This window comes from Passer montanus, unplaced genomic scaffold, assembly GCF_014805655.1.
Source record: "Passer montanus isolate IOZ18808 unplaced genomic scaffold, ASM1480565v1 scaffold53, whole genome shotgun sequence".
Lineage (NCBI taxonomy): Eukaryota > Metazoa > Chordata > Aves > Passeriformes > Passeridae > Passer > Passer montanus.
Window position 1 is genome coordinate 122369 of NW_024370263.1, and position 139780 is coordinate 262148.

The following is a 139780-nucleotide window of genomic DNA, read 5'->3' on the forward strand; positions in this document are numbered from 1 at the left end:
ATATTTTCAGGAGACAAAAGTTCTTTCTTCTTCAAGGTCTTGTTGTTCAAACACAGAAGCATTACTTACTAATTCATTATTCTGAGTCTGATCAGTAAGAAAGCAACTTACCAGCTTATTTATGTGCTTTAGAAAGCTAATTTTGCTCCAAAAGTCTGTTAGAGAAATAGTTATTTCATTTTCACAGCTGTTAGAGCTCTTTCTAAGACATACATATGCTGAACTCTCTATTTAACCTTAGATTAGAAGGAAGGTTTTAACAAGCATTTCTGAACTAAAACCATATGTCTGTCCTTCACATATTTAAAATACAGCAATGGATGATCAACACTCTCCATGCTGAAAAACAACTTCAGTGAAGAACAGTTGCTCCAGCACTACTAGGAAAGAGCACAATACTAAACTCTAATTGAAGAAACCACATAATAATATTTTCTGTCTTGGGTAAAGACTATTCTGAGCTCTACTTAGATCCCAAGTGTATGATGGGGTTTGGTGGCCAAGTCTCACATAGCTGTTGATAGTTCTACTTTCAAGGGTGTTAAAATGTAAAAGAAAATAGGCATGTAGCAGACATTTGTCACACTTGCAAAGCAGCAATCTTTTAACCACCTATCCCGGTTAGGAACATCTGAATAACACTGTTTAGAGCCAAGGAACTAAAGAATTCATAGATGAAATTCATATTCCAGTTGAGTTATTGCAATAAATTTTAAAAATGGAAACTCAAGAAGCTGGAAGCTGACTGTGCTGTGAAAATCCAAGTCAGAGATAAGGCACAAGCTGCTATGAGTGGATAAGGGTCAAAACCATCCTTTGTATGTTGATTTAAGCTCTAGAAATAGCAGGTGTATTGACTTGAATAATAAAAACAGAAGCCTGATTCAGTTCTGTTACAAAGATACACTTAACTATTTTTTCCTTTTGCAGTGTTTCCAGTGATACCTCTTCAATTCAGTACCTCTTCTGCTACTTTGTAAATTCAATGAAGCAGCAAAAGAGTCCCAGATATCAGGCTAAAAAAGAGTTGGGTAACCAAAAGTATCTTCTGTTAATATAAGTAAGTCTGGATCTGCATAAAATCATGGCCTTCAAACATTTTCTCTGGTAAAAGATAAATTAAGATAGTCATACTTCCCTCAGGCCCATTTTAATTAAGCAAGAATCCTCAAGGAAAAATGAACAAAATTAGCTCAGTTTGGAGCAGTTTTAACTACATAGTGAACTCCATTGATAGGTGGGAGTTACACCAAGAGAGACACTTCCAGAGGGAATCTGGGTGGGATCACAGGGTGGTCAGAAGAGGTTCTTGAGACCTTGAAATAGATTCCTATAATCCTGGAGTACACTTTCAAGTGAAAATCTATACTCAAACATCACAAGGTACACGTGCCAGCAGAACTTGGTTTTTAGATGCTACACCATATCCCAGAAAGAAAAAGGGAGGGAGACTCCCAGATGCACAGCTGCATGGTAGCTACAATTTTCTTAGACTGAACATAGGCAAACTGTGACATACGAGGTGCTCTTCACTTCAGGGAGACTTAACATAAGTACAAATGCACACAACAGCGACATCCTTAATTCCATGGTATTCAAGAAGCAACTCCACTTGCATCTTTGTTCCTGTAACTGAGAACTTGCAGATACATTAATCATGAAAAATGTGCATGATGCTTTTTTTCATGCATTTTGTTGGCACGGTCTTCATGATTAAATGAATGCATTTGGCCTTATTTTCAGCCACAGCTGCACTGATTTAAGTAAAGATTGACTTCAAACCCATTTAGTCAAATGCTGGCAAAAGCCTGTAAGATATGTTTATTTTGGTTTAGCTAACATGGACTGGGAATACACAATAAACGAAAACTAAGCATGAGTAAGACCCTCTTACATTGAAATAAAGTTGTCTCATTGTGAATGCTTAAGTAAGTTATTTTAGTATCCTGCTCCAGTTGAATCAGCCTCACTTTCCCATCGAAATGAGGCCCCTGTTTCAAAAATGTTTCTTTTTGTCTCTTGAGTATAAAGTAGTTTTGTGGGCTGATAAAAATTCTGATGAGCCATTCTGCAGCAAACACAGGCCGTGAGATACTTTGGGGAAAAGATCTGTTAAGTACCACCCTAAAAAAAAAAGAAAAAAAAAAAAAAAAAAAAAAGAAAAAAAAAGAATGCCCTCTTTGTGTTCTGTTTAAAAGAAAAACAGTTTCTAAACTGTAGATGAACCTCTTATCTGGTAAATCTCAAAATCCATTAAATAGCTTGGAAAACAGCAGTGCAGGGGAGGAAGGTGTTATAAATCATCTAGAAAAAGAAATATAGACCCCCAAGTCCATCTCATCCAGGCAGGCCAGAGCACATACAAGTTTTTCTGGCTATTGAATGATGCTTTTTTTCTTTTTTTACTTTTATACAGGCAATCACCACTGTATGCACTTTATCAGCCCAGTATCACAAGAGGGGAGTTGCAAGGGAAGAGGGGGGGCATAGAGAGAAAGAGCTGCCAGCACTGGGCTGCAGCTCAGCCAATGCTTGATTGCAGGTATAAACATTACACGCTGCATCAGCAAAGCTGTGGAGAGTGAGCCATAAACCTCCCAGGAGGGGCTTTACAGGGAAGGCTGACAATGCAAGTTCAGAGTCACTGCATTATTTGGAGACATCCTGAACAGCTAAAAATACATTGCAGCCTTTAGGAAGAAAGCAAAGGGGAAATATTTTTCTCCTTCCAGTGCAGAGGGGTAGGGGCAAAGGAAGGAGAGAAAAGGTTATGAAAACCCTCATGGAAGGTGTAGCTTGGGGAAATCCAACACGTGTGGAAGCAAGCAGGTAAACCACCTGTCCTGCCAGTTGTAAAAGTGAGATCCTGATGCTTGAAATTACTTTAAATGCAGGAAAGATTGTAGCCAGGAGCTTGGTCTAATCATCATTGTACTATCACCTTTAATAACTTGTCTCTGCCTGAGCAGATCCAGTGCTCACATAGCAGCTATTAAAACTGAATTGCCCTCATTAATAGAATTTCCACATTCCTCCTATGCTTGTATCCCAGTGTCCTCTTTCAACAAACTGAGCTTTACTGAGTGTAAGAGTTGACAGCAGGAAAATATCCCCATTTTATGTGGTGTGACAGATGCTAAGAACTCATGAAATTTGGGCTCAAACAAGTCATCTTGAACTGCCTGGTCTGAGACCTCAGTCACTCTGGGAGCTCAGGTCAGGATTCAGAAGAGTGGTGGGTTTTCCTCTCACCTGAATGAGAAGTACTCTGCTCAGCAGAGGTGCCCTGCTCAGTAAAGGCAGGGGAGATGTCACAGGTGGCATTTCATATTCAGGGTGTGTGAATACTTCAGAATGTTACTGTGAAAATAGATCTTGATTGTACCTATCAAGTGAGATTATGTAAATTCAGACAAAATTATCTGCATTATTTTAAATGGCTCTACAATGGAGGATGAATAGGCTACAAACATAAGCAAGAAAATGGTGTTGGTAATTCCCCTGAGCAGACATTCTGCAATGCCACAACCGCTACAGAGGGGTGAACTGCATCTTGATATAAAACGTAATTCAGAATGCAGCTCATGTTGGAACGTTGTCCTGGAAATAAGTTCAGAGCAGTTCTGAGTGCCAGGAGGAGTTGCTGCCTCTGCCATAGATGTTATGTGACCCTGAATAAATTACTCAGACTTCCATTTTATCAGCCTATGCCATAAGGATGACACACATCTCAAAGGTGTTTAAAGAATTAACTCCTTAATATTTGTAGAATGATTTGTGAGCCCTCTCCAGGCAGTGCTGTGAAGGGCAGACTGCAGACATTGTGGCTTTCAGATTTTAACTATGATAAGGAATCCTCCTACAGGAATGTGCTGCTAGAAAACTTAATACAGCTGTTAATCCCCAAAGGCTCTGATTTGCAGAACGAAGTCCAGAATGTGTAAACAGTTTGGTTGTGAATAAAAATGACCTTTTACACACATTCTCAAGCTTTCACTACTGAAAAACTATGGAGCATCACATATATTTCAAGTACAACAGGAAATCATGATCCCACATGACCAGCAGGCTTAGAAAAGAGGCAAAAGGAGTTCTAATAAAGCAAAAGAAGGCTACTGGCAAGCAGGACCTAGATTTTGGAGTGTAGAGGTCTCTGCACTACAAGACTGGGATGCCTTTGCAGAAGAAGTGTAATAGCAAGCACAAGGTGATAGGCCTCCATTTGCAGAAGCAATAAATTTAATGAAGATCCAAACTGACAATCTGAATACACATCTAGCTTTGTCTTTTCTCCTTTCTGCCTGTATCATTTCCTTGGGGGAGATTTCAGTTCTTGTTCACCTCTGTTGTGATTCCCTTGAAGTCTCAGCTGTTCCAGGGAAAGTAAATAGGGTTTAAAATTAATTATCAATTAAAATGAGGTTAATCAGCACCGGGCTTGTCATCTATTATCCTTGTAAGTGAGACAATCCTGTCCTCCTGCAAAATCCCTACAAGGAACAAGGCCAATAAGACTCAGCAACAAAGCCTGGTCCCTCGTGACCTTTGCTATGTTTAGGAAGAACAGCTAAAATAAGCTCTAATCCTCAGCCAGGCCAAACACTGCTGAGAACAACTGTCTTTAACCCTTTTGGTGCCCTGTGTGTGTGAAGTGTCTGGACAGCAGGACGTGTTTGTTATCCCAAAATGCTTGTTGCTATGTCAGTTATTACATATTCCCCGGAATGGCCTTCCACCATCTGAGTAGGAAGCACTTAATTGCTCCAGAACCTTTGCCACTCCACCAGAACATCTCACAGTCTGGGGTTTGTTTGGTTTGTTGGGTTTTTTGTTGTTCTTATGTGATGTACTGATTTGTACAATCATTTACACAAGGCCTGTGTTTCAAATGCCTTCCAGGGCCTTATTGTTGTGATGTCCCCATTCACACGCACAGGACTACACAGATAATTTTCAGGAAATTCTGGCTCTGAATACACTCACCTGTAATATTGAATTGTAAGAGAAGGAAGAAGTGTCAGCACTGACACATGGAACCTAAGAAGCATAATACTTCCCCAGGCACAAAGGAGATACAGGGCGTGCCTGAGCTCTGGCCTGTGCAAATGACTTAGCTGTCTTTATATCCAAAAAATCTGCCTAGGAACCACCAAATTTTTACCTATCACTTCCCATATCCATAAAGTGGGGAAGCATGTAACAAGATAAAAAAAGTATTTCACTAAAGAGAAAATACCTCTGAATGCAGGATACACCTGCATTTCAGGTTTCACACTTTCACATATTTCTGTTAACCTGGGGATAGGCACAAATGGTGACAGAATGTGTTGTGCCAGTGCTGCTCCAGAAGCATCTTTGTCTAATAATCACCTTGAGTCCTCCAAGCGTTTTCTAGAATTTTATTGCTGTAACAAACACGGAGAAGGAGACTTTCAGAGGCACAAGTAAGAACAGAAATAACTCAAATCCTACCAAGCTGAAAAGAAAACATGAGCACTTTGCTTCCCTTTGCACGTTTAAATTCTCCCAGAATCAGTTTTAGACTTTGGACCTTTAACAATGAGTTACAAAACAGCACTCATTTTTCTGAATCTGGGCATTCCCTGCCCTTCTTGAATTCAAAATCAAAAATATCAGAAAGATAATTATCCCTTCTCTAGGATCTCTTTGACCTCTATTTTCATCTAGGTTTTTTCTGTTCATTTTTAAAAATAATTCAGTAGTGAGCATGTATATGGAGGCACTCAACTTTACTCTCAAAACATGTGTCTTTTTTTTAAAAAATCAACTAACCACAAGTACAAGTTGTTTCAATCTTCTTCTTCAAGTTGTTAAGTTCTTCTGCATGACCAGAAGCTCAGCTGGTGCTGCCCTAATGGGCTTTATGCAAAGAATTTCCTGCCAAGAAGTGCCACAGAGTTCTAGCCTTTGCCTTTGCTAAGGCTTGCTGTGCCTCTAGAAATAAGTGGAGTTGAACTATAAAATCTGGAGAACAGCATAACAGAGGATGTAAAAGCAAGGGATCCCAAGACTGGAAAATCTGTGTAAAAGTGGAGGTGGCCCCTGTTTGTGGATAGGAGATGCTACAGAGAAGCCCTGAGAAACATGAGGGTGCATGAGGGAGGGTACACACAGATATGGAGTCAATGAACAGGATGGGAAAGTTCTCTGGGCTCCTTCCATACAGTCCTCTGACCATTATGTAAAGATGGAAAAGAGAACAGAAAGAAAGCAAAACAGTTGTGGTGAGGCTTCATATGAGAGCCAAACCTGTGCAAAACCTAGTGTGAAAATGTTTGCCTGCTGCAATTTATTTGACAGAGATATCCACATATAACTGTTGGGGGAAAGTGCTCCTTTTTGGTTTTTTGGGCTTTTTTAAAGCAAACTTGTACTTAAGAGAAACCTTGGCATGATACCACAGGGTTACATGGTATGAAAGAATTAGACTTTGTGGGGATTTACAGTGAAAAAATCCTGGGGAGCCCAGGAGAGCAGCATTAATGGTTCCCCAGAGGCAGGTTACTCAAATAGCAGATTCTCATCTAACACCAGCTGAGGAGTAGGTTTTGCCTGGGCCTCTGTGGAACACATAAAGTAGGTTTTTTTCATTAATTTCTGCTGAAAATTCTCTACTTTTGCAACTCTTTCAGTGAGTAGCTGCTACTACAGACAGTGACCCCACCTGGCTCTCTCTGGAGCCAGAGCTGGATTCTGGTTCTTTCAGAGCAGGTTTTACTAAAGTTATGTGGTAAAACTTAATTTAGGTGAACGATAAGGTGTGGGAATAGGTCCACACAGGAGCATAGTTTGCTCAGTATCAGCAAAAAGACATTCATTTCCTTCAGGGCACCCAAAAGTGAACCTTAAAATCTGCCTTCACAGGCAGAACCATATAAGCTCTTTCTAAAGATCTCAGCTAAACACCACTGCTCTGGGAAACACGAGGACTGGAAGGCAGATGTGCACTCTTGGAATCCCACTGTGACTTGGATTTCTGTATCCAGTTACTGTCTCAACAAAGACATTTGTAAAATGAAGCTGTCTTCACCCTCCCCCTTCTCTCTTGCTGTATTGCTGATATCTATTTTTAGTTGGGCTTTTTTTAAGTGTTCCACTTCGAACATTCTCTGTGTTCTTTGCCACAGTGCTTGAGACCTCTGTGCTTGGGATGCAGCACCTTGGTCCCAACTGCTTTCACTGAAAGCTGGAATCAGAAAGGGTTCTCCTTGACTTACAAACTCCACTCTTCTCAGTTTTAGTAAACTGAGCAAACGCTGACCTGGCTGCTTTTATTCCATGTCATTTTTTATTTTTTTTTTACAGATCAAATATTGTATTGCTTTATTTATTTTATTCCAGTTAAAATGGTAACAGTCTTGCCCTCCTACACGTGTGTACATGGACACAGATCTCGTTCCACTGGTATAATACTGAAAAATTACACCCACAACTGTTTCTGAAGAGAAACAGAAACAGTCTGTAACACAACAATATTTGCAGTGCAGACTGGACATAATATGAGTAATTTATAAGGAAAATCTGCACCCACATCAGTCAGTTTTATCTCTAGAAAACCTCCATGCACACAAAGCCAGGGAGCAGAACAGAGCTGAGGCACCCCACTGGGCTGCCCCTCCACTGACCCTGGATCACTGTCGGCTGTGGCTGGGATGAGGCATGGAATGCCCGCTAGTGATGCCATGTTCCTATCCTTGGAAACACATTTTTACTTCCAGTCTGGTTTTTGAGGTCTCTGGACTAAAGAGCAGCTCGTAGCCTCAGCAAGGCAAGGCAGTTCAAAGCAATAGGGATGACACCACCAACTCCTCAGCCTTGGGAACAAGAGGCACTGTGTACGTCACCTGGCTGCTGCACATCCTGCTTTGCTGACAGAGCTGCAGGCTGCAGGAGCCTCACACAGAGCACACCTCAGAAGGAATATTTCTGTGACAGGTGCTTAACTGGAAGAAGGGAGGCTGAGGGAAGGATGGAATGAATCCTCTGACCATCTCTCTCAGACAGTCTTCTCTGGGAAGGCAGATTTTAAAAATGGGACTTCAATGGCAAGAATGGAAGAGCAGGAGAAAGAGGCACAGGTAAGAAGGCTGATATGGATGATATTGCAAGAGAGAGAAAGCAGTGACCCAGTGCTTCAGTGGTCAGTGGAGCACAGGATCTAACTCCAAATCTGCCTTAATCTTTGGGGAATATACACACACAATGCTGTGATTTCTACCTGTTTAGCACACATCTAACTTCTATTAAACAGGTGAGATTTCCATGCACTGAAACTTGACCATGTAAGGACTTGGCTCATGCAGAAACCCATTTTCATACTCCTCATGAACCCTGTGACCAGAGCCTCCACCTGAGCCAGCAAAAGCAGCAGCAGCTAGGACAAGGCTCCCATCATCCTTCAGCACAGAACACAAGTGACATTGATATATTGTGGAAAGCGAGTAGGAAGCATTACCCAGAGACTTTGTGCAGCACACTGGTGTCTGTGAGGATGCTGTCACTTCCCAGCAGCTGGGCAGGCATACCTTAGGTAGGCAGGTATCCTTCAGCAGGCTTCCCTAAGGATACTCAGGCACTCCAGAACTGAGCTGTGGCTGTCAGAACAAACTTTAGTAAATACTAATTTCTTCTCATTCTTAAGGCTCACAGGGTGCTTGCCATACTGGAAGTGTGGGAAACCAGGCCAAATTAGAGGCAGGCATACCTATCTTCATTCTCAGCTGAATATTTTCTTTCTAAGAGGTTTTAGAATGGCTTAGAAGAGCCAGGGCCAAAGAGAATGGAGCATGCCCTTGTCTGACTGGCTTGGTTCCATGGCAATTACTGGATTCCAGCAGAGGTCAGTGATAATCTGTGCCCCGTGCCAGGACACAGCCGTGTGGCTGCTGCCTCCGCTTTGGCACCAGAAGAAGGATGGTTGTGCCAGGCACAGAGCAGAAGATGACTTCCTGAAAGGCAAGCTACAGCCAAGTGTCCAGCTGCACTGCCTTCAAAATGCATGGAAAACATGGAGCATTGCAAAAACGCTGTGGAAGATAGCAATTAAAGCTCATCTACACTCTAACTAGGATTAAGTCTGTTTTAAGATACTATGGTCAAAGAAGATATGTATATGCAGGCTTGCCTTGAAATAATTGTCAGAAGAAATCAAAATAGATTTTTGTTAATTTAGTTCAAAGTGCAAGTAGACAAGCCCTTGCTTTTGGAAACACAGTAGAAGAAACATATTACACTTGCCTCCAGTAAAGACAAGAGGTAAATATTTTGGTGTGCTCAGGATCGTACTAAACTGGAAGGATCTGATGAATCTGAAATCCATCGAACAGCATCTCTTACATCATACAAATAAAGACAAAAATCTTGATGACATCCATCATTTGCTTTTGAAACATCAAACAAGAGCACAAGACTGATAGCCCAGCAACACTGCTGCTGCTGTCAGCAACTCATTTAATCAATGGAGATGTTAATCCTAATAATGTCCTGGACTCTATTTAATTTTGATTACATCATTGTTTTTCCTCAGTCAAATTGTGCACTGCTCAGGTTTACAAATAAGTGCTTTCTGTTTGATATTGTCTTTCTCCACCTTGAATCTTCTTCTGCCACTTACACTTTTGCTTGGCTTGTAAATTATGTGGCTGAGATTTCAGAAGTTGAAGTCCCATCTGCTCTGACACTGAAGATCCACTGGTACATTTAATTTTCAATAGCTGCTTGCCCCAGACGCCTGGTTAAGATTCTGCCCATGGATAATTCACAGCATGGCTGTTCCATCATCACCTCCTTTCCCCTAGACATTGATGCATTTCAGTGACACTATCAAACATGAAATACTTCTATTCTTGACACATCTTCTTGTTCTTTTAGGTCTAAAATTTACATGGCTTCTTTTCTTAAACACTAATAACCAAGCTGAACCACAGTGCCAGCCAATAGGGAAAATAGCTCTAGTTCTTGTATTGTAAGAAGAAAATAAATTATTTGGTATCTTAGCTGTCCGGCAGCCTGTATGAAAGCAAACACAACAATGTCCCTTGTTATGTGAAACACAGTAGGCAATTCCTTTCAGAAGACAAGGAGCAAGTTATTGCTAGTGAAATGATAACTATTCTTTAAGGGTCAGCAGCTCTTCTAGGACCCTGCCCAAACCTCTCCACCTGCCATGAAATGGATTTTAAAACAGAAGATATAAAAATCCAGTAATTTATCTGGCTTGTATGAATAAATTTATCCTCCAACATAAACAAATGGGTATGCTAAATACAATCTGAATGTGGCCAGAAGGGATGAAAAACACAGAAAAAAATTAAAATAAGAGCAAATGGCAAAATGGAAAAACTAGCAAATACAGCATTTAAAATAGCTCCTGTGGTGATTGCAAGTCTTGAAAAGCACTTGAATACAGCCAGCATGTTTATCACCTCTGAAGAAGCAATCTGTGAAACCCAGGTCTGGTAGGTTTTTAATAGCAGATTGATGAGTGGTTTAAATACCAGTTCAGTAATTAAAAGTCCAGTTGTTCTGTATAAGGGCAGATTAAGTTTTCCATATACTTGCTGCTTTGCATCTAAAGCCAGAAGGATGACAGCACCATCAAAACCAGGTGCTATTGCAACAACCTTCCTAGATTTCACTTGGACTTAAAAATTTATCTCTGTTTATGTTAATACTACATTAATAATTTCTCAGTTTTGCTAAAGACACATAAAATTTATATGTGATTTCCCAACACACAAGAACATGTGGAAGTGGTCCCATGGCTGAAATTCTGTCTAATTGCCTTCGTGGCAGAGTTCATCCTTCTTACTCAGGTCCTAGAACTAATTTATTATGTGTCTTATGTCTGAGCTTGTCAGCCCTTTAATTATTCCTAGAGAACCAGCTCATCTGTCCTGGCAAACCACTGCTGTCCGTGCTGTTGGTATCAAGACACAGAACACTTGTAGCTTAACAGTACAAAGCCAGCAAGACCAGGGCAAATGAGCCTGGGATGGGCTGCAGCTTTCTGTAAGCCAGGGCTGTGCCATCCAAACAGAACAGGAGCTCTGGTCTCTGCAGCATCCTCTAGCATTGTGGAATGACTAGGGACCTGAGCCTTCAGCTTAAGCAATGGCTCAGCCAGCCAGGAAAACTCACTCCTGCCCATCACCCTGAGCACTGTACTCAACATGTTTAAAACATTCAGGCTCACCAGAATTCATGCAGCGTGGGCAGAGAGAAAGGCTTGAGAGGGACTGTGCAAGAGCAAGCAGTGCCACGACAATGGGGATTGGCTTTAAGCTGTCAGAGGGTAGTTTAGATGGGATATTGGAGAGAAATTTTTCCCTGTGAGGGTGGTGAGGCCCTGGCACACGTTGCCCAGAGAAGCGGAGAAATTTTTCCCTGTGAGGGTGTTGAGGCCGTGGCACACGTTGCCCAGAGAAGCTGTGGATGCCCTGTCCCTGGAAGTTACAAGGTCAGGTTGGATGGGGCTTGGAGCAACCTGGGATAGTGGAAGGTGCCCCTGCCCATGGCAGAGGGTAGAACAAGATGAGCTTTAAGCTCCCTTCCATCCCAAACCATTCCATGATAGTTTGAGTCTAGCATATTCCTTTAAGTATCTTTATATGATCTTTTAGTATCAGGCAGTTATATTTCAACCAGTCACCTTAGATTTGATCACAGTAACTTGTATTTGCTTAAAGCTTACAATTTAGTTTCATAAAAAAGGGCAGCTTTGGGATCTGGAGATCCTGTACAAGGCAACTTTATTCAAATGAAGTTAAATTTTCAGTGACTTCAACAGCATGGTTTAAATCACAAATTTAACTTTGAAGAATTATTCTTGTTTGGTTTTTTTAACTTTTCAGCAGTATTTTACTTCACTTTTGACAGTTTCATAGTGTATGTAGAGATACGGTCAATTTGTTCGTTACAGTTCAGTTCAGAGTAGAGCACTCAGTCCAGGGCAGCAATATTTAAATTATTGCTAAATATATTATTTTGCACTCACCCTGTCTTTTAACAATTTAGTAATTTAGTTTCTAACAGTGTCATGTCACTGTTGCTTTGGACTTGTCCATTTTCAGAAAAAACAGACACACAGTTTGCTTGTAGAGTTGCACCCACTCATTTTCTTGCCCCTCTCTTCCATGAAAGCATTGAGAGTATAGAAAGGATCTGTATATTTGGGTCTGAATGAGGTGATCTACTGGAGAAAAAGGAAATGGGCATTCCTCCTTCTTTGGAATTCTCTAGGCAGGCACACGCATGCAGGAGCAGACTCAAGGATGTGCTCTGTCACAGAAACTTCCATAGACACAGCAGCATGGGAGCTTTGAACAGCTCTCACAGCCTAAGAGTGGCTTAGAGAAAGCAGTTATGGAGAGCTCAATGTCTATGCCAATAAAGCCACTGGTTGAGCTGGTCTTTTTAATGCTTTGTGTGCCTTAGAACATGCTTTTACTGCATGCAGGAGTGTATCTTTGAAGGCAGCAAAGCTTTTGGATTGGCACAGTTACAGTGCTGGGTGAATTGTAACATCCTGGAAAATCCCTTTTAAATGCCAGACTAGGACTTGGATCATATCCAAGCATTTGCAGCAGGCACAGCACAACAGCTTTTGGAATTTAGCAGACACTTAAAACAGTACAGACACGTTCAGTAAAGCTAAGAGCACTTGAAGCTGAGCAGCACAAAATAAACCAGGACACTGGATTAAGTGTAGCAAGATTCCTATGGGGAAATTACGTGCTTGCTGCTGGGTGAACAGGGGAAGGGGAGATTGCTGAGGAAGCTGAGCCTCAGGTTCATGATAAACACACAGCAATATCAGCTCATTCACAGTGGCTGAGCAGGGATTTCTAGGAAGACTCCTTAACTAGGAGACATTCCAGCTGTTTGCAGGGAATAATGCCCCAAGTATCCCAAGTGCTAATTGATAATGAGAGCAGATCTCATGCCCTCTTTTCTGGCTGCTGTCAGATGGCTACTCACAGAGAAGTTGCTTCAGCTTCAGGCTGCCAGGTGGTGGGAAACTTTGGGATGATCCTCTGCCATCAGGCATGGCCTGAGCAGGAACTCCTACAGCTATGAACTCATTTGGGATCTTTCCCAAAATCAAAAAGCATGTAGCTAAACCTGTAGCTGCAGATCTGCAGATTTCTAAACCACATCTGGCTGGCTATAAGCAGCCATAAAACTTCAAGCCAAGTCCCTCAATTACTTTCCTAAATTTAGCCTATTTACAGAAATTGAAATTAAAATTAATCCTGTTTTATATTACATTTCTGGGTTCTGCAAATCAATGGTCAAATTGTGAGCAATGCAAAGCAAGCTCAGGTTTTAGCTACATACTTTAAAGCAGTCTTTGCCTTAGGAATGCTTCACCTTTGCTGCTACATGCTGTGTTAAGCCATCGTTAGCTCTCTCAGTTCTTTAAAGGGATAGTGTCTGGTGCATTTGGGCAACATTGGCAGGTTTTACAGGTGTCCTGCATGCAGTTTTATAAGTATTTCTGAAACTGAGTGATTGAAGATGTCTTTCTAAGTGCTAAGGTATGGGTCTGTAACAAATAATGAGTCTGAAGTTATAGGACTGTACAGCCATGCTTATTGCAAGGCCAGTTTAGCAATAAGGATGGCTGCTCTGGTTTCAGACTCCTTCCTGACATTCTGGTGTCCCCTCTATTTAATATTGTTGCATCTTGCAATGATAGCATCCAGCAGTATCCACATCCTTTCCTTTTCTTTCCACCATCTACTCCCCAATGGATACAATAATGTCTTTAGGCACATGCCAAACTCTTCTCTCAGGTTCCTTTTGTGACCTTTTGGATATTATAGATGGTTTTCAAAGTGACTATAGGAAAACTTGCATTTCTTCTCTTCTTTGATTAGACTGAAAAATGCCAGTAAGACCTAGAAATATTTCAGAGGGTTTGCTTCTCTAGACAGCACAGATCATGGATTTTTGATGATCTGAGCCCTTCTCATGCTTACAACTTAAGGACAGCTACTGGGGCACTACTGCTGCTGCTTACCTGAGATACTGCCAAAAAGCCAGACTGTTTTAAGCCAGGGTGCACAAAGTAAAGGAAAGCCACAAATTCTTTTTTGTTTTGAATTTTGAGAGTTTTTCTTAACACTTTTCCACAAGGAGTAGATCACTAGTTATGAAGCCTCAGTTATCTGTGATATTGGTACACAAACACATTTTCAAAACACAGATTTCATAATCTGTGATAAAGTAATCAAAGTACAACACCACTGAAAAAATGAAAGGACACTTCTGTGTTCCCAGAAGATTTACACAAACTGTCTATGGAAACTCTAGTATGATGCTGGATTGTATTTAATGAAGTGTTAACTGATTTTGGGTTGTCTCTCATGCAACTCTCACATCCCTAAAAGGCTAAAATCCCAGTGTTTCTGCAACATGTAAGGGAAAGAGAAAAGCAAGTGTAGATGAGCAACTGACGACAAATTGAGCAATGCAAACCATTTCTTTACTGTTTTATAAAAAACTGAAAGCTCAGAATCATCATATCAGTGGGAACAAATCTGATTTTCCCCAGCATCTGGGAAAGGTTGGTTTCCCATACAATTCCAGAATGACCCTATGTCACTGGGACAATAAGATGCTGTGGTCCTATAAAGGTGATCACCAATAGCCAAAGCATAATATAAAATGTACTGAGTATGAGGAAAAGACTTTGAGCTGGGAAATCAACCTAACAAGGCAGAGCCTTGCTGCATTGGTAGGAGAACAGTTGTTTTTTATGCACAAGGCAGGAACTGAAGGCCACAAATGCAAGTGTCAAACCTCCATTTGCTGTGATACATTCCTTTGCCCATTTACAACTTTAATTTCTGTGGCACTTACAGCTACACAGGTGCCAAAAGCTCTGGCAGTGTAAAAGAGTAGGCTGAGCAACAGTACTGCAATATATGGGTTGAATAAGAAATGCCAGGCTTATGGGAAATCTTAGGTCACAGAATATTAAAATAAACATTCAATGTGGCAGCACACCTGTTCTCTTTCCCCCCTGGCGCAGGTACAATGTTACAAGATGTCCCAGCTGTTCTGCTGTAGCTTTTGCTCATTGGGAGGATATTTTTTGAATTAAATATTTACACAGACTGCTCAATATTTCCTTAGAGGAGATGGGAAGCTTGAGGTCCACCAGCATGTTACCAAGAGAATGCCTTTTTTTGGCCTGCACATAACATTTGACACACAGCCAACTGAAAATTCATCTACTGTAATAATGATTGTCCCAGTGATTTACTTATCTTTGAACGGACATTACAAGCTCCACAGCTTTTAACCACAAATTTTGAAAGCTTATGGTCTATTTTTTCCAGGTCATTAATAAATTTAGGATGTCAGCCTCAATAGCAAACCCTGGAATACTCAATTACTGTTTTTGTTTCACTGTGAGGTGCAGCCATTCTTAACAACTATTTTCCGTAATGCTGCAATTTGTGATGAAACCACACAATTAACCTCCTGTTCTAAATGCTATCATATAACTGTTATTTTTGTGTCAAAACAGTGGATATTCCAGACAATGTGTAAACTCCTATTATAGAGGCCTCCTCAGTATTTGTTGAGTTTCTGGTTCCAAGAGGTCATATGAAGATGTGCTCACACAAAAATACTTTTGATTAAACTTGGCAATCATTTAAGAAAAAGAAAACCCCGATATACTGAAAGTTTTATCTAGCAAGGGAGTATCAGCAGGAAATTTTCTGTGGAAAATAATATATTGAATGATCCGCTGTAACATTCTTTCCTCAGAGAGTCTTGAGGGCTGTGGTTAGAAATAGTATGTTTGCAATTGCTACTGTCACATGAAAACTCTAAACAGCCCTCAGGTCCGCTGAACATTCCCTCCAAAACATGTGAGGGAGCTCGAACTGAGTGCTGCAGGGGTCAGTCCATGCTGCCAAGTCAGGACTGTGTCCGTGGAAGGGACAACCTTCCTGACTGGCCGTCTCTCTTGGGCTTCTGCCACTATGCAGCCAGTTGACAAAATTATTTTATGGAGCTTGGAGCTTAAATTGGAAGCCTTTACTTTTGAACTATGATTAACAAAAGCTTCCAGAGTTTTTCCCCTTTCCCTCCTAAAGAGGATTTTTTAGGCCTTGACTAGCATATACAAACAAAAGATGATTGATGAGAATATTCATCCTCTGCTGCTTGTTTCATTTACTAAGCACTTGGGAATCAGAGAAAAAATGTAAACCAAAACCAATTCCTAATATTTCATGTGTGAGAGGAAAATCTTTCTGTAAAATACTCTGATAGTCCTATAAAAATGTTGTATCTGGAAAATAACAGCAGCTCTTTGGGAAGGGGATTTGCTGTTGAGCTGACTGACTTCCCAAATCCTTTCTCAGAATTCATGATTCTTATCTGTAAGCCCTCAGTTAGAACCTGGAGGTACTCTGACAACTCATTCTGTTTCTATCACAGCACTAGCAGGGCATTACCAAGGTGTGTCACCGAGTACCCAGAGGCTGTTGATGGCAGAGGTTGGCACAAACTGACACACAGCACTTCTCTTCAATCACATCGCCAAAGAAAGTATTCCTGCTGGGAAACTCTTGATACCATGAAGACACAAGTAAAAGGTTAATTTTTATAACCAAAAAATCAATTTATTTCTCTTAAGCACCATCATCCTAAGCAGCCAATACTTTTCCATGTACAGGTTCTCTATAACCACCCACTTACACAGAGGAGCAGCACCTAAGGTAGCTTTTGTGATGGACAGTGTTAACTGTCTCAGCAATGGGAAGAAATTAAAACTTATTTATGCCAAGTACTGTGTCATTCTCAAAGATGCAATCCTGTTTACTTACTGCACTGGCAGCCAAGCTCAGACTGCCCCAGATGGAGCAGATTAATTCTGATGCATTCCTTCTCTCTGAATGTCATCCACTGATTGTGACTTTGTAGCCCAAAAGCTTCACTTGTAACTCCATGAAGTGTCAGAAATCATGGTATTCATTAACTCTCACTCTACATTTGAGATTGGTGGTAGCTTAAAGAGTAGGGTTGTATATATCACAAGGTCAGAGTGAATCATAAAACAAAGCACCAAGGCTGGCTGTGGTCATCTTCAATCACGTGTCACAGCGGGAAAGTGTCTCCCAGAAAGGAAGAGCAAACCAAGGGCAGGCATGGCAGAGCTGGAAAGACCACCGCAAAACAAGCATATTCCATTTTCCCTTCAGAGGCCTCCCATCTGGAACAGCACGGGAAGAGGAGCGGTTCCTATTGTCTGTGGCCCGTGGCTGGCAGCACTGCCATCTGCTGATCCACACAGCTGTGTTGGAGCCCTGACGGTGAGGCAGCCATCCATCTCTGCCCACAGCCTGCTCTGATTTCAGCAGTGCTGCAGGAGAGTCTGAAATGCAGGGTCTGCTCAGCTCTGCTACACTCCAGCTGGAGCCAAAGCCAAAACCACGGGATATCAAAGCACAGCTGACCATTGCATTGGTTTCTTGGATCTCTGTCAAAAAGCTGTTCCCCAGAATTACAGCTTGAACCGTGGCAAAGAAAAAGAGACTGTCTGCCCTAAAGTAGCTTCGTGCAACCAACAGCAAGTGGTTCTTAATACAGGCCAGCAAACTGCTGCCTGAGGGCTGCCCAAGGAGCTCCCAGTCCAGCCCAGTTAACCCCTTCCTCCCGAGCAGGCAGCTCCCACGTTTGTGCTGGGCAATTGCTCACCTCCCTGTGACAGAGCCAGCAGTCTTCCAGGAATTCTGCCTGTGCCTGGGTACTGGGAGACCATGTGGCAGCTCCATTCACTGCGTGTGGCCAGCTGTACAATTCCATTATGCAAATGACAATACCGATAATTAAAAGTGTTTATCAAGTAACCACAGAGGAATGGGGCTCTCCTCCATGACCAAGCTGCACTCCTCATCGTGGTGGGGCTATTTAATGTGCCTATCTGTTATCTTTGCTACAATGCCTCAGGAGTTATCCAAGACACCAGCATACAGCCACTTTTGGTCTAGGATATGACTGACCTTCATAGGATATTAACAAAATAAGGTGTCTGGCATTCGCAATTTGGCATTTAACACCTGAAAATTAGCTCTGCAAATTTAACCTGTTTCTCCCCACTTTTCTAAAAAAAAACAATGACATCAGCATAACAACAAAGTTCTGCAGTTCTGAAGACAAAATGGCACAACTGTTTGTTAAAAGTAAGTACATTTACTGAGCACACTGTATGACCTTGGTACCTGATGTCTGAACTTGACAACATGGAATCATTTGGCTAGATAAAAACACCTGATGATTATTCTTAACAGACACACCATGAGTCTGAAATATGAACCTAGCCAACTCTGAACTTTTCTATGGTTCCATGGAGATCTTGGAGAGCTTCATTAGATAATACTACAAGTGCTGGGATTCCTCAAGTGTAAACAACATGGGAGAAAATCCAATTTTCATACCCATATAAAGATACTTCACTAGGGCTGACAGTTGTTAATTGCCACCTCTGTTATTTTTTCTCTCCCATTGGAAAACATGGTCATCAACAGAATTAAGTCAGAATGTATTGTATGAAATTTTGAAGAGAGAAAGAGAAAAGGTGACAGAAAATATTGCAGTCACTTGCAACTGTTAAAATGTGTCTTGTTGGCAGCTTCATTTGAAGAAAAAATACAATCTCCAGTAAAAGGTGATTTATCACAATGACATCTCAACACCAGTCTCAGTAAGAGCCACTTAATACACACACAAAAATGAGAATGAGAGGCAGAACACAGAAGAGAATAAAACCCTTGCATTTCTGATACCTTCAGAAATGAGAGTCCTCTTCTCCTTCGCTCCCCACATAAAAGAAGCTTTCTCACCAGGCTCCCAGTCCAACACTCTGGCACATTATCCACTAATCTGAGTTGCTTTCATTGAAAGGGACTTATTTTTATGCTTGTTTTTTTATTAAGTTAAAAAATCTTGTATCACACATTAATTTTAAAAAGAATATATGTATTTTCAAGGTTTAGGTTTTTAATTGAAACCAGTTGAATTGGTGACCCTGAGATTAGCTCTGTTGGTTACAGCAAGTTTCTAATGACACCAGGGACAGGGGTTTGGTGCCTGTATGGGCCATTCACTTAAGAGCTGGGCTTGGTGATCCTTGTGGGTCCCTTCCAACTCAGAATATTCTGTGATTCTGTCAAACACCTGGCTACCATTTTTCTCCCCTAAGAAATTAGTACTCTTAAATCAAAAGTTACTTTTTCATTTCATCAAAAAACAATTTTTTCTAGGGGAAAAGGATAGAAGGCCTTTGGCAAGATATTTTTATATAAACCAAATTAATTAATAAGTCCTCACAAACTTAGGGGCTGGTTAATACTGCATTTGTCATGAGAGCAGTAACAGAATTTTGGTCTGTTTTGAGAACACAAGCTTTGCTCTCCTGCACAATAGCCAATTTTCCTGAGGCGTGAGCAGAGGAAGAGCAGACCCAGCTGAAGGGGTCTGACAGGGCACAGGGCTCTGCTCTCCCTGGCCACTGTCTGCAGCTCTCACTGTCCCAGTCCAAAGGCAGTGAGTAACAACATACAGGAATTACTGACTTTGTCCCTCCTCAGCACTTCGCACACAGACAGAGAGTACAGCCCTTCCTTATGACACTGCCTGAGCTCACAATGCTCACAAAAAATGACATTCCTGGTTTAGAGGGCAGCACAGCGATTCTGTGACCTGCTCAGTCACAGACAGCATTCATTCGAGTGCTAAAATGAGCTACAAGTGTGAAATGAAAACACAGTCACAGCTCCTTTCCCCTCTCTGAAAGAATTCATTGCAATATTTTTCAATGCAAGATGAAAACTGGCCAGATGACAACTCTGATTTCAGTCACCAGGTAGTGTCAAGGCTTCTTAAGAAGGAAAAAAAGAGGAGCAAAACCATAGGTGTAGCACTTACAAGCTCAGCATCTTGCCAGCTACAGGATTCCTGAGCACCCAAATATCTGCTAAAGAACGGCTCCATTCACTCACCTGCAGCACAGAACTTACAACAAGGCCACTTATTCAGTCTTGTGCCCTCAGCAAAATCCTACAAAGGAAGGCAGTTCTATTTGGCATGGGCTGCTGTGGATATCAGTGTATCTTGCTTTTAAAGTAGTTCAGGTGTGGTTTAAACAGTAGAAATAAGGGACATTGAGGAATTTCAGAAAGCCTGAAGATGCAGTTCCCTTTTGTGATCATATTTAAAGATGTTATATTCAAAAGCATTTTCTAAAAAATAATTCCTCAATAGGCACAAACTCTATTGCAAGTTGCATTGGGATAAAATTACAGTAATATCACTACTTTAAAAGGTATTCTCAATTTAAATCACCAAAAAGATAAATACTTAAGCAGCTTTGTTCCAGATTTTCACTTCTGTCAAAAAAAACTGGGGAAAAAATAAAAATAACAGCAAAGCCATGCAGTGAACACTGTCTTTGTCTATTACTATGGTATAAAACAACAGAACCAGCAATAAGCAATCAGAGCAGTGGAGTGGGAATAAATAAAACTGCACCTACGAAACAAGAGAATCAGCAAAGTAGCTGGAAACTATGTTTTTTCTTTTAATATAGTAATACAAAATTGTTTCTTCAATTGAATCATAAGTGACCAATAGAAAAATAAAGATCAGTGAAGATCCTAATGGTAAGCAATTGAAAATGATTGCAGCTGTATCTTTTGCAGCCCTGTATACAAAATACCCAAAGAAATGCCCAACAGATGCAAAAATAAACAAACTAACAAATGATGAAACAGCTCCCTGGCTGGGCTCTGTCTGCCAAATCTCTGCCTGGAGAGGACTTTTATGTCCATGTAATGAACCCTCAAAATTATGGACTTACAAAGGAAACAGCTGCTTAGCCATAATGGTAATTACCGTGGTCAGACTGAGAGCACCCAGCCTGGAGGCTGCAGCTCAGGGCACCCGACTGGTGCAGCACAGGACACAGAGCAGGGACTGAGCTGATGCCACTGCCCAGAGCTCGGTGCTGACTCATCTGTGCCGTTTGTCACAGGGCAGGCTGAGGACCAGGACCAGGCCAGTGCATCTGGCTGGCTGTGACGGGTCCTCCCAGGGGGGACTAAAGGCTGGGTGTGCTTGATATAGGTCATGGGGCCATGGGGCACCATCAGGAGGTGCTGGGATATCAGAAGTGACCCACTGTGATCCAACTCACACATCCTGTACAGCTTGTGGCAGCTTTTAGCTCACACTGAGAGGTAGCGGCGGCCAAGTCCTTCTCCCACTGGCCTCTGAAGGTGACCCCAAAACCCACACTGAGACAACATCTCAGGCTCCACAAGCAGAGAGGTACTCCCCAGTGCCTGCAGTATTACAGCTGAGATTAACATTCTTGCACTTCTGTCATCCAAATGGCCTATGGACCTTAAAGCACCTCTGGGTGCGCATCTGTCCAACTCACTGATGAGCCTCCTTGCTGTCCACAGAAGGTGGCCCTGGCCCATCTGCTTCCATAGCGTTTGAAGGGAGAAGTGTGTCCTGTCCTAAGTACAGTGTGTCCTTCTCCAACAAACATTATGTTTGGAGAAAACACAGATAAAAACTAGTCAAGTGTCTTTCTCATGGTCATTTGGCAACCTGGGTATGGTCAAGCCTAGAAAGCAGGAATCTTGACTCTCAGTTTCCTATTCCAGCTGCCAGAAAAAAAACATTACTTCCCACAAGTGCTATTTCCCATATTTATTTTGATTACCTATATAAATATGAATAGTCACAAAAAAGACACTCCCTAAATTCTTCTGCCCGTATTATCCAGGAGATGGAATCTGAGATTCCTATTACCATAGATGCTGCCCTGAATGGTGGAGGCACCAAACTGAAATGGACAAGTACTCTGGCTTGTACAGAACTTATAATTTTGGTACATATTTACCTGAGATAAAATCATCTAGTATTTATTCAGCAGCTGACAAAGGGGACCACTTGCTAACAACATCTGTCCTGTAATTCCATACTGGCACAACAATTTTTTGGCTCAGAATCTGCAGTGCTAAATGCACAGTACCACCTTGGAAGTGCAGAAACGTTCACACATAAACTGCTCCTTCCAGCTAAAAGAGCACTCAGGCTGTAAAAGTTACTCCAGTACTGTCATGCACGATAGGGTGCTTTTAAACATGTCACCTGCCAAATACATTTTCTGACAGAAAGTGATCCCTGGGATGATACTGGATCATATCTGTATGAATGGAGTTAAGCATGGTTTGTAAGGGACCAGGACAGCAATATTTCAAGAAGCACACGACAGATTACAGACAAGTGACAAGGCTGATCTCAGCAGCTGCAATTAACTGTCTTTCCTTCAGTCTCTCCTGCACAGTTGTAAGAAGGGCTGCGTTTTCCTCCTGCTGATGAAGGTTGATTAGCAGTCAGGTGGGGAGAGGCTCTGGGGAAGGCATGATGCATTAATTAAATCACTTCTACCAGCTAAGTGATGACACTTTGATTTATAGCAGAGCTCATTCAACCAGACACTGGCATTTCCTGGGCACCAAGATGAGGAAAAGCCAAGCTGGGAAGCAGGTGGGAGAAGAGGGGGTGTGCACATGAAGGAAAAAGACCAAATTGTGAAGTAAATACCTGCAACTGATGGACTATTTTTGAAAAAGAATGCTGCAGGAGCAGTGGGAATGACCATGAAACATGAGCTGAAAATTAGTAATTCATGTTGCTCTTTCATTTAAGCTGCAAGAAAGGTGTTTTAGGATAGTCTTGTCAAATTCTCCCAAACTAAACATAGTATATCCTATTATTCCATAAGGCACATTTCAACCTGACACACTCAGTTTGTGGCTCCAGACATGAGTCAGTGCTATTGTGCTCCAGGCACAACAGCAGCAAGCTCAGAAAGAGAAGGCAGAAATCTCCAGAAGGCAGAGCAGGACAGTGATCCAGGGACCAGTTTCAGATGCGGTGCCCCAGCCCACTCCTGCTGCACATCTGACAAGACCAATGTCTCCTAAACACTGTGTTACAATTTCTGTCTCTGCCAAAGGGCAATAATGTTATTTCATCAACCTTTGTAGAGGGTTACCTTTATCCAACTTAATCTATTTTGTTTAGGATTTTGACATTTGAAAAGGCTAACTTAAACAGCCTTCCTCTTAGAAAGCTTTTCTTCTGGTGACAAGTCTAGATATTCTTCCTTATAGACTTCATAGTCAGAATCACAAGCCTTCACAAGAGAGAAAATATTTCTACAGCCCAGAATCCAAAATAGGTCAAAGTGTGATTATCAGTAGAGTCATATTTCACTCCCTTTTCTGAGTCAATCATGCTTTGGTAATTCTTGAATTACTTTTTTCATTGAAAGCCTAAGCAAGCATTTTAGAACATCTAGTACTTAAAATATTACACTTACTGTACTGGCCAGTGGTATTTTCTAGTAAAATATAACTTTGTATTTTTGAACACAAAGGTTTGTTTGCTCACAATATTGTATAGAGTGAACATCCCTCTTTTATCTTATCCTAAATATATGCAAATGTTTAGCAAGAATAATATTGGACCTCTTCCACCACACAAGGCCCAGCCTAGTTTCATACATGAACAGGTAAAATTTAAGGAAAACATCAAGCAATTAGATTGATTCTAAAGCTGCATTCCTTTCAGTCTATATTATTAATCTTCTAAGTAACCTGTGTTGCTGGAGCAGGCAGTGGCCTCAGACAGAACTAAAGCCACATCACACCAGCTGCTTGTAAGAAGATTTAATAAAAAGTGAATTCTTATTCTCTAACCTTAACTAACAATTAAACAAAGGAAAACACAAACTCTCTCTACTCATATGTCTTCCCCTGCAGTGATCAGTGGCAAAAGGACTGCTCTTATTTTAAATCCAAATTCTGATCAGTAAAAGATCTCTTGAGCCCCCTTGTTTGACACATGTAGCATGTACCTTTATCTCATCAACTTTGCCTATCTAAATTATATTTCTTCTTTAGGAACAAAGCCCTGCTGTGTTTCTATAGACAATTTCTACCTCTCAATGCTTCGTCTTGTTTAGAAGTGTGATTACTGTTACCCTTGATAATATCTTGAACTTTCCTAGCACACCCCTTAGAACCTCCAAGTACTTTATGGCTAATTTACAGTGAGAGTCAGATATGAGAAAACCCTTTCCTGAAGCAGCAGGAACAAAGAAATTTGGGTCATAAAGGAACTCTGTAGCAGACCAGTACATAAATCAGTGTTCAACCAATCACATTTTTCCCTGTTAATGTTGTATAATGTATTTGGCTTCTTTGCATCATCAGCTCTTAACAACAAAAGACTTTATTTAACACTGAATTTGGTAGGTATCTAGGTGGGGGTGGGGAAAGAAGCTGGCTTGCTTTCAAATAGATCCACATGCATCTTCTTTTCATCATTAGAATAAATTTCCGGAGAGGTGAGCAGAGGTTTAGCTGCATGACTCTCATTAATGTTAACTTTATTTCAGTAATGAGGTGAAAGTACAATCACTGGAGCTAATATAATCAGAGTGATGAGACAAAAGTCTGCTGCTGTAAATACTGCTGAGGAATATGACATTGACAATGCTGATAGGCAAGGAAAAATAGGTGTCAGGAGCAAAATGATGCAGTGAGGGTAAAGACCATGCCTTTAGGTAAAATAGTACAGCTGAAAGCTGCCAGGAGCTGTGGCAGTGATGTGAATATCCTGACACTGGTCACAGGTCCATCTACAAGGGACTGAGCACAACAATCCTCAGCCTTACTGATTCCAAAAAAAACCTGAGGAAGTAGGGGGCAAAAAGTCCTGTGCCCTTAAAAGTCATTTAGGAAGGATAAAGAGAATTAAGTAGTAGTAAAAAAAGGAAAGTTGAGATAAAACAAAAACAGCAGGTATGGGAAATCAAAAGCTATTGTGACAGCCTCGGAATACAATCACAGTAATATATTGCACCAGAAAGACCTCAGACAATGAAAAGTGAGAGCACCATCGTGCCACTGCACTCCATTACTTTAGCTAATAGAATGATCTGAACTGAACAAGGCTGGGAAGATTTTTATAGTAATTAGCAAACCTGTTAGTGCCCATTTTTCTTCTGCACAACACATGAACAAAAGAAAAGCAGATGCAGCTATTAGGGGAAAGTAACAGGAAGAAAAAGGTGGGAAGACAGGCAATGAGTTGGGTAACTCTGCAGAAATAAAAATAGCAATTACATATTTATATTACAAAACCAGTACACAAGGATTTTAAGCTTTGTAATAAGAAATACACTGTAATACTCTAATAAATATACAGCACATAATCATCCACATCCAAGTCCTACTAGTAGAGCAGGAACAGAGGAAACATAATGTATACATTCACCCTATATAATTCTTGCAACATTCATTACCTCTGTAAGCAGCTCTGTATGACTTTATCCAGATACCATAAACACAGGGTTGTTTTTTCTTTAAATCATGTGGAACTTATGCACTGCAAGCTGTTTGTACTGAATCTATGAATTTAACTTATAGCTACAAATGAAGCGCATTTATAATGACACGAACAAGATGTGCCCTTTTCACTTGATTTCAGTGTCTTAGTGACCCTCTGGAGTGGAATTGCTCTGAACCTGCTGATGCCCAGCAGCAGATCTTGGTGGTAAGAACTCATGCTTTTTGGGGTAAGACAAAGCATATCTGGCTTGCTGCATTGTCCTAGTCATTGTTATTGCAGAAATCCAACCAGAGCCAAAAGAACCCTGATCAATATGTCTTTGTTGTGTAGCCCTGAATTAACTACATCTCACTTTCCTTTGACAGCGACACAGATCACAGGCAGCTGCTGCTTCCCCTATGAGAAACACAGATTCTGGAAAGCATATTCATTATCTGGCTGTTAAAAGCAATGGAGCATGCAAGCCTCACCCTGCCTGGGCTACCTGAGACATCAACAGCTCCCTTTGATTAAGTGACTGCCAGCTAGTCACCTTCTCACTCTAACCTTGATGTGGCAGCACTGTGACAAGTGCATACAGTGTAACATCACAAAATGCTCACAAATAGATAGCTTAATTTGTTTTAATAGCCCGGTCCCTCACAGCATTTCAGCAGCAAACTCTGGGTTTGGAGACAGAATATATCAGCTCTTTACATGGAACTTACCTCCAAGCCAGCTGGAAGGAAGCCAAGGAGAATCCTGAGAGGTCCAAAGCTCTCAGTCTTTACCCAGCTTACAGCACTTAGTAAATTCCAAAGGAATTCCACCCAGTTGCACCATTTTTAAGTTGCAGGACTTGGGATCTGAAATACTGTCTTAAAAAAATTATAGCTTCTTAATAGATCCCCTGTAGCTGAATATTACTTGTGTACCAAAAACATCCTCAAACCTGAATGCATTTCCATTTCATAATCAGAAACAACTAAGACACCACAGGTTGAAGTTTGATTTTTATTTCACTCATCTTGCAGTCGCTGTCAGTCGCCATCTCCCACAATGTTTTCATGAGTCTGAGAACACTTGTGGCTTTTTTTTTCCAGCTGCTGGAGTAAGATAGTTATGTAGTTTTTACACAAGAAAGAAGAATTCAAGCTCTGCAATTGTAAAGAGGAACCCCGAACTTCGAGACTTCATTGGTCCATTTTCAGATGATAAACAAGCACATTCTCAGTTATTTTTAAATTTAGCATGATTTTAGGAGTGGACACAATTGCTGAATACTTAATGTTAGAACTCTGAACATTTGACATTGCTGTTTGAGTTCACGTATCACCTGCAAACATTTCACTTCCAACTGCCAAGCTTTTAAAAGCAGGAGTATACAAGATACAGGGAGAACCCAGCCTGAATTTTAAAAATAGCAGGACAGGATAAAAGCCTGTTGAGCACTGAGAACTAGTCTTCCCAGACATCATTAAGCAAAGCAGGAGAACATTGTTTATATATATATAGAATAATTATTCTTCAGCATAGGGCTGGGTTTCCATGCATCGAGATGAAGGTTCATGAGCACAACTTACCTGGGCTCATTTAGAGATAACAACAAAATTTTGAGTACCTACTAAAGACAAAAAAACGCTTAACTGATGCTGGTGCTATTTTGATATTATAAAAGGTTCTAAATATAAACTTATCACAGTAAAGATTCAGATCAGATAGCATGTACACCTTTCCATAAATAATTTATCTCCTGCAAGCAAACCTCATCTGCTGCTGGCAGCAGGCTGGGATATTGGAATGAGGACAAATGCTTTCTTTAGCAACATAGGGGTTTTCAGTAACTTTCAAGCAGGTTTACAACTCCTATGGCTGAAAAAGTAAATGCATGTTTATCAAAGCAAAATCCATATATTTGATATGCTTTTGCTCAGTGGGATCCAGGTCCAAGATCTGAGGTTTTAGGGACAAATGTAACATAAATGGGAAAAGACATACTCTGTTTCACAGCCCAGGGGATGGCATAGTTGTGAAAAAACAAGTTTTCTCCTGAAAGTTTGGATGGGTGTGCCTTTAACACAGATTGCAATCATGACAGTATGAAATTATGCAAAAATATACAAAGTAAAGGTGGACTGAGAAAATGGAAAGCCACAGGTAGCACCAGATCCATGTGGACGTGAAGAGAAATTGAGGAGGGGGAAAAAAAGGAGAGATGCCCTCTTTTATCAAAAGCAAGGAGGAGTGCTTTTCTTTAAAAAACAACATTATCTCTAGGAGGGAGAATTCCCACCATCCTGTTTCAGCCTTCAGTAACTACAGCTGAGACAGAGCTCAGGCAAAGCAGGGGAAGGGAGAACAGACAGAAGGGCCTGAGGAAAGTAGAAAATAAAAACTAAAGCTTTCAATGAACTGAGTGGAGAAAAATGAAAGCAGATTTAGGGGTGGCAGGAGGTTTAACAGAAAATTTACATCAATTTGGGAAAAGTAAAGTCAAGCTGAGAGGCTGGGCCAGTCCCACAGGGCAGGGCAGGTTCTGAGCCCCACATGGAAGTTAGCACTTAAATACACGTTAAAATACGGTATTTAAACCAAACATGAACCTGCAGCAAGCTTGTTGGGCTGCAGGCAGTGAGGGGAAGTGTAAGCAAAGCTACAACTGGGACAGGGAGAAGGACAGGCGGCCGCCGCCTCCCTCAGCCTCACCTCGGCACTCCCTGGTGGGCCATGGGCTGCTTCAGTCCCTGGCCACAGTCCGGGCATGGTCATGGAGCTCCGCGAGCCACAGGACACCTCTGTGAGGGTGACACACTGCGTCCTGTCCGACAGCCTCATCCCACGACGAGTTCATCACACCAGGTGGGTCATGGGGGTTGTGGGTGCATGAGGGGGAAAGGTGGGAAATGGAGCCAGGGGTGCGTGAGGGGGAAAAGGCAGGAAATGGAGCCAGGGGTGCGTGAGGGGGAAAAGGCGGGAAATGGACCTGGGAATGTGTGAGGGGGAAAAGGCGGGAGATGGACCCAGGGATGCATGGGGGGATAAAGGTGGGAAATGAGGCCAGGGTTGAGTGAGGAGGAAAAGGCAGGAAACGGGAACTGTTTGTGCATGAGGCACAAAAAGGTGGGAAATGGGACCAGCGGTGTGTGAGGGGAAGAAAGGCAGGAAGGTCCCCCAGTACCCTCACAGTGCACTGCAGTGCCCCATCAGGTGTGAGGAGAGCTGCCACCGCAGCCCAGACAGCAGCTGCTGGGCAAATCTAAATGGGGTATTATAATAATTATTATTGCTATTATTATTGTTCACAAAATCACAGAATAACAGGTTGGGAGGAGATCACCCAATCCAACCCCCCACCCAGGCAGGGTCACCTGGAGCAGGTGACACAAGAAGATGTCCACATGGGTTTGGAATGTCTCCAGAGAAGCAGACTCCAGGCCCTCCCTGGGCAGCTGTTCCAGTGCTCTGCCACCTTCCATGGAAAGAACTGCTTCCTCATGTTGAGATGGAACCTCTTGTGTTTCATTTTACGGCCTCTGTTTCTTTTCCTATTATTGTGCACCACTGAAAAGAGTCTGGCACCATCCTCTGACATCCCTTGGAGACATTTGTGCATTAATGAGATCTCCTCTCAGTCTTCAGTAGACTAAACAGGCCCAGCTCCCTTAGTGCCTCCTCATAAGGAAGTTGCTTCAGACTTCTCTTTATCTTTGTGGCCTCCTCTGGACCCTCCAGATATGGCCTCATTTGGGCTGAGATTATTGTTGTTATTGCTGTTATTATTATTATTATTATTATCATTATTATTATTACTACTCAGTTTTTCCTGAAGCTACCCCTCTGTCATGTCTCTTTTCCCACATTAGCACACAGGATCACCCAAGAGGTTTAAAACCCAGGCAGTCCTCACAGAGAAGTTTATTTTGTAGGTTATTTTAGGTAGCCAGGCCAACCGTGCAGGAGGAATTCCAGACACACACTCCCTGTTTTTCCTGGAGCAATGCAATGACTCGTGTCCTGCAGTCATAGGTTCCCCTGCCTTTCACTGAAGGGAATCCAGCTCCAGGGGCCATGTGCCAGCCCAGTCCCATGGAGAGGGACCGGCCTTTCTCCAAAGGCTGTGGTAACCTCTGCTGGCAGCTCCTGGCTGCTACACCGGCTAAGATGTTACTAGAGGTGAGCTTGTAGTTAAACAGACAAAAAGACATCAGAAAAGGCATTTCACATTTGATTACTCATACTTTTTGGTATGCATTTGCTACTACAGAGGATTGGAACTTTTAATTTGAATGTGTATTTTTAAAGCATCGGTGATTTAGATAAATTAGGACCCTGTTCATCCAAGCATGAACATGTTTATTTCCTCAGACAGTGCAGCTTTTATTACCAAGCAAGTCTGTAACTGTAGTTTGCAGATAATCTACATTATTCTGTTTGAAAATGTGGATACACCATCAAGTGTCATCTGACATACCTGAGGGATGCATTTTATGCATAGCATAATGTCAATGATGCCACCTTTTTTCAGTGTTTAAGCAAATATGTCACACTTGTGACTTACAAGCAATCCTGTCCCACTTCTTCAAATGGTGCTATTTCATATCTGTGTAAAACAGGTACTATTCACATCAATAGGTGCATTAAAGGCTCCAGGTGAGGCCATGGTCGTAAGTTTTTGGAATTACAGATGTTGTCTTTTTGCTCTGAGAAGTTTAAAATCCAAACAGATTTTGGGCAGAACAGGAACAAAATGCAGGTAACGGATATAGGATTCCAATTGATCTGGATTCCTATTAGTCTGCCTTACTCTGGAGGTGCAGAGATGGAATACATATGGGATAAGCAAGAGCTGGGTTTTACTGGAAGCTTCTATCACATTGGCAAGAAATCAGGTGCTAGCCTTCATTTCAACTATTACCAGTAGAAACAGATTGTCACCTCATCCATGGAAAACTTAACACTTGCCTCCCATTCTATTTGCAACTATAGTTTGTGGTCTTCGATCTCCTTAATTGAAATACTTAATAGAAAAGCTTCTATGAGGCAAGATTTCAGCCAGAATTAATTTCATTTTCTCTACTCTGCAGGTTTCTGGTTTTTTACCATAGCTGAAACAGCAGCCCACAGCAACAAACATGCTTCAATCTAAAGGCATCTTGAGAATTCCTGCTTAAGATATATGCATTTACTCTACCAAAACCATGATTTCTAAGAAAAATCTGTGGCCACACAACTGCCTCAAAATGGAAAACATCGTGTAGACAATGTGCATGTTGCTACAAGTCAGACCTTAATTGACCAAAAATATTAGATAGAGCTGTCTGTTTAATTAGACACGGATCAAAAATGAAGAACTAAGTACTTTCCCATCATTCTCTGCAGGTTTTGAAGTTGGCATTTCCCCTCTCTGCATATAGTTAGTTGTTTGCCTCGGGTTGTAAAGAAATGCAGAGGGCTGTTATTAAAGCACTGATAATTTGCTGAACTCCATCTTTTGTGGAACTTGCTGAGTTAGAAAATTCCTTTTCACCTCCTCCCCCACCCCTCCTTGACTAGAATTGAACTGAAGAACAAATATCACATTATAGTGCTAGGTAAAAGGATCAACTGTGTTTGCAGTTAAGTGACTAGCACAAGACAGAACAAATCCTACAGCTCAAACCTGTCCAGCTAAATGATGAGAGAAATAAAGAAAGCATTTGCTTTGTAAAAGAATATCAGAACAAAGACTCATGTTTAGGATTTGCTATGCTTTAGTTCTTTATATTCAGAAATTGACTCCCACTTTAGTTTGTTAGAAAGTTTTACAAGCCTGAAGGTAAAGAATTGCCACTGCAATGACAGAGATTCTGAGAATGCAGAAAACACAACTGATGAGGCCAACTCATTAACTGTGGCGGCCTCAGCTCAGAGGTCTGCATTTCAGCACTCCAGCCCCTGACAGGAAGGATTTTTATCCAGTTGTCCACGTAGCATTCTAGTGAAGCAGTAGTGGGTTCTTTCAAGACCAGTGGCTCAAGTTAAAATTCAGCCAAGCTGGCAGTTAGAACCTTCCCCTTCTGCCACAGATAGCTGTTTCCAAATTGCTACAACTAAATTCTATATCTGTTCCTCATTACATGTCAACTGCTACCATTTTTCACTAGCATTAATATTCTTGTAAACTACAGAGATCAGGCAGTACAGAACCCATCCAATTATCCCCAGCATTGACCTCAGTGCAGATAAGTAGAGCTACTTCTCCATCAGGTGCTCTCATTAAATCTGCTGCCAAACACACATCAACCAGCCCAGTCTTTCAGCTGACAAATAAAAAGGAGATGTCAGACACCCAGAATCACCAGGCATTTTGCAAGAGGGATGGACATCACTTAAACCACACAGAAGTATTATCAGGAAGCACAGATTTTGACATTTCTCATTATATCTTCCCAACATGAAGCAATCATTTGCATTCCTTCCCCTGCTTGATCCACTTTTTCAAAGGGTCTGATCTTTCTGTTAATCATTGATAGAAGCATGCTCTTGTCTTATATTAAAATGAAATAGATTTTCTGTTTGCCCCTACTTGCTTGTCTTTTTTATACATATTCAAGTTCTTCTCTGCTCTGTGGCATTCTTCAAACTTACATTTTGGTACAGCTGCTTTGTAGTTCAAAGAAAGACATAAGAAGAGGCAATATTTTGGAACACAAATTTTAAGTATTTAACATGTACAGACACTGGTTGAACAGCATAACCAAGGAAGGAGGATGTAGTTTCTGTCCCATTGAATGGACAAAGATCACAATGCACTTCTGAACACATTCTGTTTCTCTAGCAGAGAAAAGGGCCAGGAAGTCCCACAAAGTTGTCCAAATCACATTGGCTCTTATGACTTCTTTCAATTACTATTTCACACAGTGGTATCATCTGCTAAGGAATTAATACCAAGTTGGAAAAAAAAGCAAGACCAAGCCAGCAGCATCTTGACCTCATGAGCCATGGTGCAAACGCAAGAAGTGCTGGAATATGTCTCAGCGGGAATGATATGATAGACCAAGCTGATGGCCTTCCCTAGGGAAAATTATTATGAAGTGCTGAAAAGGGGTGAAGAATCTGTTTAACACTGAAAAGAGAAGCAACCTCTGCTACCCTCTGAAGACAGCATTTCACACTGCATCCTCACCCTGCTGCAGCAGTCTGCTGCAGCAAGTTGCCATAAGATGGCAGCAAAGGGGAGACAGATTTTCAGTTGGATAAACTGCTAAGGCTAAAGCTCTCAAGCTTTTGGAAAAACAAGATTTCCAAGACAATCTGCTGATGCAACCACTATTTCACTTGAGGACTTCTGGGAAAGAACAACTAAAACAATGCAAGTGGATTTTATCTGATGACTGGTACTACTTATTTATATAATTTCTGATAGCAATAGCATTCTACAGATCTTTTGCAGCAGAATACTCCACCATTGATTTTTTTTAGTGGTTTTTATCATCAACATCTCTGTAGACAGACTTTCATCTATATTTTTATTTAATTTTTTTTATTTTATGCAGTTTAGGCAGGCATACACAAAGTCAAATCTATGGGGGGAGATGAATGGGACAAAACCAAGAGAAATGAGGCTCTGCATATAGACAAGAACAGCACAGTTTAGTCTGGCACTTAGACTTTGCAGGGGGAGCAGAAATTTAGTCAGCATTTTACAAGTCCTCTTCCCACCTTTTCTGTGTTATATGGTCTTTAGAAGGAGTTGAAATTGCAGCTTTAGAGAGCTAGAAGCAACTGTGGGACAACCAAGGCTGTGGTAGTCATTCTGATCAGGCCACAACTCCAGAGTATGTCAAGTATGACCAACAGCAAATCAAAAGCATCGTGACTTTAGCTGAGCTCAATGCAACACAGCTGACCTCAAAGGAGGGCTTGGAGCATGTTCTGATATTCTAGTTACTTCACACACAAGGACATCATTAAACATGTGTGTGGGGCTGGCCAGGCTGGGCACCTGCCCTTGTGCTCCAGGGGCTTCAGGATGCAGAGCCCTTCTGTTCCCTGACAGGGGAGAGTCAAGGGGGAGAGTCACTGGTGCTGGGGCAGTGCCTGCATTGAGGGTGTTGTGGCACCTCAGCCCTGGTGGGGGGCCATGGGTTTGGCTGGGGCAGCTGCAGGTGCAGAGCCCTGTGCAGAAGCTCCCACATGAGAAGAGAGTGGCTGGAAGGGCTGAGCTACCCCAGGGGATGCACAGTGGGTGGGTGACACCAGGGTCACAGGCTTGGTGAAGGTGGCAGCAGAGGATGCATTGGCAAGGCACGGTAGAAAATGTTCCTGCCATCCCTTGACATGGAACTTGGCTGAGGCTGAGGGGCCTTTGCCCACACACCTCAATCCAGCTGACATAGTCCTGGGGGTCCTGAAGCACACCTGTTTTCCCCAGCTGAGTGCCCAGGGAAGCAGGTGGCCCGGAGTTATCTTGCTGTATTGCTGGGCAAGAAAGAGAGGAAGCAGTGGGACAGAAGCTGTCAGGAAATGTTGGGGGACACATTTCTATGGAGGGCCTCTGTCGGGTAGGCAGGCACAGAAGAGGGTGTTGGGTGCCACAGCACAACCCCATCACTGTAAGGACATGGAGCTGATGGGATCACACTGTGGCCTGGGCCCCTCCTCTCCTGGCAGTGCTCACCACAGCACAGGTGCCATGGCCATTCGCTGAGCCAGGATGGGGCCTTTGGGCACAGGGATCCCATCCTGCTGCCCAGGCAGGCCTGTCCTCCTGGGACATTGACTGACCCCCATCTTCTCCCCTCTCTTCTCTCCCTCTCCAGGTTTCCTGGTCCAGGCAGCGCTGACTCAGCAGCATCCTCACTGTCAGCCAAGTGAGAGAGACGGGAGACACCGTCAGGATCACCTGCTCTGGGCTTAGCAGCAGCTATCCTTATGCTGGCTGGTACCAGCAGAAAGTCCCTGGCACTGGCCCTGTCACTGTGATCTATGCTAATGACAAGAGACCCTCGGACATCCCTTCGCGATTCTCCGGATCCTTGTCCGGCTCCACGAACACGTTAACCATCACTGGGGTCCAAGCCGAGGACGAGGCTGTCTATTTCTGTGGTGGCTATGACAGCAGCAGTGGTAGCTATGGTGTATGGTGACAATGAGTACCAGGAAGTCAGACAGATTCCAAAACCAGAGGAAAAATTATGGTCCTTCTCTGTCCTGGCTGTATGTGTAGATGAGGCATATTCCTGTCCCTTCTGCGTGGCCACAGCATGGAATGTCCTCTCTTTGGTGTTACAGAGATCAGGAAGCGACTATGCAGCTGGGGCCCATTGTCCTGTTCCCTTCAAAGATCTTGGTGTAGCTGTGTTCCCCACAGCCTCTTGATACTGATGACGATCTCCTCCTGTACTGCAAAAACTTCCTCAGTGCAACCATTCTTCAATATGCTGGGCTCTTCTCCTCAAATGTGCCTGTGACCTTGTCCCTGTCTATTCTGTCCTTGACTGTTGCATTCCCTCTAAACTTGTCCAGGAAGGTCTGTGCCCCTGGGAGACTGGCTGATCGTCCTCTGCTCTCTCCCTCTCCACATTCCCTGGTCCAGGCAGCAGTAGTGAATCATCCTTGGTGTCAGCCAATATAGGAGACACTGCCAAGATTGCCACCTCTGGTGCCAGCGGCAACTATGGCTGGTACCAGCAGAAGGTCCCTGGCACTGCCCCAGTCACTGTGATCTATTGGGATAACAGCAGACCCTCGGACATCCCTTCGCGATTCTCCGGATCCACGTCCGGCACCACGGCCACGTTAACCATCACTGGGGTCCAAGCCGAGGACGAGGCTGTCTACTTCTGTGGTGGTGTTGACAGCAGCAGTGATGCTGCCCAGTAACACTGAACAATGGGGAAGTGATACAAAAACCTCCCGCCTCAGCTGTCCCTGAAGTGTCTTATAACTGTGCCCTTCTCCTGCCATTTGGGGAAGGGATGACCTCCCTGCAGCCTTGTCCCTGCATACTGCATCAGGGCCAAGGTCTCCCTGTGCTCCTCAGCTGGTGCCAAGGGCCCTGCTGGTTACCTCGCAGCCCAGCTGAGTCCCTGAACATCACCCAAGAGAGCTCAGCCTTGTGGCCCCAGCACCAAGTGCCAGGGAGCTGGGCCAAAGCTTTGCCTTCAAAGCCTAGGAAGGGATATTTCCCATGGGTGCTGGAGCTCTGGGGTCATGCATGAGGCTGCCAGGGCAGATCAGGGCTGGTCATGCTCCATTGTGTTCAAGAGGAGCTGCTGGGCTAAGGCTGTGTGTACTCAGTGCTGGCCCACTGGGCTCATTTTCAGCCTGTGCAGGAGCCTCCAAGCACTTCTGGCCCTCACGGGAAGCCCTGACCCTGGACAACATCCCACTGTGATCCCACAACAGCAAGGAGCCTGAACCCATCCCCATCCTGTGATGTCTCGGCACCTGGCTGACCTTGTCCCCCTCCTCGACTTTGCCTTCAAAGCTGAGGAAGGCATATTTCCCACGGGTGCTGGAGCTCTGGTGTCATGCATGAGGCTGCCAGGGCAGATCAGGGCTGGTCATGCTCCATTGTGTTCAAGAGGTGCTGCTAGGCTAAGGCTGTGTGTACTCAGTGCTGGCCCACTGGGCTCATTTTCAGCCTGTGCAGGAGCCTCCAAGCACTTCTGGCCCTCACGGGAAGCCCTGACCCTGGACAACATCCCACTGTGATCCCACAACAGCAAGGAGCCTGAACCCATCCCCATTCTGTGATGTCTGAGTAGGATGGCACCTGGCTGACCTTGTTCCCCTCCTCGCAGTGCTATTCATCCCTGGTGCAGATATCCTGGCCAGACTCAGTGTGACCAGCTGGGGACTTTGAGCATGGGGATCCAATCATTGTCCCACTGCCTGGAGAGATCTGTGCTCCCAGGTCACTGACTCACCCCCTCTCCTCCCCTCTCTCCTCTCCCTCTCCACGTTCCCTGGTCCAGGCTGCATCACTGAGTCAGCCTCTCAAGTGTCAGCCACTGTGGGAGAGACCATCAAAATCACCTGCTCTGGGAGCAGCTACAGCGACTATGGCTGGTTCCAGCAGAAGGACCCTGGCAGTGGCCCTGTCACTGTAATCCACCGGAATGACAAGAGACCCTCAGGCATCCCTTAGTGATTCTCTGGATCCACATCCCGAACCATGGGCACGTTAACCATCACTGGAGTCCAAGCCGAGGACGAGGCTGTCTATTTCTGTGGTGGCAGGGACAGCAGTGGTGCTGGTACAGTGACACAGATTTTCAAGTGATGTACAGAGAAAGTAGAAATTGAGATTTTCTGTCATTCTTATGACCAATCAGAGTTGTGGATGCGGACTGGGGCAGGTTTTTTCTCCTCTGCACTACCATAGCTCTTCATTTTGCCCATTTTGCGTCCTAAAGAGTAGAAGGTACCTTTGTGGCTGGGGATCATTGTTCTGGTTCCTACAAAACTACTGTCTTTGTCTCCAACTCTACTAAGACTCACAATAATGACCATGTCCTTCTCTTGGTGCCTGTGTGCTGGGATACCTGGGGTTGAACTCTGCTCCCCAGTTGTGCCTGTGGCCATTTTCTATGTCTGTTCTCCTTTGACTATTGCATTCCCCATAACCTTACCTGGGCAAGCCTGTGCTCCTGGAACACTGACTGACCCCATCCTTCTCCCCTCTCTCCTCTCCCTCTCCAGGTTCCCTGGTCCAGGCAGTAACAGTGACTCAGCCATCCTCAATATCAGCCAACATGGGAGGCACCATCGGGATCACCTGCTCTGGTGGCAGCGGCAGCTATGGCTGGTTCCAGCAGAAGGTCCCTGGCACTGGCCCTGTCACTGTGATCTACTGGAATGACAGAAGACCCTCGGACATCCCTTCGCGATTCTCCGGATCCAAATCCGGCTCCACGGGCACGTTAACCATCACTGGGGTCCAAGCTGAGAACAAGGCTGTCTATTTCTGTGGTAACCATGACGGCAGCAGTGGTGGTCAGCACCGTGGAGGCACTGACTCAGCATTCTCTCTCCTCTTGCTGCTGGCATTTCTCCCTCCAAGATCCTTATGCCCTGGGTTCTGTCTGCAGCTCTGAACCCCTCCATTGCATCTTTGTGCCTTTGGACACAGGGGCACTGCCAAGTCTGTGCCCCTTGGACACTGGCTGTCTCCTCTCTTTTCCCCTCTGTTCTCTCCCTCTCCAGCACTGAGTCACCCATCCTCTCTGTCAGCCAAAGTGCGAGACACCATCAGGATCACCTGCTCTGGGGGTAGCAGCATCTTTGGCTTTGGCTGGTTCCAGCAGAAGGTTCCTGGCACTGCCCCTGTCACTGTGATCTATAACGACAACAAGAGACCCTCAGACATCCCTTCACGATTCTCTGGATCCACATCCAGCTCCACAAACACCTTAAATATCACTGGGATCAAGGGCTAGACAGTCTATTTCTGTGGTAGCAATGCTGGTCAGCATGGTGGAGGCACCCTCATGCCCTGTGTTCTGTGTGTGTCTCTAGGCCACTCCAAGGTATCTTTGGGGCCTTTGGGCACAGCGACCCTGTCTTTCTGCCACACAGGTTTGTGCATCTGGGACACTGACTGATCCCTGACTTCTCCCCTCTCTTCTCTCCCTCTCCAGGTTCCCTGGTCCAGGCAGCAGTGACTCAGCCATCCGAGATATCAGCCAAGGTCGGAGACACCGTCAGGATCACCTGCACTGGTAGCAGCTACAGCTACTATGGCTGGTACCAGCAGAAGGTTCCTGGCACTGCCCCTGTCACCGTGATCTACTACAATGACAAGAGACCCTCGGACATCCCTTCGCGATTCTCCGGCTCTGGGGGCACGTTAACCATCACTGGGGTCCAAGCCGAGGACGAGGCTGTCTATTTCTGTGGTGGCACTGACAGCAGCTATATTGGTGTAATGAAAATGACAGATTTTCAAATGATGTACAGAGGAAATTAAAATGGCATTTTACTGTTCTTCTCATTGCAAAGCACAGTGATGAATCTGAAGCTGGGGCAGGTTTTTGTCTCCTCTGCATGACCATGGCCACAAATGTCCCCCATTTTGTGTCCTAGTGCACTGGAAACTAACTTGGGGCTGGGGATCATTGTCCTGTTCTGTACAATACTCATGGTGTAGCTTTTTCCCCCATCCCACTGCCTCTTGCTACTGATGACCACATTCTCCTGCTATTTCCAGAGGTGCCTCTGTGGTGGGGTGTCTTGGGGTACATTTGGCTTGGCTCTGCTCCCCAGATTCACTAATGGCTGTGGTTGCAGCCATTCTCCTTTGAGTGTGGTATTCCCCATCCCCCTGCCCAGGACATGACCATGTTCCTGGAACACTGGGTAAAACCCCTCTACTCCCCTCTCTTGTCCTTCTCCACAGTCCCTGCCCAGGCAGTATCTGTGAGTCAGCCATCCTCAGTGTCAGCCAGTCTGAGAGAAACCATCAAGACCTTCTGCTCTGGGGGTAGCAGTGGCTGTGCCTGGTCCCAGCAGAAGGCCTCTGATGGTGCCCCTGTGATCTATGACAGCTTGAAGAGAGCCTCAGGGTGCTGGAGGATATTGAAATGGCATGGCTCCTGGAAGTGAAGAGCTATGGTAGGGCTACTAGTTCCTGCCTTCAAAATGTCCCATCCTATGGTTGCTCAGAGGAGCTGGGACAATCCCTGTCATGATCTCTGGACATTCTGGTCCCTGCCGGTCCCTGCCAGTTCAGGGCTGATGCACACTCATCTCTGGTGGCAGCAACTGTGCCAAAGGACCCTGTGTCTGTGTCACAGGCTCTCCCTTGTGAGCACAGCCTGCCGTGGGCACGGTGCCATGCAGAAACCCCGATGGTTGTGCCCAGGGCTGGAGCAATCTCTGGACCTGGTGCAAGGGTGAGAGGCAGCAAGGGCAGAGTCCTGTGCCGGGCTCTGCTCGCAGTTCCTGCAGTGCTGTCCCTGAGGCCCTTCTTGTCCCCACACGGTGTCAGTGTGGCTCCGCTGCGCAGGCAGGAGGCTCACGGGGCAGGCAGGAGGCGGAGGGGCTGTGGCCGGCCAGGGGCCAGCGGGGTTCAGAGCAGCCCCGGCGGCTCCTTTGGCGGCTGCCGGGGCCGTGCTGTGCGTAGGGGGCACAGGGGCTGCCCCCGGCCGGACAAGAGAGCAGCTGCTACGTGCTCGTGATGGGTACAAACACCAGACCAGCTCTACCCATAGTTGCTGCAAAGCTGTTGGAGACCCTCAGCTCACTTTGAATTTGGAGGAAGTGGGAGCTTGATTTTCCTTAGCGTTGTTGAGCCTGGAAGCTCCTGATCTTGGTCTGGTTCCCATTCCCATTTAAAGCCCCATTTCTCTGTTCTGCACATCTTTTGTGGCAATTCAGAGAAGCCCAGGGTGGCACCCTCAGTAGAAGCAGGATGTGGTTTTCCCAGCTGCTGATCAGCACCCAGGGACCACAGTGTCCTTTGGACCAGGAGGCACCAAACCAGCCTTGGGCACTCCAGGGCAGGTGCATGTGTCCCCATGGCCAGGTGGTGCTGTCCCCTGCTCTGTGCATAGAACTCCCAGTGCATGGAGGCCATGGTCCTACTGGGCAGCAACAGGCTCACGGTGGACCCCAGCAGATCTGAGAGTGCATCAGCCATACTGGGGAAGGAGCAGGCAACCTACAGTGATCTTTGGTGGGCCAGAGGTGCCTGCAGCATGTGGGGATAGCACTGGGACAGAACTTCCAGGGAACACTGGGTGTCACATATCCATGGAGAACCTGTGCTTAGGCAAGTAGGGGCATAAAAGTGGATCAAGGCCCACAGCACAACCCCATCACTGTAAGGACATGGAGCTGGTGGGATTGCACCATGGCTGGGGCCCTTCTCCTCCTCGCAGTGCTCGCCCACAGCACAGGTGCCATGGCCAGACTCGCTGTGCCTGAGCAGGCTTCTGGACACAGGGGACACATGATTTTCCATTGGGAGGTCTCTGCTCCTGGGACACTGACTGACCCCCATCTTCTCCCCTCTCTTCTCTCCCTCTCCAGGTTCCCTGGTCCAGGCAGCAACAGTGACTCAGCCATCCTCAATGTCAGCAAACATGTGAGACACTGTAAGGATCACCTGCTCTGGGGTTAGCACCAACAACTATGGCTGGTACCAGCAGAAGGTCCCTGGCACTGGCCCTGTCACTGTGATCTACCAGAATGACAAGAGACCCTCGGGCATCCCTTCGCGATTCTCCGGGTCCGGATCTGGTTCCTCGAACACGTTAACCATCACTGGGGTCCAAGCCGAGGACGAGGCTGTCTATTTCTGTGGTAACTATGACGGCAGCAGTGATGCTGCTACAGTTGTACAGTGGATTGTTGATGTGATACAAAATCTACAATGGCAGAGTTCTGTGAGGATTCTCTACATTCCAGTATCAAGCATCAGGGTAGACCTCCCTGCCTTACTGAACCTCACTTTTCCCTTTCTCCTTCTCCAGCTCCCCTGGTCCAGGCAGTATTGCCATGTCAGCCATCCTTGGTGTCAGCTAACCTCAGAGAAACCACAAAGATCAGCCTCTCTGGGCTTAGTGGTATTTAGACTTATGCTGGCTGGTCCCGGAGAGGGTCCCTGGCAGTGCCCCTGTCACTAGAGCAGCAACATACCCTCGAGCATCCCTTTGCAATTTGCCTTGTCTGCCTCCACGGTCAAAGGAGCAGCATGGAAAGGCAGAGGCAGGTCTGGGAAGGGTGGTGTGGAGAGGTCTGTGCAGGTGTGTGGGACTGGCCAGTCTCCAGGGGCTTCAGGATGCAGAACCCTTCTGTTCCCTGTGGTGCTGCTGACAAAGGGGAGAGTCACTGGTGCTGGGGCAGTGCCTGCATTGAGGGTGTTGTGGCACCTCAGCCCTGGTGGGGGGCCATGGGTTTGGCTGGGGCAGCTGCAGGTGCAGAGCCCTGTGCAGAAGCCCCTGCATGGGAAGGGAGTAGCTGGAAGAGCTGATCATTGCTAAGACTGAGGGGCCTTTGCCCACACATTTCAATCCAGCTGACTGTAGTCCTGTGGGTCGTGAGATACACCAGCTTATGAGATACACTTGTGCTTGGAGCAGGACCTGTTTTCCCCAGCTGAGTGCCCAAGGGACTAGGTGGCCCGGAGTTATCTTGCTGCATTGGTGGGCAAGAAAGAGAGGAAGCAGTGGGACAGAAGCTGTCAGGAAATTTTGGGGGACACATTTCTATGGAGGGCCTCTGTCGGGTAGGCAGGCACAGAAGAGGGTGTTGGGTGCCACAGCACAACCCCATCACTGTAAGGACATGGAGCTGATGGGATCACACTGTGGCCTGGGCCCCTCCTCTCCTGGCAGTGCTCACCACAGCTCAGGTGCCATGGCCATTCGCTGAGCCAGGATGGGGTCTTTGGGCACAGGGATCCCATCCTGCTGCCCAGGCAGGCCTGTCCTCCTGGGACATTGACTGACCCCCATCTTCTCCCCTCTCTTCTCTCCCTCTGCAGGTTCCCTGGTCCAGGCAGCGCTGACTCAGCCACCTGAGATGTCAGCCAAGTGAGAGACACCTTGGATAACAGTCAGGATCACCTGCTCTGGAGCTAGCAGCAGCTATGCTTATGCTGGCTGGTTCCAGCAGAAGGTCCCTGGCACTGCCCCTGTCACTGTGATCTACAACAATAACAACAGACCCTCGGACATCCCTTCGCGATTCTCTGGATCCGGGTCTGGCTCCTCGAACACGTTAACCATCACTGGGGTCCAAGCCGAGGACGAGGCTGTCTATTACTGTGGTAGCTGGGACAGCAGCAGTACTGGTGGGGGAGATGAAGCCAGTGAGTAATGGGGAAGTGAGACACAGAAGCCAGTGTCAGGAGAGGAAGGTTTTCAGCCATTTTTTCTCATGGACAAACAAAGCTGTGATAGTGGAGTTGAGGCAGGTTCCTGTCCCCTGCCTAAGGACATGGATGTGCATGACAAGGCATAGGAGGGGACTCTTTCCCCTGTCCCCATAATAGGAATTCCACTGCCTCATCTCCAGCCCTGTTGCCTTTTGCTTCTGGCTGCTTCCTCCTGCAGATGCTGTTTCTACTGCTGAAGCTGCTTCTCCTGCATTGCCCTGAGCCAGGCTGGGCCCTGATTCCCCCAGAGGTTTCTGAAGCCACAACCAGGTCCCTTTCCCTCAGAGGATGATATTCTATTGCTCTGCTGCTGCCAGATCTCCTTCCAGGGCCATGGGTCTCTAATCTTCCTCTCTGTCTTGAGCCTGTTTGTTCCACTGTCCACCAGACCCATTGGGCACAGGGGACTGTCACAAAGCCTGGGTAGGGTTGTACTCCTGAGGAGAAATAACTGACCCTTCTAGTATCACCCCTCTCCCTCTCTAGGCTCCCTGGCCTAGGCAGGAGCACTGAGTCAGCCATACTCAGTCTAATTAAACATGGGTGAAACCAGGCAGATTGCCTGCTCTGGGAGCAGCGACAACTATGGCTGGTTCCAGCAGAAGGTCCCTGGCACTGCCCCTGTCACTGTGATCTATCTTAATGACAAGAGACCCTCAGACATCCCTTCACAGTTCTCTGGTTCCATATCCAACTCCACAGGCATATCACTGGGGTCCAAGCCGAGGATGAGGCTGTCTATTTCTGTGGTGCCTTGGACAACAGCAGCTCTCCAGGACAAGGACCATGGCACAGCCCCATCAGTGTGAGGTGACGGAACTGGTGGGATTGCACCACAGCCTGGGCCCCTCCCCCTCGCAGTGCTCACCCACAGCTCAGGTGCCATGGCCAGAGTCATTGGGACTGGAGGGCAGAAGGGGAGATGTTCCCCTGCCCAGGCAGGCCTGTGCTCCTGGGACACTGACTGACCCCTGACTTCTCCCCTCTCTTCTCTCCCTCTCCAGGTTCCCTGGTCCAGGCAGCGCTGACTCAGCCATCCTCACTGTCAGCCGAGTGAGAGACACAGTCAGGATCACCTGCTCTGGGGGTAGCAGCAGCAGCTGGTATGCCTGGTACCAGCAGAAGGTCCCTGGCACTGGCCCTGTCACTGTGATCTATGGGGATAGCAACAGACCCTCGGACATCCCTTCGCGATTCTCCGGATCCAGGTCCGGCACCACGGGCACGTTAACCATCACTGGGGTCCAAGCCGAGGACGAGGCTGTCTATTTCTGTGGTAGCTATGAAGGCAGCAGCAGCAGCAACTATGGTGTGAGGTGACAGTGAGTAAGAGAAAGTGACAGATACTTAAAAAACAGGGGAAAGATTTTGGTCTTCTCCCTCCTGTCAGCTCATGGTGCAGCCACGTCCCCACAGCCACTTGGTATGGATGGTCATGTCCTTCTGTGCTGCCAAAGCTGCTTGTGCAGCCATTCAGCAATTGCCTGGGCTCAGCTTCTCAAATGTCTGTGACCATGTCCATGTCTGACTGTTTGATTCCATGTGATCTTGTCCAGGTAGGTCTGTGTACCTGGGATGCTGACTGAGCTCCTCTTCTCCCCTCTCTTTTCTCCCTCTCCAGGTTCCCTGGTCCAGGCTGCAGCGCTGACTCAGACACCCGAGATATCAGCCAGATTGGGAGAGACTGTTAATATCAACTGCTCTGAAGGCAACCCCAAAAAGTACTTTGCCTGGTTCCAGCAGAAGGTCCCTGGCACTGGCCCTGTCACTGTGATCTACCAGGATACCAACAGACCCTCGGACATCCCTTCGCGATTCTCCGGCTCTGCCTCCGGCTCCACGGCCACGTTAACCATCACTGGGGTCCAAGCCGAGGACGAGGCTGTCTATTTCTGTGGTGGCCAGGACAGCAGCAGTGATGCTGGTGAAGTGATAAAGACAAAAGAATTAAAAACATAGATTTTCACTCCTTCTCATGGCCAAGCAGAGTTGCAGATGTGGGGCTGGGACAGGTTGATGTCTCCTCTGCATGACCATAGCTATGAATAGGGCTGAGCAGGCCTGTGGGCTTGATGCAGCTTCATCTGCCCCCTCCATGACCATTGGCTCTGAAATGCCTGCTGCTTGCCCCATGCTGTGCACGAGGAGGCCCTGGGGCTCTGCAGTGCCTGGCATTGCCATGTCCTCAGCCCCACCACCTCATTCTGCTGCCAGCCACCTCCTCTTGCTCTGCCAGGTCTCTTCATGGGGCCCTGACCTTGAGTTCATGCCTTGGGCTTAGTCTGAAACACTGATCCCTCCATTCCCTCAGGACTTTTTGACACAGGAGGCCTGTCTTGTTTTAGAGAGAGCTGTCCTGGGGTACACACTGGTCCAGGCAGCATCTCTCAGTGAGCTGTCTGAGGTATCAGCCAGTCTGGAAGAGACTTTCAAGTAGCAATGGCAATGCCTGGTCCCAGGAGAAGTCCCTGTCACAGTGAACTACGATAGCAGAAGGAGATCCACAGTGGTGCTGGCCCCTGCTAGTTCAGGGCTGATGCACACTCATCTCTGGTGGCAGCAACTGTGCCAAAGGACCCTGTGTCTGTGTGACAGGCTCTCCCCTGTGAGCACAGCCTGCCGTGGGCACGGTGCCGTGCAGAAACCCTGATGGTTGTGCCCAGGGCTGGAGCAATCTCTGGACCTGGTGTAAGCCGCGGCAGGGGTGAGAGGCAGCAAGGGCAGAGTCTGTGCCGGGCTCTGCTCGCAGTTCCTGCAGTGCTGTCCCTGAGGCCCTTCTTGTCCCCACACGGTGTCAGTGTGGCTCCGCTGCGCAGGCAGGAGGCTCACGGGGCAGGCAGGAGGCGGAGGGGCTGTGGCCGGCCGGGGGCCAGCGGGGTTCAGAGCAGCCCCGGCGGCTCCTTTGGCGGCTGCCGGGGCCGTGCTGTGCGCAGGGGGCACAGGGGCTGCCCCCGGCCGGACATGATTTTCCTTGGCGTTGTTGAGCCTAGAACTCCTGATCTTGATATGGCTCCCACCCCATTTCAAAGCCCACTTCTCTTCTCTGCACTTCTTTTGTGGCAATTCAGAGGCCCAGGATGGCGGTCTTTGTTGAAGCAGAATGTGTGCAGCAAGGCCATGGTCCAGCTGGGCAGGAGCAGGGTCAGGGTGGTCCCCAGCAGATCTGAGAGCTCAGCAGTCATGGTGAGGAAGGAGCAGGCACCCCAGGCCAATCTTGCTGCCTTTGGTGGGACAGAGGTACCTGCAGTGGGTGGAGGAAGCAGTGGGACAGGAGGTCTAGGAAGCATTGGGTGCCACATATCCATGGAGAGCCTGTGCCTGGGCAGGTAGGAGCTTAAAAATGGGTGAAGGCCCACAGCACAGCCCCATCACTGTGAGGACATGGAGCTGGTGGCATTGCACCATGGCCTGGGCCCTTCTCCTCACAGTGCTCACCACAGCACAGGTGCCATGGCCAGACTCGCTGTGCCTGCACTGGGCCTTTGGGCACAGGGACCCTGTCCTGCTGCCCAGGCAGGCCTGTGCTCCTGGGACACTGACTGACCCCTGTCTTCTCCCCTCTCTTCTCTCCCTCTCCAGGTTCCCTGGTCCAGGCAGCGGTGACTCAGCAGCCATCCGAGATATCGGCCAAGGTCGGCGACACCGTCAGGATCACCTGCACTGGTAGCAGCAGCAGCTATAGCTGGCACCAGCATTGCCCCTGTCACTCTGATCTACTACAGTGACAAGAGGCCCTCGGACATCCCTTCGCGATTCTCCGGATCCCAGTCCGGCTCCTCGGCCACGTTAACCATCACTGGGGTCCAAGCCGAGGACGAGGCTGTCTATTTCTGTGGTAGCTATGACAGCAGCAGTGGCAGCAGCTATGGTGTGTGGTGACCATGAGTAAAAGAAAGTGACAGAGACTCAAAATGCAGAGGAAAGATTTTGGCCTTCTCCCTCCTGGCAGTTCTTGTTGTAGCTATGTCCTCCACAGCCTCTTGATACTAATGACCATGTGCTCCTGTGCTGCCAAAGCTGCTTCTGTGCAGCCGTTTGCCATGGGCTGGGCTCTGCTCCTGGAATGTGCTTGTGACCATGTCCCTGTCTGTTCTGTCCAAGACTGTTGCATTCCTTGTAATCTTGTCTAGGCAGGCCTATGCTCCTGGGACACTGACTGACCCCCTTCTTCTCCCCTCTCTTCTCTTCCTCTCCAGGTTCCCTGGTCCAGGCAGCACTAATTCAGCCACCATCCTTGCTGCCACCGGCATGGAAGAGACTGTCAGGATCTCCTGCTCTGGGGGTAGCAGCGGCTATGGCTATGGCTGGTACCAGCAGAAGGTCCCTGGCACTGCCCCTGTCACTGTGATCTACAGCAGTGACAAGAGACCCTCGGATATCCCTTCGCGATTCTCCGGCTCTGGGGGCACGTTAACCATCACTGGGGTCCAAGCCGAGGACGAGGCTGTCTATTACTGTGGTGGCTGGGACAGCAGTGCTGGTCAGGACTGAGGTCCCCTGCAAGATGGTTGTTGTTGACCATGGATGATGCGGGATGCTGCTTCTGAGGAATGACTGAGGTTTGAGAACTGCAGTTTACAGGGATGGATTGACAGTGCACAAGAAGCCCCCGGCTTTAGGGATCCCTGGTGGGGCCAACACCCTATTCTGCCATCTGGACCTTTGGCCATCACCATGTCAGGTGTAACTCATCATAAATCTGGCAGATTTTCCTCAACAGTTGAAATGTGGTATGGAAAGAATCCCCTAATGAAGGAGCTAAGTGGGAGCTGGGGAAAGATGTACTGGCAGGTTCCTGCCTTGTGAATGGAGTCTTAATTTCATGGAGGAGCCATGGCCCAGACATGTGGTGGCTTAAAAGCTAGACAAGGTACACAGCACAGCCCAACCAAGGGTGAGGACATGGAGCTGGTGGGACTGCACCATAGGCCTGGGGCCCTCCCCTACTCACAGTGTTCACCTACAGCTCAGGTGCCATGGCCAAAGTCACTGTGCCTGGACAGGGCTTCTGTATGCAGGGCACATCCTTCTGCTCTGGGGAAGCTGTGTTCCTGGGGTGCAGATTGATCACTGTCTTCTCCCCTCTTTTCTCTCCCTCTCCAGGTTCCCTGGTCCAGGCAGCATCACTGAGTCAGCCACCCGAGATGTCAGCCAAGGTGGGAGACACTGTCAGGATCACCTGCACTGGGGGTAGCAGCAACTATTATGGCTGGTTCCAGCAGAAGGTCCCTGGCACTGCCCCTGTCACTGTGATCTATCGGGATAGCAGCAGACCCTCGGACATCCCTTCGCGATTCTCCGGCTCTGCCTCCGGCTCCACGGCCACGTTAACCATCACTGGGGTCCAAGCCGAGGACGAGGCTGTCTATTTCTGTGGTAGCAGGGACAGCAGCAGCTATGCTGGTGAAGTGACAAAGACAGAAGAATTAAAAACATAGATTTTCAGTCCTTCTCATGGCCAAGTAGAGTTGTAGATGTGGGGCTGGGACAGATTATGTCTCCTCTGCATGACCATAGCTATGAATACTATTTTTTGTCCTACTGAACAGAAGGCTTTGGACCATTGTCCTCCCCTCTACAAAACTCATGGTGTAGCTGTGTTCCAGGTTTCCAGACTCCAAAACTAAAGAAAATATTTCAGCTGTCCTCCCTTTTGGCTGGCTGTGGGGTAGGTTCCTGTCCCCTCTGTACAGCAAGGGCTACAAATGTCTTTCTTTCACTGCCCCACAGAACTGGGGGTTCTCTTGTTCTCAACCACGTTTGAAGGTCACTGTCCTTGTCCCTACAAAGATCAGTGTGGCTTTCTCCCCCAACCCATCACATCCTGCTACAGATGACCATCTCCCCCTCCTGCTGCCTCTGTGCTGGGGTGCCTTGGGCCCTGTCACTCTGATCTATGGCAGCAACAGCAGACCCTCGGGCATCCCTTCCCGATTCTCCGGATCCTGGTCCAGCTACACGGGCACGTTAACCATCACTGGGGTCCAAGCCGAGGACGAGGCTGTCTATTTCTGTGGTGGGGATGACAGCAGTGGTAGTGATAAGGACGAGTAATGGGGAAGTGAGACACAGAAGCCAGTGTCAGGAGAGGAAGGTTTTCAGCCATTTTTTCTCATGGACAAACAAAGCTGTGATAGTGGAGTTGAGGCAGGTTCCTGTCCCCTGCCTAAGGACATGGATGTTCATGACAAGGCATAGGAGGGAACTCTTTCCCCTGTGCCCATAGTAAGAATGGCACTGCCTCATCTCCAGCCCTGTTGCCTTTTGCTTCAGGCTGCTCCCTCCTGCTGCTGCAGCTGCTACTGCTGAAGCTGCTTCTCCTGCTTGCTCTGGGCCAGGCTGGGCCCTGATTCCCCCATGTTTCTGTAGCCACGACCAGGTCCCTTTCCCCAAGAGGGTGATGGTCTATTGCTCTGCTGCTGCCAGCTCTCCTTCCAGGGCCATGGGTCTCTAATCTTCCTCTCTGTCTTGAGGCTGTGTGTCCCACTGTGGCATGGACCATGGGCACAGGAGGCTGTCATACTGCCTGGGTAGGGATGTGCTCCCAGGGCAATGGCTCACCCCATCTTATTGCCTTTCACCTCTCCTTCTCCAGGCTCCCTGGTACAGTCAGTCATCCTTGGTGCCAGCCAACCTGGGACAAACTGTCTGGGCTATATGCTCTGAGAGCTACAATGAGTATGGCTGGTACCAGCAGAAGGTCCCTGGCACTGCCCCTGTCACTGTGATCTACTGGGATGACGTAAGACCCTCGGACATTCCTTTGTGATTCTGGTTTTGTGTCTGGCTCCAGAGGGTCACTGGTGTTCAAGCTGAGGGCAAGGCTTTCTACTGCAGTGGTAGCTTCAACAGCAGCAGTGCTGATCTCATGGTGACACTGCCCCACAGGCAAGCAAGATCTTGAGTGTCAAAAAGGCTGGTTTTGGTGCCTCATTCCACTCCACCAGGCATGACCACCTCTCCAGCTTTGGGACTTTTCCATTCCCTTCCCTTTCCATTCCATTCCATTCCATTCCCATGTCTTAGGGCTGTGACTCTGAGTATGATGTGGCACTGAAGATGGTTTCCCAGAGAACTTGTGGATGACCCATCCCTGGAAGTGTTCAAGGCAAGGTTGGATGAGGCTTTGAGCAACCTGGTCTAGTGAAAGGTGTCCCTGCCCAAGGCAGGAGTGTTGATGGTATTTAATGTCCCTTCCAACTCAAACCACTCCATGATTATATGGCTATGTTCCCAGTGGCTGGGTGCTGGTGCTGCAGAAGCCCTGACCTGGGCCCATCCTCACTGCCCAACACCCAGGTGAGGGGCAGAGGAGTCTGTGACAATGTTAGGAGCTGCAGCCAGTGGAGCTGCAGCCAGTGGAGCTTCCCAAGAACACCTTTGCTACACACTTGTTCCACAGTCTGAGTCCTGCCTAGGGCCTGGCAGCATTGCAGCTGCCCTGACAGCTCAGGACTGGGCATGTGGGCATTTGCCAGGAGCCCTGGATGCTCTTGCTGGGCATGGAGAGCTTGTGCCACAGCCCATGGCTCTGGCTTAGCTGTCCCCAGTGTCCATGTCTCTGCAGCAAAACACCTTGATCTGCTGCAGGGGCAGCAACAATGCTTATGGCTGGTTCCAGCAGAAGGTCCCTGGCACTGCCCCTGTCACTGTGATCTATGCTGGTAACAGCAGACCCTCGGACATCCCTTCGCGATTCTCCGCATCCACGTCCGGCTCCACGAACACGTTAACCATCACTGGGGTCCAAGCCGAGGACGAGGCTGTCTATTTCTGTGGTGGTGAGGACAGCAGCAGCAGTGCTTCCACCGTGGCGTGCAGCAGTTGGGGAAGTGATGCAAAAACCTCCTGCTATTGCAAGTATCAGTCAGGAGTCTGTGCTGTGCCTGCTTGATGCGGGTCAGGCCCCCACCATGGCCCTGCCCTTGCTGCCCTGCACTGAATGTGCCTGTGCCTGGTCGCTCAGCCTGGCACTCCCTTAAAGCTCCATGTCCCTGCTCATTCCCTGGCACTTTGGGAGGGGATATGTAGCACTTGGAAACACACTTGCCTCCATGGCCACAATACCCATGGCTGGGTCCAAGCAGAGGAGGAGGCGAAGCAGGAGGAGGCTCTCACTCTTCTGGCTGGGACACCAATGGTGATCAGGGCCATGGTAACTCCCAGACCAGGAAAAGGGAGACACAGGCCCACTGTTGCCCCAATGAGGCACCCTCGGGTGCTGCCTGAAGCTGCCCAGGCACAGCATGGAGCAGCATCTGTGCCTGTGTGGCAATTCCTCCTATGGGACATATGCTGTGCTCCAGCAGGTCCCCTCCATACAACTCACAGGGAGATAGCCCTGCAGCCCTGCCCTGTCCATGCCAGCCAGGCTCCTGGTGCCCTTGGCACCCTGGGGACAGCATAGAGGGTCCTGGGGGAGAGGAAATTTCCTGGGATGCAGCCACTCTTTGTCTGGGTTGGGACTGCCAAAGACAACCATGATCCCTGTGCCCCGAGTTGGAGCAGGACTGACCAGGAGCTGCCCCAGCTCTGGCTGCTGAGCACTAGCACACTGGGCTCATGATCAGCTAATGGGGAGGCATTGCTGGACCTGGCTCAGTGCTGGCCTGCTCCCATTGTTCTGGGGTGTGAATGCCTGGGAAGAGCAAAGGTCTTGGTCTTCAGTGGTGGATTTCAGCTGTTAGAGGAAAAGCCAGGGCACAAAAGCAGGAGAGCAAGGGGGTATTTTACAGGCATGGAATTCCCATGGGAGGCAAAAACTCCAAAAATTAGTTGGGGGATGATGGATCTTGGCATTGTTCCAGTTCTATCACTGGGAGCTGCAGGTACTCCTGTATGCCCATGCCACAGCACCCAGCTCTCCCTTCTCCTTAGACACTGCAGCCACTCAGCCTGGTGTGGGGACAGGGGTGTCAATGCTGTGGGTTTCAGGCTCAGAGCTGGGGGGTGTCTCTGCTTTGTGTCTGGGGACAAGCTCTGCTACACCTGGGGTGGTGGGGCTGGGTGTGGAGCAGGGAGGGATGTGCGGAGAGAGGCGCGGGCAGGATCCGGCCGTGACCGCAGGCTCGGATTTGCATGGAGGGGACGTGTCCTCGGCGGGCGGGGGCTTAAAAGGGAGTCAGGGTCCACGGCACAGCCCCATCATTCTGGGGACGCTGAGCCGGTGGGATTGAACCATGGCCTGGGCCCCTCTTCTCTTCGTGGTGCTCGCCCACAGCACAGGTGCCATGGCCAGACTCGCTGTGCCTGCACTGGGCCTTTGGGCACAGGGACCCTGTCCTGCTGCCCAGGCAGGCCTGTGCTCCTGGGACACTGACTGACCCCTGTCTTCTCCCCTCTCTTCTCTCCCTCTCCAGGTTCCCTGGTCCAGGCAGCGGTGACTCAGCCATCCGAGATATCGGCCAAGGTCGGCGACACCGTCAGGATCACCTGCACTGGTAGCAGCAACAGCTATGGCTGGTACCAGCAGAAGGTCCCTGGCACTGCCCCTGTCACTGTGATCTACTACAGTGACAAGAGACCCTCGGACATCCCTTCGCGATTCTCCGGATCCAAATCCGGCTCCACGGGCACGTTAACCATCACTGGGGTCCAAGCCGAGGACGAGGCTGTCTATTTCTGTGGTAGCTATGACAGCAGCAGTACTGCTGCACCGTGACACAGAGCAAAGGGGAAGTGGTACAAAAACCTCCTGCCTCAGCTTACCCTTGGAGCCCCAAGACTGTGCCCATCTTCTGTCATTTGAGGAAGTTATGACCTCCCAGCAACCCTGTCATGGCCCAGGGTGTCCCATGTATGTGCCTGCAGGCAGATTTGTCCTTCCACTGTTCCCCTGACCAGAGAGGGCCATGCTCCAGGTCACTGGCTGATCCTCATCTTCTTTTCTCCCTCCTCTCCCTCTCCATGTTCCCTGATCCAGGCAGTGCTCGGTATCAGCATTGTGGGACAAACCATCAAAGTCATCTGCTTCAGTGATGGCAGCAGCTGTGACTGGTACCAGCCTAAGTTTCCTGGCTGTGCCCCTGTCATTGGGATCTACTGCAACGACTTGGGACCCCAGACATCCCTTTAGGATTCTCCAGATGCCAGCCCGGCTCCATGAGCACAGTAACCATCTCTGGGGCCCAAGCCCAGGACAAGGCTGTCTGTTAACGTGGTAGCTACCAAAATGGCAGTGATGATGTTACCACGGTGAAACAGAGCAATGGGGATGGGATACAAAGTCTTCGTGCCATGACAGGGGCCTGTTAGGAGCCTCTGCTGTCCCTGTTTGGTGAGGCAGGTCCCTGGCACAGCCCTGCCTTTTTCTGCCCTGTGGTGAATGTGGCTGTTCCCACTGACACAGCTCCATCCTTACAGCCCTCTCCTTGTCATTTGTGGATGAGAGCAGATAGGATAGAACTGAACAGACCATTTCAGATGGAAGAGGCCTTCAATGATCACACAGTCCAACTGCGTAGCCTGCACATCACTTCAGGGATGACAAAAATGTAGGGCATTGTCCAAGTGCCTGTATAACACTTGCAGGCCTGGGATATCATCCAGCTCTGTGCTCCAGAGCCAAGATTCTCCTGGTCTCCCTGGCTGGTGCCCAGGGCCCTGCTGATGCCTCCCAGCCCAGCTGTGCCAGGAGCCTCTGGAACATCACCACATTACAGGCCTCTGGAAACAAAGGAGTTGAAGATGGAGTTTCTCTGTCCTGTCTCTCAGGGCTGAGCAGGCCTGTGGGCTTGATGCAGCTTCATCTGCCCCCTCCATGACCATTGGCTCTGAAATGCCTGCTGCTTGCCCCATGCTGTGCACGAGGAGGCCCTGGGGCTCTGCAGTGCCTGGCATTGCCATGTCCTCAGCCCCACCACCTCATTCTGCTGCCAGCCACCTCCTCTTGCTCTGCCAGGTCTCTTCATGGGGCCCTGACCTTGAGTTCAGGCCTTGGGCTGTGTTTGGGGCAGTGACCCCTCTGTTCCATCAGGACTTTTTGGCACAGGAATCCTGTCCTGCAGGTCAGAGAGGGCTGTCCTGGGGCACAGACTGACACCCCTTATTTCCCCTCTCCCTTTCTACATTCCCTGGTCCAGGCAGCATCTCAGAGTCAGCCATCCAAGGTGTCAGCCAGCCTGGGAGAGATTTCAAGATCTCCTGCTCCAGTGTCAATGCCAAAAGCTCCTTCAGCAGCACCCTGCTGCATCCAGCATAGCCTCTGTCCTCCTCCATGCCTCTCTCCAAGGAGAGCAGGACTGAAGAGCTGAAAACTGTCCCACTCTTATCCTCCCACAAAATGAAACCGAAACCCCAGTGAAGCCTGAGAAATGCTCAGAAAATTATCATCCACAATAGAAGGCAGTGGCTTCAAATAAATGCTTTGCATATACAATTTCAGTGATGTTTTTCCTTTTTTTGGATAGTTCCAGACTTTGCACAAAAGCATAGACCTTCCCAGAGGCAAAGCAAACCTCTGAAAGAGAAAGCGTTTCAAACCACAAAATCTTCGAAGTGTTACCTGTTTTACAATGAACTATTTATAGAGTTCCTGTGACTCAGGAAGCTCACTGACTCTGCCTCTTTCTAGAACCACTTGCACAAACCACATCATTTGAAAATCTGTGGGTTCAATTTACGTTGGTGCTGCTGGCATTCAGTGGTCCAAGCTGAGCACTGAATCTGCCAATCTGTGGGATTGGCACCACACTGTGAAAACATTTTTCAAAGAAGCAGCCAAGACTTCACAGGGAAATTTGAAGTTAATTTGTTTTAGCTGAAACCCATTCTGGCTCACCCCTTCCTTGGCTATCTCAGCTCTGTGTAGGCATCTCCACCTCCTGCCTTTCCATACATTTAGGGTAAATATTAATACAAATAAGTTGCCTGCAGAGACCTTCAGCTATTAGCTCCATTGCTGGTGGTGGGAGCTGCACTGAAGAGCCCAGCCAGGACCAAAACTCCACACGTTCAGCTGTGCCCACACCTTCATCCTGCTGCGTCCATCGTGGCATCTCCATCCCATCACCTTCATTCCACTGCACCCACTGGGATATTTCCAGACCATCCTCTCCATCCTCCCACATCCATGGGCTCCAGAACTGCTCTGCCACGAGGCAGGAGGTTTTAGTATGGCCCTGTGTCACTGGGTGGTGTATTCGGGGCCGGGACGATGTTGACCGTGACAGGTGAGTCGCCGACTTCCCCTCGGTCTTTCCTTTCCCACCACGGAATTTTGACATTTTGTCGATTTTTGGTGATTTGGGGTTTTTTCTCGGACTTGGCGCCGGGCTGGGGTCTGCCGCCCGTTTGGGGCCAGGCACTAAGCCTGGTCCTGGGGGCTCTGTCTCGTCCCTGCGGACTCCGACGACTCTGTGCGCACCGCAGAGAATGGGGGCGTATTTTCTGAATCGAAAAGTCTTAAAATTTGTCCAGGAAATGTGTCTGAGGTCTCAGGGGGAAGGAAACTCAAGTTTAGGTCCCTAAAATATGTGATTTTTATCTTTCTCAAAGAAATCTGTCAGTCTAAAGTCTAAGTCCTCAACTCTTAGTCCTGAGGACTAAGTCTGTCACCCTGGTGAGGGGCAGGGGCTCTTCTGCGGGGTCCCATGGCCAGGGGTGCAGGTGCTGTGAAAGGACAGCCTGTCCTCGGCTCTGAGTAGCCCACAGTCATCCTGACTTCGTGTTAAAATGTCCCTGGAATCTTAGACAAAAGATTCCAGGAGTATCTTAAAGAGCCCATTGTCCAGGTAAGACATGTCAAAAATGGAGATTATTGGGCTGAAAATGCTGCCAGAAATGTCGTTGGTCTGTCTTTGTCAGTAATTTTTAAAATAATTTGGTGAAGAATACCAATTTGAACCAAATTACTGGGGGCTAAGATCAAGAAAAATGTTCTTTGACCATTTCTTCATCAAAAAGTATTTAATGATGGAGTCATCTTGGTTTTCAAATGGAGATAGAGGTAGAAATAGAGGTGAAGATAGAAATAGAAACACTGCACATTGGAGGAGGCAGCAGAACCACACCAGAAACATCTTTTTTCCATCTTCCTTTGGGTGATTTTTAGTAGTAGTTTTTCAGAGACAAAAAATGTCTGAAAGCAGAACTGGGCAGAAAACAGGATGGTTTGTCTGTGAAATTTTGGGGTTTTTTAAGAAAAATGCCTTGCAAAAGGAAAGAAATGGCTTTATGGCAAAAAAATTTAAGATTCAATATATATATATATATATATAAATGTATATATAAATGTATATATAAATATATAAAAAATCAGATATATGTGAGATACAGAAATGTATAAATATTCATGTGTAAATGCATCTTATAGAATTATATATTTATTCATATGATATGGACTACTTATATATGTATATTGTACACTTTATATATATTATGCATATTAGCTGTATATATCTATCATATGGAATACATATATGCACATATATGTGCATAAAGTGTATATAAAACATATGTACAAGCATATGTGAGATATATGTGTATATTTAAGATTCAATTTATATATATATATATATATATATATAATGTATATATAAATATATTAAAAATCAGATATATATGAGATACAGAAATGTATAAATATTCATGTGTAAATGCATCTTATAGAATTATATATTTATTCATATGATATGGACTACTTATGTATGTATCTTGTACACTTTATATATATTATGCATATTAGCTGTATATATCTATCATATGGAATACATATATGCACATATATGTGCATAAAGTGTATATAAAACATATGTACAAGCATATGTGAGATATATGTGTATTGACACACATATATGCATATATATATATATATGTAACCCAAATTTAAATATATAACAGTTATGAGTGACAAGCTCTGGCTGTGGGGAAAGTGAGGAGTTTCTGGGTAGTGCCAGCAGGGCAGGCAGGGCTGGGGGACAGGGCCGTCTCTGACGCTGTACCATTCTCATCCCTCACAGGCCAGCCCCAGGTCGCTCCCACCGTCCACCTCTTCCCGCCATCGTCTGAGCAGATAGACTCACAGGGCAAAGCCACCCTGGTGTGCCTGATGGAGAACTTCTACCCACGCAGTGTGACGGTGGAGTGGGTGGGTGATGGCAGCACCATCAGCACTGGCGTGGAGACCAGCCAGCCCCAGCGGCAGAGCAACAACCAGTACATGGCCAGCAGCTACCTGTCGATGGAGGCCACCAAGTGGCAGAGTTACAATTCTGTCTCGTGCAAGGTCAGGCACGTGGCTGGAAACGTGGAGAAGACCGTGAACAGATCCGAGTGCTACTAACCTGCCCCGCCGGCCTCTGCTGGCTCCCTCCCTCCTCCCCACTTCTGGGAACAGCGGCTCCCCCGCCGCAGATGTCTCTGCCCATGTCTGCCCGTCCCCTGCTCCTGTCCCCCACTGTGAGTGTCACACAATAAACACCGACACTGAACTAGCGCTGGCTCAGCATCCCTGTCTCTGTGTCCTTCCAATGCGCCGCTCCCCACTCGCGGCCTGGCACCAGCAGGGAGGGTGGGGTGGGAACACTGACATGTGTGCACACACACACTCATAATGCAGGGGCTCTGCGAAGATTTTGGGGACCCTGGGGATCACAATGAAACCCCCTGGCACTGCCAACACAGGGAATGAGCAGCCTGGGGCACAGCCTGCACTAAGCCCCCATGCACTCATTGAACACATGGCCCCGGCTGTGCCATCCTCGGCCCTTGTTCATGTTCCTCTGGGTGCCAGCTGCCTTGCAGGCACATGTGGCCGGTGGTGGAGGTACAGCAGCCATCTCCCTTTGCTGCCAGGCCTGGCTCTGTCCCCATTTCATTGTCACCCCCATGCTTCCTGGAACTAGGGTCCCAGTGTAGCCAGTTAAAAGCACAAGCACCAGCCTGTCCATCACACCCCATGCCATGACAACTGGGACTCCAGCATGTCACATGCCCTGTCCCCATCCCCAGCATAGCCCTGGAGAAGTTTCCCTGCAGCTCATGGAAGGGCTGACAGCCAATGCTGTGCTGAAAGCACCAGTGCTCTGCTGTTGTCACCCCCTGGCTGCCAGGAGCCACTCCAGGACAGGGGCTGGGAGCACCCAGCCATGCTGTGTGCAGGTCTGGGGGAGGTGTCCCTCACCAGCCTCTTGGGAAAGGGGCATGGCCCCAGCACATCCCCCTGCCCAGGCTGTGCTAGTGGAATGCCTTGCTCCAGGTTTTGGGTTGCCACATGTCCCTGCAAGTGTCTTCTGGGGACACAGAATCATAGAACCCTAGAATGAGGTTGGGTTGGAAGGGACCTTTAAAAGTCATCCAGTCCAAGCTCCCTGGAATGAACAGGGACATTAACCAGATCAGGTTGCTCAGAGTCCCTTGCAGCTTGATCTTGAATCTTTCCAGGGAGGGGACATCCACAGCTTCCCTCAGAGTTACCTGTTTCAACACCTCACCACTCTCACAATAAAAAATTTCTTAATTTTACCTAGCCTAAATTGACCTTTCTTTAGCTAAGAAACATTCTCTCTTGTCCAGTTGCATCAGGGCCTACTAAAAGGCTGTCTTCATCTTTCCTATAAGCCCCCTTCAAATACTAAAAGGCTGCTATAAGGTCTTGCCAGAGCCTTCTCCTCTCCAGGCTGAGCAGCCCCAACTCTCCTATCTTTTCCTCATAGCAGAGGTGCTCCAGTGCTCTGAGATCTTTGTGGCCTCCTCTAGACTAACCCAAATGGGTCCATGTCCTTTTTATATTGTGGGATCCAGAGCTGGACACAGCACTGCAGGTGGGAGCAGAGTACAGGGGGAGAATCCCCTCCCTCAAACCCCTGCCCTCACTGCTTTGGTGCAGCCCAGGATATGTCTGGCTTTTTGGGCTGGAGGTGCACATTGCCAGGTCATTATCCACTGATTGCCCCAAATCCTTTGTAGCAGGACTGTTGTCAATTCCCTCATGCCCCAGCCTCTATTGATATGAGAGCACAGTGCCCCTTCTCTCTTGTTTTTGTCAGGGAGCTGGCAGCAGGCCCTGAGCCCACCTGAGCTGCCAAAAGGAACCTCATCCTCCAAAACAGCTTCATTGGCTTTAATCCTGCTCTATCCTCCTCAGCTGGGCAGAGGAGGCCTTGCCATGGAACAGCCCCATGCACAGGGCAAACCCCCTTCATATCACCCTGCTCAGGGGGGCAGTCACAATCTCCCTTCCCATGTGCAGGGTGACAAGCTCATGGTTTTCACAGGAAATCCCAAATCCCATCGCTATGGAGCAAACCCATTGCAGGCCAGACCCCTGGGCTGCTGCTGGCCTCAAGACAGGAGCCAGCAGCAGGATGCTCAGCCTGCATCAGACCAGGGAAAAGAAGGAAGGGCAGGTCATGGAGAGATCTGTCCCACTGTGTTTCAAGATAAGCTTCTTTAACACAGTTTCCTGAGCAAAGAGGGCCCACCGTGGCAGAGGTGCAAGGCCAGCTCCTGGGGGTGCTGGGCTGTGGCAGGTGGTGCTGAAGATGAGGGTCCCTGCAGCACAGCCCCATCCATGCATGCATCCATCCATTCCAGCTCACTGCTGGGAATGTGAGCCCCGAGACGGCAGCAGCTCCTCCTCACTGCCACTGGCCCCCTTCCTTGCTCAAGCAAGGTTGTTCCCTGGCAAACCCCTGCCTTTGGCATCTCCTCCCCAGCCTTGTGGTGCTGCCAGGAGAGCTGCTGCCTGAGACTGCCAGCCAGAAATGCCCCAAAGACCAAGACCTGCTGCCAGGGAGGATGCTCACTTCTTTTCTGCTGCAAAGATCAAGTCTCAATCACTACCAATTCCAGCAGTTGTTAATCACCTTAGCAGTGGTTGAGGCTGCAGTGAATGACAGTAAAACAGGGCCCCCATCCCAGCTGTGCTGCCAGGTTTTACCCTGAGAAATGCCATATTTCTGGGGAGGGGCACTGGGGGAGGGAGGCAGGGCAATGCTTTCCCCATGTCCTGAGATTCATCTTGACATTTCCGGAGTAAAGCCCATTCCTTGGTCACAGGACACCAGCCCCAGCTTTCATGGGCTCAATTTGGGGCATGAGTTGGGGTCTTGCTTCAGCTCAGGTCTGTGTGGGCAGGGCACAGGCACGTCTCTGGCTCAGGGGGCATGAAGCTTCACTAATTATTGATTAAAAGATTTTTCTAAATCTTTTCCATGAGCAACAACTGTCAAGAAAAAAACCTGATTAATTATAGATCAGTGGCCCTGGCCGCTCCAGGGCTCCCATCCTCCCCCGCTGCCTGCAACTTGGCAAATTCCCAGCCACAGTTTTACCCTTAACAAACCTTCAACAGGGCCAGAGAGCCTGGGCTGGGAATCACAGAGGGATGCAGGGCCTGATCCATCCCCTGGCAGGGAGGGAAGCAGTGCCTGGGAAGAGCAGTCTGGATCCACTCCCGCACCACCCTCGCTGGGGGTGTCTGGTGAGCAAATGTGCTGAGCAGAACCGAAACCTCCCCCCCAGCTGCAGCTCCTGCTCTCACTCTGCCTGCTCCTGCACTGCAATTTTAACAGTCATTTATTTTCTCATTTTCCCAGCTTGCCAGTAATTTTAAAATGAGGGGGATCTAATTTAGTAAATGAGATGCTTCGGGAAGGCTTTAATTAGCTGCAAAGAGAAGCAGTGGATCCCATGAAGGGTTTGGGCTTGGTGAGAGATGCTCTCTCAGGCTGAGACTCCCAGGTGAGGGCTTAGCAATGCTTTCAGGGGCCTTTTGATAAACCCGGGGGGTTTGGACATCTTGGGCTTGGAGGGGTCCCACAGCTGAGAACAGAGTGAAGGATGCAGGAATGTTGGCAAAGGAATGCGGGACCATAGGAGCTCTTGCAACTCTCCCCTCTAAACCACTGCCAAAACCTCGAGCACAAAGCTGTGCTCTGGTCCCCAAACCCTCCCTGGCTCCCCTCCATGATGACCACCTCTGTCCATATTTGTGCCCCAAAAAACAGCCCTGACCTGCTTTTTTTTATTGTACAATTGTACATCACTGGGTGATTTCCCCAGGCCAGGCAAGCCCCAACGTCTGGTACCATTTGGAGGTGGGGTCTCTTTTGTGAGGACGTGGCAGGAGTGGAGAGAGTGCACCTGGAGCTGATGAAACACTCGTGGTGATGAAACACTCCGGCGTGGCACGGCCGGAGAGGAGGGGAGGGTCCTGCCTGCCCCAGCGCAGCTGCAGCCACGCAAACAGCCGCGTTCCTGGAGGCAGCAGGGCTGAAACTCGAAAGCAAGAGCAGGGTCCCAGAATAGCCCCAGCCCAGGCTGGGGGGAGTGGGGCAGAGCCAGACCCACAGGGACAGCAGTAGGAGGATGGCACAAGTGTGCTTGCTTTGGTGCCACAGCTGTGCCAAGCCCGGGTGACACCCATGGCCCCTGCCCTGAGCCGGGGGGCTGCAGCCCCCGAGCACCAGGAGAGTGCTGCTGGCTCCTGCACCCCATCCTGACACTGCACTCACACCACTCTCTTCTCTGAAGGACTGGGGAAGGGCAGTGCAGAGCCCACATTGTGCCACGACAGCACTGGCTCCTGTTTCCCCCCCGCCAGCCCCGCCGTGCAGCTGTGCAGCGGTGGGGCATCCCCTGGCTAAATTTACTCCTCACCCACTACAGCCCCCAATCAGAAATTCAAAAGGGCCCCCCAAAAAAGGAAGTGAAACTGTCTCCAGTGGGTGCTGACGTGTGAAGGCAAGCGAGCGCCACGCGGCCCAAGTCAGCTCAGCCCTGAGATGGTGGCCAGCTCTGTGTCCCTGCCTCACTGGGCTCTCACCCTGGGGGTCATCACCTTCTGGGGGACATCAGCCCTGAGATGGGGGAAAGGCATTGGGGTGGCATGATGCTGCAAAATTGGCAGGGTGGGTGGTGCTGATCAGGGACCCACTGGGGCTGGTGCAGACTCTGTACTGTAGCATGGTACGTGTCCCCAGGCCAGGTTCACCCCTCCTGTCCCCTGGGGGTCCCTGACAGGGCAGCCAGTGCGGTCTTGCCTGGTGTGGGATGTCCCAGCTGCTGTACGCATGCACACACACGAGTGTGCACACATTGCACATGTATGTGCAGATATGTGCACACACACACACTCCCCCAGTGACCCCAGTGCATCCAGCCCCGGGCTGGGCACCACTGACCCCACTCCTGTGGGCCTTGGGGCCAGGAGAGACCCTGACACTGCTCACACTGTGGCCTTGCCTCCCTGTGCCACCACCACAGGGGGACCAGCCTGAGCAGCTTGCTCCTGCTACCCTGCTGTCAGGTCACCCTGAATTTACTCACTCATTTACTGAATTAAACTAAACTCTCTGCCTGCTGCCAAGGCAGCCCCTTCTCCGGGGTCATCCCTCAGTCTGACCTGTTGCAGGGTACAGGGGCAGCCTCCAGGTTCACAAAATATGGGGCAGGTTTCCCCAAGTCTGGGAAATAAATTTATAAATTGATAAAATACATGCTATAAATTAATAAAATACAAAATACAAATTATAAAATACAAGTCATGAATGACAAAATACGATCAAACACCTCTGGGCAGCCCTGGGTCAAAGCCCCAGCTGGAGACAGCCAGAGAGCGCAAGACCGGGTTTTATTGCCCTGCAATTGGAAGAGAATTAAATGAAATAAATAAATGTTTCAGGCTGGTGTGGTCGAAAACACAACCTGAGCATTCAAGCCCATTTGTGAAGACGAGAGCAATCATTTGCATAACTGTGTCAAAACAGCAACTGCCAGGGCACGCAGCTGGCAGGAAGGTACCCCCTAGCTGGGGGTTATTTAGACGTGTATGAAACCACACCAGAGCCTGGGGGAGAGCCCAGTAAACAGCCCCAAAGATAAGTGCCCGGGCTTGTAAGCAGATTGTAAACAAGCTGAACCGACTCAAAAATAAACACCTTTCAGCTGCTTCAAAATATTTATTATTTCAATTTTATTGTGGTAGTAAAATGCAATTCCCAGGAGAGCCTCAGCCTGGTCTGGGGACTCAGCAAACCCTTGTTTTCTCTCATATTTGAGGTAAACAGGTGCTGATCCCCAGTCAGGTGTGCTGATAAAGATTTGATTGCAGGGCTGGTGCTCCCTGTCTGGAGAAACATGGTCATTGCATTGCAGACCTTGTTATGACTCCCTGGGTGGGACTTTTTAGTTTAATGTTAAGCAATTTCTAGGTAGGGAACATTGGTGGCATGGTGACAACAAGGTGGTGGCAGTGGTGACAACAAGGTGGTGGCAGTGGTGGCTGAGGGGTGTGATGGGGGTGGCTGCCAGGGTCCACACCAGGCCCTGGGGTTAGGCTCACCCAGTTAGGGAGGACTTTAGCCAAATTTGCCTTTTTCCCTCTCCACAGCGAGGGTGGGCAGAGCAGACAGCGTGGTGGGGAGTGGAGGAGAACATTGGGTGCACCCTGGGGCTGGACCCTGCATCCTGTAGATGTGGTGTTCAGGGACATGGCTGGAGCTGGCAGTGTCACTATGATCTTAGACAGTATGATCTCTTTTCCATCCCTAAGGGTTCTGGGTTCCTGCTCCAGCCAGTGACACCCTCACCAACAGCCCCCCACCCTGTGCTCATGCTGCTGCCCACACCAGAGCCACAGCCCTTTGCTCTTCCTCTGCAGCCACTGCAGGGAAAAATCACCAGGTTTAAACATTTCTGCCATGTTTTGGGCACTTTTGGCCGGACCCCCCGGGCTGGCTGTGGGCAGGGGTGCTGATGCACACCACAGCCCCCCAGCTGAGCCAGGCACCCTCAGGCAGCTGTTTTGACCGCAGCCCCGCAGCCTGGAAACAGCCCTTGCTAAAATTACAGCCCGCCAAAAGCAAGAGCCCGCCAAAACCAAGAGCCCGCTTCGGCCAAACATCAGCTGGGAGCCAGGAATAGCCTTGGCCCCGCCACGCTCCGCTGCCTTGGCACAAACCTCCCTGCACGTGGCACCCCAGCAGCGCTGCCAAAGCGGGAAAAGCTGGGGTTTAACCCCAATTCAGCAATGGCTCGTGGGAGGGGGGCACTGCCCTGTTCCTTCCCAGGCAGCCTGGCATTCCCAGCAGAGACACAGTACTCCCCCAGATTTCGGGTCCCAGCAGGGCTGCCCTGAGCCTTTGGGGTGGTTTTGGTGTCCAGCTGCACAGAGGGTCTCTGCTGCCAGACCTTGCCTGGTGTCACTACTGTCCTCTGCTGGGGACACCACAGCCAGCCAGGATGGGTCCCCCAGGTGATGGGGACCCTGTGGAGTGCCTGCTCCCAGAGTTACTGCCAGCATTTTGGTCCCCAATGCCTTTGGGAGCCACAGCCTGTGCCCTCCATGGGCCCCTGGGCAGTACCTGGTCCCACTGCCTGGGTGCCCCTCACAGCCTGGCCTGGCACTGGAGTGGGCTGGGGGCTGCAGCCACTTGGGGCTCACCACGGCCAACTGGGCCCCCCGTTCTCACCAGCTGGGATGGGGGCACCCTGGGCTGCACCTGGCCATATCCATGGGGCAGCTGCCCTGTGGCCTTTGGGAACAAGGTGCTGGAGCTGGGCAGTGCAGCTGGGAATGGTGAGACATGGGTGGACAGAGGGAACAGGCAGAATAGAGGACATGGAAACATAGAGAGACAGGGAACACAGGGGGGCATGATGGGACATTGGAGGAAGAGAGGGCACAGCAGAGAGGGTGGTAGGGCAGAGGGAGCAGAGGAACACTGAGGCCAGGGACATGAAGACACAGGACACAATGGCATCTGGACATGGCAGACAGTGGCAAGAGGCCATGCGAGCCAGTGGCTCAGGGACACAGGGGCCAGGGGCATGGAGACACAAGGAATGGTTGTATGAAGACACAAGGGACAGCAGCAGGAGAACATGGGGCACGGGGGCATGAGGACACAGGGGACAAGAACATATGGAACAGGGGCAGAGGGGAAGAGTGAATGAGGACATGAAGGGCTAGGGGCCCAAGAGTCAGGGACAGGGGCCAAAGGGCACAAAGGAAATGGCCCCAAGGACATGGGGAACAGGGACAAGAGGACACAAGCGGTGATGGCAGGACACAGGGACACGAGAACATGGACGTGTGACACAGGTGGCAGAGATGGGGATACAAGAACAAAGGACACAGGGACACGAGGCACAGGCACACAGGATGGGGATGGGGACAGGGGCACACGGGGCGGTGTCGGGATGGGGACAGGGGCACGGGGGGCGGTGTGGGGATGGGCTGCGGGCGCCCCTCCGTGCGCGTGCCCGCGGCGCCCCCGCGTGTCCGGCGTGTCCCCGAGCTCCGCGGGGATCACAGAGCCGCATTCCCCCGGCGTGGGCATCAGGGATCTGCGACGGGGCCCCTCCGCCCACCGACAGCCTCTTGCGGCGAGGGCTTCCCCCAGGAGCTTCGCGCGGGGGATGCTCAGGGGGTGCTCAGGGGGTGCTCAGGAATCCAGCCCGGGGCGGTCACCGCTGGGGCTGGGGCTGGAGCCCGGCACTGGCAGTGGTTCCCTCCAGAAATTATGAAAATCCTCAGCCTGCCCCCTCTTCTCCCGGATAACGGCCTGTGCTCTTCACCCATAATTCAGGAGGAGATGGGAACATGCCTGGAGCTCCAGCGCATTAATTATGAACCACCCCACTCACACAGCCCTGCCCCGGCAGCTGCAGCTATTCCTGTCAGCACAAAATGGGCTCCGTGGAAAGATCCCTGTGTCCTGCACAAGGGCACTGCCGGTGCTGTGTTCCCATCCCTCCAACAGCCAGCCCCAACCCTGGGGAGGGAGACAGGGCAGCGCAGGGACTGCAGGCATCCCGAGCCAGGGCCGGGATTTGCCTCTTTCTGTGACACCATGCAGGGGATATCCCTGAATGCCACCCAGACACCAGCCCCAGTCCCTCCCCACTGACCCCACAGTACCATGCCAAGCGCCTGCCCCAGATGGTGAAGGGACCCAGAGCCAGCAGCAAAAGAAGCAGCAACCCACTGACGGGACCTTGGCTTTATTGCAGTCACACAACATCCCCCTCGCAGCAGCTCCCACTGCCCATCCACAGGGACACCCCAGGGCAGCTCCAGGCTTGCAGAGATTCACCTCTGCAGAGATGCAGGTTCACAAAACCTTCACCCAGCCAAGGTTTCAACGTGCTTTTTTTGTTGTTGTTGTTTCCCATTTCCCATGAACAAGACGCAGCCCCCTACGGGGCTGGTGAGAAGAGGCTGAGCAGGGCCAGGAGGAGCAGGGCTGAGAGGAGCTGGTGGGGGTCCCCGCGCAGGGAGCCACCGCTGGCTGTGGCCCCCCGGGAGGCAAAGATCCTCCGGCTGCGGAGGGGCTGCGGCGGGCGGAAGTTGTTGATCATCTTTAGGAGCGTGGATCCCTCGAGTGGGAAGTGCAGGGTGCTGACAAACGCCTTCAGCTGTGCAGGGAGAGAGGGAGGGTGGGCAGCTGCACTGCCAAGCACCCCAGGCCCCTGCCCACTGCCAGCCCGCCTCAGACTGCCCCAGTGCCAATGGCACAGGAGCCATGGCATGGCCCCACACCAGGGGTGTGCTCCCACCACCCCCACTGCTCTGCTGAAGCCAGACCCACAGGTAAGCACAGAGGCAGGTCCTTACAAGGACCAGGTCTTGAGTTTTAAAGGAGCTAATTGTGTTTTGGTGCCCACAGTGAGCACTTAGAGAGTGGCTGGCCCATGACTCTCTCAAGAAAATACATCTACTGAGGTGCTTGAGCAGCAGAGGAGAACCCCTTCCTTCCTTCCATGCATCCATCCATCCATCCATCTCCTTGAAGCCTCTACTGAGCTTCAATGGATTCACTCCCATTCCTGTTTCTGAATGCCAAGGCTGGGCAGGACTGCAGTATGGATGGGATTTCTCCCCACTGGCAGGTGGCCACATCTCCATTACTTAACCTTCATAAAATTAATTAATTGCCGAGTTGCCAGGAGCATTATTATAGAGATGCCTTTCCCTGTGCTCTTGCCCGAGGGTCAGGAAGGACAAGGAGGGAGGTCACCCGGGGCTCCCGCCTTGCGGGTGCTGGCCCTGGGGCTGTGCATTCCCGTACCTGCTCCCGGCCGAGCTGCACGGGCTCCTCGAACACGGTCCAGAGGACGGCCTCGCTGCAGTCGGGGGTGGTCAGGGAGCCCTGGTAGCGGTAGTAGCCCGAGAGCCGGGCGGCGCGCGGCAGCAGCGTGCTCAGGCGGAACGTGGAGGCCAAATCCACAGAGTCCCCTGCGGGAAAGACAGGGCCACTCAGCCTGTCCCCTGCCAGGGGTGTGCTGGGGACAGCAGAGCCACCCCCATCAGTTTCCCCTCAGGCGATGAGCCCAGATGAGCTCAGAGACTGGCGGGTTCCCCATCCAGCCCACTGGGGTGCACCCCTGCCCTCCCAGTGCAAGGTCTACCCTTTCCTGCTTGCCCTGATGAGGAGGTGACTCACCAGCATGGGAGACATTCCTCAGCCCTGCCACGATGGTGTTGTAGTTGGTGTTAGTGGTTTCAGAGACCTGTGTATGGGGAGAATAAGTGGTTGAGGTCAGACAGAGCCTGAGCAGGGCAGAGCTGGGTCACCCTGTCCCGCCAAGCAACCACAGGCAGAGCCAGCCTCCCCTGCTGCAGGGCAGTGGGGAGGGTTCCCAGCCAGGTTCTTTTGCAGTCAGTGGGTTCCCCAGCCTCTCCTGGCCTTGACCCAGCCTTCCTGTCCCTTCCCACTCCTTCAGGACACCCATGCAACCCTCACCCAGCTGCACCACCAGCACCCAGTTTCTAGGGGCCCCTGCAGACCCACCTGGAAGAAGAAGCCAAGGACAGCCAGCCCATTGGGATGCCCCTTGGCCTCTGCCAGTGTCTGGTACTTGGCATTCATGTGGACGATGTGCATCTGAGGAAAGCACAGAGGAGGCAGGTGTGCACAACTGCCCCCAGCCAACACCCTGGCAGCAGGACATTCTGCTAAGGATCCTTCCAGCCAGCTTGGGATGACCCTGAGCCAACCCCTCCCAGTAAAGCCCTTCTGGTCCTACTGACACTTCTGTGGGGTGGGTGCTTGGAGGATCAAAGCACCCCAATGCATCAAGCATCCTTTGAAGGGTGTGCAAAAGAGGGCCAGCAGTCCCAAGGTGCTCGCCAGACACAGAACATAAATTCTGCTTTCCTCTGGCAGATAATGAATATTTTAGAAGCGCAGAGCCTCTTTCATCCAGAAGGAACCCAATGTGCTTAGCACAGCACGCTCCTGCTTGCTCTCACTTGCATTCATCACAGTGTGTGGTCCCAGCAGGGCACAGAGCCCCCCAAACCCCACTGAGTGCCTTGGACGAAGCAGCCTGGCCCAGGCATGGTAAAGAAACACCTCGAGTCTCACGTCAGCTGCTTTTCCACCACCCAGGTGCCTGTGCAGGAGCACTGTTGAGCAGCACCAGTGCAGAGTCACAGAGCCCAGTCACCTGCTGCACGACAGCCTTGGGGTGCCCCAAAATCTCCCCTTCCCACCTCACCAAGGGCTTGGGCAACCCAGAAGGTGCTGGGGGCGTTTCCTCACGTACCTCCATGGGGAGCTGGCGCCCATCGAGGGTGTGCTCGGAGCCATTCCCAGCCGGGCTGCCCCAGTGGAAGTGGAGCTGCAGCGCGCGGTACCGGCCCGGGAGGCCCCCGCCGCTGATGCTGATGTGCTCAGAGGCCGATTCACCCGCCAGGCTCAGCATCACTGCAAGGGCAGCAGGACAGGGTGAGGGGAGGCTCCGGGGGGGAGCAGCCCTGGCACAGCTCCTTCTCCCCCGGCTTCACCCCAGCACTGACATCCATCTGCGTGGGATCCTGCAGCGCCCAGGAGTGGCACCAGAGCCAGGCCCCAGTCAGGTGGTGGCTGGGAAACTGGGACAGGGGAAGGTGCCCGGCTTCAGCACGCACCTGTGTGCCCGTTGTTTGTCAGCCTCCACTTGCCAGGGGGAGCCTGGTCGTAACCCTCGAAGAGGATGTCCCCGAGGCCGCCATCCCGCTGCAGCCGGCGCCTGTCGATGTTCACAGGGGACTGCTTGTCGCCACCACACGTGGCTTTCAGCTCCTTCCAGTGGCTGGGCCCTGCAGAGGGGGAGCAGGGGCACCATGAGCCACCAAAGCACCCCTGCCCCCAGAGGGGGACACAAGGCCACGGGTGGCTGTGTCCCCAACCAGCCCTGCTGTCCCTGCCAGCCCGGCGTGCTCTCTTGCATCCCATGGGAGCTGCTCTCCTGCCCAGCTAAGTTTCCTTCCTATTGATGAGCAGGGGCCTATTGCAGCCTCATCCATAATTCAGCAGGATTTCCTCGAGGGGCCAGGGGCTATATTTAGCCTGGCAGCAGTGTCCACATTGACGCTGGTGAAGGGCAGGCTTTTCTCCCTGCCCCTTCTGCCCGTTGCCAGGTTTTAGCAAGTTCAGCCTACTCACACTGGTTCTGTCCAGCTGTGACAGGTGACAATGCAACCTGGCCACACAACGCATCCTGGGCCAGATCCTACACAGGTTCCAGAGTGACCACACGATCAGCTGCTCCTGGGGTGGGGGGTCACCATGGCAGGAGCTGGTTGAGGACACAGCAGTGCTGGCAGCCAGCTGCACCCACTGCAAACCCACAGTGCTGCTGGGGGCTGTGAGCAGGGTCCCCATGGCTGCCACCACAGCCAGACCACACAACCAATCCATGTATGTGGCTTGTCCCCATTGCCCCAGCATAATCTCTTCTTGCAACCCTTGTGGCCACCCACAGCTGTAGGATGTAGCCAGCCAGCCACCCTGCTGTTCACTGCCCCAGTGTGGCTGCCACAGCACCCCACTGCTCCTGGTGCAGCCCAGAGGTGTCAGCCCTGGGCACTGCCAGTCTCTGGACTCAGTCCCAGCTGGGGAACAGGAGCTCCCTCAGTGTCTCCAGCCCTGTCCTCCCAGGGCATCTCCATTCCCAGGGGAGCTCAGCACATCCCAGCAGGCACTGTTGGCTCTTCTCACACACACATCATGGCCTTGCCTACAGCCAGGGTTTGGGGAACTGTTCCCCCAGCAGTGCCCCATGCTCAGCTCTGACGTTTACCTTCCTCTTGGGCAGACAAAGCCACAGACACTTGTGGGCTGTATCCCACCTCCTGCCCCCTGGCTCAGCCCTTACCCTCTATGTTCTCCTCTCATTACTTCAGGTAACTTTCTGCCTGGAAGCCCTGGGAGCTGCATGGCCATGCCACCATCCCAGCAGGTTCCTGGCCGCTGTCACTGGGTGGCCCCACAGATTACCAGGTGCCTTCAATAAGAGGGGGTGCACTCCACATGGCTCTGCTGCAGGCACACAGCCGGCTCCACATTGCTCCAGCCGCTTCCCACCGGCCCCTGTGTCCTGCCAAACCCAGCCCAGCCACGTTAAACCGGGTGAGACCGAGCCTGGCTCCGACAGGGATGAGCGGAGCGCAGCAATCCCGGCTCACAAGCCACAGGGCATGTAAACCCAAGAGCTATAAAACAGTTGGGCCGTAACAGCTGATTAAATGCTTGATGGTCTTTAATTAACCTTTTACAAGCTATTTGTAATTTGTATTTGTGTGTTTTGAGACAAAGTGCCCCCAGCCATGCTTCCCTCCCCGTCCAGGCAGGGCTGCTGCCTGCTCAGAGGGAGCTGTCCCTCCTCAGCCGGATTCCTGGACCCCCAGACTCCCTTGCTGCCTACACTGCACGGGCTTTCTAATAGAGTATTTTAAAACCTGGACTTAATCTGCTTCAGGTGGAAGGGGGAAAGCTGGTGCTGCCCCAGGAGTACCTGGAGCTGGCTGAAGTGAGGGGTGGGGCTGAGTTGCTCCAAGGGGCTCAGCTGTTTGTGAAGTCTCTACAGCAACACCCCCGAAAGTGAAGCTTCTCTAACCATGCCCATGGGGGGATTTACCCTTTTCCATGCCACTCTCCCCACTCCTGGCCTTGCTGATGCTGCCCAGGGTGCTCTCAGCTGGGCACTGTGTGGAGACACGAGGGTCTGAGCCTGCACAGCCCCAACACACCCACGCTTGGCACCACTCACCGCATCGAGGGTCCTGTGAGTCGTAACACCACTGCCCTGCGGGAGAAAGAGAGCTCAGGGCAGGTGATGGAGACAGGCACCCTTTCCCAAACCCACCTGCGGCCATGCCCAGCCCCCTGACAATGAGGACATCCCCCAGTGCAGCCCGGGGTCCCGCCAACACTTGTGTTCATCACGGTTATTTTTGGTGCTAGTGTTTTCACACCCTCCCTGCCTCCCCCACACGTTTCACAGGGAAACCTCCCTCAGTATCGCTGCTCCAAGGCAGCCAAACCTCTCTGCTCACTGCGCTCCTTCCCCAGCTCTCATGGGGCCATCCCTCCTTTTCCATCCTGGGGAGCCAAGGCTCACCCCACAGCAGCAGCTGCGGGCGAGCGGGAGCCGGGGGGAGCAGCCACAGCCGTGCCCGGTGTCCCCCTGTGCCTGGTGTCACCCTGTGCCCGGTGTCACCCTGTGCCCGGTGTCCCCCTGTGCCCGGTGTCACCCTGTGCCCAGTGTCCCCCCATTCCCGGTGCGCGGGCGAGCGGGAGCTGGGGAAAGCAGCCACAGCCGTGCCCGGTGTCCCTCTGTGCCCGGTGTCACCCTGTGCCCAGTGTCCCCCCATTCCCGGTGTCCCCGCGGTGGCAGGCCCAAGCCCACTCTGTGGGGATGCTGGTGGGCCCCGTCACTCAGGGCCACCTCAGCCAGGGCTGCCGAGCCCCCGGCAGCGCTCGGGTGGCGCTGGGCACCACGGGCTCCATGGCAAGAGCTGGCACAAGCAGGTGCAGGGACACCGAGGGGATGCCGAACAAGCTGGCACCCCGCTCCTGCTCTGCTGGCTGCACACCCACCCAGGGCACTGGGCTGTGCAGAGGGAGCGGGGCACGGCGCCCCTGCCCTCCTCAGCTCCCGTTCTGCTCCGGCAGGAGGCACGAACAGCCCACGGGAGGGTCCCCGCTGGTGGCCGAGCGCCGTGCCAGCGGGCCGGCTGCCGGCGAGCCGGGCCACGCTCTCGTGCCAGCCCTCGGAGCAGCAGGACAAAGGCAGCCCTGCCCGCCTCCACCTGCGCTGCTCGAGGCCCCAGCCTGCGGCACCGCATCCACAGCCTGGCCACAGTGGTGCGGGACACCAGCCCCAGAGGAGGACTGCGAGTGGGACAGAGCAGGCAGGAGCCTGACGGTTCCCAGAGCAGGGATCTTGGGGTCCAGGGGCGAGCAGAACTCCCGGGAAACCCTCAGACCTGCACGCAGCAGCCCTCGAGCATCCTCCGGCAGGAGCCAAGGTCCCGCCGGCGCCCCGGCCTGGCCCGGATGCAGGTGAGACCCGGGCCCGGCCCGGGACAGCAGCGCCCGTTCGCTCCCAGGTTTCGTCCTCATCGGTTTTTCCCGGCGTGCAGGTCTGTGGGGTGGATGGGCTGAAGCCCAAAACCCCACTGTGCCAAGGGGGCCCTGGCCCCACCACCTCGAGCCCCCCGAGGCCGGCAGCGCTCAGGGCCGTGCAGCAGCGGGGAGGGGCTGGGGAGGGCAGGAGAGGGCTCCTGGGGCAGACCAGGTCCCCCCGTCCCTGCTGCCGACCCCCCAGCCCGCATCATCCTTCCACACGTAGGACGGGAATGGAAAAAGCGGCGCCCCCCAAGCCCCCCAGCCCCGCTGCCCACCCTCTCCCCCGCGGGACCCCCGGCCCCGGGCGCAGCTCACCTCCCGCGGCCGCTCGCACGACGAGGGGCAGCGTCAGGAAAGTTATGCCGAGCCCGGTGGGGCCCATGGCGACGCGGGGCAGCGGGGGGACCCCCGCACCTCCCCGTCCCGTCCCGTCCCTCCGCAGTGCGCCCGGCGCTGGGCTGGGGCGGGCGGCAGCGCTGGCAGCGCCCGCAGCCCGGGAGATGCTCGGCTCCAGCCTGGGCTCTGCTCTTACATATTCATCACCCGGGCTGAGTTTTTAACTCCTCGGCTGCTAGGAGGGAGCGGGGAGAGCCCGGCCCCCGGCCAGCCCGCGGTGACAGGGACAGGCGGGGAGCGGGGGTGGCGGAGCCCACGGGCGCGGCGCTCCCCGCCCGGTACCGGCCCGCTCCCCGGCCCCAAAGCTGGAGGTCGGCAGCATCCCCGCTGCGCCCCAGCCCGCCCCCGCACAGTGTGTGGGACTACAGATGGACATCAGGGGCCTGCCAGGAGGCAGAGCGGGCTGGGGACAGGCGCTTTGGCCCGTCCCCTCCCATCCCTTGCAGACACAGGCTGTGGACAGACCCTCCCCCCAGCTCTGGGAACTCCCCAGCCAGCAGCGGGTCCTGCATCTCCCTTATCTGAGCGTGGTGGTTCCCACCTGATGAGGGGCAGGCGGTGCCATGGGGACCCGCAGACCAAACCCAACTCTTGCCTGCAAGCACGGGCCCCTCTCTGGACAAAGCCCAGCGAGCAGCTCTGAGCAGCCCCATCCTCGGGGCCCAGGCGGCCTGGACAGCCACGCCATGGGGAACTCCAGTCCCTGCAGTCACCAAGGAGCTGCTGGGGCAGGATTCAGCCCTTTTCCAGCAGGCACAAGGCTGCAGGGGCTCACGCTCCCACAGCCATGGGGCACTGGCTGGCAGTGCAGGGGCCGTGCTGGGGCACAAGGCTTGCACACCCATCCGAGCAGCACCGGAGCGCAGCGCAGGCACCCCGTGCTGCTGGAGGCAGCTGCTCAGCTCTCAGTGCTGAGTGAGCATATGCCATCCACTGCACCTGGCCAGGCAGGTCCCACAGGAGCCAGGATCTCAGCAGGCAGGCAGGTAGGTAGGTGGGAAGGGTGTGACAACACAGGAACGTGGTGTTATCACATGCTCCGTAAATATCCGTGCCATGCTCACGCAGCAGAGGAAAGGAGGCCAAGGGGCCCGGCCCGCAGCTCCCCTCGCCGGCGCTTGGCCCGGCCGGGAGCACGGGCGAGTCACTGCCAGGATGAAAAAACCCGGCAGCAGCGCCCGGGCAGCGGGGAGCAGCCCCTGCTGCCGGCTTGGCCGGGGCTGGCTCTGCCTCAGCAGAGCTGCTTGGCTGCCAACGCCACAACGGGCTCATCCTCAGCAGGGATTCTTTGGGACCTTCTTCCCCCCCAGGCAGCACCAGCCCTGAGCCGCGTTTGGGCCGCGGTGCAGGGCGCAGAGGAGGGCGGCAGCACAGGTGTCCCCTGGGCTGGGCTGGATCTGTGCCGCGGCTGACACTTGGCCCCTGCTCCGGGGATGAGGTAGTCTGCAGAGGGCTGCGCTCATCCCTCCGGAGAGCCGCAAGGGGCGGGCAGGTGCGGCAGAGGGTCGCACCAGCTCTGCGGCCGATCGCTGCCGGGAAGGAGGGAGCTGCTCCGGCACCGATGGTATCAGGACCTCCCTTGGAAACATGAGCACACCCAGTGAGCCCTCTTCCTACACGGCCACAGCACAACAGCCCATATTGCCAGGGGGAGAAGCTCAAGATTCCTGGGGTCAGAAGATGAGACTCATTGCCCCATGGACACTCTTCTAGGTTTTCAGGCTTCTCTAGTGGTGATTTTTAGCAAGAGGGACAAGAGCAGGGTGTGGGGCCCAGCACAGCCCCCACAAGAAGCAGGAGCAGAGTGAGGAAGCAGAGGGATCTACAAGGCGTGTGGAAAGGCAGTGGTGGCACAGCAGCACTGTGCCATCCCTGCTCCCAGCCATCCCACTGTGCTGCTTCCCAGAGAGCATGGCTGGCTGCTGGCACTCGTACCAGGAATGAGCAACCTCCAGTTTATGCAGGAACCAGATCAAGCCTTGAAACTGATGGCCTTGCTGATGTGGTGGTGGTGAGCTCCCAGCTGATCCTGCAGGTTTGTGTCCTCCTTGTAGGGCAACACGACGTCCATCAGCCTGCTGCCACCGAGCCAGGAGGTGGCGAGGTCCCTGCAGACACGCGTAGTCACAGCACCAAGGGCAAGAGCCATGATAAGGGGAAAAATACCACGGGGAAAGATAAAAATAGTTACTAAAGCTGCAACCATCGATTGGTGTGGGCATGGTGCCACCCTGGTGGGAACCCCCACCACGTGCACCATCAGCAATCCCTGTGCCAGCACACAGCAGAGGTGCCAGCAGCTCCTGGAGGTAAATCCTTGGGGGGACCCAGGCAGACAGGGACAGTGACACGACCAAGACTTGAGCCTCCAGAGAGTGGTTCACATCACACAGGGATGGGTGCACGAAGAGAGGCGGGCATCCAGAGAGGCAAAGTTCACAGGCAGTAAATACTTTGATCTTTGATCCCCATAATAAGCTGGTGCTAGCCCAGGAGAAAGCCGGGAGCGGGGCAGGGAGCGGGGCCGGGCCGGCACAAAGGAGGCTCTGTGGCCGGCAGATGCGCTCTGGCCGCACTGTGCGCTGCACAGCCCCTGCATTCATGCCACGCTGCCACCGCCGCGGGGTCAGCGACATGGCACCCCGGGCCCGGCGGCACACGGCGCGTGTCTGACACGCTCCCCGCGCTGGGTCTCTGCCAGGGCTGAGCGACCCGGACCGAGCACGGCTGCTCGTCACCCGCTCAGAAAAACGCCCTTTGGGCTGCTAAGAGCTTACAGCAGCCGCCTACCCAGCAATGCCCTGCCACAGCACCCGAGGGCCAGCACACACAGCAGCCTCTGGACGCGTGGCTGTTACTCGGACAATCCACGCTGCTCCTACAGGAGCTGTCCTGTCCCAGGCAAGGTTCAGGAGGCCAGGGCAGGCTGTACCTGCTCGGGATCCCGCAGCAGCAGCAGAGCCCCGCGGGGTCCGGGCCGGACCGAGCCCCTCCAGGCGCTCCCGACACGCGGCGGCGGCTGCGGGGGTTTGCGGGTGCCCCGGGGGCTGCGGCCCTTGGGCCCAGCCGAGCCCGCCCCGCCCGGCTGCAGCGGACGCGGAGCGCTCCGGAGCTGCCCCTGCCTCTCAGCAGTGAACGATGCGACTTTGCACCCGCCGCAAACACTGCGAGCCCGGCGGCTCCAGGAGAAACAGCGAGCTGGGAGTCTGGATCAGCCCCTGCATTCTACAGAGCCCCCCGGCCCTGGACTCAGCGGCTCCCCATGGGTTTGGGGAGGGCAGCAGGAATACACTGCACTTCATTTTCTTGGGTATAATCTCAAGACTTTCCTAAAATTACACTAAGACAGGTGAATCCCACTGGAATCTGTACACACAGGAACTCTGGCAGACTACCTGCTCCAAGTTAAATGCATTTATTGATCTTTTTGCAAGATCACCGCTCAGAAGAGTGATTTAACAAAACCCTCCTTCACAATGCTGGGCAACCACATCGACGCAGAAATCAGGAGACATTGGAACACAACATTTCTCTTACAGAACACAATTTATTTGGCATTTGGATGAAATGTTTCTCACAGCATCTTGAAAAAAAAAAAAAGAGATTAGTGCCAACCCCAAAGAAGTTAAAACAAAAACCAGTGTCACAGGGACTCAATTATTATAGTATCAAATTTAAATTCTACATGGTATTTCACAGAATATCAAAATCTTTTATACACTGCCACAGTTAAGTCCAGTCACAAACCAACTACACAGGAGAAGCCTGCAAGTGCAGCGCTGGCTAAAACGATTTTCCAGAGGAAGGTACAAAGCAGTGTCTCATTCTCTCACAGCCTCCCAGGCACCCTCAGCCCAACACACAGGGATGGTGCAGCACAGCCACCTCTGCTGGCAGCAAGCCTGACCCAGTCAACACTCGAGGGGCACATCCTAGAAAATTAAAGCTATGTGGTACCGCAGCAGGCAGGCAATGCTGGCTGTTATTGGGGCAAGCGCATCTTCATCACTGAAAGCCTCTGCTCCAAGGAAACACCTATTTCACTCGGGACTAGGGAACAGAGAAACAAACGTGAACTTTGATTCACCTCCTCTACACTCAACTGCTCTCATTTTACGGTCCAGCTCCCAACTTGCAAGGGAAACTTAAAAGAAATTTTTGCATGTTACAAGTTCCTTAGCTAGGGGGAAAAATGACATTTCAGCAACTGAAAAAAGGAGATGCACATTATGGATTGTACGAGGCAACATTAAAACATCAGTGTTTTGCCACTGAGAAGTCACATCTGAAAGATAAAAACATCTTTAAGTACCAGCTTCAAATTCATTTAACATGAGATGGGAAAAGAACGGTAATAATTACTGGTCACAAAAACCATTTTCTTCCCAAGTACTGAAACAAGCCATCACCCCATGGCACCTGTGGAGGCAGAGCACCCACTGACTGGAAGATCCAGCCTTCAGAAAAAAATGTCCACCTACTTCATTTTCCATCTAGATCAGCGTCCTGCTGTGCATGGCTAAAGGAAAGGTCTGAGGCCCAAACTAAACAGGTCTGAACACTACAGACAAGCTCCTGCACACCTGAATGATGGTGCTGATCCTGCACAGCAGAACCCACTGCCCCTGTAACATTTTCTGAACTCCCAGCGCAGAGGCAGAGGCGCTGTGGGACTGTGGAAGGGCATCACTGACAAACCAGAGCCTGGGGCTGCTCCCAGGGAACAGCAGAGGCCTCAACTCGGCACCACAGCTCGGGGAAGCTGAGGAGCAGCTTTGTCTGAGGCCACAGTGGGACAAGACCAGCCCTGCACAGCACCAAGTGCTGGGACGTGACAGCAACTGTGGTGAAGGGCATCCCAAGGAAAACACCCCCTGGGCTCACACAGGCTGCTGGAAACCATGTGGCAATGCCATCTCCCTGCTGGGGCTGCAGGGACACCCAGGATGCACCAGATGTTGAGAACATCCAGAGATGGGAATGGCAGTGGGGGGAAATCAATGCAGAAAGTAACTCCGAAGATCTCATCAATCGAATGGCAATCAAACCAGAGAGGTTTTCCTTGGGCAAGCACCAACTCTGTCATCAGCCCTTGGGACAAACTGCCCACCAGTCACCTTGCCAAGGGCAAGGAAGGTTTGCTGAGGAGTCCACTGCTGTCAAGACAACATAACTCTTCCCCAGTTGGTCCAGCAGTCTGAGTAGTTGGGACATTTTCTGCTACAAAGGCTCTTACTCCAAGAGAAAGTACTCAATGTGAAAAAGCTACATAAAAGGTGGGGAAATGACAATTTTATTGCCAAATTAGAAGCTCACTGAGAGGTAAATGAGCTGTATTTAGTGAGCTGCTCCATTCAAAGAAGAATTTCCCTTGTTTACATTTAAGAGGAAGAAGGATAGGGGAAAACAAAGAAAATAGCAGTCTCCTGCCAATATACAAGTGGGAAAGGCTCAGAAGCAATGGGGAAAATATCACACTGAGGCTTCTACAAAGAAGCCTCCATTTGGAATAGCTACAACCAGGAGCCACAATGAAGTTGCCAGTTGTAACAGAGCTTATTTGCAAATAAAATTCACCACAGAACCAAAAGTAAAATACAAAAATATTAAACAGATTCCTGCAGTGTTAGGAGAAGTGTGAGGTAAGGTATCTGTTCACCTCAGCCACAAAATACAGCCTCAGAGACTGAACCAAGCCAAAAGGCTTTTTGTTATTGCGCTAGGATACTACAAAGAACAAATATTCCATCTGGCTTCAAAAGAAATTGGAATTTTTCTACTTTGCCCTGCTAACAAAGTATTTTTCAAGAACAGATTGCAGTAGCATAGACTTTGCATCCTATTTAAGTGTATACTATCACAGCCTGTTCTACAAGAGAGTGTAGCCAGCTCAAGAGAAGTATTAACCCTAGAGCCTAATTTCTATCTCAGTGCTTAGCTTCACCTAGCTGGACACAGCACAAAGGTTACTGTCTACAGTATGTATAGAGATATATATATATGTGTATATATATATCTCACCACCCAGAAACACACACACGCACACACGCATTCGTACCTATAAAACTAAAGAAAAATCAGTACATACAATGTATAAAACGTATGAATGTGCTCAAAAATGCACAAAACCCGCTTTATTTTCATACTTCAGAAATGCTCAATAATTTGTATGCATGGTTCTGACTACTGCTATCCATCCACTTCATTAGACCAGGACTTGGAACTCGGAGGAGGACTCGGTCAGAGATCCCACAGGGTGGAGAACTGCTCCTCTCGTTTCGTACCACTGCTGCTGGAGCCAGGCACAGCAGAGAGCAGGAAGGGGTGGTGGAGGAGCTCCAGGCAGGCAGAGAGGCTCCCTCCCACTCGTGTGCCAGCAGCTCCCCAGAACTGTGATTCACCCTCTCGGGTGGAGTCAGGGCTGTTTGCAGCGTCTGCGCGGCGAGACACCAGCTACGACCTCGGTAACAAAACTCACAGTTTTCTGTGCAAAACGAGTTGAACTGTCAAGACCAATCCCCAAGTACAGCATAAGCCTATAGGCAAGACAGGGAACAGAAAGTAGCAGCATATTCCATGGGGAAAGAGTCAGCTGCACTGGGAAACCACAAGAGTGGGTTAGGATTTGTCATACAAGTAGGATTTCTCATCATTACTAGAAAAATAGATCATATCCACACTCCTATGCAGTGCTTTCTTCCTGTCCCTCTAGGTTGTATACCCTTCATAAGGTAACAGGAGACCACTCACAAGAGGCATTCTTTACAAATTCCTTAAAATTCATCTCATTTGCTGACTGTTACAGTAAGTCAGGGAGAAGCAGAGGCAATGGGAGTATGGGAGAAAAGGGTAAACTATTTGTACACTGAAATCCAAACTTAAATTTAAAATTGCCTGTAAAGATTGTTTTGTACTCATTATCAAAACCAACAGTGCTTGACTTTGGGTATCGTGAGGGACTGAATGAATCTTTGCCATCTGTAAATTAACTTAGCTTAAAGAGTTCAATACGAGGGGGAAATTTAAGTTGACATATCAGACTGAAGCAAACTGCTTTATTGATTTAAGTACACTAACCTCATTATAACCCCTTGTGGGACCTGGATAAATGGCTTGGGGGGCACAGGGGAAATCTCTAGAACAGGGCTGGCTATTTACTGGACTGAGATAAGGAACAGGTGTCCAATTAGAATTAAACATCACCTATAGTACATGTTGATCACCATCTTTAAGTGGTATTTGTAGAACTGTAAAGAAGTGAAATGAAGGGGAGGGAACACACATGCTAAATATAGCATGCAATAAGAAAAGCAAGAACAGTGGTCTTGTATCCAGGCCATTTTGTGCAACCCTTCACTGTAAAGAAGTTAAACCAGAAAGAAAACACCTCAATCTTACTATGGGATTAGAACAAACAGGGGCCTCATACAGTGAACTCAGGCTGCATCAAAGTTAATTGCTCCCCATCTCTGCCCTAAAGTACTTCCTAATACACGTGAGGGCTCTACCAAAGGGACATCACACAGACCCAGTTGTCTTCATGGGCCAGAAGTTTATCCAACAATATGAGGTTTTGCAGCTACCACAACAAGTAACTGTAACTGCAAATCCCAATTTCTCAGTACCCATTTGTCGCATATTCCATAGACCACTCCTGCTCCAGCTCCTCTGGTGTTCTGATCAAGGCACTGTGTTTTACACAGTGTAACATTTGATGGCATGTGTCCCACTCCATAGAACAGGCCCCCAGCCCCCTCCTCTGCAGCTCCATCTTCTCTTCTTGAACAGTGATTGTCCCCACCCTTCTCTTCCATGGTCTGTTTCCTGGGTCCAGTGGTATCCAGCCAAATCCAAGCAGCTTTTTTCTGATGTAGATTTTGATTCCTCTCAGGTTAGGAAAAAAAAAAACCAACCCAAACTACCCATACTTCTCACCTCCTCAGAAGTCAAAGGAATTCTCTGCTCTCCCTTCCATAGCCAATGCTAAAAAAGAGCAGTTGTACAATCCATATTTACAGGACAGATTGATTAGTGAATGAATAACGACAGCCAAAAAACGAGAGGCACGATCCTAATCTAGAACATAAAAGCAGTGTTTGAAAAACAAAGTGGAGATTCCTTCTGAAGTTCAAGCCTCGGATTAGTGTTTGTCTGTGCAAACAGATGCTAAAACTCTGAGCGTGCTGGGTGTTTCACTCCTTTATACAATGGTGTTGAGGGAACAGTGGCTGTGGCGGCTGCCTGTCAAAGTTTCTGCTGGGGTGTTTTCATTTATGGGTGTGTCAGGAGGGACAAGAAAGGTGCTGCTGTCAGCAGAGTCTTCCAGCTCCACTGGAGAAGGACCAACTGAGGGAGGAAGCGACCCCTCTGTCAGCTGTGGGGATACATCACAGTTTCCTAGTGATGGAGGACTGCTTTGCACAGCCTGAGAAAGAACTCCATCTGCAAAGGACAGAAAACCAAACAGAATCAGAACGTGAGGTTTATCATTTCACGTTCCCAAACAGATTTATGATCCATATTTCTGGGAGCTCTGAGTTTTTCCTGGTTTTGAGCTAATGCACAACAACATGAGACTGCAAAAGAGGAAAATTGTGTAACAAAAATAAAACTTTGACATATAAATAAGATGCTTGCACTAATCAGGCTCACTTATCTTGTGAAATATGCTGCTAAAAAATCCCAAATTGGAATGATTTCTACAGTATATGAATATCACAGCTGCAAAACTGAAGAGCACTGGGTGAATCATTAGACAGTGGTATTTTTGGTCAATTTTTGGGGGGTGTGGGTGGGGGAAGAAGGGAGGAGAGAAGAGGCTGGATACATTTTATCCAGAATCTCTTGTACTTGACATTTGTTCTACTTCTTAATACCAAACTCTATCAAACGATCTTCAAGAGGCCAAAAATGGTAGCAGCATGGTAGAAAAAAGGTAACCAGCTAATCCATCCCAGGATAGGCTCAAAAATAGGTAAGGTTTAAGAGGTAAACTGCTTACAGACTGGATTCCACTGCTAATTTAGGTGATTCAAAAACCTTTGAGAAAAAACAAGCTTAATGATACATTTTAACAAAAGACATTTCCATCACAGAAATTGCAGATTTTTTGGTAAAATGCCTTTTCCTATCACAATTGCTAAAACACATGATTATAGCTTAAAAAAAAAAAAAAAATCCATCCTCTAGCCCAAATGAAAAAGTAGGAGAAAAGAGAAATGATTGCCTGCATACCTGGAGTGGAACAAAGGATGCTGTCTGGATTGACAGAAGCCTCATAAGGAGGAGGTGGGTCATCAGGATGTTGAATATCTGGGTACTTGTAAGCAGTATAAGGTGGAGGGGGATCGTGAAAATGAAATGCTCCACCTTCCCCATCGTCTGAAAGATGCAGTGGAGTAAGGCCAGTTCCAAAACCATCGGGACCGTAATCAAAACCAGGCATCCTGCGGCCCAAGTTGAAATGGTGCACTATTTCAAGAGAAGGAAAAGGAGTAAGTGACTTTATCTCGTGCTGTCTTCTTCAGTTCAAGCCAGATCTCAACACTTTCTTCCACTTTTCACACTCCAGGAACTCAGGTCTCCTGAAGACCTAGAAAAGTCTACATAACCCATCCAAGTCAACTTGCTGCAATTACACAATACCCAGGCCCACCTGCTCCCAGTCTGTTTGTCCTGCATCCCATCTAAATTTGACTCTAACCTCTTCAAACTACAGACTACTGTTCACACCAACGATATTTCAGATTTGGAGCACATAGGAACAAAAATATTCTTCCATTATCCACTACAAAAGTTTTAGTCTGAAGACCCCACCAAGACACAGGCACAGTCAAGCAAGACGATGACATTTCTCCCCTTTACATACCCCAGAGTGCCAATATCCAGCACAAGCAGGGAGCTGATACTCACAATTAGCTCCAATCAAGGACTCAATGCGCTCTCTCCGCCTCTGGCGCAGCCGGTGCACCATGAAGAGCAGCAGAGAGAGGATGAGGAAGGAGGAGATGCAGCTCACGATCAGGCGCATTCCACCGGCCATCGAGTCAAACAGGCTGTTGCCATCTGTTCATCAAACATATAAAAACAGCCTGTTATTTTTGATCAAGATTCATTTTTCTTCATGTTTTTCTGTCAGTAACAGAGAGATAAACGTAGAGTGGAGATTCATTAGCCTGGTTTAACACTTCCCTGTATTTTTCAAGATTCATTTTTCTTGATGTTTTCTGTCAGTAACGGAGAGATAAACGTAGAGTGGAGATTCATTAGCCTGGTTTAACATTTCTCTGTATTTCAAATATATAAGAAAATCATGAATCATCAGGTGATTTATCTTTTTACTGCAAGAAGATCTGAAAGTTTCTAAGAATATCTTCCTTGGGAAAAGGGGAAAAACACTGAAGGCTTCAGGCCTCCAAAAATTGGAAATAAGAAAGGTTAGTGGGACTTTGCACATCCACTTGTTGCCCTCGTATGGCTGATCATATTATATTAAAGAGGAAAAGGCTTGAGAACTGGCATATCTATACACTACGTAACTTCTGAACATCCTAACCATTCCATGTGCAATTAAAAAATTTCTGAACATTGTCACTGTCACCCAGACGTGGCTATCTAAATTCCACATGTCACCAGTACACTGGTTAGCACCACTAAGTGATAGGAACATGGTAATCATCATTCAGGAACTGAAGAGATTAAGGTGAATGGGAATTGAACCTTTTCCTACAGTCATACCAAAAGCATGTGGCAGAACAAGAAACAGACCCAGGAGCTCAGAACTTGGAGAGCCCTGTCCCATTGTTAACCAGACCCACACAGGGAAGGCTCTTGTGAACAAATTACCACTGTACTCCCAGCACCAGGCACAAGAGGCATTTATTTCTCACAATTCAACTAATCCCACTTGGCTATGCCTAAGCAGCACACACACACACACACAGAGGTACTCTACACAAACTAAAATGACCTAAAAGTGATGTACTGTGTTCTTTGCACTAACTTCCCATTAAAGAGTTCTGAATAAGAAACACACCCAGGTTAGGGGTGAGTAAGAAACAGATGAGGTGGCCTCACAATGTGGTCACCAGCAGGGATGGTCCCTCTTCCCAGTCACTGCAGGGCCACTTCCCAGGGGAACCAGCCAGATCCAGGCCACCTCTCCCTTCCTACACCCACTCAAGTAGCAAGAGCTCCGTCCATACTTTTCCTTTCACTAACAATAACTGAAGTATCATCAAAGATTCCTTATAAAAGAAGGCTAAAAGCCTCACAAAAATTTTAAGTATTAGTTTGCTACACATGCTAGTAACAGAAAAATCCACCTCATTTGTATCATTCCAGCACATGGCTAACAGGCTGGCATTTATTACGTAACGCCTTCTTGGCAAGAAGAAATTCATTTAATAGTGCACTACACATACAGCTTGAACATTACACCCTCTCAGGTCTGGCTGTGCAGCACAAAAGCTTGGGTGCTGTCAAACCCTTTAGCAACCACCACTGACAGAGCTTCAGCTGCTGCAGTCACACACCTCCCAGGCAGCAGAGCCTCCTGAGCAGCACAGAGCTGCCCCTGCTCCTCCTCCACCTTAGGGCCACGCCGACTCCCCGCTCACTGCAGAGTATTCAAGGCTGTCAGTAACACTGAAGTGCCTTTAGTAAAATACACACATAGGTGCAGAGGCCCAGAGAAGATGACTTTAGTTGTGGGATGGATTCTGGTGGTGCATTTTCCCTCTGCAGGCTGCACTGTGATCTGAGAAATGCTCATTAGACCTCAGCCTTGATGAGCTGCACTTGGACTAAGCCCTCTTGAGCTTAGCAGAAACACTGTCTGTTCCCAGGAACTAACAGGTGACTAAAGAACATCTGTTTTTTAATGAACAGCCTTGGAAACTTATGTTTGTTGCCTGAATAACAATCCACTTGGAGTGATATTTTTGTTATTACACCCTCAAAGTTACTGACTCAAACTGTAGCCAGACGGAAAATTACCACAACTGGAGCCCATTCTCTTGAGACCCTATAAACAGGAGCCCAAAGTGGGATCCTTTTGATCTCTCAATTCCCAGATAAGGGGTTCGTGTGTATGTCTCAAACACCAACACTCAGGTTGCTGTGGAGCCAGCCAAGGACTGTTAGTAATAACAGATGAGAATTGTTGTTAATAACTAAGGACTATTGGTGTTAACATGCCATGAGAAAGAGCAAGATTTGTCTGGAGAAGGGGAGCCAGGTGGAGATAGGACAGCACTTTTCTGTGAGAAAGAACATCACAGTACAGTGCAGGTGCAAGAATGTGTGGTAGGAAGTGGGCAGGGACTCTAGGGTGGGATTGAGACCAAAAACACCTGAAGCTCACATAAATACAAAACATATTTCAGAAAACTTGTTTTCACCCTCAGTAGTGCCTTGTAACTGCACCAGTTCAGTCACTAGAAAAGCTTCAGCACATCAGTTCTTTCCAAGTATTTTATTTCTCCTACTACCTTTTCACAGTTGCAGGTCTGTCTAAACAAGAGCCACAACAGAAAAATTATTTTCTACCTCAACATGGAGCAGCAATAGACAGACTACCTTGGTTTCAAAATATTCTTCTGCTATTTATCTTTGGCTAAATGAGAAGCATCTTTTAAGTGAGTATAGCTGTGATTGCTCAGCTTACTCCTACCACTGAAAAATCCCCCTACTACCAAGTCCTTGAGTAATATTTGTTACCACTTGCAATCATTGCTCACCCACTCACACTGCAAGAGCTGATTACCTGCCAACCCAACAGCAGGATTTATTTTCCCCAGGTCTCTCCTTGGGTGATTAACTTACTTACTGTTGATTAGTAAACTGTTTCTTTCCTTTGCAACAGAGCTTAGGGAAGATACATGAAAGAATTGGACAAAGATAAATACGTGCTGCTTAAAGAAAGTAATTCATTAATTTTTGTCATTTGGAATAGTCATTTATAACCACCCAGAAGGAAAACTGAAATGTTTAATTTAAAATTTTCACTGTTTATCACTAGCTGAAGTAACTTCATGATGAAAGAAGTTGGATGACTGCTTGATGAATCCTCTCTAAAAAACTAAGTTACTAACAAATCCACCAGAACACTTCAAGCAAGAGTATAATGAAAGTCTCATTTAGCATCAATACAGAAAAAGAGCTTAAGGATGAGAAAAGATGTGGTAAAATAACTATTTCATGAATACTGATTTGAAGAGTGTAAGACCCACAGCAATAAGCAAGGATTAAAGAACATGACACGAGGTTATCCCAGGTCATCTTATCCTGTCTGCTGGATGATGCTTTGCTGACACTGTTCCTGCAGATAAAAAAAGTGAAGCCTAAGTCTTAACTCAGCTGATAAGAGTGGGAGGAAGACTCCTGCTTTTTCCCCACTCTTTCACTGCAGACCTGCCACACTAGCTGCAAACATCTGTTAAACTTAACCCTCAGAACAAATGAGACACAAGGAGAGACAGTGGCCTTTAATGATAAATCTCTCCTAGTTAGGACCAGTAAGACTGCAAATTTGGAAGCCAGTAAGCATCCCTTTATTTGTAACAGATTGAAATAGAAGCCTCTGATGGAAGAGTTGACTTTCTGTGTTTTCCACAGGACTTCAGAAAAATAGTTTCTTAATGCACTCAGGTAAGATTAGGTTCTTTTAAAATACCAAACAACCCAATATCACAGAATGGCTGAGGTTAAAGGGAACATCCTGAGATCATCTAGTCCAACCCCTGCTCAAGCAGCATCAGCTACAGCAGCTTGTGCAGGACAGAGTCCAATCAGGCACTGAGTATCTGCACAGAAGGCAAATCCACAATCTGCTCCAGTGTCTGACCACTCTCACAGTAAACTCCAACCAAGCTACATTTCTTTTCTGTACAGAAAAATAACCTCCCCAAAATGTGCACCCCAAAATAGTGACCAACAAACAGTTCAAAGGCAACTTCATTGACTTCATCAATCCAAAACAAAAACCTGCACTGATATGTCAAATCTGTAGTCAAGTCAAGTCAAGGCTGTAGGTCCTGATTATTATTGAAACTATAAAATTTAAAAACTCTGCTTCCCACATAATCCCTGCATGAAAACTTCCATACACATAAATATGTTCATGACCAGAAAAAGATGCTTAATTAGTGCTCAAGAGAAAAGTGTTTTGTTTTCATGACAACTAAACATGACAAAGGAAATGTACCAGATGCTCTACTAAAAACCCACAGTATTGTCCCTCTCCAAACTGAAAATAAACTATTGCTTCTCCTTTCTAGATAGCATCAGGGATAATTAATTTTTACCAGCCACAGTCTGAAATGTTTCCTATGATTTGAGACCCTTCTCCATGGGGTGGTTGAACCCAGCAACGTAGAGGCACTGCAAGGATGTGTTGTTTCAAACAAAGATAACCATGCTGAACACTCAACTAATTTTTACTGAGCAAACTGCAGCAGCAGAGTCTCACCTGGGTCTAAGCAGGTAAATTTGCAGCACTCCTTGGGGTCCTTGCGGTACTGCTGGCAGCCCTGGGGCCGCTCGCACAGGGCAGCCACGCACATCTCGGGCTCACCGTTGTGACACGTGCAGCTCAGGCACGGATCGTTCCCTTTGGGAGTGAAGTAGTAGCCTTCATCCACAATGTTGTCTTTGATGTCAACACAAGTCTGGCCTGGAACAGACAGGCACATCAATATATCCATGGAATCCAGCTTCATTTGTTAAGTGATTTGTAAACATAAGGCTATGTTAAAATCCAGGCCTTCACATTAAGGAACTTTGAAAAGGGATCTCCAAGGAGTAGGAAGGATAATGGATGGTCTCCAGGGACACAGACCATTTTCAGCTCACTGACAAGGTGAGTTTCAGGTATTTAATGGAAGTGACACACTTCCAAGCATCCTCTCCAAGACAGAGGAAAGCAAGTGGTCTGAGGAGCTTAACCTTCACTGCCAAAGCCTGCTGCAGCTTCCTTCCTCTCTCCTGGTATTAGGAAAAGCTGGATCTTTTCTAGACCAAATCTGAAGGCCTTTTCACAGGCCAGGACTTAAAAAGGGAGCCAGGCAATAGTACTTCCACTGTCCTAGCAGCATCCTGACCCCTGCCCAGCAGGGGAAGCTTGGCTGCCTTTTGCCCACCGTCCTAAAGGCAGGTGCCAAACCCAGAGAGAGAAAACAGTGCTGGGAGCTGGAATGACTGCTCAGGGAGGATGGCCTGCCCCCTGCCCTTTGCACTGGTCAGCTGCTGGGGTCCACAGGGAAGGAAACACTGGGAGACACCTGAGGAGGTCTCCAGCTCAACCTCTGATCAAAGCAGGGTCAGCCATGACCCAATGGGTTGCTCAGAGTTTTATCTAATCTGATCATAAAAACCTCTGAGGACAGAGGCTGCACAACTTCCCTGGCAGTCAGCTGCACCCTGTATAACCCTCAAGTTAAACAACTTTTCTCCTTGCAAAGAAGCACCACTTAGATTAGGTGATGTCTAAGATTACCTGATAATACTGCAAATACCTCTGTTGGTATCAAGACTTTTGCTTTTGGAGTACAGGAATGCAAGATCAAGAGCTTTTTTTTTTCCCACTTTTAAGTCAGTGAGTTCCACTTGTCTTTCCCTTCTAGGTCTAATGATTAGCTGGAAAGAATTTAGTAGAATTTGCTATACTCTAAAATAAGTGTTTCCTCATTTTAATGTGAAATTAATAATTTAAGAGCAATGTTTACTAATATGGTGTTCTGGGAAAAAAAAATCAGAAAACTTTTTTTCCCCAAGTTTATTTTGCTGTCTAATGATTTTTAAGTAAAACTCTGTACTGTGTGGCAGCCACACATTATGATGCTCTTATTTATTAAAATCAAGCAGAAATATAACTCCACCCTTTTTTATCCCCAATTCACTGTGCAAAAATTAGAAAGGGTAATGAAACAATTTCCAACTACTTATTAATGCATATTTAAACACACAACACAGTTAAGACTGAAGGGAACCCAACTTACTCCTTTTGCAGAGGAATGAAGATTTCTCATAGCAGTTTTCAGCATACCAGCTGTGCAAACCGTGGTGCCGCAGGGTGGGAGAACGGAAGCAATGGAGCTGGGCACAAAGAACATTTTCCTTTTCAGACATATCCGTATCAACCTCAGGAACAGGGGGTAAAAACACTTCTGAAGAGCCTGGAACAAGATTCATTGGCATTATCAGCCTGGGGGTATGTAAAGCTTTAAGAGCTCTGTACCAGCACTCATTTCATGCACACCAACTCCAACAGAAGGAGTCCTCCAGCAGCAGCTCCCATCAGCAGCACTGCTCTGGGGAGGCAAACAGCTGGGAGGGAAGGGCTGACTCACACAGAAAAGAAGCTGCTGTTTTCAGAGTACTGGGTAATTCTGTCACTCTGAAGCAGAAGTGATACTCCAACATCTCCACAAGTGCTGCTTCACAGAGTCCCATGGGGTTTGACAATAGTTATACACCTCCTCAAACCACACTGAGCTTGGTCATGGCTCTACCAGTGGAGCAAGAACCCACACAGCAATCTTGTGCCTGGCACTCCATGCACCCACCAGTGCTTCCAAAGATGTGCATCCACCCGTGCAGCCCTCGCAGAGCCACTCCATGTTTGAGGGGATGCATTAGGGCATCCACTGTTTGGTCCTTTCAATCATGAAACAGCATCCTGATGGGCTCCAAAGAGTGCAAAAGGTGTTGAGGGCATTTTCTGGAGGGCTTATGACCCACATGTCACAAAAATAAATTAAAACTTTCAAGCTGTAGAGCCCTAAATCACTTTTCAGAGTCTGTGTCAATACAAGCCTAAGAAAAGTTTTTAACAAACTACTGGATGTTACTATGTACTTTACTTTATAGAGGCATCTCTTTGTTAAATATAAAGCTTGAAAACAAATTATGTTATTGAGAAGGTTTAAATTCATATAATGCATCAAATTAAGTAAAACTAATGATAAAGTTATGATGATTTTTCTGTAATTCATGCCTCCCTGTTGTGACCACTCTGTCAGCAGATGGCAGTGCAGTCAGCTTTCCAAAGAGCAAAGAAAGGTCCTTTTAAGGAGAATCTTTGTATTCTTGTGTCAAAGGAAGTATTTTTCAAGACCCAACTGTTTGAAAATTCTGATCATAACTATGTGTCTGTACCTAAAGGAAATTTTTCCTTGCAGATTTTCCATGGATACTGAAAAGTATGCGTGAGAAAAAACCTATTCAGATTAGTTTTCAAATGCTACACTGGAATTCACAGTGCTGATGCTTAAAAAACAACACCTTTGTTATAAATTTTCCATTACCTAAATCAGTACAGGAATTAAACAGGCAACTGTACACATAAGAGTTTGTATTATGACTTTAATCTCTCAACTGAATCAGCTAATAAAAAAAGGTGTAGAAAGATAGCTTTGCATTTTCAGCAGAGGGAGCTGCTTGTTTTGCAATTGAAAGGGTTTAGCCAGTGACGCCCATCAAATTAATGTTCAGTTTTTCATATAAAATGAGATCTATTTCTGGGATTACAAATTCTGACAGGGTTTAAGTAAACTACCTGAAATACTTTAAAAGGAAAAAAAATCTGTGTAAATTGTGCAAAATTCAAGTGTGTTGTTTTAGTATACAAAATTTTAACAATTTTTAAAAGCTAAAATCTCCAAACATGCTACACTAGTCTGCAAATACTAGAACCAGGAATCAGCAGTTCATCTAAACATTCACCACAAAGAATGAGAAATTACAGAGTCGTTTCCTTTCTCTCATTTAATCAAGGGGAAAGTCCAAATAAACACATGTTCTTTCCATGCCAGCGTGAAAACCCATAAAACTTCTTAAACTTTAAAATAAGAGGTGTGTTGAGCATTAAACTCTTCCACTTCTACCCTGTGAAGCAAAGCAGTTCACCTATACTATTTCAACACTCAAGAAAAAACAACTCATGTTGTTTTTTCAAATCATATTCATGTTTTACACAGTTTCCACGGGCACTGAACCAAGCAGCAATTTGAGAGACCCACCTTTATAAGCTACTCACTATTTCAGCACTACCAGTGAAAGAAGTCATGTTGTTTTTTCAGATCCTATTCATGCTTTAACACAGTTTCCACAGGCACTGAACCAAGCAGCAATTTGAGAGACCCACCTTTATAAGCTACTTCCCAGTGACCTTCCAGAGAGTGATTTCGTTTGGTGATCACATACTGATATCCCACCCAGAACCTGCAACACAAATCAAGTTACATTCTAAAGATACAGGCCAAAACCACAGTAACAAATTAAATTACACAGAACTTTCTAATGTCTTCAGACGTAAAAGCAATGTTTTCAAAATATTCTGATGACTTTTTCCCTTATCTGTCCGACCCATACATTGGCAATGTACAGAGACTGCAGGTGAGGAACAGAGGAAAATACTTGATAAAATACTTAGTAGTTTTCTAGGTTTACAAATTATAACTAACTGTGTCCTTTATTTCTACTCATAAGCAGCACCTTATTCTGTTGTCATGGCAGCACTTCAGTATCTCAAGCCCAAAAATCACACAGCAGCATTCAGAAGTCAAGTATTTCTGAATATAAACAACTTAGGTCAGACTGCTCTGGATTAAACCATTTAACTCTCCAGAGACAGAGACACACCATTACTCAGCCACTCCTGGTGATCTGTCACGGCAGCCCATGAGTGACAAAAAACCCATAGGCAGAAGGAGGAGGACTTGTTTGTTGTGAACTAACAAAATGAAATATCTAAAACCACTCAAACACAGTAGCTGCAACTCAAAATGCCTTTTTACTTCAGTCCTATCTCAAAGTTGCTCTTTGTTAGAGCTACTGGTATTTCACGGAAATCAAAATGTTGTTGAAAAATTTAAGTAATTATTTCTATACACGGCACTGCAGCAGCAGTCATTGTTAAATCCACCTTCCCTGATGCAGTTCAAGAATACCTGTACCTTGCTAAGACAACCTGAAGATAAGAAGACTCTGCTGATAAGAAGTCTCTAGTGAATTGAATTATCTGTTAATATTAATTAAAACATAAACTGCAGATGGGGCACTGCCAAACAGCCACGTTCACACTGGCTCATTCACCTGACGTAAATTTTACCATTTGATTTTCTACACAAACTGGAAACTATTCTCTGTAACATGAGATCTTTGTCCTTTTCTCCCTACTCACCTACGCTGGTCCTTCCTTACAAAAGCTTTTTCTTCCAAGTCCCACTCCTGTGCCAGGATGAAGGTGAGCTCTTGGTCTGCAGTGAAGGTGGCGAGGGACCCGTTCACCCGCTGACATGTCTGCACAGCATCCCAGTAGTTCTCCCCATTTAAATACACCCTGTAACAGCTGGCTGTGCCCTCATAGTGGTGCCATCCTGTTGGGCACTTTCCTAGGAAACATGAAGAATAGAAGGGAAACCGTTCCCCCCAAATTAGGACCTTTAATATAATGCATCCTAATCAATTATCACTGGGACACGTATACACAACAGTGTGTACACTTCACCTCCACAGGAGGAGTTGCACACATTACAGATCCCTGAAGACTTTACTACAGTTTCTGATAAATGTTGATTTTTTTTCACATGTTTTTAAAAAGATTAAGCCCATAGTAAAGTCCCATCACATTGTCACAGCCTTTAAAATCTTTAATTAAGACTGACCATCCACTGTGGAAGACATTTCCCTGCACATCTTTATAAAACCAATAAATTTGATCAATCCAAGCAAAAACAAGCAGCTCAAAAACCCCAGAGGTGGCCAATTTAATGAAGTGTTTCTCTTAGGTGATTAGCAATACATTCAACTTGCTTTGAAGTTTTTAACCTACTCTTACATTCTCAAAAGTACTCCTATAATCCTGTCTGCCCCAAGACTCAATCACTGAAGACAACAGAAGTTCTGGGGAAATTCTTGGTTTCTTTGGAAAAACCACCACTGTAAAGCAGACCTTTAGGAAGTAAGAAGGTGATGTTGTGAACTGCTGTCTCTGCTTTCTCTCAATTAACTCAACTGAGGGAACCTGGAACAAAAGCCTTGAGGCTTTTCTGGACAAAACAGGCCCATGGGCTTTTGACCAACATTCTTGGAGGTGATGGGTGACTCATAGAGAGAATCACAGGACAGGGAGATGACATTTAAACCTGCATTTGTACTATTAATTTTTAATTGCCTAAGAAAATTAAAATTCAGAAACTGTTTTCTGTTCATTGCAATTCCCAGGTCTGCTCTCAAGCCTCTAATCTGTTTTGTTTCTTTTGAGTTTTTTATCCTTTTTTATTCTGTTACAACTCTGCAATGAGTTGTAACAGAAAATTGCAACTCTGGTTTCACAAACAGAGGATTAATAGGGACATGGCATTCTTTTCATGCACTGGTCTGCTACATAAACCATGGAGGATGTATATAAAAGAAACACACAAACACCTGAAATAGCATTGCACGTCAAAGTTTGGCCAAAAAGCTATGAAAGAGAAAAGGCTATTACTTTTTAATTTAAAAATAGCCTAAATTTGCCAATTAATGAGCAGAGAGATGGCCCAGATTTCCCAGTCTGCAACTTACTGCTGAAGCGGACGGGCTGTGCCATGTTGACGGCGTGGAAGCGGGTGGTGTCCCCTGCTCTCCCCCAGCCGTGCCTCGAGTCCACGTTCTCCTTCCCATGGTAGGCTCGCTGGTCCCCTGTCAAGCCTGGGGACCAGGAGGAACAGTTAGTGAAAGATGCAAACAAAAGCAGATTTTGTTTTATTAAACTTTCTCTGGGTTTTAATTCAAGACGTGTGTGATACCTGACTCAGGTGAGCAAAGATGGCAGGTGCTGCAGTAACAGCTTGGCCATTTTACTCAGCAGGTAACTGAAATACCTTCAATTGAAAAGAACCAACAAGCCATTACATGAGTCCTGCAGGGTAAACAAAATATTTTGGCAGATTCCTACCAGCCTTCAATTGTACACAGGACTTGCTGCCCCTCATTTCAACTGCTGCAGCAAATGCATCATCCCCAGCACATTGTATCTGTTCCTGTTTACAGAACTACCCACTCCCCAGCTGCTTTGTTCCTCAGCTGTGTGTTCAAGGACATAAGACAACTCCTCCAATACATTTTCCAACACATGCTCTGAGATGTAGGATGTAATTAAAACCAGGAAAGGAGACTGATCTTCAACCAGAAGAACGAGGCTTTTTTATTCACTCCCAAGCTTCTAAAGGAAAAGTTAGTTGATGACTTCTGAAATAAACCCCCCCCAGCCCCTCATCTCAGTGTCAGGGTTAACAGGGGTACATGACCACTAGATTCAGTAATGGTGCAAGATGTTATTCAAGAAAAGGGGCTGGAGGGCTCCATGTGCCTACCAGGAGTAAATAAGGAACACCCAGTTCAGGTGGAGGCAGGGGGGCCAGAGCCAGCACAACTAGCAGGTTCCTAAGCAGGAAGGCTGGCACAGTGGTGCAGAGAAACCTTAGAGAAAGATGGAGGTGGGCACCAAGAATGATTAACGTGGAAACAAGAGATTAACCTTGAAAAGAGAGTAATTAAAAAACCAACAATATAAGCATTATACATATCTGCTTGTATGTTATTAATACTACTAGATGTTATTGAAGGTAATAGGGTTTAACCAGCACAGAGTTATGCAGACATTCATTTCTATATAAAAAAATCTCCTTATTTTCCTTTAAAGCTGATTAGCTCCATTTAGCCTTGCTAAACCAAACAAACAAAGTCATGATCCCAAATAAAGAGAAGCTGCACAGTCTTTTTCAACAGGTTTAACTACATCTGTTTGAAATATATATGAAACCACGTCAATAAAACTCTCTCTTTTCAGACTATCTTTGCAAAGCAAGAGGTCCACAGCAATTTCATGGTAATTTAAACCCCGAGCTGCAGGCTGTTCACTGCATTACCTGGGGGAAAGACCTCCACAAGACCCAACATCAAACAGTGCACTCCTTGGAACAAATGTAGGCACTGATGAGCAAAACAAATCCCTAGCTGGAGCCCAGGAACAGCAGAGTTGCTTTGCATTCATCTGTCTCTAGCATACTGAGTTTGCCCTGGGTTAATGGGATAAGCAAGGGCTATTTAATTATCACGTTATCCTAGGAATTACATGTCTACAGAGATCACCCATTAAGGAATGGCTGTGCATAATATACTCACATGGCCTTACAGGAATAGAGCACAAATTCTGGTCTTCAGTATTAGAATACACTATCTATCACAGGCAAGAAGTCAGTGTCAAGAAACTCAGACAGCGTACATTTCAAAGCAGGCAAAATGGTAAAATTATTTGACAGTGAAGATTACTGATTTTTTATTACTTTAAAGGCTAATCTATTTTTAGTTTTAGAATCTGTTTTTAATCCTAATGGTTCAGTAGCACTATTTACACTATGATATTCAGAGCGATACTGAGACACTGAAAAAGCAAATCTTCAATTATAGCAAGACTTTAAAAATAACACTAACTAATGTAAAATGCTTTATCAAATTCTACTGAGCTCAGCATGGGGAGCTCTATTTTCCCCCGGCATTAAATGGTAACAGCAAAACCCAAAGAACCAGTCAGAACCAAACACATGAAGATTGAGTTCCCTCTGAGAAGTGAGAGCAGATGCAGCACCATATGGCTGACCCTCCGCAGCTAAACACAACGCCCACGAGGACTTAACAATTTATCTCCCCCAGGAATAAAACAAAAGTTCACAGGTTTTAACATGCAAGGTTAAGGAAGGGTTACACAGGCTAACATCCTAAATTAACAGAATTTATGCCAGATGCTTTGAAAAATAGCTGCACAGATCCCACATAAAGAGAGTTCCATCCGTCTGCACCCAGGAAGCAGAACTCATTCCTTCCTCAGCATCTGCCCTTGTCAGCAGATTCACTGCTGAAACCAGGACTGAAGTGGCACAAAGCAGCCACCACAAGCCACTTCTTCAAGCCCAATGCTGTCAGCTGCTTAATAAACTGGTGCTCTTCAAATACTAAATTGCTTCTATTTGACCTGAATATCTGTCTCCCAAGAAAAGCAACAATGACAACTTTTTCCAGGGCAATAAAGAGATGCTAACAAGCCTCTAAGTCACTTGACTGCCATGAAAAGCTGTTGCAGATTCTGGTGGCAAAGGTAATTGGACTGGATTTCTATTCCACTTTTGCAACACTCTGTGGAAGAGTTTTACGTGCTGTTCCTACTTCCTTTTTACAAATAATTTTATCTTTAAAAATAAATTAGAGTGCCATGGACTCAGAGATACAACTTAACTCAGAAGATGAGAACGTAACCCTGTTTGAGTGTTTCACAAAGGAAAAGCCATCATTTTCAGTGCTTACATGCACACTTCATATCCTGAAAGCAATGAAATTTTGGAAGATCAGTTATTTTTCAATATCTTTATTCTTCTAAATGCTACAACCACAGGCAATAAGGCAATAACAGCAACAGTGGTATTCTTACTAGCCAAGACAGATATAGATCTGTTTCACTGACTTTATATAATTACTCCAGAAATGTCATTTGCTGGCTAGTTGGGACAGAAAATGAAAAAATGGGTTCAAGGAAAAACTCATGGGGCACTATTTTTTTCACCCTTTGAATATTAAAGTGGTGAACACAAGCATCCTCCAATGTGTTTCCCAATGGATCAAGTCATGATTAGTATTCACCCAGCTCCTTCCAATTTACAGTTGCCATCTAATTTGCTCCAGCACAATTATAGTCTAAGTACAGGGCTATCCATCAAGAGAAAGTTGTCCAACAGTGGTGGTTCTGTGGCTATTTTCAGTTGTTTAAAACTTGAAGCTACCAATTCAGGATAGAAGTCTGCCATGCCATGATGGCTCCTTCTACCTTTTGGAAAACTGTTTCACAGATGTCAAGTCACTCAAGCAAAACCCTTCGTAAGGATGGATGTACTATGTCAAATGATGTCAAAATTAAACTGCCTGTGAAACAACCAGGTCTTGCCACATCTTATTAGTTCCAAGATTTGAGTTGCTCCTGTTTAAACACAGATTCTCAAAATTTACATAAAAGCTGCCTTCTCCCCAAAGGTTCAAATTTTCTGTCCAGCATATTAACTACTGAAAGCTTAGAAAGCTTCAAATTCTATCTGGTAATTTAAGAGGTGAGAGAACTTCAAGATTAAGTCCAGTTTTGTGCCTCAGTATTTGGAAATATAGTTCAGGAGCTCCTAGAGAGGAGTGATTCTTCTCAGATCAAGCAGCTCCATGCTGTGTGTTATCAACTGTATTGTGCAAGGACATCAATGCCAAGCAAGAACAGCATCCTGCTGTGCTGAGTGCTATTCAAGGTAATGGACTGGCAGAAAACAGCTTATAATTTAAACTACACAAGGTAGGGTAAAAAAAAATAAGAGTTCAGCAAGGGCTCAGGAAAGGTGTGGAAATGCTCAGAAGTTTTTATCATTAATACCTAGCTTTGAAAAAAAGAGATGAACTAAAAAGTGCACAAATGTCAAGAGTCACTTCAACCATACAAAACATCCTTGGTGAAACAAAACACAAAGCTGGTTTTGATCACTTCAAAACAGGTTGCTGCAGCTGCTGCTTCATCAGAAGGGAAAGATGTAAAACTGATATGGATAGGATTTATGAAGGGCACTTGAATTTAAGACATCCATTTTCATTCATAGGCAACAGAAAAAACCATCATCCTGCAGTTTGGGAGGAAAACACAGCCAGAGCTCTACTAAACCCTGCTCTGCTCAGCCTCCTGAAAATGAGTTACACCACAAGGCCTGCAAAGAAGGCAGGATATCTGCAGAAGCTGATCTGATATTCTGGTAGAAGCAAAGCTGGAAATCCAATAAGCAGTAAAGGTAAACTGCAGATCCCTTCCCTCTTATGGATTTAAATACAGAACTTTTCTAAAGGTGAAAAAGTTATGTTTCTACTTTGATTGCCTGTGTAGAAACACGAGAGAAAGTGATTAGAAAGAATAAATTCCCACTTGTAAAAGTTCTGGTTCAAGACATTAATGCCTGTTTCTACCATTTCACAAAATACACCACTTTGGGATAAACTATTTTTAGGATCATTTACTGTTGACATGAAAGAGTTCACAAATTTCTTGAAGCTCCAGTGCTAAAGCAGAAACGAGTCACAGGCACATGCTACATAATAAACCCTCCCAGCAATTTTTAGTATTGCTCACAAAAGTAGGCAGACACTGGTTTTAGTCTGTCAGAGATGAATTGAGGGAAATCACTGCTGCAAATTCCACTGACACATGGGTGCTTAGTGGGAAGGGCAGGGGGAACAGTACTTTGCACATGGCAAATTTGGGACTGAAAGGAATTCCATGTTTTAAAGGAAAATGGTCATTGTGATAAGAGATAGTAAGAATAAAAACAGCTACAATGACAATCTTCAGAGAAATATGGCAAAAAATAGGCATCTCACACACTTATTTAGTCAATGAATTAAATGTCTTACTTGTGTTCTGAAAACAACATCAGAAGAAATTTAAACAAAAAGTCTTACAATTTGGACTGTGTCTTGCACTTCAGCCAATACATGATTACCAAACTAATTTATTAATCATAAATTCTCTTCTTTTAATAGGACCTTTGTTACTAACACAAATGAAATTAGACCTAAAAAAGGTGAACCAGCAGAGGCCAACAGCTTACAATGGCTTTGTAACAAACCTTTCAAAACACCAACATGACTAAGGAGTCAGTGAAACACACTTTTAACACCACCACAAAACCCTAATTCACTGCCATTGATCTGTTCCGAGTTGCTCATGTTGGAGTGTGCCATTAGTAGCTCAAAGGCTGAGGATTAACAAGCTCCACAACCAGATTCAGGGCCCTTTCTTGCATGCTTTATTTTCATGCTTCAGAGAGTTTTCAGGCCTTTTAATTTAAGGATGTTATAATTCTCCAAGTTTCACAAGTCCAGGTGGCTTCACTAACTAGCTCTTTTAGTCTTCAGACTGCCTTTATTGAAGGGAAGAACTTTTTAATTAAAGTATTTACATTTAGCTGAATCATCATACAACTGCTCATCTAATCCAAAGGTATTTTCTATATTTAAAGCTGCATCACTTCTTGTTAATTCAGTGGCCAAAGAAGAAAGTTGCCACTCCTCAGTATGACTTTGATACTATTATTAGTAGCATTAGCTCCCCAATCAATGTCTCTCCTGTGACTCGTCACTGCTTTCCTCAACACAAGCACACTGGGCTCTTCCAAACTGGTTCTGCCCTCAGGTTTACTTTCATTGATGCTACTCCTCTTTATGCTCCACCACAGCATTCCCATGCACACCAACCTCTTCTATTCTTGACAGCTCTGAACAACACCTGCCCTTCTACACCCATGGCAGGTCACAATGCAATCCCACCAAGTTTATTGTTACAGGTATAATAGTTTTTACATCCTACACGAGTACTTCTTGCTCCTCTGGTTTGCTGGCTGTACTCCTCACATTACTCTGCAAATATCTCAGTTCTTTCACAAACACCACACCTGCTTTCTGGCTGTTTTACTGAGCACAGCCATTTCACCAATTACTTATCTAATTATTCCTCTCATCAAGTGGAATACTTTTCTCTCTCTGCTGTCCAGCATTTTCCCCTCTGGTATTTACAGACATTTTTCTTCTCTTCCTGCACACAGACATGGTGGTGAACCAAGTCTCTCCCACATTGCATTTCTTTAACCTTCAAGTTCTTCTTATCATATCAGGCTAGACAGTTTACACCCCAAACACAACACCCAAACCTATGCATTGAGAAATATTACTCCCATAAAATCCTCCTATCAATATACCAAACATTATTTGGAACTCCAGTCCTTAGTCAACACCACACTGGTGCACACTCCAAGCAAAACTTAAGTTGCTGACTAATATATCAGGAACAGGAGAAGATAAAAATAGTTTTCTATTAATGTGGAAGTTCAAATGTTCCCACAAGCAAAGTTTTCAGTGCTTTTTGAGTAAATCCAAACATAACATAACTCTGTCCTCCCCTAGCCACTGAATTCCATTATACTCCAGAATTTTATTATGTCCGTAGCTTTTTTACATTTGGCCAAAGTTAGCTAAAAAGAAGAATAACAGCACAGCTATAAAAGCAATTTTCTTTAGGACATCCACACTGTAAAGAATATCCTTAAATAGACTATCAATGGCACAGCTTAATTTTCAGTGTCAAAAGAAACTATGACTGTTTTTCCCCTTCACATTCACACACACAAACTAACAAAAAATTTTCTTAAAAGAGCACTGACATTCTTTCAATTTTTTGTCCATAGTACACACTGGGGAGATGGCTAACTCTAGCACAGTTTCAAAATTTGAGTGTTAGATTTTTGTCTCTAATTCCTTTAGATAATATGAATATTTAAAATAATTTGTTGCTGTGAAACATCAATGTTACTATTTTGTAGCACCTCTCTAAAATAGCTGAGAACTCAGAATGATGAATGCTGTTATGGCAATGCCACGGAGTTCACGTGATTCTCTGACAAGAAAATGAAGTAGTACACTGGAAAAGAACTTCTTAAAACAGTTTTTGAATGTAATTTAGTCACGCTGTAACGATAAAAAGCTTTCAATTGTGCCACAGTTGAATTCATGCTTTCAGATACCCGTCTCATTGTTCTTAACAGAAAAAAAATTACAGGTCAATTCACTTTTAAGATACACAGAAAGAGCTGCCCTAGCCTGTTTTTCAAGAACAACTGAAAACCTTCAAAACTGTGATTGTACAGTCACAATATTTCTTGGCTTGTTTTTAAGCACAGCTCAGTATCCAGTAGCTTTAGCAGAGATCCGCTGCTGGTGACAGGCTCCTCAAAGCATATCCAGGAGCTTATGAAGTGCAAATACACCAGCTTGTCTGGCAGAGCAAAGTTCCCCACTTAAGCACAAGAAGCATAATCAGAACAGGGAGCAATAAAACAAGTTCTCTACCCAAGTCCAGCAATGTCACCCAGCACCGTCTGAGCAATGCACAACCAAATCAGTAGTTCCAAATTTCACCACAGGCTTATGTGTCATTTCAGTTTAACTGCAACATTTTTTCCTTGTCAGGAAAGTCTCTTAAACTCTCCCCATCTTCAGGATAACTGCTCTGACCATAAGAATGGAAGGATAACTCAGACAAGTAAAAAACTGTTTGTGGTATTAGCTGCTGAAAATGAAGAGAAGCCAACTCAGTCTTTGTTAATAATGGCTACAGTTCTACCAAACAATAACCAATTTCAAATAAAAATACCCAAAAAACCTGAAAGAGTCAAAGTACTGCTGCAAAGTAAGCTGGTACAGGGCTATGGGTAAGTGAATCTCTTAGATGTAGTGACCTGGACAGTCCACTTCATCGCTCTCATCCTCGCAGGTGGGCCATCCATCACACTGCCAGTTGGAAGGGATGCACTGGATGGTCCCACTCCGACACGCAAACTGCCCTGGGGTGCAGCGGAGCTCTGGGGAAAGAGAAAAAAAATGGTGCTTTGTTTGAAATGGTGTTTATGCTTGCAAATTTATACATATATTAATCATCTGTCATGTAATGGATCACTGAAGCACAACGGACAAAATCTCTGGTTAACTCAGCCTGTTAAAAACTCCTTCAGTTCAGATCACCTCATGTCCTAAACTGCATGTCTGTGGTTTTAACAGACAGGAGGGTATGGGAAATTAATTCTCTCAAGACATCCGTGGTAAAACCTTCCTGATGAGCAGCTATTACTACACCATTACCCATTTGCTTCTTGTGGGGCACTGAGGAGTGCCTGTTCAATTTTCCCAGAGCTAAAGTTCAACAAAAATATGCTTTGATAGGTAAGCACTGCATTATGCAACAGCCTCAGAATCCTATTTCCATTCCAATCACTGCATATGCCAGAACCCACTAGACTTGCACAAATGCCCAATCTGATTTAGAGACTTTTCACAGAACTACTTGCAACACAATATCTATATCCATGAACCTGTTTTCACTTTCTAGCTTCAGGTCTTTTGTAGAATTTCTCCCTGTGAACATATCCTTTACTAGAAACTGTCACAATCTGCAAACATGTTGCTCCTGCTTTTCTGAGTTCACTGCCTACTTGCCATCACTACACTGTCACACCTAATTAGCATTATAAAAAGTACAACTTTTTTTAAACCTTATTTTTTTCAATTCCATCTATCAAATGCCAGAACCTAATAACTCAGCTTCATTTTATGTCCCTCAAAACATTTTGCAGGGAATAAAAAGGTCTGTCTACAAAAGTGAACAATCCTAAGCTTGTTCACAGCCAGTCTACCAGTGCCAACACCATCCACAGGTTCGCTTTTGCACCTAACCATCATTGTCCATCTTTCTTCTAGACAGTGGTTGTCAATTTTCCAACCACTGTTTTTGAGCAATTTAGCATATTTTCCTCTCAGTGAACTGCACTAATCCCAGGTAATTTATGTCTAGAGAATGAACACCTTTTCAAACATAAAAAAGATGTTTATATGTAAAACATACTGATTTTGAATGGATCCAGAAGGCAAGTATCTTGCAGAAGGAAATCACTAAAAGAGAATTTAAAATACAGGTATGCATTCTCTCATCCACAGTTTACAATGTAAGAGCAGACTGTAATTGCAGCTGTTACTTCTTGAAACACATGCCTCAGCTAAATCAAGACAGAGGTCACATTTAAGTGTTCAAACAACATGGCTGGGCGTAATAAACCCAGTCACCAGGCACTCTCAATAAAAGCTGTACACATACACCTGGTAATTGGTATAACATATTGATAACAGGCTTCTAATTTGATGTTAGACTAAAATCCAGTCCTACTACTGGTTCCTCTGTAAAGCACAGACCTGCTCTTCTAGAAAAATAAAAGCAGGCACATCCTCTTAGCAACCACCTACTCAGAGCAAACATTCAGGTCACAAGATGCTAAGAACTCACACGGACCTGCCAGACTACTGAGGGCAACAACAGACCTGACAGTGTTCTCACCCATTTAGAGCTTTACTCAGCCCAAACAGCTAACAGAGAATGAGCACAGGGGAAATGGAAAAGAAATAAATTACCAGTCATAATGACTTCCCCCTCAGAAAAAAAAAAAATAAAAAGAAAGAAGGAATTTATTTAGCCTGAATAGGGAAAAGAGGAATAAAATGGTTGAGGGGGGTGTAAACACTAGAGGAAAAGCTTCACTTACCCAATATAGCAAGAGAAAATTTAAAATCTATCTTTAAGCTAAATAATTTAAAATCTAATATCTATGAGATAATTAAATCTCCTTCTAACTTAGAGGGAAAAACCCAACAACACACAAACCACCAAATGAAACAAATACAAAACCTCAAGCTGAAACTGAAAGCACTCAGATTTCCAGTCCACAGAAAGCACCATTTGGTAAATGATTGCAGCTTCTTTCGCCACTTTTGCACAAGGTCAGGACACAGTGGGAGGTTCCTTAGAAAGTCTTGCTGCTACAGTTTCAAGGACAGAATTTACACCAGGGCCTGTGGCAGATCTTTTAACATCAAAGACTACTCTCAGCCCAGCTCCAGGTTTGCACTGCATCCACCCTTAGTTAAGGCAGAATTCAGTACTTTAATATAAACTTGAGTTTATGTTTTACTGCTTATTTTCAATGGAATTGTCACATACACCCTGGAACAAAGTTATTCTGCATCCTTCTGGCTTCACAGACAGCATCCACCAGGAATGCCAACCTGCACAAGGGAAAAACAGTCAAGAATACTTCTGTGTGTCTGCAATTTCATACATGCTATTACTATTTTATGTACAATTACATGACTGGCTCAGATAAAAGGATGACTCCATCTCAGCATTATGGGCATTAAAAAAATGCCAGCTACATGCTGTAATGTCATTGCTTCCTGTGTTAGAGACACTCCTCTCGGAAGAATGTGGATACATGGAAGAGTACAAAACATTTCTAGTAAAACACCTTTCAGACCAGCTGTACCATTGTTCCCAATGGGGATCATGCTGTCAGATGCACTAATTATTTCAGACCAGGGAACATGAACTGCTATGCAATTCTGCTGTGGAGGGGGCAAATGTGACACAAAGAAATACTGTGGAATTAAAATCTCTGTCAATAAGCCATCCTAAGCCATCCCGACCCATAGCCATCAGCAGTAAGACACAGACATAAAAACAGATGGAAGTCTATAAAAAAGCTGTAAGATACTTAGACCAGGAGTGGAGATATTTGGGAGAAGCAAGGATGCACAGGGTATATGCTGGTCTCCAGAACCCTGTGAAACATTTCATGTCAGTAGCCTATTTTTAAGTTAAAACAGCAGATAAATGAAAACATCTCAAGCCCATCTCCACCACAGAAAAGGCAAGTCACACTGCCAGCAGCAGGACAAGAGTCAGGAAGATGTATGGGCACTACTGAATAGTACAACATTATGTGACCATCCATCTTCCCTGGAATGCAAGTAATCACTTAAAACATGGTCAGACTTTGTACTTTCCAGGAGTGTGGTAAATAAAAACTGCTTCTTCACCCATATATTTTCAGTTCTTTTGAAGAATAGCAAAGATTTCAAAAATATCAGTACATTTCTGTCCTTAAAGACAGATATCCCTCACAGTTCACAGCTGATGATGGTAACTCAGAGCAAGAAAGGATGAAGAATGTACCTTAAACTATCACCTCCACACAGCACTAAAACCATACTTTCTACCAGCTGTTAAATGCAGAAACATTTCATATTTTCAAAATCACTGGTAAATATGTAATGGCACAAGTTCAGCTAAGAGCAAGCAACTGTTGGAGCAGAATCACAAGACAACATTAAGCCAAGGGCATCAACAATTGCCTCGAAGTGAAAATGTGGAAATGCAACCTCCCCCAGCACTCACGTATGATGTGATGAGTGACATCAGCAGTATAATGATTCACATGTGCAGTTCTAACATAAAAGGCTTTTCTTTTCAGCATCAGATGCAGTCTTTGCTATGCTACAAGATGAAATTTAGTACACTGAAATCGTCTTGCAGAGCAATTAAATTTATCTGGCATTTGCTGGGAAGAAAGGAGACAACTAAAACACTGAAAATAGCAGCAATTGTAGTTTTTGCACTATAGAGAGCATAAACTTGCAAAAGATCACAAAGTTCAGGCAGTGTGGGAACGTGAAAACACTTGAAGCAGTGAGGTGTCATGATAGTGAAATGAAGAGACTGTCTCAGAGCACTTCTACAACATTAACCCTCACCAATCTTACCAACCAGTGCATCCTCATGCCAGTTACAACAAAGTCCAGAACAATTCAAGGGTTTGCCAAAGGCTACAGACAAGATGAACCTGCAGGAAGCCTGCTGGCTCTATTCCTCCATGGTGACACCGTGGTTATTCCCTAGACCCCAAGCAACCCTCTCGTTCACCAGCACACCTGCACCAGAGAAAATTTCTGCCAGAAATATTAAGTAACAACAGTGTGTTCTCTGGTAGCACTTCACCTGTTTCACTACCATAAACTGGATACAGAAAACAAGAAATTCCTTAATTTCATACAAAAAGCAGAAGAATCGAAATCATATTCAGACCATCAATTCTACAAGCTAAATATATAACCCAAGATAAAACTTACTGTCAAGTGAAGGCCAAAAAAAAACCTAATACCAACGTGCTTGGACATGTTATTAGATAATATAACCCATCCACAAGTCATTCATCTGAAAGAAGTCTTACCAAGGCTAGTTATGGACTCGTAATTTGAAATTTAAAAGAAAACTTACAAAACAGTTGGAAATTTACTTCATCAAACCAAAAATGACAAGATTATAAATAAATTTAAACACTGCCACACAAGATGCATTCCTCTGCTTTAGCTGTCACATATTTTTCTAAGCTAGCCAGCAGCAAAACCAACAAGATTTTTGACTACCAGAAAAACTGAGGTTTCATACAGGAAAAACCTAATCTTTCAAGGTGGTTGCTTACATGCTCACAGAGCTTTTGTTCTGAAGATTTTGCCCACTGCACGTTGAATGCTAGGTGTTTCACAGAATTTATTGTGCATTTCAACACAGGGGTCAACTAGCTTTTTGAATTTTCTTTACAGCAGGATAATTTCTGATTTTCTGCAAAGTACTCAAAAGAAAACCCACTCACAAGAAGCATTATCCACAGGACGTACTTCATGACAGATGAATAAAACACACACGCACACATGCTCCCTCTAATTTCCAGCCAGCTTCATGTGTTTCAAAAAACAAACAGACCTTGGCCACTACAGAATGATCCAGGAAGCCTTTTCAGGTTTAACAACCTCATGTACTCCTCTGTGTAATTGAGAACGTTTTCCTCCTGGAGCCCAAGCACTGAGAAGCTGCAGTGCATCCTTCCTGAGCAGATGCACACTGATCACTGAGCTGCCCTGATTATTACACTTCCTGAAACCTGTATTTTCTGCATCATTTTTAAAGACTTTTGAGGTTAATTTGGACTAAGACACCTCCTGCTCACATATAAACTGCAATTATTTTTTTATTAATCTTCCCCCTTTTTATGCAAGACACAAGGGATAAATGGTTACTCAAAACAATTATTTTATTTTAAAGAAAGGTAGGGAGGGTCCATGTCCAGTATGTGAAACTATTTTCAATGCAGTACATCTCATTTTAGAGCTTCCAGTACCAAAGCAAGGCTGTAACAGACACATGAGACAAAGTGTTGATTCTAAACAAGTTCACCTTACTGGTTCAGTTTCCTAAATGAATGTGATCAGTTGGCTTTGAAACAGCAAGCCTTAGATCAAATTAGCTGCTGTCTGTCCACATTAAGTCAGATCAGCTCTGGTCTGTCCCCTTGCAACCAGAAAGATTGCATGCTCCAGCTAATTCAGCAGAAATATGGCTGTACAAATCCAGCAACCATTAATGTGGAATTGGGGTACCATTAATGTGGAATTGGGGTATCATAATAGTTGTCTGCCACCAAAGACAGAACATCTACTACTGTATCTGTTGTTTTAAATATTTGTTCTAACAGCAAACATTGACACAGTTGGGACCTTCACCTCCCCAGCAGCAGAGAAGCCAGGAGTGAGGACCAGGGCTCCCAGGTCACACCACTGGGGTGACACAAGGAGCAGGGAGGGAACAGCTCCTGGCAATGAGCACAAGCCAGCAGCTGTAAACATCTCCTGCAAAGATAAGCTGCTGGGCAAATGAGAAAACTTTGATACTGTTTTAGCAGGATTATCTATCCTGCTGCAATTGAAGACAGAGATACAGAAGAAATTCAGCTGGAAGAAATGTTACATGCAATAAAAATGGCAAGGCCCTATCTCAGGCACATGTAGTAATAAACATCTACTGAAAAGCATTAGGCGAACACATCAAAGTTCTCAAAATCTAAATTTCAACCTTATATTTTCAAGACACCAAAGATTAACACTACAGAAACCTGTGGAAAAAGGAGCAATAGATCCTAAAGTAGAAATGTATCCCTGACAAATAGATCATTCCCTCACTTATGTTCCTAGCCTTAAAATATGAACCCTCCAGCAGTACAAAAACCTGGGTATCACAGCAATTCACAAATTCAGAGGTACAGATGAGGAACCAGAGGCTGAAACTAAAACCTCCAAAATATGACTCTCAATTCATCAAAGTGCTTTGATACAGAAATTAAACTTAGTGACTACAATCACTGGTTATGAAAGTTTGGGTTCTTCTGGCTGCAATTACTGAACTTTTCTTTATTAAAGGATGCACCAGTTAGTAAAGTCTGATAAATTAAGACAGTCTTTTAGTAGCTAAGACTACAGATTCACTAGGTGTTAGTGTTTACACAGCAAGTATAGATTTTAATCTATTTCAGTTTTTAACACAAAGAAATGTCATTTTTTATTTGCTACACTAATTGTTCTTGTCTGCTGAACTTCATTTGTATGGAAATTGAGATTTGCTTAAATGTACACCCAGCATTTAATGCTATTTCAATTATAAGCTATTACTCTGAAATTCATGTACTGAAGAGATAAGGTTGAACTACATGGTTTGGGTTTATACATAAGCTTTTAATGAACAATAGCAGGTTTGTGTGTACATCAAACTTACTTTGCTTATTTTGATCACATTTCTAAAGGTTGAACATGGTAGATCCTCTGGCATCATTTTTATTTACAGACCAAAGGAAAACAAAGGACAAAAATACTTCCTCCTTTCTCATTGTAAGTCACTCATTGTCCCAGACCAGATGAACCAACCTGTAAGGGAATATTCTGTTCAGATTTCAAGAGGCAATTACAGTCATCAAAAGCTGATTAAGCATTAACAAAAACTCTAACTACAAGTGCTTAGACCAGTAACTCTTCTTATTCAGATTTTAACTTGTCCAACAGGTCTTTCTTATGTTTTGTAATACTCAACCTACATACTTAAGACCTGTACCTACATGTTGCACTATCCTTTCATATTTTAACACATTTAGGAACAAGTTTACTAAAACTGAAAATTATTATTTTCTTCAATCACTGTTTCTATATAACCTGAGCCATGCTACACTGCATGAGTATGATCAGATCCCAGTCCCTGCCAGCAAAAAGCCCAACTCCCCAAGTCCTTCACTCCTGGAGATTCTGCTGAACACCACTGCTCACCAAGTGCCTGCAAACAAGCACCAGAAACAAAACAGCAGAAGGAACACCACACCCACCACCATCAAACAAACACACACAGCTCTATATCTAATATTTATGCTCAAGAGAATATTTATGCTCAACACAATCAATATTGCTCTACACTGGTATTTACTGCAGTAACATAAACTTTATAACACTCTTTATACTTCCAACACAACAATATAATGGTTATCATAATGTAGTCCTTAGCAGATATGTGAAAAACTGTCCTTAAGGTAATCATCTGTACTTAAAAAGCAGTTTCCCTAACTTAGAGGTCTCCCAAGTCCACAGGTGAAGCTCACTGCAGCAGGTACGGTGTATCTCTCACAAAATTCCTGAAAATCTGCCAGGCTGTCAGGAGCCTGTGCCCTGCCCTGCCTGTGCTCACAAGGGCCACTGCCAGCTGCTGAACAGCTCTGGGGACAGAGCAGCTCACTGCAAACCGCCTCAGCCTCAAACAGGTCTGCTTGTCTCCAACCTGTCTCTGAGGTACCCCCAGTCCCATACAGGGGCTCTGCTCCCAGGGAAGAGAAGCCATACGTAAATGGCATTTCCCTCAGCTCCAGGTCTCAGAGAAGTTTCCACTAACTGTTCATTTCCCAGCAGGTCTCTGTGTCTCTCGGTGAATCTGACGCCCATTATGTATTTTGGGGTTTATCATTATACCACCCACTGCTGCATTCAGTGTAGCAGAATAAATAAATACAGTACTTGATAACAAAGTCACAGTAGGAGGAAAGCAGACTATAACACTGATCTTTTCCAGAGAAGGAAACTATTTGTGAAGCTCGTGTGTCACCATCAGTTACCCATTTCACAGACAATTTATTAGTTTCTCAATAAAACTGCTTCTATTTACTGTTCTTCAAATTAAAAGCCTATAGAATAATTAAAATTTAAAACCTTCAGAAGAAATAAAAGCTAGGGAAAAAACAGCATTCCATTTTCATGTCCAATTCCACAGAAGATAAAATGCTTGGTGATTCACCCATGATACTGAAAACATGCCCTTAGAGCATGAGGCTTTGGTTCACCATGGCCTGAGTGTGTGCAGGAGAGTATGAAAGCACAACAGCACCTAACAGCACAGAGCCTGGCGGGGCAAAAAAGGCCATGTGATATGCTCACAGCCAAAACACAGCCCACATTTATTCTCAAATCTAATTCCACATCCTGAAAATTGGAGATTCTGAAGTTATAATCCCATCTAATAGGAATGCATCAGTTCCAAAAATAAATAAATAATACGTTAGAGGCATTGGCATTTTCTTTATAACCTCAGCATGCTGTTTCATGAAGTAATTAAAATTGTGACAGCATTCCAGCTGAAAACTGTAAATCCTTAATGAGTAACACTCATCAACATTCAGTATTACTCAGTGTTCTGTCATAGTAAGTTATGCTAGATCACCTCAACATCCATCAAAAGATTTTACAGCGGGGTAAGGAATGGTAGCAGTCTCGTTCCCCTCATATTTGTTCTCCAGGTATCCACTCCCCAGAGCTGGAAGGCAGGGACAGGGAGCAGAATGAAGCCCCCATAATCCAAGGGGAGATGTTCAGTGACCTGCCAGGTAAGGAATGGTAGCAGTCTCCTTCCCCTCATATTTGTTCTCCAGGTACTCCCCAGAGCTGGAAGGCAGGGACAGGGAGCAGAATGAAGTCCCCATAATCCAAGGGGAGATGTTCAGTGACCTGCCATGGCCACTCAGACACACACAGGTCTGTGGGGCTGGACAGATCCACCCAAGGATCCCGAGGGAGCTGGTGGAAGTGCTCACTGAGCCACTTTCTATCACTGACCAGCACTCCTGGCCAGCTCAGCTGGTCCCAGCTGACTGGAAATCAGCAGGAATGACAGCCAGCTGCTAGAAGGGCTATCAGGGGGATGGGGGGAATTTCAGGCTGGTCAGTCTGACCTCAGTGCCAGGGAAGGCTGTGGAGCAGATCACCCTCCATGAATGGCACACACAGGACAGGCAGGTGATCGGGCTCAGCCAGTGTGGGTTTGTGAAAGGCAAGTCCTGCTGGACTAACCTGATCTCCTAGGACAAGGCGACCCACTCAGTGGTCCAGGGAAAGGCTGTGGATGTCATTTATCTGGTAGATTTCAGTAAATCTTTGACACCACTTGCTGCAGCATTCTCACGGATAAAGCTCATGGTTCAGAGGGTAAAGTCTTCACTCAGTAAAAAACCTTCAGACAGACAGTGGGGCCCAGGGAGACCTCACCACCCTCTACAAGCGTCTGGAAGCAGGTGACAGCAAGCTGGGGTCAGCCTCTTCTCCCAAGTAACAGGACAAGAGCAATTTGCCTTAAATTGCATCAGAGGACGTTTAGATTGGACATTAGGAAAAATTTATTCACCAAAAGGGTTGCCAAGCATTGGAACAGGCTGCCCAGAGAAATGGAGTTAGGATCCCTAGAGGTATGTAAAAGAGGTGTTGATGTGGCACTTTGGGACATGTTTTGCTAGTGGACTTGGCAGTGCTGGGTTAATGGTTGGCCTGGATAGTCTCAAAGGTCTTTTCCAACTGAAATGGTCCTATGGTTCTATATTTATTATACCTACACCCTGCACGAGCTTGGAACTGACCCAGTTTTTCCTTGCTCACAAGTGTCATTCACTGCAATTCATTGTCTGCTCTTTGTCTGGAGGGCAAACTCAAGGCCAGGAAGGAAGGAAAAGAGAAAGAGAAATCAAAATAACTACCAAAAAACGAAAGGAAAAAAAAAAGCAAAGCAAAGGCAGGGAACAGACACAGCATTCAGCTAAAGCAACAACATTAGAGCTTCTTGAATGGGAATCCTGGCTATAATTTTTTAAGACTTAGAAAATACAGACTTTGAGCTTCATGAAAGTGGGCACTTATTCCTAAGACTGAAACAGAAAAAATGTGTTTCCCAATTCTCCAGCATTGCTAAAACCAAAGAGAAAACAGAACTAAGCTGAAAGAATACTGTGAATGAGGCAATGCAGCATTCCAGACTGAAAACCAGTTTATTTTCATAGTGAGAATACCAGGCTAAGCAACAGTCTTGCGCTTCTCCTCCCCCCCCAAAAACTGTTATATTATGATAATAAGTAAAGAGGCAGAAGGAGAAAGCAAAATACAGCACAGACACAAAGAGCAGTCAGCACAAACAAAACCAAAGCCATTGGTACTCAAGAAGCCTCTAATATGGCTCAAAATTAAAGCTATTGTCTCTCCACACTAACAACCTTGTTCAGGACCTCGAGTGCCTAAGTGAAAACCTTAGGCAGGATTTCAGTGTTTTAGTACAACACTGACAAGCCACTTACACCTGTGCAGCACCAAATTTTTAACCCTCTCCCTAAAGAAAGCTGATCAGTGAAAGTGCCAAATCACACCTCACAAATTCACTAAACAATTTCAAGCAAGCCTGAGAGAAGTCAAGACCAGGAAAAGACAGCGTATGTCTTTCAAAAGCTTGCACAAGGGAAGGAAATTCTGACCTTCTTGAGCTTCAGAGGGCAGGAAACCCCCACACGGCTTGCGCTGTTCAGCAGGTGCCAGCCTGGCAGCACACCTGGGTGTCACACTGTCACCAGGGGGGTGTTTTCCCAGCTGGCAGCAGAGGAAGTGGTGAGCTGGGGTAACTGAACCTTTGCAAGAGACCCTGCAGGACTCCCAGCTCTTTTGATAGGCAGGGGGACACAGGCAAGATATGGCCTTTTAAATTAGTGTCAAGCAAGGGTACCACAGCAGAGGAGGTGCAGGGACAGAGACAAGCCCACTCGAGTCCAGGTTGCATCAAGCCCCACTGCTTATGAAACATGCTCACAGGAAATAGTGCTAAGTAAACAGCACGATTCCTCACACAGAATTTAAATACAGCCACACACACAACAAACTAATTCTCCCAAGAAATTAAGCAACAAAGAAAAAGTCCATTAAGAAGAACATCAGCAGTGATATACTCAGCAAGTCATCAATTGTGTCCAGAAAAGGGCACCATCAACACCAGTGCTTTCTCCCCACAATCCATATACCAGGTCAGGGCAGATGGATTATCCCACCCACACCACAAATCCTTCAACTACCCAGGTTCCACAGCTCAGAGTACTTCTATATCTAAAGTTATTACCTGGTAGCTGCCCACCCAGAACTACACCCAAAAAAATCCAGGCATGCGAGATGGTTCCTCTCCTCTTCCTGTATTTGCAAGATTAATACATCCTACCAAGTCAGTTTGGATCAGTTTTTGTTCATATACAAAACAAGTTTACTAAGAATCAGCAGATGAAGAGGCTGTATTCCCTTTGACCAAATAAACTATAGGTGTACAAACAAACAAAAAATCCCTAAACAAAACCAACACAAACCCCAAGCCCACAAAAAAACCAAACAATCAAACACTAAAAGCTAGCAAATACTCTACAAAAACTCATTTTCCTCAGAGGAAAAATTCAAATCCAAAATTTTACATGAACTGAATTAGTATTTTCTTTAGATCACGTTTCAACAAGAAGAGTACCCAGATGAAACACGATAACAGCAATTCAAGAACTGTCAGAGCAATCAAGGCTAATTTGTAGCCACCATTTAAATTGAAGTAGGAATTGCCAGATTTCAGCAGTATTACTTAGCAAGCCCATTTACTTTCAGCAAGACAACACATGTTCCTTCTTTGCAGGAAAACAAAAAAAGTTCCTATCTCATCTTTTTCTTTTTTTTTTTTAGTACAAGATTCAGCAGTATTTAAGCATATTCCTTAAACTTTCAGCACATAAGCAATCCTAACAAATCAAATGAAATGTACAATTTAAAGCTAGCTAAGCATGTACATTAAAAATTCTGCTTAAGTAAAACATGAGGAATTGCAGCAGTCTTTACAGCAAATAGGTGACAAAGTTCTATCTATGAAATCAGGTATTTTTTAATTACACCACTCTCCAAAAACTAACATAATGTTTTTATTTTAGAACCAAATTAATGTGGAAGGAGTTCTCTACAGGGCCCTAAGAAAGGTTTAAACAAGACTCTAACAATTCAGGGAGACAGGAAAGCTGTGCCTGAGCACTATTCAAATGCAGGTCACACTAAAAAAAGCTTCTGCTCCTGTTTCACTTTTGTTCACATCTTGTACAAGACTCGATGAGCAAGCACCTAGGACACTTGAGAGCAAAAATTCAATACACAGAAATATTATGACCTGAAATACAGAAACGCAGTTTTATCCTTGCACAGGAGCTGTGCAGGGGCTGCTGTGCACTGGAGCAAATGGCTCATGCTTTGACCAGCATTTCCCTGCTCCACTGAAGGCCAGCACAGCAGGAATGTGGCCAATGTCAGCCCCAGCTCTGGCTGTCCACACGGGATGAGATCCTGTGCCTCCCTCTTCCCCAGCAAAACAAACACCTGAGGAGAAATTCCACGTATCCAACTCCTGAGTTTAACAGTTCTACCAGAAGTCAAATACAGATCCAACCCAGCTGTAAAAAACCACAGAATTCTCTCAGAATATTTTTCTCATCCCCCACATCTTCTAACAACTCAAGTACTGCCAGCACTCTTCAACATCTATTATGCCCATGTGTCAGGTACTATGCCACAAAATTTCATCTTTGCCATTTTTTAGCTGCCACCTCAATAGAAAAACTACCTTCAATTCCATTACTGCTCAGAAAGACAAAGATGGGCACTGCAGCATTCTTGAATCATTTCCTCCAACCTGCTTACTGCCAAAATTCAGGTGGCATGATGCTTCTACTTAAGTCTCTGGTCTCCCTCCTGCAAGATTCCCAAGATTTCATGCAGATTTTCCCACATCTCATTAACAGAGCACTCGTATGTCACTGATTTTAACCAGTGAAGAGTAATTTAAGTGTATCAAATTTCCACAAATCCAACTGAGAGAAAACACAAATGCAGTTTTAACCATCCCCAGATTAAAACAAGCTGCAGTAAATTTTAGAGGTTTAACACATACAAGGCAAAACACTACTTTGTGCACAAACTCAAACCCAGCAGGTGTTAGAAGCAGGGTTATTAGTTTTCTTCTAAAGTGTACAAAAGATAAGTTACTTTTAAGTCAGAATAAATAGTTTTATTTACATTGCTGAAGAAATATTAACACAGACCAAACATAGAAATGCTAAGGGACAACACCAATGCAGTTTTGCAGCCAGCTCAGAACACTCAGCATCATTCTAGAAATGGCACTTAATCCCATTTTTCTATTAGCTTTGACTTTCAAATAATTCCACTGGGCACCCCAAGTAACTGGTCCTAGTGGGAAAGGTATGAGGAAGCACAACTGAAGCAGTGTATGAAAGAGAAGACAACACAGGAAAAAAGAGTTACACCAATGAAAATATGATTTAAAAAAAATCAGTTAAAGGACAAAAGAGCAGGGAATATCCCAAGAGCAGCCACCAAAAGCTACCTCTACATTTCCACCCCCTGAGCTGGCTGATAATTCTCATGCACAATATTCAATAAACAGAAGCTAAATATGTTAGACCAACCAATTTTAATTAAGTAGGAAGTTGAATTTATTTAATTTAGCTATAGATAATGAAGTAACTATCAATTGCCATTACACTTAACACCGTATGACTAAATTCTCTGAATGGCAGGAAAACACTACTAATTACTTTCTCAGGAGATCCATTTAGCAAATACCAGTAAAACACTGTTCATGAAACCCAAAATTAGCAGGCTGAGCCTTTAAAACAAAGAAAAATCTAGTTTCACAGGAAACCAAAGATGCCAGAGGATTTCACAGTTCAGGGAATATGGATTAAAGGTTAATCCCAAACTCATGTTTTTAAGCAACTAAATTGCTCGAGTCCTGCTGCAGCAAATCAACGACTTCCCCACCCAATCCATGTTTCCTCCTGGACTCAGGATCCTCCACAAAACCACCTGGGAACTGCAGTGCAGACATGTGAGCCTGCCATGCAAGGATCCAATATGAAACAGAAACTCTTCCAGAGAGTGGAAAGCCAGGAAGGGTTGGGCACTGGCAGGCACCCACCACACTTGGTGCTGCAGAAAACCTGGCACCTGAACTGTCCTGGAAAGCTGTGAATCCATTCTTTAAAGCTGCAGCTTATGAGGGACTCGTGCATTAGACTGCATTTATACAAATAATAAGTTATAACTGCAGAACAAACAGACTGGTCACCAGAGTTATCAAAAGAATCTGGTGTTTGGAGTTTATCACAGGAAATCATTAACAATGTGCTTGACAAACAACTTCAGGAGTTGCCTGGGTTTGCCAGATTTCCTTTTGGGACAGGAAGACGGACAATCCCATCTCTTATACTCCCCTTGCCATAACTTTCCATCAGCCTACACAGAATAAAAGATTAGCAAGGTTCTTCCCACCACAGGTTAACCCTTCAGATCACACAGGCAAAGATCTGCAGAGCCTCCAATTGAGCCTGCTGTTAGCTGTGCTCTGTTCCCTTTTTATCTAAGCTCCTCCTTGTCCTGGCTACCACTGCAAGAACCCAATGCACATGTCCACTTCAAAAGAGAGAACAACCCTGGGCACACACACTATGCCCTGAAGGGCAGGAGCTGTGATTCCACTCAGTTCCTTCTAGGTTCTGCTCCAGACAGAACTTTCAGCTCTCAGAAGCTCCACTCAAGAGTACACAGGTCTGCACTGCACAATGGAAAGTTCTGCTAATCACAAAAGAAGTTATTCATATGCACCTCACAGCATCAAACAAGAACTTATTAAAGTTGCAAGAAATCACCACGTAAAAACCCAGAGACCCAGGCATTACTCAAAGATGGACCACAGAGATAGCTGCTACTCTTACATTACAATTCAACATCAACACCAGCCCTAACAAAGGTAATGCCAGGGGACAGAATGATTCATTAGAAGTCTTGACTGGTTTTCTGACATTCACCAGGGGATTTTACATCTTTCATACTTGGTATCTAAAATTCTTCAGTCTAGCTGTGCCTTTCCCCTCACATACAAGAAAGAAGCACAGCTGCAGAGAGAGCCTGCGACAGTGCTTTATCCTCCACCACTTCTGCTGTTTTGAACTAACCTTCCCCAGCCCCCAGACCTACCGTAGGGACACACAAGTCATGTGTTTGCAAACCCCCAAGGTGCCCCTCTGCTTTATTACTTCTCAGAGCCAAAGCAATGCAAGCAGCCCTGCCCTGCCTACTGACTCCTTTATTTCCTTTACTTTGTATCCACAGCTAGCAGCAAATCCACTTGCACCTCAAAAATTTTGCTTTATAATTAACATCAGGAATTACCAGTCTTAAAGTATCAGACCTGCTAATAAGGTCTGATACCTTCTGCTTTGTCTCTCTGCTACACTGAGATCAGCCACAAAAAAGCTTTTTTGCATCCGTCAGCCTCGCTCTGCAGCTGTAAAAACAACAAACAGCAGAGCAGGGAACATCAGAATAAAAACTCAATAATAGGTAACAGTAGGAAGAAAAATAAAACTTAAAACCAGTAGATTAAGAAGCAAAGGGGTGAGGGGGAAATACACCAGACTGGAAGACAGGACAAGCCCTACTTTCAGCAAAATTAACTGAGGAGGTGGGAAAAAAACCCTTCTACCCCTCACTCCTAGAACCTTCCTCTTGGGAATTCACCTAAATACACAGACAGGAACTGCAGCTAGCAACGACATGAACCTGAATAAATATCACTCACCACAGCTCTCAGTGAGGTGGAGACAGTGAACAAAGAGCAAAATAAGGGTTCATGTTTGCCTACCAACAAAGTCTCTCCAGAGCAGAGGAACACTGGCCAGAGCAAATTTTATGACTGATGCATTTGGGTCTCCATTTGAATTAATCAATACAGTTGAACTGGACAAAACCAGACTCATCCAGTCACAGCACACCAGTGGATCACCTTGAAACTGTGCTGATCGTGGGTTTGCTTACACCTCTACTCTGATGAGTTCTGCCTTGCATGCAAGACCAACATCTCTTGACTAAAAGGCAAGGAAGGGTTAGCAATTTGAACACACGTGCCAGGTATATCATGTCAAAACACCAACACCCCACCTGCCAGAGCACAACCACAGCTGCCAGCAAGCTCCCAAGTGTATGGGAAGTTCCAGCTGGGAGCTGGATGTGGGGTTTTAACCAGACCACTTGCACTGGCAAGTCTTTCTAAGCATTGCAGATTAAGTACGTTGTGCAATATTTTTTTGAAACAGAACTTGGGTAATAAAATTACTTCCTCTAGCTGGCTTTGAAGTGGAGAAAAAACGCTGCAAGAACAAGAACTCAATTGGCTTTTAGCTGCCTGGCAAATGCTCTAATAAGAAAGCCCGATGACCTACATTCACAAGGCTCTGTACTAAACCACTATTACAAAATCCAATATAAAGCCTGACCATGTTTAAGTGTCTTCCATTAGCAAGCAGCAGTATCTTGTCAGAGAAATATGAAAACATGTTATTGTCTTTAGTGATGATGATCTTAATTAATCCTGTAAATAGTACTCTGAAACATGTCAGTGTGGTCACTGCAGACTGTTTAAGCTCCCAATGCTACAGAAAGACACCAAAACCTCTGCTGCTCAGTGGGATGCACTGGGGTGTTAACAGAAAAAGAAACTTCTTAAATATTCTCAAACTGTGAAAGACTGAATTTATAACAACTAACATCTCTGATGCTCTTCCAACAACTGACAGAAACGCACTGGTTCAGAAACTCAGGCAAAATCTAAGCTAGCACCAGAGCAGCTTACTGCAACTCAGTTAACACACCACTGAAATATTTCCTCACACAAAGACATCAGCTCTCTCAGCCAGCTAGTCAGATAACCTGAAGCAGATGGGTTTGAGTTGTCCTGGAAAAGATTTTATTAAATGAAACCCTACTGTGGTAAATATCCCCAAAAAGCAACAGATAGAGTAAAATCAGCACATTTTTAAAGGAAATAATAAGTTAGTCTTTCACTCTACACCCATATAGTTAGAAGAGTTTGATACATTCAACTTCAATTCACATTAGCAGATTCCAAAAACAGTGAGTAACACAACTCAAGGAGAAATGCCCTACTTTGAAACAAAAAAAAAAAGAACACTTTCAAAAATGCACTATAAAGCAGGCAACTAGTCAAAACAAGAGGGATATGGACAAAACAGAACTGGAAAGATGGAAACACTGGGACAAAAAAACCCAAAAATCTAGATGGCAATTCTCAAAGGCTCAAAATTACCATTACAAGTCCACAGGCTCAGAAAAATCTAACTGCCCACAGTGCCTTCAGCAACCCAAGTCTGCCCAGCTGGGGCCAATGTCATGGTATGTTGAAAGGATCTTGTGCTGTTAGTGATGGCAGTAGCACAAAACAGACTCATGTAACCAAGAGAGAGAAAAAGAGGAAATAAATTTGTATTTATTTCTTCCTAATTTAGTAAAGCCCACCTCACCCTAAATGCAGAAAAAAATAGGCCCGTGTAAAATCACTGCCTTTCAGATTGCATGAAAAGATACTACAGTTGAGGAGGCTTAAAAGAAGGTTTTATTTGTCTGAAGAGCACAGCAAGAACATGGATACAAAGCTAGTGTCAAATTAACATGGAAATACAAAGAGATGCCTGATCTGCCGGGACTGAATTGTGAAGGGACTACACATTCATCTCTGAGTACATAAAACCTCCCAGGGCTCTGCAGCACTCATCTGATAGCTCCAAGCACAGATTTAAGCTAAGCAAGCTGCAGGCGTCCTTCCTGAACCAAAAAGACAGTTGCTACAACACACAAGTTTAAAGTAAAAAGTAAAGCAAACACCACCTGGGAAATAAATTCTAAGTCCAAGTACTCTTCTCCTTCTGTTGTCTCTCCCCAGAAGAGACCAGGGACACTTCTCCACCACTGATTAAAGTGGTTTATTTGGTTCTGTATGTCCTCTGGACTTGCATGAGCCAGGTTTGCCCTACTTGCACCTCGTGTTTCAGGATGAAGCCATGTGCTCCTAATCTATCAAATGAGTGATTTGTTTGAGACAGCAGATTCAAGATACTGAATGAAGCAAACCAAACAAGCCAGGTGACATCGGCAGAGAGCTGTGAGGCCACCCAGAAGTGATGGGCTCTCCTCTGAGGAGGAGGGAGAGGCATCACCATGGACAGCTCAACCGGAGCCACCACGTAAACAGGATGGATGAGTCCACCCCAAATGGAACTCAGAAACTCCTCACACAGCAAGGAATTCCAGCTGCAACACTACATCCACGTGCATCACCTTGGGTTCAGGAACACATATGGTTTGAGCAAAATTCATGGAATGCTTATGGAGCTGCCAGAGGGGAATTCTAACACTACAAGTTTCAAAGCCAGTTGCGTACAACCTGAGCAGATCAGTAAAGGTTTGCTCACAAGGACACTCCTGCCAGTGAGGCTACAGCCCCACAAATCTCTAAAGCAGGTACATTACACGTACAGCACCAGGGGAAAAGCATCATTCATCTTAACAAAGTAAATCTAAGTGAAAAACTTGCATTCATCCATCAAGCATCAGCTGCTGACAGAGGTACAGTATCAAACTGGAGTGACAAATGTGACACAATATGAAAAAGGCCATTTTTGAATTTCTAGGAGGCTACAATGCCCAACCCCAGCAGAGCTCAGGGTCAAGTCTACCCACCTATAAAAGCACAGAGACAGCTCTGAATAAGCTGAACCTTTTCACCCAGCAATCCAGCAGCTTGTAGCACTTAGTGCCAGTAAAAGGAGCTGCTTGAAATCAGTTTTACATAGTACCTTCTCAGCCATAAAAGCCTCTAGCTGTAATAATACTAGGCTACCAACACAATGGGGCTTTTTGGCTACTTAAGTGCATATCATAAGCCCTGTACATACGCTGCACTGCCAAAAAAACAAAGCTAAAACAAAACAAGGCAGACACAGAGACATTTCAACACCCAAGTTAGTTATTTCAATAACTCTGCCTACACTGACCCAATTGTGTTTCAGCTCTGCTGGGAACTCGCTTAGACGCAGTTCATTAATACTGTTACGTTTTATTAGTCTGGGTCATAAACGTTATTTCTAAGAGAAAGAACAAGGGGCTTTCAAAGTACACCATGGCTCTTACTCTTCCATTTACTAGGAGCACGTATCTCCCAGGAACAGTCTCGTGGTGCGATGGGAGGGCAATTGCCAAACCTGCAAACCACCCCAGGCAGCCTCACGCTTTGGCTACTGATGCTCCTTGGCAGGAGCTGCCCCTGATACCCGAGGGCTTCGCCAAGCTCCAAGAGAGTTCAACACCCAGAAAGAAACTCCAGCTGAGCGATATACCTAGAAAAAATGTAGCTTTCTACCCGCAAACACCAACCATTTCTCCTAAGTTAATCATCTTAAGATTTTAAGCACCATGCCCAACAGCTAGCACACAAACTCCATCGCTGAATTATTTCCCTAAAAGAAGCACAAACAGAACCAGAAAGACGAACCAGGCGCGGCAGGGTTTGGTTTTTGTTTTTTTTTTTTCTCTTCCTGACAGGATTAAATGGCACTTTCGAAAGCAAGCATTTCGTCTGGCCGTGCAGGCACCAAGGCCCACAGCACAAAAGCAGGTAAGCAACAAGCACCTGAAAACTTAGTCACCACATCTTCTGCGCTCATTACCCGCAGGGTTATGCAGATTTCTAGCCAAGCTTTCACACTTTGACACGAACGTTTTACCCCGGCTCCCAGGGCAGATCCAGGCTCTCTCGGATCCAGGCAGCCGGCACAGGGCACCGATGCTGGGCCGGTCCCGGCTCGGTTCGAACGCACAAAGCGGCGGCAAAGCCCAGCGCTGCCGGCGGGGCCGGCTCCGGGCCCCGACCCGGGCTGTCCCCCCGACCCCGGGGCTCGCCCTGCCGCCGCCCCTACCTGGCCGCAGCGGCTCGGTGATGCTCAGCACCAGGAGGAGGAGGAGGAGGAAGGTGCCGCTGTCCGCCTTGGGCACCATTTATCCTCCGTTCATCCTCCCCCGGCACAGCGCCACAAACCCGCGGGGAGGGACGCGCGGAGCGGCGGGAGGAGGGGCCGCCGCCGGGCCCGCGGGGGGCCCCGGTCCGCACCGAGCTTTTCCCCTGCCCTCCCTCCGCCGTTCGCCGCCCCCCCGGGAGCGCGCGCCGGCCCTGGGTGCCCCGGGATGGGCCCTGAGGGGAACTGAGGGACACTGATGGGCACTGAGGGACCCTGAGGGACACTGAGAGACACTGAGGGACAGTGAGGGACACTGATGGGCACTGAGGGACACTGAGGGGCCCTGAGGGACACTGATGGATACTGATGGGCACTGAGGGACCCTGAGGGACCCTATGGGGCACTGAGGGACCCTATGGGGCACTGAGGGACACTGAGGGACCCTATGGGGCCCTGAGGGACACTAATGGATACTGATGGGCACTGATGGACACTGAGAGACACTGAGGGACGCTGAGGGGCACTGATGGGCACTGAGGGACACTGATGGGTACTGAAGGACACTGATGGGTACTAATGGGTTCTGAGGGGCACCGATGGGCACTGATGGACACTAAGGGGCACTGATGGGCTCTGAGGGACACTGAGGGGCACTGATAGGCACTGATGGGCACTGAGGGGCTCTGAGGGACACTGATGGACACTGATAGGCACTGATGGGCACTGAGGGGCTCTGATGGGCACTGTGCCCCAGCACAGCCTCTGGCAGCCCCCCCAGGCCTCACCAGCACGGAAGCCCCATTACCCCCAGGACAGTCTTGCTCAGTTTGCTGTAGCTCCCCAGGGCAGCCTCTCTCAGTCCCCTTTTCCACCCAGAACAGCATCTCCCTGTCCCCAGCCGGAGTGTCCTTTCCTGCTCACATCCATCACTCCCTGACAGCCTTTCCCATTCCCGCTGGCACAGCCCCAACCAGCTTCCTCTGTACCCTGGGACAGCCTTCCCAGGTCCCCTCCATGTCTGCTGCCATGGCCTTTCCCTGCCTCTGCAGGGACTTCCCAGTGCCAGCGCCTCGCCTGCCCCACAGCAGAGGCACAAAGCTCTGGCCTTTCCCAGCCCCAGCACGCTTGCTTGATAATCTTTTGCTTCTTCATTACTCTGGTCGCCCCTGCCCACAGCAGGATGAGACAGTCCCTGTTCTCATGGCTGCAGGGTGACAAGGACGAGCAGCACCCGGGGCTGGGACATTCCCCCAGCCAGCAGTGCCAGAGCCAGCCAGGTGTTTCCATAGCTCGTGGAAACATTGCCTTCCCAGCTCCCGGGCCCAGACAGAGAGGAAATGCATCAAGAGAACTAATTGTGTGGCTCAGGTCATTGCTAGTGGCCCTGCGTGTGACAGGTGCCACAGGAATTTGACCCCGGGTGTTGCTGCACGTCAGCGGGGCAGGGTGGTGGCTGTCCCTGGCTGGAGACAGTGGCCTGGTGCCACAACTCTCCTGGCACTGGATGGAGGTCAGCCCAGGTGGCATTTGGGATCAAAAGGCAGTTTTAACATAAGATCCACTTCCCAAATTCATTTGGAATTTCCACTGACAAGGGGATGTGTTTGGGCAGCACCAGGACATAGGCTCAGCCAGGGGCCAGACACAATGGCTGACCCACGGTCAGCAGAGAGCTGTCACCTTGCTCTGCAGGCAATTCCAGCTTTTTAGTACAACCTATTCAAAGTCAAAACCTGAGAAGCTCCCTTGGAAATGTTTATATATTTTTAGTATTTACAATGAGGTGTTTCCTACTCTTTTGCTAAAACTTGTAGTTCTCAAATAAAACATTGCAATTCCAATAAGGACTATTTTGACCCAATTTTACCCACTCCCTGTTTCCCAGTTAATACCAATTACTCATTACACCCAGCAGCAAACTTTTCTCAAGGGTTTTCCAGATGGATGTAGAGCTACTTCTCCTTTCATGGCTCCTGTCCCTCTCAGTCACTGGCTGCCCCAGGGGTCAGCTGCCATCCTGCAGGCAGGGAACAGGGGCTTCTGTGGGATTTCTGGAGCACTCACTGCCTCTGTCCCCCCAGGAGCTGTTGCGGTACTCAGGTCATAGCTCCAGGGAGGTGCCTCTTTCAAACCTTAACGTGCAGTTTAACATGGGAGGGGAAACTGGGGCCTGTCAGGAGCTCCCCAGAGCTGGGGAGCAGCAAGTGTGAGCTCGGAGCAGTGAGCCCTGGGGGCTCAGGAGCACTGTGTGCCCAGGAACCTGCTTGGGGACCTGCTGGAGTGCGTCACAAGCAGCAGGGCACTGCCTGAAGATTGAGGCCAAAACCCACTTTTCCAGCTCTCATGTGCTGCCAAATACTGCCATGATCCAAGAGCCTGCCCCCGGGGACCTGAAGCATGACAACATCCTCCAGCACAAAGTGCGAGCATCAAGCCCTCAGCTTTGCCCCTCCCGGGATGCTGTGGGGACAGACTGTTCTGAGCCTGGCTTCCTGCAGCACAGGCCTGATCCAGGGAATCCTTACCCACCCAGGGCTAGGGCATTACACCATAAGGGTGATGTATAAATAAACAACCTATGAGGCCTCCACCACGAGAGCAGGGTGCTGATCCCTGGCTGTTGTCCCAAGGACTCGTTTCCCCCATGCCACGTCCCACAGCACCCCAGCTCTGAAGAGAGGGGGCCCGGAGCCCAGCAGTCCCTCAGCACCCCTGAGCAAACTGGCCACAAACCAATGGCCCAGCAGCACCAAAGGGAAGGGGAGAGGTGCCCATTGCCCCAGATTGTGCCAGGTCAGCTGCTGGGGCAGGGAGAGGTGGGGGAAGCTTGGTCAGGGTGGTTGAACCCATCCCTGGCCCTGGCCTGACCCTGAGCTGGGGCTTGTAACCAGCTGCTGTAAGCCAGCAGCCACGAGCTGGGACTGAGGCAACATGTGCAAATATGAGGAAGTGAGAATTGCTCCATTTCCCTCTCCCCTGAGAGAGTGGACCCATTTCCTTTATTTTTGCAGAGAAATAGCCCAATCCTCCAAAACAACAAAGTATCTCCAACCACAGCTTCTCTTTTGACCTAAACAATCAGTTCCCTTACTAGAACCTGCTTTTGGATGGGTGAAAAGCTGCAGTTCCTGCACCATGGCAGAGATTACCCCCTAGCACCCAGAGGTTACCCCTGGGCCAGGGAGAGGCTCCTGCCCTGGAGGTGAAGGGCTCAGGGATTAGTCTTACAAGAACAACAATCTCCTGTGGTCTCCCATTTTCTTTCCTGCCTGGGGCCCAGGCTGCACAGGGCAGGCCCCCACAGCCTCTGGATGTGATGGTGTTCATCCTCTTGGACACAGGTCCATCATGACTTGCAAGAATCCAGTGACACACCACAGCCAGCCTGGCCACCCAGGAGAGGCCTGTGGCCACCACTGCTCACCGCCAGCCGCTTCTGCAGCATCAGGAGAGCTCCAGATGCTCTCATGGCTGAGGGAGCAAGTGTGCTTGGGTCTTGCACATAGAAAAATGCAGATATATTGCAACAGCAAAAGAAAAATAATGTGCTGAAAATGGGACGAAAAGAAATCACCAGTCATCAAGAATCAAGATGTTTTTTCACGCTGGATTTGGCCCTGTAAGGCACTTTATCTGCCACTGCTACAGCAGCAAAAATATCTGGCAATGAAGAATTTACTGATTTGCTAATTACAGATAGCAGGGGCTGAACTGCAGCAGGAAGCAGAAAACAGACATTACAGCAGGCATTACAGGAACAGCCAATCTGAAGAGCACTACAGCCCTTTCAACAGATCCTCTTTTACAGCATGTAACTGAAAATAAGCTCCATTTCCAACAAACATGTGAAGCCTTGTCAGTGGCAGAATCAAGACTGATTTTAGTGTGGCTGCCTAGGTTAATTCACTTGTGGGCAGACACAAAACCAACACTGTCCACAAAATATTTAATGCAGTTTGCTTTTAGGCATGAATTGCACAATGTGGAATGAACCACCCTCAGATATCACATTCCCCAATTATTCCAGCTACACCTTGGTATGAGCACAGCCAGTTTGAAATGCTGTGGCAGAGATCCCACTCCTGATCCATGTGTCAGGAGTCCCATCCGCAGTCCCTTGAATGCTGCTCAGCCTTTCTGTGCATCCACACTCAGAGGAGCTTCTGCACCCACAAATGGGCAGGAATCCCACATCCCTGGTCTGCTCAGTGACCCAAACTGCAGGCCAGGGTCTGACCTCCTGCCTGTGTACCTAAGAGGTCCTATGCTTCAGGGAGACAAGCCTTTCATTATGAAATAAATAATTCGTATTTGAAATTACTTAAGAACTTCATTCATATTTAGTCAGTTTGGTCCTTAAAGAACAATTCTAAAAGCATGAAAACTTTAGTAAATGCACTCCTTTTACATTAATTCATGAGTACCTGAGAACAATTCTTTTTGCTTAAAGAAAAAACATAGCCTTCAAGTATTTCTGAACTAAAAAGGTAAAAATTACGAATTTTTGAGTCACGATTCCTAGCAATGCCATGTTGATACATTTATTTTTACAAGGTGCACTATAAAAACTGAGTCCCTCAGAAGGATTTTTCACAGTCAGGAACACGAGTTTTGGAAGTGGCAGAGGAAACCACACAAAAGGAAGCTCTCCACCAAGACAAACACAGCACCCAATGCCCCAGACCTCAGAGAATGCTGCAGACACTCAAGTTGCTGGGTAAGACTTTCCTTGGATGTTCCCTCAGTAAAACATCACCTGACTATAGCAAATGCCAACACTGCCAAGTATTACACAGGCTGTCTTGTACTCAGGTGTGGTGCAAGAAATGAAAACATCTGGCTACACCTGCTTCCTCCTGAAGGGTGCACAGTGCTTCTCCAGGCTGGATCACACCACACAAGGGCCCATCCCACACACAAACGTCAGCTCATGTGCAGCAACCACGGCCCTGAGTGCAGGCTATGTATGGTTAGAAGTGCTTTTCCTTTTTTGGCCAATTATAAAAACTAAAGCCAAAAGTTTCAAAGAATGGGAGGAAAACACCAAACAAAAGCCCCGGTGTGGCCATCAGAAGTACCATTTCTGTCCTTCAGAATGGCACTGTCATCCTGGTGGATGACACAGGACTGTCTCTGGCCCTGCACTGTGATCATCACCTCTCTGGAGTCACACACAGAGCAGCTGCAAAATAAATCTGATCCCTTCCCTCTGCCAGCTGCAGAACAGGGTTAAGCCCAAAACCTGCAGATGAAGTCAGAGCAAAGGCAGAAAGGCAAATCCCATACTGCAAAGTGTAAGCAGTGGAGGAGGAAATGGGGTCCTCTTAAGGAATGCTGGTTTTAACAAGATCACAGAGTTAATCAAACTTTTGAACTGCATCAGTTTAAATTCAAGTTAAAGAGAACCTCTCTAAAATTCTGTCTCATGCCTCAGTATACACATGGTTGTGTCCCCTCTTCTGCAAACTACCAACTCAAACAAGTTTGACAAACTGGAGCCAAGTCCAGTTCAGCCTTTAAGACAGGCTTACCCCTCTGAAGAAACAGATGTAGCCATACAGAAATTAATTTAAATGCACGGCTCTCTTAAAAACAGAAATATATCTTTAAGAAATTATCCCCATTTCCCCAGTTCCCAGTAACCAGTCTGCAGTTCACTGAGCACAGCCAGATCACCATCACCTTGGTGGTGACTGGAATGCTCAGAAGAAATCAGATGCCTTTCTTCTTTTGGGAAGCTGCAGCAAATTGTCCGTGATGGATGTAGTATCCTGAGACACTGGTGTCTGAGACACTGTCCGAGACTGTGGGGTGCTCTGGGGGGTTTGAGGCCCACTGGCTGGGGTCTTGTAACCAGGAGTTCCTGTGTGGGCTGGGGAGGGAGTGTAGCTGGCTCGCAGCGCTTTGTCGGTGTATTTACTTGCAGTCCTGTTTACAAGTCTTTGCAAAGCTGGTGACATTGCTGGGCTTAGTCCTTTTGGAGTAAGGCTGAAACAGAATAAACAGTTTTAAGAGATTTTACAGTAAAAAAATCTGCCTTTATTAGGAAAAGCAATATTGCCTCCTGTCATGAGCTCCCTCACAGACAGACCCACTGCCTGCAGAAGTCATTCTGCCTGCAGGTAAATGCAGCCTGTCTCTCTAGAGAAACAAGTGTCAGAAAACCTCCTACACCCCTCCCAAACCCGAGTGGCACTGCCTGACTTTTCCTTTGAGCCCATTCTGTCCTTCATGTAACCCCCGCAAGCAACTCTTAACATGTTTCCTCTTTGCAGTGAGGCAAGGCACTGATCCAGAGGCATCAGTGTGGCTGTAGGGCAGAGCAGTAATGCTGACAAAGAGTGTCAGGGACAGCCACCAGCCACTTTCCCTCAGGAATTAAGTTTTTTAATTTCTAAATTTTTAATTTCTTAAAGCTTTCAGTCCAAATGTACCTCTTCCTGCTTCCAGTATCCTTCCTTACCATCATTCCTCCCTTTCTACATGTGCCAATTTAGAGCTCATCCGATAATACCCACCCCCAGCTCTGCTGTCAAAACAGAAGTCTCACCTGGCCAGGTTTTCTGTCACTTTTCGAAGTGCCTCCTGCTTCTTTGCTCGGTTTTTAGCTGCCACTTCATTGGCCATCTTGAGTCCTAACCTCTCACGGCGTCCAGGCTCCAGGATCTATAAATGCATCACACAGCTCACTTGCCAAGGCACTCAAGAGTGCTGAAAAAATGAGTCAAAGCACCTTCAAAGCTGGGTTCCAATGTACAGGGATCTAAAGCAGGGAGCAGTGGGGTCAGCCCACACCTCTTTGCTGCTGCATAAAAGCAAGAGAGGACACAGAGACCTTCAACCTGCCTTAGCAAGTAACAGAAATTGTAAAACCAGTCCAGTCAAGGAAGCAGCCATTACCTCTGGCATTTCCTCCTGCTGTTTCTCCTAGACAAACAATGTCACCTGTGTCTTGCCTGGCCTGTAGCCAGCCAGCTCTCAGGCACACACAGACATTTTTAAACAGCAGGAGAACCAGTCAAGGCCTTTGGAGTCTGACAAAACAGAGGCACATACAGCAAATTACACCTTTCTTAAACTAAGAGTCTCAGACATCTCACATTCAAAGACACCAGCAGGAGACAAGTAGCATGCAGGGTTAGGTGCCATTAGCAAAGCCAGAGTGTCTTTTCTACTCTCAACTGATACATCTACCTCAAGCTGCAACAGCCAGAAGATAAACACAGAGGGAAATGCTAAAATTTCCCCCTGTTCACACACTAAAATCAGACAAATTAAGCACGTCTTCAGCTTCCTCTGAAAGCTCCTCTGTCTGGGCCCATCACCAAACACAGAATGTCATTCTCCTGTCAGCAGTGCGTGTTCCACCTCAGGTAGCTCCACCAAGAAGATTTCATGTGGATCCAGGCTCACCTCCACCCTCCAAGCACAAACTAGATTATTAGTTTCAAGGACTGGGAACACCACCCACAGTTGTGTCACGCTCCATGTTAATCTATTACTTACTCACTTGCCTTTCCCTTCTTAGCTCTTCCCCCCCAGAAAAGAATGTCATGCTGACATGAAATACCTTGAAAGCTGGGCCAGGTGTTCTGTCCACATATGGTCTTTCTGACCCTTCCAGACGTAAAGGGGTGCTTTCAATTTCACCCCATGTCATAAAAGGAGACTCATTCACACCTAAAAACAAATGCAACAAGTTATGCCCATGCAAGACACTTGACTATTCATTCATCACAAAAAAGGAAAAAAAAAATAAAATAAGAGAGAGAGGGAGAATCAAATTAGGAAATGCATCAAATTAATCAACAAAGGAGCCCCTCCACTGCAGAGGAAATCACAGCCAATGTGAATAGTAACATGTGGTTCCCATTAAAAGGAATTGCCTGTAGCTGTGTCACCCTCTCAGTTACAACCAAGCACCACCCTTTCCATGTCTTTATTTTTCCATTTGCTAAGTTTTTGATTAGTGACACTTTCACTTTTCCCTCTACAGTACTAGTCCTCCCTTCTGCTGCTGTATGAAAACTCCTTGAACACAGGAAACTCTTTAATAAGAAAACAGGCAGAGGATTTAAGGACATGCAACAGCCAAATGTACCCTGCAATCATCTCAGGGCAGCCTGCACCAAACAGTGACTGCACCTGGTCTAACAGGGGTAGAATGGATTCTCAGAGCCCAATTAAGTCTCTGGCTGGAAAATCCTGCTGTCCAGAGTTTGGAGAAGGCATTTCCGATGGAGAAAGGAGGTGCTCCAAACGCCACCTACAGGTTTTCCAGAGGGAAAGCCCCAGTATGTTCAGGTGTTGGCATAACACAAAAAGCACAGAGAAACAGCGTGGCTGGTGCAGAACAGCTAGAAATTCAGATACCATGTTTCAACTCGAAGAAAAATAATCAGTTTGTTCTAACTGAAAATGCCCCACAGCTAGATGATTCCTGAGCAAGGGCACAGCAACTTCCTCAGAGTCTCTTGGTGCAATGTGACCTCTCCTACCAGAGTACTGGACTAGGATTTAAGCCCTGCATGCAGCTGGCATACACAGCACGAGGTTTTACCTTCTCATCTAACCCTGTAATGACACCCTGATGTTGAATAGAGCATCAAAGTAATGCAGTAATAGTCCTCTTAAAGCAGAAGAAATAAGAAAACCCTCTTACCTGGGGCAGGAGAGGGGGTAGCCACAAATCCATACCCGTTCACTTTTGGAGACTCTTGGGGTATGAGTTCTTTCCCATCAGGTCCCACTTTGCCCTGTTTGTACTGAAATAAAAAAGACAATGTCGTTCATGTGGAGAAAGGTGAGAGTCAGCTGCATCCAGCACAACACACAGTTCTGGGGGATGAACCACACCAGAAGGCAAAGCCTAAGCAGATCTGAGTCAAAAGTAAAATTATCCTACCTGAGCATTGAGGGCTGCAGCTTGTTGGAGCTGTGATTTGCTCACAGCTTGGCTGAAAGGGTCCTTCACAAAACGCGTGTTTCGATGCACAACTTCCCTGGGCTTCTTAAAAACTTCACTCTCATCAGGTACACCTTGAAAAGCAAACTGCCTTTTAAAAAAAGAGTTCTTTACTTCACTGGTAGACAGAAATTATCAATTGTACATTCGCAGCCAAAAAAGAAAAGTACATTTACAAAAATATGTATTTCTCTATAGCAACAAACAGACTAACAAGTCCAAGGAGGATTCCTTGAGCAAAAGCAGACAATGAATGAAGATGACAACAAGTGCTCATAAAGAAGACAGACCAGGAAAGAGCTCTGGCTACTGAAAACAAGTACTTCTGTAATACAGGTGAGCTTTTCAATGGCAAATAGAACATGATCAAACTTTGGAATCAGAGGGCAAGAAAAAAAGGAAAAAAACCCACTTTTTAAACACAACCTTACAGAAGAAAAAGCACAGCATTACCTTTAAGAGCTGCTCAGGCACATACAGAAATGCTGTAAGCACTGCTTGGAGCCAATGCCTCACCTGTAGGATAATACATGAGAGTGTTTCGAGCTGTGTATTCCCAGGTATCCAGCCCAGCTTTCACATTCTCCAGAGCTTGCTGCTCAGCTGAAGGAAGTGCCAGGTTTTCGTTTTGTCGCTGAAAGGGCAATGGAAAAAAATTTTAGAAGGTAAAAATCAAAAAAAAAAAGTCTGAAGCAGCCTCCTACAATGTTTTATTCAGGCAGACAAAACTCGGAGAGCTCAGTCACAAGCTCAGCCACCTGCCCTAGAACACTCTGCATAAGGTATGGAACAGACTCTGAGGGATAGTTTGGATAAAAAAATAACACTCCCTCAAAACAACAGCAGCAAACACCCACATGTCAGTGCCAAACTTCATGAAAAGGCACTGCATCCCACATCCATCAGTGACACATCTGTGCCAGCTGCCCACTGCTGGTGTTAGACTGGCAAGGCAGGCCCAGAGCAGCACCTGGACCTCCCCTGCAGGCAGCTGAGGAAGGCAGCACAGGCAGCCATGCTCATGCAGCTCTGTGCTTCAGCAGCTCAGTGGGCTCTCGCTGGTAACAGAAAATGGAAACTGAAATAAGGCAAACTGCAAAAAATGAGAGGCTGATGGACAAACAGCAGGAATGTGCTCAGCTGCTCTCCCTGGTGCTGCTGCTTACAGAAGAGGCTGCCAAGGACAGCAATACACTCTGTGCAGTGCTCTGCACTCTCAAAGCTTTCAGAAGAGACAAAGCCTCAGCAACTAAGTCAGCACTGCTCTTGTGTGACAGAAACAGGACTGCACAAGGAAGCAGAGAGCAGTCACAGCCACGGGGAACTGAGCCTCAGCAGAACCACAGTGAATGGCATTTCCTGCTGAGGCCCCATGGAAGAGCAGAGCCAGAGCAGAGGCTGCTCCCTACCCGGGTGTACTCCTCCTCGGCGCTGTACAGCCAGGCGTGCTTGACCTTCTCCTTCTCCTTGGCCACCTCCATGATCTGCTCAAAGGAAGCGTTGTCCTCACTCGTGTGCTGTGCCAGGAACGCGTCCAGGCTGGGAAGAGCATCTTTGTCATCCTTTTCTGCTTCTCCTACCAAGAGAAGGGAAGGAGCCTGAGGAAGGTTAATGCCTCCCTTTCCAGGGGAGCACTGAATCTCCCTTAACCCTCCTGGCAGCAAGACACACCAATGACTGCCATCAAGCTGGGCCAAGACACAGTGGTGCAGTCATTAATCAGGTTTGGAACACATAACCAGCGTTCAACAAACCCTTTTATGGCATTTATAGCAACTTATTACCATCAAGCTGGGCCAAGACACAGAGCCACACACAGTGGTGCAGTCATTAATCAGGTTTGGAACACATAACCAGCGTTCAACAAACCCTTTTATGGCATTTATAGCAACTTATTTTAAAGATGAAATGTACAAGTGGCCAGCTGCTGGCAGGCAATTTATTTTTGTAAGAATTCAGCTAGAGAAACATAATTCTCTTACCTTCCTCTCCAGTCTTGATGCCAGCTTTAGATTTATTTCCCACTGGAAGGCCACCTGGATGCACTTCTGGGGTTTCAAACGTGGCTGGGGTAACATCTGCCACCAAAAAAAATGCACCTGGTTACTGAAGCACACAACAGGATTTGCTGTAAGGATGATGTACCAAACAAATCACAGGAGGCACATCAGGAGAATAAAAAATAAATTAAAAACTTGTAAAAAGAACTCCACAACATTCTATTCAATTCTGTCTCAACCTCCAAACAAGATTTTGGCCTCATCTAAGACATTTTCTCCTGCTGGGAGAAATTCCCAGGAGAGCCACAGCCCAGTGTATTTGTCACCCTGCACCCTGCTTGTGCCAACAACAGCAGCAGCAGATCAAACTGAGCCCAGGCCAGAGCCAGCACCTGCAGCAGGGGAGGAAGGGACACCTGGTGACATGTGCCCTTTGCCACAAGAAAGCCACTCACCCAAACCCCACTGCAAGAGCTCAGCCAGGGGCTGGGCTTTAGGAACACCTGAACTGGAAAAAAAACATAGAACAGAACACTGGGCACCTGCTGTGGGAACCTCTGATAACCACGAGCTCCCCACACCTTCTGTCCCTAATACATTGACATCTCAAATAAAGTACAAACTGAAATAAGGGTTCAAAACACAGCTCGGGATTTCTCACAGCAGAGAGCACATAACCTTCCCAGGGAGCAGGAACTTGGCAAAAGGTGCCCACAAGGAATGGTTATTAAAAGGCTGCTTGCCCCAAAGCCCTTCCCTTGAGGAGTTATGAGACACCATCAAAGAGAAATTCAGCATGAGCCACCAGACACTGGCTGCTGCCCAAACTGGTACTCTGAGCTCTCATGCAACAGCAGCCTTGAATCTTTAAGATAAGCATTGTCTACACAAAGTTAGATAAAGAGCAGCAGTATCAGATACAAATCCCTCATGCCCCACAGAGCCAGTTCTTACAGGGTGCAGGTGTGTCCCTCGACGATTTGTTCAAGGAGGAGCCAAACTTGATAGCAATTTGTCTCATTTTCTCCAAGTCTCCGTTTTCCTCAGCCTCCAGATAGTCCTTCTGTGCTCGCAGCTTCTCCACATCGGGAAAAAAGTCTCGCTGGATGATCTTCTCTAAGCTCTACAAGACAGAGACAACTGCAGCGCGCCGCTGGACACCCGGAGCGCTCGGGGCCAGCAGCAAAGTCACGGGCGTGGCGGAGGCTCCCGAGCCCGGGCCCGCCGCCTTACCTCGATGTAGGCCTCCTCATCCAGGATCTTCTTCGGCTGCCTCGCGGCCGGCGACACCACCTCCTTCCCCGTCACGGCGACGGGGCCCGCGGCGGGAGCCGGCACCAGAGCGGCGGGAGAGGCCGGGGGCACCGGCATCGCCTCCATGGCGGCGGAACCGCTCCGCTCCTGCTCCCGCTCCTGCTCGGCCGCCGCGAACGCGACCGGCAGCGACGTCACACGTCCGCGCCCCGGGATCGGAATGCGCGCCCCCTGCCGGCGCGGAGGACCCGGCCGGTCCCGGGCCGTGACAGCGGCGGCACCGGGTCGGGATGGGAACCGGGATGGGAACGGGGATGGGAACGGGATACACACGGGATGAGAGCCGGGGATACACACGGGAGGGGCGGCGGGCGGCTCCCCCCAGCCCCCCCCGGTCTCTTCAGCCCTCCTCAGGAGCCCCGGGCTGGGGGAGCGGGATCCCGGGCCGGGTGCCAGGGCAGTTTTATTGCTGTCGCTGTTTCCCAGCCCGTGGCTCTCCTCGGCGCGCCGGGAACACGGGCACGGCCCCTTGCGAGCGGGGCTGGCTGGCCGCGGGGCTGAGGCGGGCCAGGCCCGTGCCAGGCCCGTTCCCGGCCCGTGCCAGCCGCTCACCGCCGCGCGTCCATCGCCTCTCCCCGGCTGTGGGGACACACCCGCCTTTCTCTGATATAGAACTAATCGCTTGCCCAGCAAGTTCAACCCCAAAAGCAACTCTAGATGCCACTGAGGTGCTGCAAACAGGAAACGTTCATTTGCAGGATATTTTGCAAATCTACATCAATAAAACAAGCACAAATACTACGTGCACAGAGCAAAGACAAGAAGGGGAGTTTCTCTTTCTCTTAAAGCACACACATTTAACACTGGTACAGCTCGGTGCTTTGCATGTCCTGCCTGCCCAGGCATTTGCCATGTGAACTGGGTTTGGAAGAGGCATGTGACAGTGCTGTGTCTGCTTTTACCTGTCCTCCCCCTGTATGAACCACAGAGGTTCCCTGTTGCTGCACAGCCCCCTCGGGGTGCCCTGTCAGCCAGGGCAGTGGGTGCTGGGTGCTCTCTGCAGCCCGTGGGCACTAGCAGCTCTCCTTGGGGGGCTGCCTGGGCTGCAGGGTCAGTGCTGAGGCAGTCGCCCTCTTCTGATGCCGCCACTTCGCCCGACGGTTCTTAAACCAGACCTAGAAAGTGCAAAACAAAAAAGGGCTTTTGCACGTCAGGTGTTCCTGGGAGGAGGACAGGCAGTGGCCCTCCTGCGCTGTACTGTGTGGGCTGCAAGGTACTGTAATAGCAAGGTTTGATACAAAATGTAATCTGTCGCTCTGCTGCAGTCTTGCTCAGGTACATGTGAGGGGCACAAGGTTGTTGGGACCCCGCCATGACAAATTCAGAAGTCACACAGATCACTTAGGTAAGGAATACACCCTTGGGTGCAGGGGATGAGCAGCAGAGCTGGGAATGTCTGTGTGTGACAGGTGATTCTGGGAGAAAGGCACCATGTGAGTCTGTGGGACTTGGTGCCAGTACAAATTAGCCCAGCTGAAATGGTTTACATTCTTCCATTGCTCCCCAGATTTAAACTTTCTTTTGTCAAATGCACAAGGATGGATGTTAACATGAGCCATGGGTCTGCAGCTCCCCAAAACAAGACAGACAATGCCCCGGTGTGTGTTCCTGGGGCTGCAGGCACACAGGTCTCACCTCCACGCGCTCCTCCTTCAGGTGGATGCGGTTGGCCAGGTGCTCGCGGGTGACCACGTCCGGGTACTGGTTCTGGTGGAACAGCGTCTCCAGCGCCTGCAGCTGCTCCTCGGTGAAGATGGTGCGGTGCCGGCGCGTGCGGCGCTGCAGCTGCTGCAGGGCCTGCAGCTCGCCCGCCTTCTGCTGCGAGCTCCTGCACGCCCTGAGCGCCGGGCGGAGGAGCCGCACGGGCCAGGGGAGCCGGGCGTCTGCCAGGGCACAGCGACAGCGGCAGCGTTACAGCGTGCGGCTCAAACACTCCACGCTCAAGGCAGCTCGGGCAGGAGCTGCGTCCCTGCTACTGCCTGGAAGGAGGCAGCCAGTCACTGGAGCGGGTGGCAAGCTGAGTGGCCACTGTGCAAGTGGGAGAAGAGTTCAGGGCATGACTCTGGTGGTGAGCACTGGCTGGGTTGTCTTTGTTCACTTACAGCTGTACCATGGCCAGCTTCAGAAAATAACTGCAGACTCAGCTCAGCAAAGATCTGTGTTTCAGTCCTCACACAAGGCAATTCTGAACTTTCAGGATGCTCTTGAACTGCATTTTTAAGGGTTTTCTACTTTTTATTTTCCACAGTAATTTTGTTAGATGCAGCCCAAACTCTTTTCCTTAAAGGATAATGAGGTTCCCCAGGGCTGGTGTTGTCAGGAAGCACAGGCACAGCTCTGCACATGGGCAACGTGGCCGTGGGGCCCCACACTCCACAGAGAGCTTGCACCCCTAGAAGCATCATTCTCTCAAGAGTTTCACACTAACCAGTAATATCCAGCAACAGTCAGCACCCTCTGCTTTTCAAGCCTGGCAGCATTTCAGGTGAAAGTGCCCACTCTTGGGAGCCCTGCTGAGAACAGCTCGGATTGCTGGGCCTCGGGCCCAAGACCACCGTGCCCAGATGCCACCTTGTCACTTCACAGCCAGGTTTTCCCCTGCCCACAGCACTGGCACCAGCCCCTCTGCGAGCCCCACACCTGAACCAAACCCAACCCTCACCAGCCCAACACTCACCCAGCCAGGCTGGCAGGTCCTGCAGGGAACGGGCACTCGTGTGAGAGCAGCAGCAGCAGCTGCAGCCTGCCCGTTCCAGCTCTTCCTCCTCTTCCTCCTCCTCCTCCTCCTGCAGGGAGCTGGCTGGGGTGGTCTCCAGCTCACAGAGCCTCTGGGGTGTGCAGTCCAAGATGCTCCGTAGGCACAGTGGCACCAAGACCCGGGGGCTCTTCTCCACGGGGCTGGAGAGGATGTCCTCGATGCTGAACGGACGTGGCTTCTTCAGGCCTCTCCTGCCAGCCTCAGCCCCTGGCACTGGCTCTGCAGACATCCTGTGCCAGCAGCAGCAGCTGGGGAAACAGGCAGCCCAGCTGGGGGGCTCTGCTCTGCCTTCACTGGCTCCCTAGTGGGGGTTTGCTAGGGAAAGGACGGCTTCTGTGGTTTTTAGAATGGACTGGCAAAGCCAGAACCATGGCTTTGTCTTGGTGTTTCAAGTGACTGTCATTCTTGCAGCTGAGTTTTTATTTTATACACACGCACTCTTTTCCTCCCTCTGACCTATCTGCGTTATGACTGAAGCCACTCTAAATATATATATAGAGAGAGATATAATCCCTTTGGAAAGAAAACCGTAAACCCTCCTGCAAATAAAATAAATTCTAACTAATCTTGGCAGCTTTGTGAAGGGTTAGTGTGAATCTAAGATTTAGCTAATCCCACAAAAATGACTGGAGAAGGAAATCTGATTTCTCCATCTCGGGTGTAGATTTGAGGTGGTTATGATCTCCATTGTGCTGCAGCCTCCTATCCAAGGAAGGGGGAGGATAGCTGTTCCCAGCCCGGAAATGGACCAGAGGATTAACTCCTTAAAAGAAGCAAATTATCCCTTTCTCTGGCCAAATGAAAGCTTTCCCATCAAAAGAGAGCTGTCATATCATACAATATGAGAGAAGAGAGAGTTCAGCTTAATAAAAAATATTTTTTAATGACAGCACAGCCTTTGGCTTTGCCAGAATTCTCTGTGAAAGTTGATTTATTTTCTGCTGAAAGCACAGAAATTGTATTTTCCCTCCTTCCCCTTTCCCCCATCTCTGCTGCCCTAATCACTGTAATAATGCAGATGCTTTGCATGTATCCAACATACTCTTTGTAAGGATTCAAAGCCCTTAATAAATTAGATTACGAGCTGCTTGCAGCAGCTCTGCACCACAGCTTAGTGGCATGTAACCACCTCCCATGCAGCTGAGCCATGCTCTGTGTGGGGAAGGGAGGGGAGGATTGTTGCTGCTGCTGCCTCTGTGTGCTCTCAGTGAGGCCCCACAGCCATCCAGGCAGGAGTGTGGACTCACATATCCAGAAGTGTGGACCCAGTACCACAGCCAACTTTGCCAAAGCCAGTTCAATTCCCAGCTCCTGCCCTGCCAAAGAAATTGGGAGAGGCCATGGCCAAGATTCAGGATGGGAAAGGAAGGCTGGCTCTGCCCCTACAAGGGCAAACAGCAAGGCCTGGCAGCTGCAATCCACAGGAGGAAAGAGAACATCTTGGATCCTGTGTTTTTAACTGACTGATAGCTAGGAATAAAACAGAGAAGGTGTGGTTGAGATCAGGTTGCTTAGCAAAGTTGAAAGCCAAGTTCCCTTGCCCTCAGTGCAGTTTAAGCCAAGGTGAGAAGCAAGGCCTCGGGAGCTCAGGTGGGGAGCACTCCCACCTGGTGTTTCCTTGCAGTCCCACCCGTGGTACACCAAGGAGATGCACAGGTGGGTGCTGTGAAACCACTGCACACCAAAGGCCCTTATGCTGGACAGCTCAGCAATGCCCCCAGCATCCTGCAAAACTTACAGCCACTCCCCAGGAGAGCCCCTCTCAGCTCCCTTCTCCTCTCCTCATCCCTGCTCACTGCCTGCCCTTCCTCACCTGCAGGTCCCCCAGTGCTGGGAAGAGGTGCCCCATAGCTGTTCTACTTGTGACACTTCAAACTGCTCTTTTTCCTTCCATCCCGTTATCTGCCTCTCCTTCAGCTGTTCCAATGGTGTAACTTGGATTATAACTGAGCTCTGTGAATCATTACCTTTTGGGATGAAGACACCCTTGTAGCTGCTCAGTCTGAACATGTTCTCTCTGCCCTGCCAAGGTGTCAGTGCTCCAGAGAGGCACTGGGGATGCCCTAATTCCAGAGATCACTGAAGCTGCTCCCAGCTTTTGAGCACGTACCCAAATGCTGACACAAGGGGAGGATGTGGGGCCAGGTTCTGCTCCCCACTCTGCTGGTCCAGAGGGGCCATAGGGCCGGTGAGCTGGGACGTGCCATGGGCAGGTGCAGGATCTGACCAGCTCTGTTCAGATGCCTGAAGAGGATTAATTCTCCTTCCCCATCCTTAACAAAGGACGCCTTTCCCTGGGCATCCTGTCCCAGCCCTGCCTTCCCACCACACATGCACTTAGCCTATTAGGATCTCTGCTGATTGCTTTCTTTCATTCCTCCCATACCTTTCACTACAGAAAATGGACTGGTAATACTTCTTTTATCAAAGAATTATGGGATTTAGGACCCAGATTGTACAAAGAGACTTTTGATAGCTGCTGGTAATCAAATCCCAATCGGCAGACACTTCTCTGCACCCTGTTACCAGAGAGGAATAAAGGAAAGGGATTTCTGATGTACTGTTTACTGAGCCTCTGGGAGATAGCATCGCTGGGCTATTTCATATTAGAAAAGGAAAGGAAAATAAAACAAGAAAGAAAAAACATGCAGACAAGAGAGGACAATATAGATGTAGATAAAAAGAAAAGAAACAGGTTCTTATAATTTTCTTATTGGTTAAGGAGATTCCAAAGCCATTATAGAGGATTAGCAAAAAGGTTAATCTGCTTTAGCTGTTCACTTGTCAAAAGTGAATTTATAGGGTTTGAAAATCCTTCCTATGGTGAAACAAGAAAAAAATCCCCCTTTCCCTCTTGAGCCCCTCCCTTCTGCAGGCAGCACAAGGTGATGGGAACAGGAACACTGGAAACCCTACAGCATGGCATTACTCTCCTCTGCCTTGCCCCTGCCTGTGTGCTGGCACCTGTGGGAGCTCTCATTTGGCAGTGCTTCTTCCCACTCCCTATCACCAGTGTGGGGTGCCTGTGATGGTGAGGAAAAGGAGGATCAGATCTGAGGGATGTAACCATCCTCCTGCACCTCTCTGCCTTACCTGGGACAAATCCTGGGCTCTTTCACTCATTGATATTGACAGCAGTCAGGGACCCCTGGCTGGATTTGGGCTTCCAGGCTGATTTCTAAAGCAGAACAGAGATGGAGGCTGCTGACAAATGTTGCCAAAAAATACAGTCTGGGGGCTTTCCATCCCCAAGGGAAGTGCTCAGCCCAGGATCCACATGTCAGTGCCCTCCTGGCCACCCAGTGGAGCACTGGTGCATGCCAGCTGTGTTTTCCTGGCTGCCCCTGCCGTGACCCATCCAAGCAAAGGATGCCCATCACTCACTCCAGAACCCCTGTGAGAAAGAACCCAGGGTAAAAACAATCCTTCAAGATCAAAAACAAGAAGCATTTTCTGTGTAGCTGAAATTCAATGGAATGTGCTAGTCAGGTGTTAAAACTATGTTTAATAAAAAACCAGAAGTCGTAAAATCATTGGATGGTTTAGACTGAACAGGCCTTTAAAGATGATCTTAAAATTGTGCCAATTAGAATTGCTAAACCCTGTGTCAACTAAGATTAAGAGCTCCAATAAACACATTTTGATTTGACGATAATTACAATAAACCTGTCTCTCTCCCCAAAGGCCATTTCATTGCACAGGAAGAAGTGGAATCCCTCCGGTGGGCAGTAGTGTTGTTAGTGATCCGGCTAGCAGGGATCCTGCAGTGGTGCTGGCTATCAGAGATGGTGTCCGTGGTGGAGCAGGAGGACTGTGGGGTACCAAACCTCCTCTTCCGCAATGAACCACGATGGAATCAGACAACTGCTTCACCCTGAAGCAACACAGCTGGCATTTCAGAGATCTTACACCGCCTCATGCTGTCCAAATCGCTCTGTGCTCGGCAGGCAGCGCCCGCTTTTCGGAAGTTCTGGCTTATCTTGCTTTTCCCGGACTACAGAAACAGTTTGGGATGATGATGCCTTTTAACCCTGGCCTTGCAGCCGGCGTGGGTCCCGGCTGGGGTCCCTGGGCAGGGGGGGAAGGGAAGGGAAGGGAAGGGAAGGGAAGGGAAGGGAAGGGA

The 139780-nt window shown here is 47.5% G+C and overlaps 5 protein-coding genes across 22 annotated transcripts in view; 1 reads left to right on the forward strand and 4 right to left on the reverse strand.

Moving 5' to 3' along the window:
• The first annotated feature begins 40290 nt into the window (after positions 1 to 40290).
• LOC120509672 (immunoglobulin lambda-1 light chain-like) lies at positions 40291 to 56771 on the forward strand. 17 transcript variants are annotated; one of them, XM_039724620.1, is made up of 7 exons: positions 40291 to 40343; positions 45905 to 46006; positions 47534 to 47685; positions 51936 to 51966; positions 52329 to 52332; positions 54458 to 54495; positions 56284 to 56771. In XM_039724620.1, the coding sequence occupies exons 1-7, from the start codon at positions 40298 to 40300 to the stop codon at positions 56604 to 56606; spliced, it is 696 nt and encodes a 231-aa protein (XP_039580554.1). In that variant the 5' UTR covers positions 40291 to 40297; the 3' UTR covers positions 56607 to 56771. The 17 variants fall into 17 exon arrangements, with proteins under 17 accessions (XP_039580554.1, XP_039580542.1, XP_039580539.1 ...); XM_039724608.1 differs by lacking the exon at positions 52329 to 52332 and having other exon boundaries at positions 51936 to 51979; positions 54461 to 54495; XM_039724605.1 differs by lacking the exon at positions 52329 to 52332 and having other exon boundaries at positions 51936 to 51976.
• An 8485-nt stretch (positions 56772 to 65256) lies between these two features.
• On the reverse strand, positions 65257 to 72365 carry LOC120509642 (carbonic anhydrase 15-like). The gene is made up of 8 exons (XM_039724526.1): positions 71983 to 72365; positions 70307 to 70342; positions 68184 to 68354; positions 67820 to 67980; positions 67063 to 67155; positions 66715 to 66781; positions 66340 to 66506; positions 65257 to 65686 (listed from the first exon to the last, which is right to left on the reverse strand). The coding sequence occupies exons 1-8, from the start codon at positions 72047 to 72049 to the stop codon at positions 65468 to 65470; spliced, it is 981 nt and encodes a 326-aa protein (XP_039580460.1). The 5' UTR covers positions 72050 to 72365; the 3' UTR covers positions 65257 to 65467.
• Positions 72366 to 75590: 3225 nt separating this feature from the next.
• Positions 75591 to 120825, reverse strand: DGCR2 (DiGeorge syndrome critical region gene 2). 2 transcript variants are annotated; one of them, XM_039724397.1, is made up of 10 exons: positions 120582 to 120825; positions 100413 to 100535; positions 92632 to 92757; positions 91247 to 91457; positions 90209 to 90285; positions 88062 to 88238; positions 86534 to 86737; positions 81976 to 82128; positions 81298 to 81534; positions 75591 to 80505 (listed from the first exon to the last, which is right to left on the reverse strand). In XM_039724397.1, the coding sequence occupies exons 1-10, from the start codon at positions 120658 to 120660 to the stop codon at positions 80264 to 80266; spliced, it is 1629 nt and encodes a 542-aa protein (XP_039580331.1). In that variant the 5' UTR covers positions 120661 to 120825; the 3' UTR covers positions 75591 to 80263. The 2 variants fall into 2 exon arrangements, with proteins under 2 accessions (XP_039580331.1, XP_039580332.1); XM_039724398.1 differs by lacking the exon at positions 75591 to 80505 and having other exon boundaries at positions 81523 to 81665.
• Positions 120826 to 124202: 3377 nt separating this feature from the next.
• The window catches only part of ESS2 (ess-2 splicing factor homolog), a 17900-nt gene continuing 2322 nt past the window's right edge, over positions 124203 to 139780 (reverse strand). Inside the window, exons 2-11 of the mRNA XM_039724476.1 lie at positions 132819 to 133001; positions 132540 to 132708; positions 131568 to 131663; positions 130995 to 131161; positions 130102 to 130219; positions 129526 to 129659; positions 129283 to 129385; positions 128191 to 128300; positions 127171 to 127286; positions 124203 to 126608 (exon numbers count right to left, since the gene is read on the reverse strand). Coding sequence (XP_039580410.1) covers positions 126323 to 126608; positions 127171 to 127286; positions 128191 to 128300; positions 129283 to 129385; positions 129526 to 129659; positions 130102 to 130219; positions 130995 to 131161; positions 131568 to 131663; positions 132540 to 132708; positions 132819 to 132965 — 1446 coding nt within the window. The 5' untranslated portion in view covers positions 132966 to 133001 and the 3' untranslated portion in view covers positions 124203 to 126322. The remainder of the gene's footprint in view (positions 126609 to 127170; positions 127287 to 128190; positions 128301 to 129282; positions 129386 to 129525; positions 129660 to 130101; positions 130220 to 130994; positions 131162 to 131567; positions 131664 to 132539; positions 132709 to 132818; positions 133002 to 139780) is intronic.
• On the reverse strand, positions 134427 to 135886 carry GSC2 (goosecoid homeobox 2). The gene is made up of 2 exons (XM_039724482.1): positions 135577 to 135886; positions 134427 to 134782 (listed from the first exon to the last, which is right to left on the reverse strand). Exons 1-2 carry the CDS (start codon positions 135884 to 135886, stop codon positions 134445 to 134447), a joined length of 648 nt encoding a protein of 215 aa, XP_039580416.1. The 3' UTR covers positions 134427 to 134444.

Bases quoted from the DNA above. Each gene is read 5' to 3' on its own strand.
- LOC120509672 (XM_039724606.1), top strand. From the start codon at position 40,298: ATGGCTGGGGCCCTTCTCCTCCTCGCAGTGCTCGCCCACAGCACAG. The intron at 40,344-45,904 runs GTGCCATGGCCA...CTCCCTCTCCAG, and splicing joins AGTGCTCGCCCACAGCACAG to GTTCCCTGGTCCAGGCAGCG. The intron at 47,729-54,459 runs GTGAAGTGACAA...TGTCACTGGGTG, and splicing joins GGACAGCAGCAGCTATGCTG to GTGTATTCGGGGCCGGGACG.
- LOC120509642 (XM_039724526.1), bottom strand. From the start codon at position 72,049: ATGGGCCCCACCGGGCTCGGCATAACTTTCCTGACGCTGCCCCTCGTC. The intron at 67,981-68,183 runs GTGCGTGCTGAA...CTGCCCTTGCAG, and splicing joins GACAAACAACGGGCACACAG to TGATGCTGAGCCTGGCGGGT. The intron at 65,687-66,339 runs GTACGGGAATGC...CTCCCTGCACAG, and splicing joins TGCAGCTCGGCCGGGAGCAG to CTGAAGGCGTTTGTCAGCAC.
- GSC2 (XM_039724482.1), bottom strand. From the start codon at position 135,886: ATGTCTGCAGAGCCAGTGCCAGGGGCTGAGGCTGGCAGGAGAGGCCTG. The intron at 134,783-135,576 runs GTGAGTGTTGGG...GTGCCCTGGCAG, and splicing joins GGACCTGCCAGCCTGGCTGG to ACGCCCGGCTCCCCTGGCCC.
- DGCR2 (XM_039724397.1), bottom strand. From the start codon at position 120,660: ATGGTGCCCAAGGCGGACAGCGGCACCTTCCTCCTCCTCCTCCTCCTG. The intron at 90,286-91,246 runs GTGAGTAGGGAG...TTTGTGTTGCAG, and splicing joins GTAAGGAAGGACCAGCGTAG to GTTCTGGGTGGGATATCAGT. The intron at 81,535-81,975 runs GTGAGTATCAGC...CTCTTGAAATAG, and splicing joins GTCCTTGATTGGAGCTAATT to TGCACCATTTCAACTTGGGC.